The following is a 144,179-nucleotide window of genomic DNA, read 5'->3' as shown; positions in this document are numbered from 1 at the left end:
TACAATCATACCAGCAATTAAAAAAAAAATCCCCCCCCCAAAAGCCACAACTTGATAATACAGATTATTTATACTAATGCCTCTGCAACATATTTAAGCAGATTCTAAAAGCATGAAGTAGTCAGTTCAGTTTCATTTCATTTATTCATGTAATCATTATTGCCACACCAAGTATTTATTGTATGAAGTGAACGGTACTTACTGAGAAGTAACAGAGTGCTATTGTAGCCATGAAAAGCAGCAAGACCTTTCTGGATGTTCTCACCAGGACTGGTAACATGCTTGCTGCAGGATGTCTTCTCACACAGATTTGCAGTTTCTCATTTCTACTATGTGCCACAAAGGAAGGAATGCTGAATCCTCACCCTACACATAATTTTCTCTGTTTTACTGTAAAACTGACTAATATGGGCTTAGAGAGAGGAAGGCAGCCATGTACCAACAGAATGCAAGGACCGTTATTCTACACTGCCTTTACAATTCTGGCTCAGTGTTAGATGCTTATCTTAGCTTCCAGCCATGCCTTTCTTAAGGTTCTGGGAAAACTGTGGCCTCCAGAAAGTTTGTAAGCTAGAAAGCAGGACCCAAGTCTGATGCATACAGCACTCATTGTCTTATGCTATCAATATTCTTCTTTATGTGTAAGGTAGAAGATTCCTGACAACACAGTTGCAGTCAAGTCAGTCAGTCCACAGATGGTAAAATATGACCACAGTATTCCTATCATGAATTCCCCAGGTATCCATAGGACTGTGAGTCAAATTGTGCTGCACTTTGGTAAGGGCTAACTCTGCCCAGCTCTGCCAAGCAGAAAAGGCCAAGTGTAAAGTGACATTGGCTAGACAGAGCAGGTGTCATTGCCTCAGAGGGCTTCTCTTTCTCATGTTGTCAACATAAGCTCTAAATTCAGTGATAAATAGAGAGCTGGATATCAAGCCTGAGGAAAGCCAGGTAATAATGATTCCATATTAGCTGTTAAAAAACCTCATTCAAAACACAAGATCCAGGATCCTGCAGAACTGCAGAGTGTTCTGGGCTTCATAAAGACACAGATTCAAGGTTTTAATTAGCACTGTGACAGTTTTGAAACTGCTGTCAATCAATCTTTGAGAAAAAAAAACTTGTCAAGTTTGCATGCCCAGGGAGAATTAAACTGAAATTAAAGTGAATTTTAAAAGATGCGAAATAATTAGGGCAACAGGAAAAAGAATTCAGAGAAAGAGAAATCTGTGAGAGGAAAAGCATGTTACTAATTATGCTTTCTACTTTTTCTAATTAATCCCCATTCCAGTCTCAGCTCACCTTTAATAAATCTAATGAATGATTATACAGGGAGTGTTATACTGCCCAATATTTGGTTATGCAGATCTGTCACATCATGTCCACACACAAAAGCATGCCCAAATGACCAAGCGTGTGCCCATTGGAAATGCAGTAGATGGTCTACACTATATGAATGAGATTCCCAAACTCATATGTACAGTTTATTAGCATATTCACCAAGCTCAGTTTCAAGTGCAAAAGCAAAGTTGTGCATTCCCTAAAGCCTGCTTGAGAAGATTACAGGGGATGTTCACACAGAACAAAAGGGTATTACCATCAAACACTTCCATTTTTCAGTTGGTGCAGCTCCAATGCAAAATCTGAAATCTGTGAGGATTGCAAACCTTAGCTTATGAAAGACAGTTGTGGGAAAGACATAAGACTCTTGTGAGACAGGCATCCAAAATGGTGAGCTAATAGAGACTATACAAAGCAAAAGCAACAAGGTAGCGAAGCATGGAGGAAAACCTTACATTTTGTTCCAAACAGACAGCTGCGTGAAGGGAATGCACAAGAAACTCTCACTGGAGAAGACAAGCAAGACTTTTATTTCACTAGAGGAGAAATGATAATGATTGTCATGGCTCCTGAAGCTACCACATTCATATAAACACATATATGGGAGTGAGGGGATGTGCACACATGGGTGGTTTATAGATAGAAACGTATACAAAACATACAAAATGTCCTACATAACTATATAAAAAAACCCTTTATCTACAAGGTCAGTAAAGAGTTGCAGTGTCATTTATACTTTTTAAAAACAACCAGCTGTTCTTGGTGCATACCTGAAACGTCTGAATTGCTGTAAGGCAAAGATCCTGATGCTATTGTCTTTGCAGACAGGTCTAAGAAACAGAACTAAATTACATACCCAGTGAATAGGAATGATATCTGTAACTGTTGTGGTTGTCCCAAAACATAGTTAATAACCTATGTCTGCCTCACTAAGCAAAAAGGAACATCCTTCTGCAGTATTTTGTGAACTTGACAATTAAGCAGCAAAACAGGAAAAGGAAAACTCAGCTCCCAGATGGCAAAGCTGATCAGTTCCCACTCACTGTCCTACATCATAAGCCCTAGCTTTATCATTAAAGAAATATGTGAGGTCACTCCAAATTTTCACAAACTGCTAATACTTCAAATTGCCAACATAAACAGATTTCCATGACCCCTACCTGCCTTTATGTACATACAGTTCTTCAATTGGCAAATATATAGTATCTGAAAATGTATTGCAAACTGAAATGGTGTCAACTACTTAATTTAGCCCTGTGCATTGAGGCTTTATTTGCTGATACTTCTAATAAATGTCCTGTGAGAAGTATGCTTCTAAAATATATTTATTGTCTACAGTTTTAACAGACATGTCACTGCAAACAAGCACAGACAAATGCAGTGACACTTGAGTTCTTCATTAGAACAAATACTGATCTATATATTTTTTCTTTTGTGTATAGAGAGTAAAGCATCAGATAGCTTCAGAAAGTCAATTAAAAAGAGAGATGGTGCATCTTAATCACAGGGCTTTTCCTATCTGTTTTTTCCAGTAGTTACTTAAAACCACTAACCTGAAATCAGTCACATGCCGTCTTCAGAAGTTCACTCAATCAAAGGGCCAAGCTCTGAGTAATCAAAGATCTTAAATCACTGGAGCGCCCAACATCAGCCACAGGAGGATTAAAAATCCAGTAGCCAGAACTCAATTCTTCGATCTAGCGAGCACCAGCGCATTATGAGAAGTCCCTAAAGCCCTAGATCACAGCCCAGCCTTTGCCTACTGTGGAGCTAAGTGGAAACAGTCTTTAATTCCTTAGGAGATCCTATCTTGCCAGATGAAAATAGATATTGGCCTCTGTGTGTAGGATGATTAGAAGAATGGAAAAGGATTAAACAAGATGCAAGGGGAAAGGTTCAGAGTGGCTCATTTACATGGTATTACTGCTGACAGATAGGTGTTAACGGAACAGAGCAACCTAAAGGCAAAACTGTATCTGAATTAAAGCTGTATTTATTTACTCAAGTTATAAAGGGATTAAGTCCTGTTTATTTTACCACATCCAGCACTTTGATGCTTACTCAATTGTTCTGTGTCATGCATTGCACAGCTGTTTGGGGATGTGTTTATCTTTATTTAAAACAGAAGCTTTTAAATGTTTCAAACATAAAATATAGATGCTAATGGCAAGTTAAACATTCACGGCTGTCTTCTTGTCTCCCAAAATGGAGACATTTTTAAAACAGACAATGGGAAAAGTAAAAAGCACATTTATAAGTACTTTGAAGATTCCTGACAGGAAGAACTAGGTACAGGAGAGTATGTGCCACATATACAGACACGCGAACACAAAGGCGGCATCACTGACAAAAAAAATCATTGTATTTTGATTAACTTCTAATTATTCAAAAAGCTTTATTTAGGCAGGAAAATGATTTAGCAAAATTTTGATCCAACCCAATCTATCAGTCATTCTGGGAATCAGTGAGTCTTCTCTACATTTCACTCTGAGTGAAGCCTTGCAGCAGCTGCTCTCAGGTGACCCAGTTCTCAGGGGACTACAGAAACTTTCCCTGTTCTGATGGTACCACCAGAAAATCAGTTATTTGTAAGACCCAGTCTCAGTGCTGTGCGATTGCTCTTATACCCTCAGCTGCTTCATTTAACGTCTCAACTTTGCACATGATCCTTATTGTCTTCTGGGAACTGAAAAGGCAACTGTACTTCTTTGCTTGCCCATCCCTGCTTGTGCTTCAGCACACCTACTTTCCTCCTCTTCTCTTCTTCTCCTTCTCATTGCAGTAATACCCCTTTGCAAGCATTTGTGTCATAGTCCAAACCTTGTCAATGCATTTTGCACGAGGTATGGTGACAGTGGTGAGAAAAGAGGAGGGGATGAAGACAGACAGAGGAATAGAGAATCTTTCAGAGTTTGATTTTTCAGTCCCATACAGAGCTACTGTTGCTCGGCCCTGTTATGGATTTGCCTAGGCTCATAGTCTCCAGAAGATCATATTTACAAAGCCATCAGGACTCACTCAAGTGCAATCACACTTAATCCTGTCAGTAACATCAAGAGTTTGGTCTTAAAATGCTACATTTCCTGGTTCCAGCTGGGACAGAACTGATATAGTTAGCTGTGGGAAGGGGCTTCTGCATGTTTCTTTTCAGCAGGGGAAAAAAAAAAGAGCAAGTAAAAGACAATGGAAATAAATTCTATCCCAAATGGTCCAAGAAATAGTAACATGTTTCTACAATTTGAACACTCAGCTCCCTGCAAAGCCTAAGTACTTGGCAGGAAAATCTTTTATTAAAGGCGTCTCAGTCTTCTTTCTGGAAGGCTTATTACTCCTAGGAAGCTATCCGTGCCATGATGGACAGTAAAATCTGTGCAAACACTTATGAAGCCAAGTCCCATTCCCCAGAAAGGTCATCATCAAATGGGCAAGAAAAACAAGCAAGCAAGCAAGCAAACACCACCCCACCCTCACCCCACCCCAAAAACCAACAAACAAACAGAAAAAGTATTGAAGACTTAAGTAATAGATTCAGTCCTGCCTTGAGAAAGCAACTGGGAACCTTCAGGCCATGTAGGGCAAGCAACCCCTTATAAGTATAAGGGTCTAGCAGCTTCTCTGTAGCTGGATTCATATCTCCATGTTCACCACAATTAGGTCCTCCTCCCAGTCACCTGAGCTGTCCCCAGATCTCTCAACATGCTCCTCAACCATCCCAAGCACTTTTTGCAGTAATGTTCCTGACCCTGCCTGCAGCTGAAGCATGACCTACTTACAGTTCATTTTGAAAGAAAGTGTGACCCTGACAATGTTGAAGATTTTTTTCTTGGTAGTGCAGTTCCTTGTAGTCTCCTACAAAATCAGACTTTGCCATTAATACTTTAGATGTGAATACTGGCCCTGTTACATCAGGTACACTATTATGCACAAAGGAAACAAGATTGAAGTAAACAAGATTTCCAGGCATTAAATAATAATAAAAGAACCCAGAGACTTTAACTAGCCTGTTTATAGAGCTTCAATGCCTCTTAAAATAAATAGGTCAGTGCTGATAAAAGACTGGGCTCTGATTTTATCCTTCTATATTTTCAGAATGCTTTCCAGCATCCAAGCACAATATGAAGAAAAACCACAGGCCTACTTGTTCATGCTTCTCTAGCCCTAGTATTGATATTAATGCCAACAAAATTAGTAATTTGACAATTAGTTTTCCACTTACCTGAAAAGACATGAAAGGCAGAAAGAAAGTAGTTTAACTAGATTATAATGTGGCTGTGACAAGTCAGGTTCCTGTCATGTTACAGCCTTCCAACTTTAACATTTTCATGTCTGCTTGGCAGGTTATTAAAATAAATGAGGGTGTGTTGGACTGCTGTTGCACTTTTCTCTAATGGGAGTTCAGGAATTTGCAAGCCGCTACTGTAAATTGACCGATTGTGAAGTCTGAAAGAAGTTGGCTAAAGTGGACAATTAGGAGCATTTCTCCACAGCTGAGTGAAATACTCCTTGTTATTTTAATAATTCAGGCACAGGCTAATTTTCGGAGGCTGAGTTTGTCAAGATAATGTGCCTTGTGCTTGTCTGCTTGTCATTTTTAACTCAATCCCACATGTTACAGGTGCAGTCTAGCTTACAAAACAGGCAAATCACTCACAGTGGAATTTGCATACGGAATATAGATATATTGTACTAAGGAAAAACAAACCAAGAAGTCAACAGATAGCTGTGATAAGAATGCACATGATGGTAAAAACTTTTGATGTTTGATAGCTGTTGCATCCCTCTTATGCCGATATAATTAAAGGTTTTATTTGGCACTATGCATACACAAATATGTATAATGTAAAGCATCATGTAGATTTCTTCACAAAGAGAGATGGTAAGACCACAGGAATCCCGTGTGACATGCAGATGTTACTGGATAGACTCAGTTACCTTTTTCAACGTAAAACATCTGAATGTCAAAAAATGTGGAACAAGCAGGGAAAAGTTACTTCCTTCAGCTGAGAGGGTGAAATCTTTATGAAAGATGAAGCAACTTCTATAGACATTATACCCAGCTTCTGAAAGCAAAGGCTACACTACTGAGCCAGAATTTTGAAACCTCTGATTCTCTTTTCTATGTCTGAGAGACAGAGACACACTGTCTTCTTCTCTGAGAGACAGTGAGAATGTGATTCTTGTCATGCATTTACCTCTCGTTTTCCCAAGGTGGCTTTTTGGCCATATAGAAGTACATGTCTGGGTTCAAGCTGGTTGAGAAATTGTCTAACTTGTTACAAGCTTCCACTGCAGATTTAAGCCTTAGCAATCAGCCAGGAGAACTCATTCCAAGACAAACCAGTTGAAAACTTACAGTGGACAAAGCATTTCTAGGACAGGTTCTTGAAGGTCAGCTCAGACCCCTAAAATATCAGCCTATAATAAAGGCACCGGGAACGATATCATCCTAAGAAACATCTTCACACTGCAGCCACTTCAGGGAAGGCACTGTGTACCCTCTTTTGCATGCCTTGCTAGCTTCACAACCCCAGAAGCCCATTATGATGACTGTCATGAACGGACACCCAGGGAAAAAACACTGTACTTGTGAGAGTGCATTTAAGACGTTTACACAGAGGATAAAGAATTTCAAATTACTTGTGAAGGCTGGGCAATAGATGCTTCTTAGTCTTTTCCACCATGAGAAACACACACATACATATATATGTATGTGCATATGTATCTGTTTACTTATTTATGTATACATGATTCCATATTTGTATATATACATTTACCTATTTTAAGGCGTAGAAAAATCCATCACTGCTGTTTTATCACCCAGATATCTCCCTTGAGGTCATGCAAAAGAGCTCTTTGCTAGAATGCGACTCAACATACCACTTTGATCTCACCAGTAAAAAGAGTCATGATGCCACCTGATCTCTGATGTTGCCACCACCGTCCTATATTCCAGTAGTGATGGAGCAATACTACCATCTTCTACTATGAAACAAAACTGAAGGCAATTTTATTAACTGGATTGAGAGATGGATGATACAATGTGAATCACCAATGGCAACAAAGAAGAGCCCGTTAAAACTTCTAAGACCTTGAAAGGTGTGGCAGAGAGTGGTATCAATTCTCAGAATAATGCACCATGAGAGTTCCTGTTCTCAGGCCATTCCTAGAGACACTCTAAAACACAAAGAGCAATATGAATTCCAATACTTGCATGTAAACCAGGCTATTCATGTGCAAATATGAGCTTTCCCTATATATTATTCATATCTGATTGCATTTTGAAAGTTTCAGTCTTTCCGTCAGGAAGCAAAATCAAGCCTCAGCAGCTGAGGTGGCCACTCACTCAGCATGAGGAATGAACAGCACAGAGTGAATAGCTGAACAAACAGTTCACTCTCCAAGACTATACATATAAAATAATTCCTGTAACAAAGCATATCCATAAACAAGCAACTTGCACTCTGCAATTTGCAAACAGAATTCACAAAATGGATTCTATGTTAGAAATTAGTCTGGACTCTGATCTTCACACATAAGGAGCAACAGTCTTTACATCAGACCTAAGACGTTGCTAAATGGAACAGCAGAGATGAGGATTTTAAGTCTATGCACACTATCACTTTTCAAGAATTTAACTTCAGAAACTTCAGAAAGGAAACCATTGCTGTTGCATCTGGACTTGACAGAAGAAAATGTCTACATACAAGCCTAAGACTATTCTCAAAGAACTTGCTATCTCTCCAAGGAAACAATGAGCAGTAAGGGCAGCCATCAAAACTCATGACTGGTCAAGTAGAGCATGAATCCCAAAGATCAAGAACCAGAATCAACACAAATGTCAGACCTCAGTTCAAGAGGTGTCTTCAACTGGGAATAAACCAAAGCTAACATATCACAATATTACTGAGATGGCAAAAGAAATGTCTACAGTCTCATTCTCTTTGCAACTATCATCCTATGGTATCTCAAGGTGAAAAAGTTAAAATCTATCCCAGGAAAGGCAACAAAATGAGCAGAAGAAACATATAAGCTGGTGGCTTCACTCCTCCTGCAAAAGAAATGTCTCATCGAGTCACTAACCCCTATTTACTCATTTTTTTTCCCTTCTCTCCAGCAGATTTTAGCAGAAAGTTTCTTTCCAATGTGTTTTTCAGCCCTGCCTGGTCCTCTTCGAGGAGAAGAACTGCATTTCTCTTGGTGTATCAAGCTTATACTGTTGTAAATATGATAGCTGTGTTGCTTTATATTAGGTTGCAGGATCAAGAGGCATGACATCACTTCTGATAGTATAGATTCCATGCCTTTTTGGGACTAGATAGCATATACTAAATTACTTTTGAAAAAGGTTGGAGCATCTTGCCTACCTGTGGTTCAAAAACATAAAAAGTCTCAAAACCCCACAAACAAACAAACAAAAAAGTAAAATAAGTAATTTCTTTTAAAGACAGTCAACAATACAAATTAAGTACATGATTTAAATATCAAGAACCTTACACCTCACATTTTAAATTTTTAAAAATAGTGAACATGGTACATGTTTGGTCCCAAAAAAAACATCTTAGTGGCCAACGGAAAGGAGGGAATGGCCATTATCAACAAATGAGACCAAAAACTAACCATAAACAATTCCACAATATTTAGAGGTTAAGGAACATAATCACAAATTATAGCATAATTGTTTATATGCCTATCATCAAGCAAATCTGGGTTTACACACACTTAGTCTCTTTAATACTAGAGGGAAGATCTTAAAGCATATCAATTTATAGCTGTTACTTTACAGAATGAGAGAACACTGGTGTCTATGAATGCAGATATTCCCTATATGTACATGCAGATGTAATATTTTAATACAGATGCAGTGAAAGTCCTTTTATAAACGTAAACTCAATCTTAAAAATACTTACATTAAAATATTTGCAGGTAGAACTGATTTTGAAGCAGAATATGTACATTTTTGTGTACTGTACTCTCAGTCTGGTTAATATCTGCAGTTGTTATTTGCAGAAGCATACAATTGCTAATGTCTGCATTTTATTACAAATATATAGATTCAGAACCCTGAATTTTCCAATAGAACATGAGAGCAACTACATTTCTATTATCATGTTTTACTCCTCTTTTTATTCAACATAATTTCTAAACAATTGTACTGTCTGGTCGATTTTTACAGCTTCATCTGATATTTAATAAACAGAAACTGCAACTCTCATACACAAAAGATATGATACCTCTTTTTAACAGGAAAACTGTAGTTCCTTCAAGTATTCCTTTATGAGTCTATATAGAGAAAAACATAAGTTCAAGACCACTTAATTCTGCATTGTTACACATAATGAAGGCTGAGAGAATAAGCATTTAACATTTATAGACATTTTTTAATATAAAATACATAGCATGACTCACCTAGTATGTTTGTAACAGAAATGTTAAAAGATAATTATCAAAGATGTTAAAGAAGTCTTGATATTTCTAAATCTCCTGCAGAACTCCAACCTGCCAACATACAAGGACAAAAAGCATAACAAAAGCTTAATGACTCTTGTACATCATTATTTACTATTAAAAATAATCGTATCTGATGTAATTAGTTTATGTTCAAATATATATGGCACTTGAAGCAACTTTGTGATATAAAGGTTACATTCCTTGGTGTTTGAGATTTTATCTACCTCAGCCCATTGCAAAAATGGTTGTCTAACACCTAATAAGTGAGCCAGTGGAAAATGTAGAGGTATGCTAAAATGTATTTTCATACATTTCCCCCCAAACTTCAGGGTGACTGCAATCTGGTTTGGAATTCACAATTCACACTTTGAACATAGTAAATAAGATTGGTTATGTCATACCATATTATACCATGATATATGTGGATGATAGTATGCAATCATATATTATTATATATTATTATTATATATATTACACTTACATAACTTTGCAAAATATAAATAAGATTGCCTATTAACATAAAAAGAACCTTTCCACAAATAACTTTTCTCTTACTGTCTTCTCCCCTTCAGGAAGCTCTTACAGAGAAATCTGTCCTTTGCAGAAAAATTGTAGTTGTTAGTTCCAATAACTTGGACAGCTAAATAAATATTTACAATATCAGAACATACAGTAAAAACTCATTTGCATGGACCTAGGTGACCTTATATGGATTATCAATTTTTGCAATTAGTGTGTGAATAAACAAACAGGATTAAAAAAGTCAAGGATACTGCATCACAGAGTGTACTTTGTTCCTTTATTTTGACAAGTACAGTTTTGTTTAAATTGTGAATAATAACACTACCAATCATTTTATAGTTAAAGTGTTATGGGATGTTGATGAAAAGAATGTACTTTGAAAATACATCTGCAAGGATACAACAGGGAGATAAGCTCAAAAGAAAATTTGATATCTGTCTTTTCAGATGAGTTTGAACTTTTTTCCTTTCATTTCATAGCAAAATTTCTTTATATTTCATTTCAATTTCAATTAACCACAAATTTTTTTGCAGTTATCAGTTGCTGAGGCAAACTAATTTTTTTTTTTTTTAATTTCACACTTCCACATCCTTTTCCCTTACTTTACTCTTTTTCCGCTGTTTTCAAGGGTATTAACTTAGTTGTGTAATGTCTGGCAAAGCAGATTCTCCATGCTTTGGCTTACTCACCTACAAAAACTGAATAACATGCTGATTGTGCAGAATTAGTATGATGCTTAATCAACCTTCATAGAAGCACTCAGCTTCAGAATCTTTCGAGCACGTACATAGGAAGTACCAACACATTTGATTTCCTATGTTTGCAGCATCGACAGAGTGGTAAAAAAGGAGTGGAGTTCCACTTATTAAATGTTAAAATTATTAATGAGTCATGCTTTTCACATTTTAGAGACAGAACATTTCTCCAGGTCAGAGCTGCCATTTTGCTAATGCAGCACTGAGTGTACTGGAAGTGTATTAACGTATAAATGAAACTCTGTAGTAGTGCTCCTGAGACTGAGAGATTGTCAGAGATTTCACAGTATGTTCCATTCTATTTTTCTCCAGTGTGTAAAAAATGTTAATGCTTAAGAACAGGATGTGCTATATGTCATCAAACCATCTTTTTAATGTCCTCTGTTCTGAACTATGTTTCCTATGCCCAATACTCTTATCAGATTGCTAACAGAGGAGCTGCTTAAGTAACTGTTAAAGATTTCCAGAAGTTCATTCCCAAAACATATCAAATGCTAGACAAACTTTATAGCAAGATGTTCCCACCCTCAAGCCCCCCCCCCCAACCATATGATGGGAAAATGTGTCAGTGATGTTCCTAATTCATCACCTCTGAAAGGTGATGGACAATCAATCAGGCTATATTCTTGCAACTAGAGATCACAATTAGAAAGTTTGTAACACTGTACTGCTTCATAGATATGATAGCAGTTGTAGTGCAGATGCTTAGTAAGAAAAACACCATGTTTTTCTCACCATTAATGTTGTTTCTACTTGCTAAAATACATCTCTTTAAATAGATTTGTTGGTTAATAATATTTTAAATTAATGTGTTCTGTTGATCATTAAAGAACAGATTGGAAACTGAAGTAGCTGTGCCTAATTGAGTAACTATTACTACTCCAGTAATAGGATGTGTGAAGCATTTTATTGGCCTTCTTTGCAGATTGTTAATTTAAATGGATGGCATAGCAATAAACCAGTTCGAGTTAATCAGCTGAACAAAACTGTAGAAAGACAAGTAAGGATAATTTTAATGCTAACTCAGAAAACTACAGCTGTTGTAAAATATAATAATTAATAATTAATAAAGTTGATGAGAAACTAATTTCTGAAAAATGGAACATCATTCTAAAGCTACTCATGGGTAAAAGTCCCTGAATTTCTTCAGCATAATGACCTGAAAGGGTCTCATTCTAATGAGAAAGACTGAACTGTAGCAAAGGAAGCTGGTATTTCTCAGCCTCTGTACTTGCAGTGAAAGCAACTGCAAGGGCTATGTACAAGCCAGCAGCCCAAAAGGGCGACACCTTCAATTGTAAAACCACAGAAAGCTGCTTTATGTGCTTTCAAAATTAATTAAAAATTTCTTTTACACCTACCCAAGGTCTCAGTTTTTCACGGACCCTTAACAAAAAGTGTGTGTTCAAATTATCAGTACTAAATAGTATTTTTTGTACAAGTTTTCTCAAATATGAACAGAAATTTTGGAGTTTGGGATTCTTTTTTTTTTCCCCAGCAGTTAGAAATTTATAGTATACATCCTAAAGGACTAGGACCCTGGCCCTACTGTCATTATTAATATAAATTCATCTGCAGTGTGGCACCAGTTCTATCAAAGTTTTAAAAATTCTGTATATCCCACTTCTGTTTGGAACTGGAAGGGCAGTGGAGGGAAGACTCTTGTCTCAGTATTAACATCTGTGTAAATAGTTCCTCACCTAAACATTCACAGTGTTGGATGCTCATTGTGATCCATTCTTTGGGAAGCTTTGCCTACGCATCCCTCACAGCCTACAACTTCAAGGACACTACAGCTATTAGAGTGTTCCAAAACAGCACTTCTTCATCAGAGTGTATGGGAAACAAATAGAAAAAAAAAATACATTTTTAACAGACAACCTTTACAGGCTGCAAAGTTCTTCTTGAAGTCTATTCACCTGGTGACCACCATAGCAATGGGCTGTCAATAACAACTGTTTGTTGCCTTAAGAGACCGCAGAGAAAAAGACTCCAGGTCAATTTAGTGTATAAGATAAGATATTGTAATCTCAGGCCTGAGGCCCAGGGAATACACGTGACGCGTGTGCTTCTAGACAGTGGTTCTATGATTTTATAATAAGGTCCATCCAATCCCAGATTTGTCCACTCCCAGTTCTGGCCCCTGACACGCCCCTTCCGTAATTGGGTCTGGGGGCATATGGGACCCCTTCTTCCTCATCTTTCTCTTCATCACAGCATGTCCAGTCCTTGGAGCTCCTCCAAAGTTCTGGGGTTTGAAGGATGCTTTGACTATGATGTATCTTGTTGTCCAGGCCAGGGTGCAAATGTTCTTAAACAGAATGACGGCCTACCTGGAGAGAAGTCTAATCAAGCTAAGGAATTTAGAAAGTTTGATATGAAAGGGAGTAGTAGGGTTGGCTAAATGTGTAAACTACTATGTTAAGGGTAAGGGATATAATACAGCTACATTAAAATCTATATTCACTACACAACTAAAATCTAAAATCTACAAAAGTTAAAAAACCAAAAAGCTCTGAGGCATCAGTTCAATAATTCAGTGCAAAAATATTGATAGTAATTTGGTCCTAAATTCTTACCTGACATTTGTTCAGGTTTAAACTGGAAGTCTCTTTAAAGTTGATGTATTGTAATCTGGTTACTCAAACCTGTAGAGCACAAAGGATTACAATCTGTAAACACGGTTTCTAGGTTAATGTGGGGGTCTCAAGGGGAACGCATCATTACATAAATACATTGAAATCAGTAGGACCAAACAGTTGTAAATGGTCTGCTGAATGTCAGTCAAGTTTAATAATGGTCTGGATTTTAGACTAAATAAAATCACTATAATCTGAAAGCTTTTACCCTAACTCCATGGACGTTTGTTGGAGGTCCTATACAGAGCCACTCACTTCAAATCATGAACAAACTTTGGACTGATAGCTAACCCTGCCACAGAACAAAATTTGTAATACCGGGGATAATTTATACAAAACAGACCATGACTCACATGTTAGCAGTTTTGATGTTTCATAGATCTATATTAGAGGAGAAGATAAAAATATCTTTAGTGAAATTATGGGCACAACAAATATTGCATCTCTTCAGGTTCTATGAGTATCAGCTTAATAGCAGGGGATTTAATATTACATCTTATAAAATACTCTGCTTACAAGAATAGAGAAAGCAAGAAAGCTGGCTTATGTTTTTGCATAAATTCCCAAAGTGGAAGAAGCAGCACCTATGTTAAGGCACAGACAAGAAAGATATGTATATGCAGGCTTTTAAAGGATGACATATCAAAGACTGGCACAAATACGCACTGGGCCACTTAACCCAATAGAATGAGGACTGCAACATTTAAAAATTCCCTTGTCCTGAGTCTTCTCAAGATCAGAGAAATGTTTAAAGTAAACTACAAGGTGAGGAAAACTAGAAGACTGGGTAAGTAAAATGTTGTATTTATCTGCTTTGTCAACCTCCTTTGAACCAGCAGGTAGAACAGCCATGAACCAGCACAAACTCAGAATGCCATGGAGATGCAGATGCCTTTGAAATGTGTTCTTAAACATCTGTCTGGGCAAACACATCAAGAGGGCTTCTAGTCTTACCAGCCCTTTGCCAGTCCGACACTGAAAAGTTGTCATTTCCATGAAAATGCCAGCCCTTACTCAGGAATGCATCCTGTCCCTGTGAGGGACAGAGGGGTCCATATTCTTTACGTGCATACTGTTTGTATCACAGAACTGGACAATGTTTTTTTGTAGTTTGATATGCTTCTTTGCTGATATACCGTAAATGTACAAAAGTATTATTGCTCTTTCTCAGATGGAAACTACCTTTTATTGGGTGCAATTTTATGATTATCACCAAGAAAGGCAAATACTGGGGAAATCGTTATTAAACACAGCAGGCATGACCTTTCCCATGAGTCTTGTGGCAGTTTTTCTTTTTCAGTCAGAGATCACTCAAATCTCTTCATTAAAGATTCCTAAAGTTTTTGGAATTATTGTCCTCAACCTGTTAAAAAACAAACAAACAAACAAAACCAACAAAAATAAACCACAAAACACCCACAAAACCAACAACGAAATATTCCTTTTATTCTTCTAATCGTCATAATTTGACATCAACACTGATCCATAAAACCCCTTCCTGCAGGGAAGCCAGCTGCCACAGCACTCCTAATGCATGACAGAGATCAGTGAATGATGGTGCACACCCCTGACCTCCAGCTATATATACTATATATACTGTGTGGGCATACAGATGGGCAGAACCACTCTGCAAGTCTCCACTATAATGATATCGCAGAAAGTAGGAACGGGAAGTTCTTCTGTGATCCCATTCCCATTTCTCCACTGTGGTGGTGGACAAGGCTAATTGACAAACAAACCAGTAGAATCTGCTAGGCCACCTAGGGAGTTATGAAGGAATGGTAGTTTTACTTCCACCCTGGAGAAAGAAGAAAAAGAGTCTACTGTCCCCTCCTTCTCTGGCAAAAAGAACTTAAGAAAACTTGGCTCTTCCAGGTGTAACAGCACTCCTTCAATTGAAAACATTGACATTCTTGCTGAATACTCCACAACTGCATCAAAAATCATCCTGCCTCCAGATATGAAATAAAAATCTCTTATTTCCCTGCTTACATTGTGGCACATGATCAATATAGGCACTTGCATTCATGAGGGTACAGTCATCTTAGCAATAAAAAAAGTCCATAGAGCAAAAGCTCCTGCTCTTTAAGAAGTAATCTATAATAACCACCAAAAGCTGAATAACCAGAGAAAATTCATAATGAATCTTGCCTAACACTACATCATACAGATCACTCCAAATAAAAGGAAAGTTTAATTTATAAATATAAAACTACTCTCATCCTGTGTTGATGTCCCTTTTCTCATATTCCACAGGTCACATAGTGAAAACAAGAATCTGATGCTTTGCACCCTTGGGTCCTATTCAAGTTTGTACAGAAATGTGGCTATTTTTGATGCTGAAATATTTTCTGGCATCAGGGCCTGCTTGCAGCTAAGTACCAAATGTTGCCAGAATATCTCCCTCTCTCCTCCACGCAGTATTGGACAACACAAAATTCTGCTCATCCAGACATGAAAACCATATATGGATGCAGCCTTCAAACAAGTGCTGAGCACTCCAAATCTTCTTTTGGATCCAGCTGCTATACACATCTGTCTGTAAGTACCAAGCTAAAGCTTATTTATGCTTTGTCAGCAAGCAGACTTTCTGTTCCAGGCTTCCTCAATACCCGTATTATTAGTCCACTCAATGCTAAAGTATCAGAGGATAAGCAGGAAGCAAAGCTGCTCTGGTTCCTCACTGCAGTGGAGAGGTGGAAAAATAGTAGGAAATCAGGATATTCAATAACTGCACACATAGCTGGCTTCTCCTCTGAAAAACATCAAAACCAAAGGAGGGAGGAAAGATTGATTCCTTCACCAGAAATCTTCTCTTCAGTTCTCCTAATGGCAGCATAGTCTACCTCTGCACAACATCAGTAATTTCCAAAACTTAAATACAATTCTCATCAAAGACCAAACACCATACCGATTAAAAACAAAACAAAACAAACAAAAAACCAACCAAACAAAAACAAAACATTAAAAAAAACACTAGCAGAAATAATTTTAGAAGAGATTGCCAATCTTTTTGTCATCAAGCCATATTTCATAAATTTAGCATTATTTTGGACTTCTCTCTGTCTTCCTTGCCATCTCAGTCTCAGTATGGCTGTTGTGCTTCCCCTACCACAAGAATGTGTTGGAAAGGGTTTCTTGGAATTGGCACCTTATCCTTCCTGCCTCAGAATATCCCTGCCACCTTATCACTCACTGCCTGGTGAAAAACTGGCTTCCCTGATGAATAATCAGTGCCCTGCAACATTTAGGAGTCAGTGTGATCTCTAAACCACTCATTTTTGAGAACTTAGAGACATTGGTAGAGTAGTAAAAGTGAAACAGTGTACCTAAAAGGAAGGAAAAGAAAGATGAGAGGAGCTACAAAACAGCCTGATTTCAAGACCCCAGGACTATCTATTAAGCAATCAGCATTTAAGCATATAAGAGACAAAGAATTTGCCAACACATCAAGAACCTGTAGCATCAGTTCAAGCTACTTACTTTCCTTGACAACATAACTGGAAAAATGGGAAGAGAAAAGCAGCAGACGTGATACACTCATTTTTCTAAAACTTCATGACAGTCTTGTAAGTGGACCAGCAAAGGCAGAGGAGACTAACTCACAATAGAGCGAGCACTCACTTGATAGAAAACGTGCTCCTTAAGAATATAAATGTTAGGTTGGGAATACATTTCAATTGGAAGAGAACATGAATTTGGCCAAACTCTCTTCAACACACTAATTTAAAATTTGAATGTCAGAGCAAACCAAACTACCAGTTTGCAGATGCCACTGATCTGAAGACACCACACCAGGGGTAGAAGTGTTATCAAAATGACCCTAATAGGTCAGGAAGATATTCCATAGGCAAATGCAAAGAACTGTGGCCTGAAGAAGTGAAGTGCATAATAGGATATAAAGAATAACTGAATAGCTAGCACACAGAGATCCATAAATTGACAGACTCAATATTGTGATGTCACTGTTGTGAAAGGAAAATCTTTTTTAGCATTTTAGGACTGTCATATATATGACCAAAGTGATAAAGACCATTTTACTCTTTGTTCAGTCAGCTTGGCTGGAACACAGCAGCCACTTCCCAGCACCATACTTTAAGAAAGCAGAGGAATAATGGAAATGCTCAGGAGAAAAATGGTGATAGGTTTGGGAAACCAACAGGGACCAGCAAGGGTTGGTTTCTCCACAAGGTAAAGAGAACCAGACAGCAAGGCAGGCAGAGACTTCATCAGCAAGGGCACAGACCTGCAGTACCTAAAAAGGAAGAGCAAAGTAGGTCTAGTGGCAACAAGATTCCAAACTAATCAACAAATCTGTAATGCTGAGGCAGGTCTACAGCGAAAACAGGGAGTTAAATCCACAAGTCCATGTTTGGCTCAATGGAGTATGTAGCCATAGCTGCAATAAGGGTCAGGTAGCAGCAAGGAGCAAGGGTCTGAGTTTAAATACAGCACTCAGGCAAAATAGAAAAAAAAACCAACAAGACTTCTCACAGCTCTTTCTCAGGCTTCCTTTGCCGCAGCTGGATCCAAGGCCACGTTGTTGGGCCATATCAGCCCTCGTGCCCAGGCTGCAAAACCCACAGAGTGGAGTGGATGCACTTGGAGACCAACAAATATATAGGAAGTGACATGAAAACCAGTGTACCATTGATTTACCTCTCTTCAGTAGGTACCTCCTAATATTTTTGTGGTTTTAATAAATACTATCCACAAATTACTACTCTGACAAAAATCAATATTTTTAGTTGCCTCTTTAGGAGTGCTAGTACAATTCCAAGGTAAAACAACTGAATCAGCATAGTAATATAAAATCCTGACATATGCATGGAAAATACTAATATACTAAAAAGAATGACTTCTTGGAATGAATACATACACATTTATACATAGAAAATTATAGCAAATGAATTTAAATGTTCTGATTGCTGATAGTAATTGCAATGTTTTTAAATGTTAATATTGTTTTAATGAGCTAAATTTTGTTAGGCCAATTGTGAATGCATTCTGTAACTGTAAATATCATTATTAAAATCAAGAGGTTTGCAAGTATTCTTAGTGATAAAATGAAATTACTTGAGAGTATGCCATCAGTTCAGTAAAAATCATAATCTAAATGAATTAAAATTGTATCACTAATTCGTAGCAATGCACCAAATATTTCCTTTTAAAAAAACTTCAGTATTTCACAGCTACACCATTATAGGAGTGGCATACCTGGATTCCATCTGGGGATCAACTACATCCCTTTATAGTAGATATTTCACCTGACCTTCTAATCTAAAGCTTGTGCTTGCTACTTTACAGTCAGCTTTTCTTCAAGCCAACTTGTCAAACACATGGGTCATGTTTTTCAAATGCCAGTGATAATCTGAAGTACGATCACCCAGAATGCCTTATCTTCGGGAAAGCAAGAGGTGGGGTCATTCTCTTCTGTTAAGAAAACAGAAATAAGTGTTCAACATGACAAGTCTCACATCTCTGAGACTCAGCTAGCCATGCAAAGCTTCACTTATCAGAACCCACAATTCCCGTTCAGCTCAGATTCCTCTCTCCTTTCGAACTAAAAAGCTATCTGCCAGCTTGAACTGCTGCACTGGGCCTGGGCTTCCCCACAAAACTCCTCAAAAAAACTGGAGCTGTTCCTCAGGCCTGCCATGTTCCTACTGCAAAATACTTTGCTCAAGTCTCAACGAAAGGGTCAGCAGTGGTTGATAATTGACTGGTGAGAAAAACAAATAGCAACTCCAGTACCAATTATTGTTTTAACTATAAGGAAGTTCCAACACTGCTGAAATCAATGGCCAAAGATCCAGAACAGGATTTTAATTTTAAGATCATCTCATCTTTATAATAAATGTGAGAAGTTCTCCACTGTGTTTAATTCAAGTGTTGCAAATTTAATGTGTTATCTGTTGGATAAGACTGTGATTTTCAGAGCTAGTCTATGTAGGTGATGGAGATGATGTTGCTTTTGCATTTGCATTGTATCTGTCCAACATTAATCTTTACATGAACTGGCACATACATGAGGAATTGTGCTGTTTGTGGTAACTGCTATCAAATCATTCAATGTATACAATATTTGCAACTGAGTCCTTTTAATATTCTACCACAGAGCGTATAATTGAATGGATTAAGTCAGTTTAGCTGATGCTTAAAATGACAGAACTTGTCATATTATACTGTGGTGGGATGTTGTAAGAATGTGTCAAAAATTAAACCTAAAGTTTGGTGATAAATCAGACAGATTATGAGGTGTTGTGTTAATCAATGACATTAAGATACTTCCGGTTCCCTGTCTGCCAGAGTTCAGAGTAGTTTCTGATACTTTGACACATTTTAATAAAAGGGCCTTTACATTATTAAACAAGAAGAGTCAATGATTGAAAAAAAAGCTCAGAGTTGTGAGATCAGTTTGTCAGGCAATAATATCTGGAGACAAAACAGTGAGCTGACCAAAAGTACTGAAGAAAAAAGGACAAATAAGGACCTTTCCCTTTGGATATGAAATAGGGCAGCATTTGATATATTCAAATTCTCATAATTTTCTCAATCTAATGCTTTCCAAATCCTGCCCCCTCCCCAAAAGAAAAGGTGGTGTGGTTTTTCATGTTGAAGCTATTCCTTCTAGATCCTGGACTCCAGTCCTTGTCCTCCTATTTTCATAAAAACTTACTGAAGTGTTTTCTCTAGTTCTTCTTGTTAAAAAAGACACATAAGATACTTTTATTTCATGAAAGTTACGAGAATTTAACAATTAATAGTATATTTTTCATACTAGTAGTGCCAATTATATGCTGTTTAAGCTTATCATCTAATTGCATGGTAGTGCTGGCTTCAGAGACAGCATGACATTAAGTCAGACTTGTGCTGCATCCCCCAGTAGTGGAATATTCAATTATTTGTTCTGACTCATGTAATTCCCTGTATTCCAAGCTTGTTAATGTCATTACAGGGCTGAAATAAAGTGATTACTCTAAATGAGTATTTATCCAATAGGCAATGCAATTCCTGCCTCCTCCGGCTGACAACAGATGATTGCAAGTGTTCTCCTCTACTCCCTCACCTGCACCTCCCCCTCCTTCCTCTGTCAAGGAGGACACCATAACATTGTGGTGCTCTGTGAAATACTGTCAGATGGTGTAAAATATATATAATAAAATAAAAAAACCCTGCAACCTTCCCCAGCAGAGTTAAAGCTAATGACCACTGCTTCCACTCCCAGTCAGTGATGACAGGTTGAACTAACTGATAATGGCATGCCTGCTGTTGAGCTGGCCACTTATGTTATTTCTCTTGACATGGTTCTGGGGAAGGCCTAATTTTTTTGACATTTGACCATGCAAATTTGAGTCCTGATACATTATTCTGCATTTACATCCTCCCAGTGTTGCTGTTTAAAATGTGCTACAAGCTCCTTGAGCTCAGCTAATAAAGGCCACAGAATGAAAGAAAGTTAAATATGAATGTAAGAGGAGACCTAAATGAAGGGCTAGCTTGTACATCTCAGAGATGACCTTCTGGAAATGAGCAAGTGCAAAATCCTTTTTAAAGCAAATGGTAAGAAGTGTAACACTGATTTTTTTCCTTCAAAATTTTTTTCAAAGATTCTAAAATATTCACAAAAAGGAAAACATTAAGTTTTACATAGACATTTCTTCAGTCAGCAATTCAGCTGTGTGTATTTTAAGTCTAGGTTCCATTAATGACTCTTAGTAATACACCTTTTCCAAAGAGACAGAAATTCATAGTGCTTCATTAAATATAAGGAAAAAAATATGGCTTGCTCTCTAATTCTTTTCACTTGGTCTTAAATTTTTCACATTGTTGAAGTCCACCTGTGAGCAAACTCAACTTTTTTTCATCTCCTAAAATTAATTTGTATAAATTTACTGCTTATGAACAGCAATAGCTTGACAGCTCTGAGAAAAAAATCATCTCCGTTAATTACAGAGAAGGTACAGACGGACCTGTGGTTCTTCTGCTAAGGCTTTTACATTAAAACTGAATGCATCATATGCAGGGAGACCTCAGAATTACATGGGTCTTTTATACTTCTGTAAGTCAGGGAAGTTGTGGTAAAACTTTAAATCCCAGGCTCTTCTCTGTTGTCTTTTCTCTTAAGTGACTCTGTTTACTACAACAAACCTGTTGATGCATAAGCCAATATGCACTGAAGTCAAGAGAAATTTTGGGGGGTTTTGTGTTCTGCTTCACTCTCACGTAAAAACTCCAGGAATGACATGGCTACAGGAGGATTATGCTGCATCCAGATTCCAGTGTCTGGCATGTGGTTAGCACATGGAATATATCAGACTTCCCCCGGTCAATCACTCTGGAAAATAATGTATTTTATAAAGAGCACAAATCAGCATCTCTACAAACAAACAAAATAGAAATCTAACATAATAAAGAAAACTTTAACCACTGTGCAATCTGGACCTCCAAGGGAGACATCCACAGCTTGTTTTTAACTATACTCATTTATACTCTCCTTACTTTCGTTTTAAGTTCACCTGATTTCACATTTGCCAATGACTAAATACTGTGCAACACAAAATATAAGACACTGTCTCTGTGATCTTGGTATGTTTCAGCTAGAAAATTTGAAGATATTAATATTGTGCTGTATTTTGTTGCAATTACATTACACTATATCGTATCATTACCAGTTTTGGATATCATGTTATAAGGAAAGCAAATACCAAGAGACTGATTTTATTTTCTTTTTATTTCTGATATCAGCTAGTATCAAGACCTGGTTTTCAAATTATTTTTTGGTACACATATTAAATAGGTACCTAAAATTTAGCTCATACTGTCCAACAGTGGGGAAAAAAGCCATCAGTGATCTTATTGTCAGTCGCTAACCACGTAAATATGAAGGTACTTCCTCCAGTTTTCAAATAAGTGTTTCTTTTGCAAGACCAAAACCAGTAACAACTTGATCAGTCATCTTGTAGTAACACTGAGGTCAAGGAAGATGAATTTTTTTCTTACTTACTTTAAATGTATGGTCCCTTCAGAAGACTCAGCCAATTTGCAGAAGTACCTGATTGTTAATCCTCAGTATCTCTCCTTCTCACCTGATCCACAAGGAATAGCTCCACAACAAGGAAGCCATTTGCCCTATCTGTTCCCAAGACTAAGGCAGAGCCACACCAGTCTCTTCTCCTGTCTCTGTGGCTTAACATGGACAACAGGAAAATGCCCTCTCTTGCCCTGTGAAGAAGGAGAGGACTAGCAGGCGAGCGCACAAACCTTCATCAAAAAAAGGTGTATAGCAGTCCAAATAACTGTCTGCATATGCCCATTTTTACCAGATTATCCCTGCTTCTCCTATGATACTTCCTAAGTTGTTTCTTCAAACTACCTGGAATAACCCAGTTTCTTCTTTCCTTTATTTTTACGGAAACATAATTAAAAATAAATGGTGGATTCGTAGCACGGTATGGACCAGAATTTGCACATCATTTAACAGAAGCAAACCAAAACAGAAACAAACTGGAGCATGCATTCATTGTGCTGGATAGTGTTGTGAGTGAAATAAAGGGAAGAGAACAGCCAATAAATTAACTCAGAAATTAATTTGATTTCTATTAGAAAGCCATCACCTGAGCAATTATCAATATCTGTAGTTGCTGAGAAAGTAGCAGTAACAGCACCCAACACATTAAAAAATCCTGTACATTTTTCTATTTGTACATCTGTCTAAAATATGTTCTCATTTTGCTAAAGTATGAATCATCTTGAAAATCCCTCCATGTGAAACAGCTGGCTATGTAATATCTTTCACCATTTACCTCACTTAAACTACAGAGGATATAATATAAGGCACCTACTCCAAATTAAATAGCATTTCCCACTGTAATTCTTTAATTCCATGAAGACTGATACCTGAGATACAACTTGAACATCCCTATCAGATGCCCATCCGACAGTTTTAAAAATGACAGTGTGGGCATGTGAAGTCACAAATTTGCTTTGTAATTTCCCTTAGAAAACTCAACAGACACCTGCAACATTTGCTGTAGTAAAGGGAAATCACATTTTAGCACTGTATTTCCCTGGAGGGAGAAATCATGAACATCCCAGAATTCATCACCAGTCTGGTTTTGTAATCCAGTAACACCATAGCCATGAATCCAGTGACACAGAAAATAAAAGATCTGAAGCAAACAGCCACCAGTTTTTCAAAGAACTGTGGTGCAGACAGTTTTTAAACACTGCAAAGCATGTTTGTCTGGGAGAAAAGAGTTCCAAAGGCACAGTGGCATGAGTGGAAACTAGAAGAGGGAAAAAGGACACTGGTCAAAGCTACAAACACCCTCATGATCATGTTTCCTCTCCTTTTACTATTGGAAAAAAATTCCACTGAGTGCAAATGCTGCTCAGTAGTTATTTAGTTAGAAAGGCTGATGTCCAGCTTTGGACATCAATGTAAGCTCAAGGGTTTCTAGATCTACCCAAGCTGTCTCCATTTCACATCCAACAATTATCACCTAAGTACTTCCCAGGGAAATGAAGAACTAAAATAAATGCTAAGAGATGACAATGGAATGGGATCGTATTAACCCCTTAGAAAAGAGTAAAAACATGAGAGTTGCTATTTTGTTTCAAATACATAAAGTCTCTTCTTAAGGTCCATTTATTACACCTCTCCTATACCAACAAAAGGCAAGTTGGAACTAACAAATACCCTACAATTCCAATATAATTAGTAGAGCATGTAACAGCACTGCCTAAATTGCATGGGCTGTCTTTTCACAGATTGAATTTAGCCTATTTCTACAGAAAATTACTTTAAATATTAGCATTTTTCCATTTATATCTCAGCAAATAATCCAAATTTTGTAGCCATATTAAAAAACAGCTACTTACTACACAATTCATCAGCTTTTTTTCAACAGAAGGTGACTTAATAAAGAGTAATGCAAATATTTAAGTATTAGATACACATATATATATACACTGCCCTCTGCGGAATGGAATTATACCACCTGGGATGTTCTCTTTCAAGTAAGATCATGTTATTAAAATACATAAAACAGATTTACAAACATTCAACTGCTATCTATGTACTCACATAACTTGAAGAATACATTCCATCCTGTCCTGAGCTAGGATCATGTTTTATGGAATCACATTATATACATTGAGATTTTCCCACTGTAATTGAAAAGTATTTAGCCAGCAGCTGCATCTTTAAAAACACATCTTGAACTGCTGACCAGTTATGACATCAATAAATCTCCCAAACTGGGACGTCTAATGATCAGTAGAATTTAAGAGCTATTACAAGGATTTCAATTAAACTCACAAAACTCACAGATAAGTGAGCAGTAAAGCTTAGTCAGGTTATCAATAATAAAATCGGAATGACAAGTTCAGTTAATGCCTAAAAAGAGAAAATTGGTCTATGCAGAGGAAGCAGGTAGATCCCTTCCAAAGACCACTACTTCTTAAAATCCCATCTCTTTACAAGATTAATACAGGATTAATATCAGTGCAGCTGTATTTTTGTCACTTTAGCTATCCACAAATATTCTGCTTCTACATGACATTACCTTAATGCTAGCTAAGTATAACTTGCCATGTTCTGGGGTTATTTGCTGTTGCAATTTTAGCTTGCATTCATACTTTGTCCCAAGCCAATAAATAAAAAAAATCTTACCTGACTAAAATAACTTTTGCCAGAGCCATTTTGATCTTGCCTGTCCCTACTTGCAATTTCTGCTACATTTGCAGCTTCTGTTATTAATATATATAACCTCGATTAAGCAATAGAGTTAGGCCACAGGCTTTCTGCTCTCTTCTGCTTTTGTGCTCTCTTAGACTACAGTCTTTATGCTCAGGCTACAGAGTTATGTGGATTTTCCATTTTTCAGAGAATCTATAAAGTAGCAGTTAGTTAATTTGGAGAGAAGAAGGAACAGCAACATACAATGCCAAACGTGTAACTCAAAGGCATAAAAAATAGTTTAGAGCCTAGCCTGAACCAACAGAGAACAAATTAACAGCCAGAAGGTGGACAGCAAAGACGAGGTAACCAACCTGAAAGAGCAAGAATGCATCCCTGACAGAGAGGCTACAGTGACACAAAGTGGAAAGGATATGGCAATAAGGAAACATTGATAAAATCTCAAAGACTCTATGTCAAAATACACTCACTGATTGTTGCTTTTGAAAAGAAAAATCTACACCAAAAGTAAGAGAAAGACCAAGGGTTGCAAGTGCCCTGAAACACAGCTCAGCACTGCAAAGGGAAATACCTCCTGGATTATCCATAAAAAACTCTACCCAGTTCTCTCTGCAAAAAAAATAGGAAGCAGTATGTATTGAAAGTAACATGAAAGGAGGCAGGGAGGCAGACTTGAGTGGGAAGTGGAAAAGAGGCATGGTTAGACAGTGAAGCACATGCTCCAGATAACTTCAGGAGGCTCAACAGTAGCTGCAATAAGGCATTACCAACACTTCAGACAAGTCTGAAGTAGCTCTGCTGTAAAAGAACATCCTGGTATAGAACCCATAACTAACTCCTGGTAAACCTAAAAGTACCAGTGCCATTTCTGTGTAGGACTTAAATGGTTGGACTCCCTAGGAGATGAAGCATGTAATGACAGCAATGTAACGTAGAACATGCCACAGACAGAATATTTCAGAGTGTTGTCAAGAAGCAACTGGATCAAACACAGTCTGATCTCAATACAATGTTTTATCAACATGCCTGATCTTCCCCAGATAGGACATCTTCTTTGACTTGGAGCAGTTTCCACTATTCCCAGAGGAAACACGGGATTTGGACATTTCTCCTGGACTACAGAGCAGAGGCAGTAGCTTGGACTACTTGCCAGATGCCCAGAACTCAGACATAAATGACTACTGTGTGTATGCATAGCACCCTGGATTTACCACTCAGATGCAGAGGAGACACTCTGGGTGCACAGTGTAAGCTCAGTGAATCCACAATGTGTGAGATTTGCTACACACACGGAGCTTGCACACGTGGCAAGCCTGGCACGACCAGTCTGTCAGAGGCATTGCATGTGCACAGCATCATGTGTGTGTGTGTGTGTGTGTGTGTGTGTGCAGGCATGTATCTGGGTGTTAAGCTGCTGGGCAACTGCAGTCCCAGCTTCACTACAGCCAGGCTGGTGGGACATTTACAGGTTCACTGTACATACAACTGACTTGAGCACAGCAAACCTACCTGTAAATGTCAACACATTCCTGATCCAACAGCCCTGCAGCCAAAATCATCATGGAGGTGTAGAGAGTAGCAGGTGCCGTTGCAGGAAACAAAGTGACTTCCCTATAAACAAAAATAGGGATGGAGTATTTGTGAAAGGAAATACCAAATTTCTACCCTCTTTCCCTCCATTTCATGAACTTGCTTAAATACATGGTGGCTAAATCTCCTTTAGTTTTGCAAAGGATATCAAGTCTGCAGAAATGTGATGTCACTCTTGACCTTGCAGTTGAAAATAACAAAGCAGCAAATAATACAGATCATAGTTTAGTCATAAATAAGCTGGCCCAAATGAGTTGGTCCATCTATAGGAACCAGTGCTATGCAATGAGACTGTCCTGAAAAAAAAGATATACTTTCATTAATCCACATAGCTTTCTGTGTAGGCCAATTGCCTCTTTATGGAGCTAATTAGAGCAGAGCACATTAATCCAGGCACTCTCCTTATCTTGCCAGCTGCTCCACTGAGATGCAGAACACACTTGTGTCCTCGCGGCCAGCCACAAGACAATCGCATGAATGTCTGCTATGAAAAATTCATTGTTAATACCCATTCCATAGCTGGCAAGCTCTCATTTGTTACCAGTCTCATCGAGTGACTTCAAAAGATGAAGAAACTGTCCTTGCAAAACTAACAATCTGGCTGCACATTTAAATATGACAAACACAAAGGTGGATGCATTAACCAGATCTTTTCATGGAGATGATGCCTTAAAATTTTTAAGATTTTTAGCTTTTTGTGGATTTTAATGTAGCTGTGTAGTAAATATGGATTTTTAGTGTGGCTGTGCAGTTTCTCACATTTTAGAATAGCAGTTGACACTTACCACAGAACAAAGGTCTCTATGTAACCTTTGTCGACCTCACCAAGGCTTTCAATACTGTGAGCGGAAAAGGTCTGTGGCAGATTTTGGAACGTTTAGGTTGTCCCCCCAAGTTCCTTAAAATGATCATCTCACTCCATGAGGATCAGCACGGCCAAGTCAGATATGGCAACACACTTTCTGAGCCCTTTTTAATTAAGAATGGTGTGAAACAAGGCTGCGTTCTCACTCCTACCCTATTCAACGTCTTCTTCAGCATGATGCTCCAAAGGGCCACGGCAGACCTCGATGATCAGGACGGTATCTACATTTGATATCGTACTGATGGAAGTTTATTCAATCTAAGGCGTCTGAAGGCCCACACCAAGACCTTAAACCATCTTGTCCGGGAGCTGCTTTATGCTGATGACACTGCCCTTGTTGCCCACACAGAAGCAGCCCTGCAGCGTTTAACATCCTGCTTTGCAGATGCTGCTGAGCTCTTTGGGCTGGAAGTCAGCTTAAAGAAGACAGAAGTTCTCCATCAACCTGCACCTCAGGAAGCCCCCCATCATCCCCACATCACCATTGGCCAATCAGAGCTCAAATCAGTCCAGCAGTTTAATTACCTTGGTAGCCTCATCTCCTCGGATGGTAAGATTGATGGGGAGATAGACAACAGGTTAGCAAAGGCATATAGTGCTTTTGGAAAACTCCACAAAAGAGTATGCCGTAATAAACACTTGAAGAAAAGCACCAAGATCAGTGTTTACAAAGCCATTTTGTGTTGTCGACTCTCTTATATGGCTCCAAATCATGGGTCACCTACCGCCACCACCTGCGTCTCTTAGAACGCTTCCATCAACGCTGCCTCCGCACAATCCTAAACATCCACTGGTCAGACTATGTGACCAACACATCTGTTCTAGAACAAGCAGCTATCCCAAGTATTGAGGCCATGTTGTTGAGAACACAGTTGCGATGGGCAGGACACGTCTCCAGGATGAAGGACCACCGCCTCCCTAAGATCTTGCTTTATGGTGAACTTGCCACTGGCTGCCGCATGAGAGGAGCCCCAAAGAGAAGATACAAGGACTCCCTGAAACAACATCTCAGCCTTGGTCATATTGATCACCATAACTGGTCTACTCTGGCCTCCAATCGGGAGGCCTGGAGACACACCATCTATAACGCTGCTGTCTCCTTTGAGAACACACGCAGGATCACCCTTGAGGAGAAAAGGCAACGCAGAAAGAACCGTGTCTTGCAGAATACACCATCTAAGGAGTCTTTCTGCTGTGCCTTTTGCAATTGGATATGTCTGTCACGTATTGGCCTCATAAGCCACCAGCGTGCCTGTAGCAAATGTGGATAGAGCCTTCCCAAATCTTCGTTCGCGAAGCCTAGCCATGAATGACACTTACCAAACCCTATTCTCACGCTTCATAGTAAATTTTCTAAATTCCATAGGCTTATTTAGTGTTCTTCTCAAGGAAAGACTCCAGCAAACACATCCTGTTTAGGACATATGCACCTAGACTGGAACAACAACATATCATTGTAGCCAAAGCAATCTTGAAGGCCCAGAACCTTGGAGAAGCTCCAAAGACAATGCGTGCCGTGAGGATGAAGAAGATGAGGAAGAAAGGGGTCTTGAGACCTCCAACTCAATTCTGGGGAGGCATGTCGGAGGGCAGATCGGGGGAGGATCTAGGGGCAGATAGTTCTTGGATTGGATGGATTAGTACTATAAAATTGTAGAACCCCTGGACATGGGTGTGCAGCTTTGTACTCCATGCACTAGAAGGCCTTCATTCAAAGAGCTGCTCTCTATCTTATCTCTACCAACACTGTCTGGACACAATGTTTTTCTCCCATTTTAGGCATCAGAGGTGAAAGCAGAACAAACATCAGGGAAATGAAACTGGCATCCAGGTTACCCAGCTTACAGCAGTGATGCTAGATGAGTGAGTTCAGATACTTTACCAAGGCGTTCACACAAACCATGAGAAAAAGTTCTTTCCTGTGTGTCACAATCTCTTCACTAGTGCTTCTGGAGTGTGAAAGTGCACCGCCCTGTTGTGGGGAAAAATCAGGCATTCCTCCTCCATAAAACAGCTGCCAGAATCTTCTCAGAACTGGCCTTCATATTTGATTACACTTCTGGAAAATTATTCTATTTGTATACAGTGAAGGACATATAATTCACTTCGGTTTCCATTTGACTCCCAACTTCCATTTGAAAGTGGTCCCTCTGCTAACATCAGTATTGTTTAGTGTTGTTTCAGAAGTCAGATTTTGACCATTTCATGGCTTTGCTATAATGGTCTGTTGTGGTTTAGGAATGGTGTTCTCCAATGTAGTACTCCCATTAAAACCATGTGCTCCTCCCCCCTCTCTCTTCCCCTGCAGGGCGCTGGAGAGGGGAATTGGAAGCACAAAAAGCAAAGATCACAGGTTGAGATTGATTCACATATCAAAACGCTCACCACAGAGCCTGCAACCCAAGTGCAGCCACACCACCCCAACTGCAAGAGAGACCTTCCCTCTGGAAAGAGATTACCTTCCCCTCACCCCTGACAATGAGGCAAGGTGGTACAGAATAAACTCTAGGTCCTGGCCATGACCCCTCCTGGCTACTGCAAAAATCAACCCTGTCTCAGCGGGAAACAGAACATGGTCATACGGGGGAAAACTGATTATTCTAAGTAATAAAATTATAAAGCACAGCAGCATTTGAAGATATTAAATCTTACACTTAAATTTTGTACCTTTTAAAAACTTTGGATAGCACATAGAATTTGAAAGCATCTATTTATTTGTTTTAATTCTCTCCTTGCAATGCCATTTTTCTGATAGTCTTATGAGGATTCAGCTGAATCAAATGTAAGTCTTTTTTTTTCTAATTTTTTTCCCCAAAAGGAGCTGGAATCTGTTCTGTAGCCTCATTTGCAGTAATCTGGAGCTGCTATCAGGCTTTTGATCAGACCAAGCCTCACAGATGGGAAAGTTCTACTTTAAAATTCCTCACGTGTTTAGAGATGTCAATAAAGTTCTTTTAAAGTGTCAGAAGCAATTGCTCTGTTTGTAGTTTTGCAAATACCAATTACAATGGTATCGTCTCCAGTCAGGAGAGGGTATAAAGAAACAACTAAATGAACCCTTCCTATTCCCCTTCCCGCTCAGGCACTAGGCTGCACACAAACACCTAGGCATAGAAAGAGATGCACACATGCACATGCATGTCACCCTGCTTCTTTGGAAGGAATATATTAAAGTATTTGCACTGTGGAATAATGAAGGAAGTATGTAAATACAGCACTCTATTCTTTCAGGAAAAGCTTTCAAAATGCACATACTCCACTCCCCCTAAATTATGGTAGAAGATGGGTCATAATAGCTAATGTAGTAGGCAAGAAGGGAGAATTGAGCACAATTCCCTAAACTCGATAAAATAAGCAATTACTCTTGTTATCTGAATGGCTCTGTCAGTGGAGAAGTTGTCTGTGTCATAACAGAATCTAACAAAGGCTGTTGCCTTTAAGCATCAAAGGCTTTGGCCTTATTATCTTTCTAAGATGTGCATGTATAATAAGTTTTCCAAACAAATGGTGAGGAAGCATCTCTGGCAAAATATAAAATGGTGATAAACTATGTCCAAATGATTAATTCACAGAAATTCTCCATCACACTGTAGCTACATGTGCCCATCTCTTCTGTTATGCCCTTGGAGATTTTCATACTAAACGTATGTGCATATTTTTCATGGCCACTGATATTTGAATTGCAGCCTGCTCCCATGCAGAACATAAAACACTTCAAACTGCATAATGCTGACTAAATTATAAGTTCTCCAGTGGCCTGAGGTAGCAAGGGCCATAATAATGAGTGTGCTTAAGTGGTTTGTGTAGATTTTTTTCCCCTTTAATTTTAATGCCCTGACTTGCTGCTGCCTTTTCTAAAGCTAGGGATTGTCTCATACAATCATAACAACAGGGAAATAGAAACTGCATTATGCTTTGAAAAAATGAAGGATGCAAAGCAGAAGCTTCCATCATCAAGCACAGTGATAGCCAATTCAGCCCTGTCGGTCACAAGGAATAGAAAATGCTTTGGTGACTTTGTCCATACCTGTAATTATATTTGGACTGTTTCATACACAGTCGATTCAGACCACATTTACTGCATACACCAAAAAGCTGCGACCCTTCCAATCACATTCATATTGCACATGCAAAAAGAAAAAAAAAACCACATCTGAAATCTCATTTGATTAAAACTATAACGAAACCAGGTAAATGAAGCCTGCAAAAATACTGAGAATTTTATTTATGGCATTACAATAGGTCAAAGTGGACATCTGTATGAGCTGTAATGAACACTTAGTGATTTTGCAATGTTTTCAGTGTCCTGGTATTGGTTATTTTTCTTGGGTTTACTCAAAAGACAAATGGACAAAAATGCTTACATAGCAGCAATGCTCACTTCCATGGTAATTGGAAAAATATACACAAACTGTGCTAATATCCACGGATGTTTACAGTCAGGCAGATAAAAAGAGCCTGGGCACATGTTAACTGTTTCCATCAACTTCCCCCACCTCTAAATAGAGACCATATTTGGCTAGCACATCGAGGAGCAAGGAGCTATTGATTTCACAAACCAGCACAAAGGAGGACAGGCTCCTTGCAAAATCTTTTTCATGTGCCCCTCTTTTGTTCCACAGTGTTTTGGGAAGTTCATTTCTACATTCCCTGCTCTACAGGATTCAGGCAGATGTTTAAACTCACTTCTCACAGGAATCAGAGTGACCCCCATCTGCACCTAACCACTTTATCTAGCCTTAGGTCTGAGGCCTTCTTTGCAAACAACTGCAAACTGATGAAGCTCAAGTTCTCCTATATCAATATGGCTACACAAATCTTTCTCTGGCAGCAATTCCTGGACCTCTTCCTCACTGTGAAAACACAGACCAATATTCTTTTGTAAGACTTAAACGGAAGGAGTGAATATGACAGACTTCTGCCCTACATCCAGGTTGCTCCAGAATCCTGGTGTAGAGTTCCTGGGTCAGTAAGCAGTAAGGGTGGCTCTGCTGTTGCAGCAGAAAAAGATCTTCAGTGGCTCTGACAAGTGTCTGCAACAGGTAAGAACTTATGCAACACCAAGACCTCTCAGGAAGTATCATCTCTTCTCTCTGGCCTCTCTTACACATCTTGCATATTCTCTTTCCATAACTGAGAGAAATGAATACATCTTTCATGTGGCTGTTTAATTCCCCATCGTTTTGGATACTATTCAGCCATTTTACTTACTCAAAGCGAGTCCAAAGTGAGACATGAAAACTACCTGTTAGTTTTCAGAGAGTACAACCCTACTTGTTGCAGTGTCTTGACCCTCTGCAGCTATTTTCTTCACTTTAATTTTATACTTTGTGATTCAGGCATTGGGTTGCAAGTATAGATTAAATTTATTTATTTATTTTGTCCTCATATATGAAATAAAAGTATGGTTAATTCACTGAGTCACAGCATGGCTGAGGCTGAAAGGGACCTCAGGAGGTCACCTGGTCCAGTGCAGGGCAACCTAAAACTAGCTGCCCATTACCATGTTAAGATGACTGTGGAGTAACTACAAGGATAGAGACTCCACAACCACCTGGCTCTGTCATCTTTGCACCCTCCTTTCAAATATTTGTACGTACTGATGAGATCCCCTAAGTGGTCCTTTGCTGAACTCTCTCCAGTTTTCATTCTGCCTCACTTTCTGCTCAGCCATTCTATACTTCATCAGCTTCTCCATGAGAATCTCATGGGAGTCAGTATCAAAAGCCTTATGGAAGTTGAGGCAGACAATATCCACTGCTGTCCCCTCATCTACTAAGCCAATCATTTCATTGTAAAAGGGTATCAGTGTGGTCAGGCATGACTCCCCTGGTGATGACTTACTTGTCCTTCATATGCCTGGAAATTGTTCCCAGGTTTAGCTGCTCCATCACATTCAAAGGGATTAAGATGAGGCTGCGACTGGCCTATAGTTCCTTGGATCCTCCTTCTTCCCCTTCCTGGAGACAAAAGTGACATTTCCTTTCCTCCAGTCCTCAGATACTTCAAGTGACCATGTTCAAAGATTATCAAGAGTGACCTCTCAACGACAACGTCAGTTCCCTCAGCTCTTATCAGTGCATCCCATCAGAGCCTGTGGACTTATATATGTCCAGTTCAATTAACTATTTTCTAACCTGATCCTCTTCAAGCAAGGATAAACCTTCCTTGCTCCAGACTTTCCCCTTGGTCTCTCAGCCCCCAGATTTCTGAAGGTTGGGTCTTACTAGTAAAGAGTGAGGTGAAGATGACATTTCATTCAGTACCTCATCCTCTTCCACGTCATGTATTACCAGGGCTCTTGCCCCATTCAAAAGTAGACATGTATTTTCCCTAGTCTACTTTTGCTATTTATGTACTATGAAAATTCTACTTGTTACCTTTAACATCCCCAGTTAGATTAAATTCTAGATGGATTTTGGCTTTCCTAACATCATTTCTGCATGCTCAGACAGTTCCTCTTCTTTTTATGTTTGTTAATCCATGTAATCATCCTGGCACTTTTGCCTGACTTCCTGCTTCTTGCAGTGGATTGTTCTTGACCTTGGAGGAGGTGGTCCTTGAATATCAGCGCTTTCTTAGGCCCCTTTTCCATCCAGGGCCTTATCCCACAGAGTCTACCTGAACAGATCCCTGAAAAGGCCAAAGTCTACTCTCCTGAAGACATGATCTTGCTTTTTGCCCTCTTTCCTCTTCTTAAGATTCTGAACTCCATCATCTCATGGCCCCTGAGAACCTCACGTCCTCAACCAGCCCTTTCTTGTTTGTAATTATGAGGTCCAGCAGAGCACCTGTCTTCACTGGGTCCTCAATACTCTCCAGGAACCTCCAGGACTGCATATGTCCTTCTGTGTTGTTCCTTCAGCATATATCAGGTGGTTGAAGTTTCCCATGAGGACCACAGCCTATAACATGAGGCTTCTTCTCTCTACAGAAGGCCTTATCCATCTGTTCTTCCTGCTTATGCCTGCATATGCCATATAGCACACACCTACTACAGCGTCAGCCACATTGGTGCACTCAGTAATTGACACCCAAAAGCTCTCAGCTGGCTCACTGTCCATCCCCTAGGCAGAGCTCTATATACTCCAGCTGTTCTCTCACATTAAGGTCAACTCCACCACCTTATCTTTGTAGCCTGTATCCCTCCATTGCAGTACTGAAGTCCCATGAATAATCCCACCTTGTCTCTGTGATTCCAACGTCATATCCCTTCAGCTGCACATAGGTCTCTCCTTCCTGGTGTTTACTCGCCATGCTGTGTGCATTAGTGTGCATGCTCTTCAGAGAGACACCCCAGGAAGCTGACTTCCCAGAAAAGGTCTGAGATTTTTTGATAATGATGCCTTGTAAGCACTTCCTTGCTTATGTACAAATGGTTGAGGTGACCCTGCATAAACCCTGTTTTGTTTACTTTGTTTACTACCATTCTGACCGCTGTTAATATTAAACAAGGTCCTGAAAGCCCAGTAAACAGGACGATGTTTGATGTCTGAGCAATTATTTTGACTATAAGCATACATGGCTACCCGTAAGTAATGACACATATCATTATAATTATTCATGATTTTTGTAGAAAAAAATAGGCAAGGCTTACTCAGCATACCTGATTTGATTTCAAGGGGTATCAAGCATATTTCATAATTTCTTGAAATATCTATCTGCATATTTTGTTACCTTAGGCTGCTTGAATTTCCAATCTTGGCAGGCATAGATAAATCATCCATTTGGTTTGGGCCACTTTTTCATTTTATAATCTGTTCAATACATTGTTTTTACTGGCAAAATTAAATCAGGCATGTATTTTAACACAGGAAAAGTAAACTGGTATGCTGGTTCATCACCTGGATTCATTTGACAGAGATTCTTAAACTGCAAAAAACTTAAAATTATTCTATTCAGGTATGTGAAGATCCTTGCTTGCCAAATAAACAAATGGGCAGTGATCTGGCTTCAACCTTTTTGTCTCTTTTTCTGGCATAACTTGTCCCATATTTTAAAGTGCAAACACCTGCAGCACTTCAGACTTCTTCAAGTCAAAGGTGCTTTACTCAGTCCAAGTTGACAGCTAACCTTCAAATAGGCTTTTTGAGGAAAGTGTGATTTTTGATTTGTATGCTTATTCAGAGAACAGTGAGCTGAGAACTCATCTGCGGCTTCAGGCAGATTTTAATTTAAAACTGAAAATACTACTAGTACTACTAAAAGAATAGTCAGCTCTACTGATGGTGTGACACATCCCACATAATACTCTTCTGAGGAAGACGTCCCAGTTCTTAAAGCTGAATAAAATGTTTTCTTTATCATACTAAACTTTGCTTATCCACAGAGGTTTTTCAGAGGTTTGAAAATAAAAGTGTGTTTCAGAAAATGTCATTCACAAAACAGTATGTAAAATAGTTAGGTTTCATTACCTTTTAATGAGCAGGTAAGCTTTGTTTAGACCTACCTTCAGAAGCAGAATATTTATATCACCTTCCTCAGTAAAACAATGCACTGCTTATCTCTTGGGCATTCACATGTGAATTTTGTCAAGATCTATTGCCAAGTTTTCAAGTGTCATTTTTAGGATGAAAGATTCTTAGAGAAGTATCTCACAAACAAAGTTTCAAGAGCTGATTGATGTTTGAGGCATCTCGCTGTGAGTAAGACACTGTAGTTTGTTCAAATTAGTTTACAAGATTTCTCATTTTAGCTCATTAAAACACAAATGCTGGATGCTAATGACTTATGGAAGTAAGGTGCTTTTTATGTATCCCTTTGGAACACACCCTGTGTTCCCTAGCTCTCTTAGGACTTAATATGTGATGAAAGGTTCAATTTAGAAAAGAGAAGGCTAAATTAACAATAAAAAAGTCTTCCAGACAGTACTTCAAAAGGACATTTAACTCATGTCTTTAAAGTTCAATCCCACAGAACTACACAAGTTTTGAGCACCTATCTCCTACAGGTAAACTAAATCTATCCTTTTCTAAATCCAAACCTAATGCTCATCATTATTCTTCAGATAAGCACTCATAAAAAAAATCAAAAACACATTTTTCAAGCAAAATGCTGCACAAAATGGTCACTCAAACTGAAAGGCTTATTTAACAAGGCCTTGTTTGTGTGGCTTAGCCTCCTTGTTAAGGATTTCCTTTCCCCATAAGAAACAAATACAGCTTTCCTACCACAACCAGCCCTAATGAAACACTTATCAAGAGCAGGAAACAAGCTGATAACTTGGTAATGTGGCCACCTGTCAGTTAGGCACTGGTCCAACGTTACTGATTACATAGAGGCAGCAGAAAAGGCTGCAGTAGAAGCTGTAGGCCACAGTAATCAGCTCGTAGTAACTTTCAGGTGTAACTGACATAGAATTAATAAATCAGATGTCTCAGAAGGGAGTAGATTGCTTATGATGCAAAATTTTAGTCTCCCTGTCTTGGAATCTCATCTCTTTGCAAGCTGAAACAAACTGCGGACACATGTTCCCCTTTCTTAAATTACTCTTGCCTTGATGTCATTCATGCCATGATTTTAAGACTACATAAATAAAAAGCATGCCTGTATGTTAACCAAGCACTGGGCAGAAATAGGAGTATAAACTGGTTCCACTTGTGACTCTAAGTAAATGTAAGCATTTTAAGATTTACTTTCTAGCTTCTGTGTAATATCTGGTAAAACCCTCAGCCTGGGTCTGTGAGAAACTTCCTACACCCAAACGGAGGACACAAAAGATGGGTACTTACACATGCCCAAGTAGTTAGGCACCTCATTCTGCTTAGATTTACAGTAATGCCTCCCACATGTTACAATTACCTAACAGCTCACCAATTTTTATCTAAAAGCCAGTCAGACCATTTCTCTATCCACCAACTCAGCAAATGTACTAGATACTCTTGTGGTTCAAGAGACGCCATTGTCACTATAAAATTTTCGTATTAGCATAGTTGAACACTTTCTACAGCAGTTTTGCCCATCTTAAGGAGCCATTGCTGAAAGACATAAAAAGGAATAATCGCTGATTACAAAAATATTCTATTGTCAGAATTACATACAGCATTTGCTCTTTATGTTTTTTAATTCAGTTTGGAGACTGCAACTTTTCTGATGATGAAGACAGGTCATAGAGCTTTAGTGATGAAAATGAGCACCTTCAATCCCCTTAATTTATTAAGTATTTAAATCTTTGTACTTCTGCAAGGGCTGTCACTTGCATTATTTGTCCTTCTCTCTTTAATGGATAGTTGTAGTTCCCCTACGTTGATCTGAAATCTGACACATTCTTTTCTAATTAAGGACATCTAATGGGGAAGTTACACTTTCCCATGATGCCTACTACAATAAATCCTTCTAATTATTAATGTATCCAGGCAAGTGACATCTCATTATTTTGGGCGACTTCACAAAACCATTTGGCAGGGAATAATGATGACTCAACGCCAAAACTAAATTTGGAAGAATTTAAGCAGATCAGAGATTTTTCACTACCACAAATATTTTTGATTCATACGGATTAAACTAATAGATACTCAAGCGGAGGGTTCAGACCAGTTGTACTTCTTTCCACTGCTTTGGGGATGCCGACTGCAATGGAGAACAGCGCTGGTGTGTTTTGAAGCATACATGTGAATATGCTGTTCCTGTCACAGTTCCCTTTCTTGAGCTTTCTAGACCTTATTTCTACAGCAAATATGTAGCATAATGACTGGAGCAGAGAACGCACAAGGGCAATTTTAGATAATACTTAAAACTTGGTTTGCCAGTCACTCACCAGTGTTATTTTGTGGGTTCTCCTTTCCTGTCCGTAACAGGGGGGAGCTCAGATCCCCGGGTCTGTTCGGAGAGCTCAGCCGCCACCCCGCGGAGCTGCCGGAGCATCAGCTCACACGCAGCGACTGCCTTACACGGCAGAGGACTGCCAGAAAGGCTTCGAGGCCGGCATTAAGCCGCTGGGTCAGTGCAAGTGGACTCCTCGGACGCCCTCTCCCAGCAAACCTGGGGACTCTGCTCAGGGCACAGCAAAACCAAGACGCTGTAAATGCTTTGGGAGCCTCACTCACGGCCCAAAGCCACCGCTGTCGCTGCCAAGGCAGCCACAGGGACACTTTCCCAGCCTCCTTCCCGCTCCTTGGGGCACAACCCGGGGCTGGAGGTCGCACCAACTTCCCACACTGTATTTTCGGAGACCCAGTGTGTTCGAACAGCCCTTGGCGCTGGAGGGGAGGGCTTCTCCCCTGCTGGGAAATGCCTTGCCCTGAGGCAAGGCGAATCGGAGGGAGAGCCCATTGGCTCCACAGCAGTTTGCTGAGGAAAGGGCCACGCGGGCGGCCAGCTACCCCCAGCTATCCCGGCCCAGCTCCCGCCCGGCCCGGTCCGGCTGTTCCTCATTCCCGCCGGTTTCCGCTGGCACGGACGCACCGCCAAAGCCGGGCCGGCAGCTCCCCCTGGCGGGCGGCCACCGCCATGGCGCCCTCCCGGCCTGGACGGCCCCGGCGCTGAGGGGGAGCCCCAGTAATCTCACCTCATCTTTGATCATTACTATCAGGGTGCTGCATTGCGCTTCTGCTGAGGGAGCGTTAATTTCTGTGATTGTCAATAGCCATGAATAATTCAAGGCGCTGCCGCGGAGGCTGAGGAGCCCGCGATAAGGGTATCGAGAGATCAGCAGAGCCTCAAACTCTTTGGAAGTGAAGGGGAAAGTGTCCAATTCGATCCCTGGTTCGCCTGTATCAGCTGGCTCCCGCGCAGCAGTTCACATCCCGGCAGCAGTGCACACTCCTGTGCCGGCGGGACGCTGAGGGATGTGGGGGTCCAGCAGCAGACCTCAGGGTGTCCAGTGCTCTGGTCCAGCTCCCTGCTCAAGGCTGGGTCAGCTCAGAGGTATGAGCAGCCTGTCCAGGGCTTCATCCCCTCAGGTTTCAAAGTCCTGCAAGACTGGGGAATGCACTGCTTGGCTATTGCACCTGCTGCACTGCTTGGCTATCTTTGTGGTGAAAAGCACCCCAGATAGGCAGTCTTGTTTCAAGACTGTGACACTGCCTCCTGTCCTCCCACCCTGCAGCACTGAGAAGAGCCTGGCTTCATCTTCTCAACAACCTTGCTTTAGGAATCAGAGGGCTGCTGTCTTCACTAGCTGCATAGCTATCGGAAGGTCCCACAAGGCCCTCTTTCCCCCATGCTAAACGAACCCCATTCCCTCAACCTCTCCTAACAGGGCAACAGTTCTAGTGCCAAACCATTTTCATGCCCTGGCTGAACTCATCCCAATTTATCCATAGCTTTCCTGCACTGTGGGTCCCCAAACTGGATGCAGTGGGGTCTAACAAATGCTGATCAGAGTGGTATTGTCTCCTCATCCTGTGGCTACTACAACCCAGGATGCTGTAGGCCTTCTTTGCAGACAGTCTGCACTCCTGTCTTATGTCCACCAGGGCTCCCAAATCCTTTTCCTCAGAGCTGCTGCTACACCGCTCTGCCTGTATTGTTGCTCAGGGTTCTTCCTTCCCAGGTGCAGGACTTGGCATTTGTCCCTGTTGAATTTTGTAAAGTTTCTGCTGGATTAACCACTGAAATACTCCACTTTCTACTACTTACTGCTGCCAGGTAAAGCATGAACTATCACTATCTGAGCTTGACCATCCAACCCATTTTTTTACCCATCTAGTTGTCCACTCATCCAAACTGTGGTATCTCACCTTGTATATAAGAATATCACGAGATATGGTGTTAAAAGCCTTGCAAAAGTCAAGGTGCTGCCCTTGCATCCACAAATCCAGACATTTTATCATAGAAGGCAATCAGGTTGGTCAGGCAGTGGGTAAACTCATGCTGACTTCCAGCTTTCATCATGAATCTTGGGAAGGTGCATGATCCAAAGCCTGGGGATGGTGGTGTTCCTCTCTGGGCACTAACACACTTACAAATATTTTTGTAGTGCTTTTACTTTCTCATTTCAACACCAAGAAAATATCAAGAATGTCAAAGATCAATTTACCACTGCCACCAATGTTAATTCTTCATAGAGCTTCCTGTTGTCACTCTTGGTGGCTGCATAACCAGCTAAGGATGAAACATGACCAGCTATTGGTGAAGGGAAACTGGCAGAAAAGCGATTTACTCAACATCACACAAAGTGTGTGTTGTCAAGGCAGGAGCAGAACTTAGGATGTACTTCCTTCTGGTCACATACTTGTCCCCAAATTCACCACATGACAACTATTGCCAAGAACATACTCTTCCATTCAAACCTGTGAGACAAATAAATACTTATTCTATCCAGTGACCTCAGCTTGAGGTTTCATTGCATTTATGTCTAACACGTATAACAAAAAAAGCAACACAATGGTGAATTATTTGGATTGCAACATGCACTTGGCTCTGGTAACTTACAGGGAACATGAGCTCATTGGGGAATGCTAAAAAACCTGGGATGACAGACTGAAAAAAGCAAATACATGAACTAAAAACAGTAAAGCTGGCAAAAATATTTTTATTGGAAATGGAAAGTGAAAATTTCTAGGTTTATGGGAAATTTCTAAATGTGTGTGGTTTTGTTTTGATTTTAGAAATATTACATTTTAACAGAAATGTAGTTATACAGCTCTTATTCATGTTTTAAAATTTTCTGTGCAATTTTTAACTGCAAAAAGCACAGGACAGTGTCTTTCTCCTCTTATTCCCTTCCTGAATCCTCCTTGTTCCACCTAAAAAATCACTGGTGTGTCTTTGCCAGAAGTCTTCTTAAAGGTACAAAACAAAGAATCTAGGTTTTCTGTGTCTGCGTGGAAGTAAACCAGAAGGAATCCCATGTAAAATGGGGAGCCAGACATAGAAGTTGAAAACAGTCTAGCATGGATTCCCAGCCTATCATCAGCTCTACCTTCTGTATTTGCTTTTTCTTTGGCTTTTCCCGATTGCGAAGAAGAAAAAAGTTACAACAGAAAGCCAAGAACACTTTTGTGAAATGGCTGTGCAACTCTTCTTATATTGCACGTTGTCTCCAGGAGAGAAATTAGGAGTTTGTCATGTTGTGCTTATGCACAGTTCTCCCAAATTAATTTAAAATATACACATGTACATAATGGCTAACATATGAGAAGGCTCTTCCTAATTTCCACAGGCTAAATCAGTGGCTTAGTTTTGTTGATATATCTAACCAGGTCAGGGGTTTCTGGTGGTTTTTTTTTTAGTTTTCTTTTATCCTCTTAGTCTCCTCATCTCTTTAAATGAACTGCTCTTTGTGTTGTTTTGATCCAACAGAAAAGAAAGGCATTATAAAACAAGTCTATTATTAACATTTGTAATACTTACCAAATAACTACTCACCAGATTAAAGAGTGGCAGGGGCTTCCAAGGGGTTAAACAGTGGCAGAGTGAATGCCAACAGGGAGATGAGCACCAACAAATTAAAGAGGTATCTAAAGCGACATGACAGACTCATTCTGCAGCTCCTTGTCCAAGAACATACCAATGGTCTCCTTGCATATTCCATTTCCAGACTATCTTAGCCCAGATTCTGTTGCAGTTCCCTGCACTAAAATCCAGAGTGGCTTGGATGTGGTGGAGTTACAGCAGTACAAATCAGGTCAGTATTTGGCTTTTTAGTTTAACACACAAGTTTACCCAGAAGGTAAAAAGGGGCATTTCTTTTGTTATTACAACTTTTCAGCAAGCATTTTGCAACAAGTAGTAAACCACTATTATGTTTAAGCAGTGCTATCACAAGCCCCAGCACATATATGAGCTGTCACAGGACACTGCCTAATTCAAGAACACCACTGCCCTCTAAATCGAGCAACAAATTGACACTATTAATGTTAGAAGTCAACATCTTTGTCTGATTATCAAGGATTTCAGGATACTTCAGAAGGTGCATCCCTCTTCAGGCAGAGGAAATGAGGAAGAGCTTGGCTGCAAGTAATTGTTGCTGTGTGGAAAATAGCACCTGGAGCAATTGGCTTCCCTGAGAGCTGGGCCCAGATCTGCTGGCTGGCTGGCTGAATCATACGACTAGTCAGCACGACTTCACAGTCTGTAATCTGAATAAAGCACAGGAAAATACCTGTGGCTACACTAAGGAGATGTATTCCGTTATTGCAGGATTTGCTATCTGTTTCTAAATCTAATAGCTTGTTTCCTAACTGTGCATGTATTTGAATGAATTTGTTTTATTGTACTCATGAATGTGGTGAGTGCCAAGAGTGATGTTAGGTCAGGCTAGGAAATATAGGGTATTGCAGTCTTCAGTATGTACTAGTTCCTTTTCCTCAGAATATTCAGAGCCCACCAAAGTCTCAGCATTTTGAAACGGATCCTTGCCCACTTCATGATGATGATGGGTTTACTGGCATGCTGATAACACAAAAAAGTGCTGGCAAATTTTAGTTGCAACCTGTTCACTCACTTTGTCCAAGGAATTGGAAGGAAAACCCAAAAGTTTATATATCAGTGATATGTTGCTAAGAAGCAACACAGCATGCCCAGAGAATGGTAACCATGAATGCTGTTGCTGCATAACTAAAATGATGGGAGCTCACAAACCACTATGAAAGTCACTTGAAGAGGATGTCCATAAAACACCAAAGGACTAGCAGAGACGTAGTATGCACAAGACCTGTGGTATAGTCTGAGGGGGACATGCAGATAACAAAATGTCCTTACATGGCATTCCAAGAGATGTTGTATGATAGAGGTGAGTCCATAGGACCTGATAGGATGCACCCCACAAGTACTGAGAGAGCTGTCTGGTGTCACTGCAAAGCCACTTTCAATTATCTTTGAAATGTTGTGGTGATTTGGCAAGGTTCCTGCAGAATGGAAGAAAGCATGTCATCCCTATCTTCAACAAGGGCAAGAAGGAGGATTCAGGGAAGTGGAACCAATCAGCCTCACCTTGACTGCGAAAGTGAGAGATAAAATAATACTGAAAATCATTTCCAGTTATTTTGACGTGGTGTTTGGGAGTAGTCAGCAGAGATTTACATAGAGGATATCATGTCTGACCAACCTGATAGCTTTCTGTGATGCCTCAGTGGATAAGGGGAGAGCAATGGCCGTGGTCCTGGACAACCAGCTCTAGGTGGTCTGCTTGAGAATGTAGATGTACTTCAAAGGTCCCTTCCAGTCTCAGCCATTCTGTGATTCTGTGAAATGCATCTGTGGCACTGTTAAAGACTACAGGTTGTGTGTAGTGCTTGACACATAAACCAAATAAGCAATTAAAATGCAGCATAGGAGATAAACAACACAATGTATTAGGAGCATCTATAAATTGGAGCTTTATTTTACATTCAGTGGCCCAAACAGCTGGAAAGGTGGATCTCTGCATACACTATTTAATTACGAGCACAGAGGATGATGCTTTCTGTTTGCTCTCTGTCTGAGTAAAGGTATGTGAGCAACAGATTTTGAGCAAAGTCCGTGATAAAAAGCAACTGCTTTGGAGTCCTGAGCTGCTGAGGTAAGTGAGTCCCAGGGCATTCACTTGTGGTGGTCCAGTATTAATTCTGACTATTCAAGAAACAGCCTAAAGGAGAGGCAGATCCTGGAAAGAAAATGAGAAATCCCAATTTTGTAAAAATACTACCCGTGCTTCTATGCCTAGCTTTTTTCATTCTGTTTTCCTTTCATTCCATCTTCCCCTTCTTAGGACAAACTGGCAGCAGAGAATGACTTAGAAAAATCATATATGAAGGAATCTTTTGAGAACAGTTGAAATCGGGCCCATGGTGATAAAATCCATTGCACTTTGCTGGCTGCTCTCTGTGCAGTGATTTTGTTCCACAACTCAGAAAATCAGAAATCTCTGCACCAGCTATTGGAGGCCATCAGTTCTGTGGGGTAACAAATCACTTAGGCTTACTAAAAACAGGAACTCACAGCCATGTATCAAGTATATCTATGAACACAGAATATTTTTAGGTTGTTTATAATGAGGTACCTCGAATGGGCCTGTTTTTCTACATGCTCCTTTACCTGTTTATCACCTTCAAAACCCTGTTCCAGGTATAGCAATAGCTCCTCTGTTAACAGCCATGATAGCACACTCCTCTTAAGACCAGACAGACTGATTTTGAGAGTATTTTACCTACCTATGGATAAAAACTGAGAGAAATAAGAGGCCAATTAAACTGCTATAGATACAATGTTGAGAATATGGCAATCATGCTTCAAAAATCTGCTTTTGTTTTTATGATGACTACATGTTAACTCCATTAAGTTTTAACGCACACTGGAATGCTGTGAATGACAAGTGGCAAAAATCGCTTTGAAACAATTCTTTGCTGTGACACTTTAAGGAGGACATTGCATTAATGGTTTATTTCAATAATACAAACTTCTGAGAGACTGGAAATTAAGTGTTCCAAATGAGCTTTAAATATAGCACAAGAAGTTTCAGTTTTAATGGACAAAGCCTGTTCCCACTAAATGTACCCTTGTACTGCCAAGAGGGCTTTGAAATAAAATAAAGTGGCAAGTTTGAGGCTATTAGTGTCAGAGTCAGACCAGCCAAGCAGTTCTAAATTAAGCTGATCTTGGTATTAAAGAAATCTCTTTGCATGAACTTTTATGTTCCCCTTCACTCTGGAAACCAAAGTTATTCCCTTGAGAAGCTACCTGGCTTCTGAAGCATTTGCTGAAGCATGAGAAATACTACAGATGACTGCTTGAATCATTTCCAGATAACAAAATATCTTTATTTAAAATCTGATCTTGTTTAATGCTTAAAGTTCAGAAAGAAAAAATTAAATTCAAAGAAACTTATAAAAGCTTCTTGTAAAATAACAGTACTCCTCAGCAAAATATTAGTGTTAATAACTAAAGATTAGTGAAGTCCATAACTCTAAACTGAATCAGAACAAGAACTGTTTCTTGTAGAGTTTTCTTCTTTGGCAAAACCCAGAAGGTATCACTTTTCATTATGAGGTAAGCAAAGTTTGCTAACAAAGATTTTCATTTAAACTAAAAAGGAGGACATAGACTATGAAGATCAAATGAGAAACAGTTTCTCACCTTTTAAAGTCTGTGACTAATCAGGACAAGTCAATGAGTCTCCATCTCTGAATGGTCTCTTTGTCCAAGTAACTGCAACAAACAACGTGATCATAACCTTCATGTAATGTCATGTTTGGCACCTCTTACGGGTGCTTTGGATGCCTTAGGGCCTGGCAGGTGCCAGTGGACGTCTCGAAAAGTGAATCAAACTTCTGGCCTAGGCCGGTGAGATACTGGGCTTTGAGGCCCCAGTGATGGTACTAACCAGACCTCCACTACCTACCGTGGAGTTTAAACAGCTACCCACATCAGCCCTTACACACAGACGCATAAATGCAGGTGTCCATCTCAAACTTACCTCCTCTCAAAGCCAGAAAAAGCAGCCATGGTAAGCAACCTGTTCTGTTTCTCTACTTATGATGGCAGCTGAATCAGGAAGAAAAAGCAGGCCACCTTTAAGAACTGAGTGCAGCAGAAAATAGGAAAGGTTCCCAAACTCTTTTTGTTCCTGTGTTAATAAAGCTAACTCTTCACAAAGTGGAACTCGTTCATGGGACAGCCTGAGGAGCCCTGTCCACCTGTTGTGTAAACACAGAGCCTACACATGTATGCTGGTAGGTCTCCTCTGACAGTGTTGCATTCCATTTAAATCCATTTTCTGCTTGTTCTTTGATGCACTTTGGTTAACATTCCCAAATTTACAGCATTATTTATCTTCAGTCACTACGCAGCTTAGGAATTGGTAGATAAATCTATCAACTAGAGGACTTAAAGCCTAACTCCTCCCTATCCTAGACCAGTGTCTTACAGGGCCACAGTCCATGAATCTTGAATTATCTTCTTCACAGTGATACAGATTCAACCAGAGGAATTAAGCATGCCCCTACCTTGCCTTATAGCCCTGAGGTTATGACAGTCTTCTGGGCAGTGGCATACATGAATCTGAACCCTCTTAGATTGTACAAAGAATGCCTCTCTCCACTTTGCAAAGTGTTTTCCACACTGAACTGTTCAACGTCTTACTAAAAAGGACTCGAAAGAAAATGAACACCCACCCCTCAATCTATTGCAGGTGAGTCTGCCTTTCGAGGAATATGGCCCACAAGCTCTTCACAGGAATGGCTGAAGTGTTCTCACGTTGAGGTTTCCCTATCAGCAGGCTTCAGGTGATGTTCTGCTGAGAATGTTGGATGTTTGGATTAAAAGCACAAAACTGTACAGGGAAATTGAGCTGCCAAAGGGCCCCACAGGCACTCAGTAGTAAGTGAGATGTTTCAGCTCATTCCAGATCATCTATTCCCAGTTACACTGACAGGAGGCCAAAGGTGCCACTGCAGTGTTTTGGCTCCAAAGCAGCAACTGTTACAGTTTCCTAATCTTAATAAGAAGCTGCAATTGTTTATCTGCTCCATTTTGAAGTGCTTTAACCAAAACTGTCTAGGTTTCTTCAAGAAAGGACAGGGCCATTAGCTTCACGCTGTATGGTTTGCACTCAACATTTCTGTAGATCTGTCCTGCCATTATCATCTTTGGCTGAAGCTCTTGAAAACTGTGAAAGCAGAAATTATATATTTTTATGCTAAAGCTGAAATAAATCCTGAAGCACAATTCTGCCTAAAGAGTGATTTTCTTCAGCCTAAGACATGTCAGAAACATAAAATACCATGCTAAATGTTGATAAGTGTTCTAAATTTGGTGACATATGTGCACTGAAAAAGAAAAATGGAACAAAAATTATTTTGCACATGGCTATACCACTACACCTGAAATGTTATTAGCACAACCACCAAGGACCTCAAGGTACTAACAGGTTCTGATTGCCCTAATCAGCTCATAACCATCCTTTTTTTCTGAAATACCCCTCTGTAATCTCTTCTCCTCTTCCTCCTAGAGATTTAAACTTACTGTATTCAAAGTCAGCTCTCACAGCACGGCTGGGTAAGCTGGTGCAGCTAAGCTGCTCTGCTGTTTGCGGGCAGCAGCTTGGAGCTGTACCTCAGATGGCCAAGCCAATGAAGCCATCACACAACCAGCTGACACATTCAGGCACCTGAGGGACAGCAGGGCACCACCACTTTCACTGGTGCTGTTATCTCTATCAATGCACCCAACTTCTATCCCTATTTTTGCTAAAAGCAGTACAGTGAGGAGGGTGGAGAAATGTGTAATCTTTAGGTATGTACTGAAGTAATTACTTGAGATCACTCCTCTGCATTGGAGCTCCGCTATCTTCTTGCCTTTACTTGTAGTACTCCTGGACTCACATTAAAAGTCACGTATTTGTGAGTCTTCAGAAAGATAAACAGAAGCTTCTGATGACTTGTATTTTAATTGCTCAATAAAAATTGTATTTATTAAGCAGAAAATTATTTCTACTCCTAATTACTACAGCTTTCCTTTTAAAATTGCTACAAAAACAAGTTACAAAAACGTATTTTAAGGATATGCTAGCGTTAGCGTTCAAAAACACCCAGCCAGTGTCAGTAGAATGGTTTTATTCTCAAGAAAAAAAAAAACAAACAGCAACATAAAATATTTTAACACTATTTTTGTTTAAATATTGGTGACAGATTATGCATTTCCTCAAATAAAGTGCTATTTTTATAAATAGGTATTTCATATTTACTTTTACTGTTGTTCTAGCCTCATAATATTGAATAGATAAAGTGTATTTCGGTTAAAGAAGAATGCAGCATTACTCTTCCTCTTCCTTTATATTCCTTCTCATGAAACCATTACATTTTCAGTTTGGACTCCTTTATTTGTATCCAGTCAATAGTGGCATATTCAATTTATATACTTCTTCCTGTAGAAGCTGCCATAATTTGTGGTGTTTTCCATGCCTCCTTCTGTGCTTTTGTTATGTAGGTCTCCTATGGGTTGTTCATCTATGGGTATGAGTAGAATGAAAACATCCACCTTCTTCTACCATCATTCATTTTTCTTGCTCTTCTGACTTGGTTCTTCTCAAATCCAGACCACTGATGCCTTGAACAATTCAACACTTAGGCTGAACTATAAAAGCAACTTCTTTATTATTTTCTTTGATTCTTTGTGAGGTTTGTATTTTACTGCAGAAAGTACTACACAGGCGTAGTTAGGACTAACTTTACAAATTTTCATTTGTACGCTTGGATTTACTTAGTCAGATGCCAAACTTCAAGATATGAAAAAAATCTTTTGTTGCTACCTTTTAGGAGAAACAGCTTCTTGTGGTTTTAAAGAGCAGCCAGGTGCTAAAAGAGAAAAAAAAAAAGTTTGAAAAATTTCCACCAGCAAGACTTACCGCTTTAAAGAAGAGAGAAATTCCACAACTACTGGAACCAGGCCCACATTTCCCAGTGCAATTCTTACACCAGAATCCAACAATTTGACCCTGTAATTCTTTGTACTCATCTTAAGTTATCTCCTGTATGGAGAAGGTATTAAAAGTCAAATTCATGTGTGAAAAAGTCATCTACTAATCTTTCCATTATCCCTCTTTTTTCAATTTGTACTTTTCCAGCAAGTGACTATCTGAATCCTGTATGATTTTTATTTGCAAGTCTATATTGATTTTGCTCCTATTTTTACTTCTCACTCTACAATCCCTAACTTCTTCCTCTGGATAATTTCCATTTGATATTTTTTGACTCTGAATCCAAAAGTGGAACGTAAATATAAAAACAACTCTCTATCTACAGATACATATGTGTAACTATCTATCAATATGCAACATACCATAATATGTAAAGAAAAACCAGAAGACCAGAATTTCCACAAATTATAGACTGAATGGCATCATATTCTTTTTATCATAATCATAGGCATTGTTACTCTTCATTTAACTTTTGTCTGGAGAATATTCAGCTTATCCAAATCCTGCCTTTTTTCATTGCCCCTGCAGATGCTGGTGTGTTCTCTTCCATCGCCACCTGTTAGAAGTATTACGTTTAGATGGGGGAGACCACCTGGACACTTGTACCAAGTGACAAGGAGCATTATTTTCTTTCAAACATTTCAATAAACTTGGTATTAGAAGGCAAACTGAGCTAATAACCAGCATTTAGCTTTACCTCCAACCAATCTTAATGTTTTTTTTTCCTAATGAGGTTTGTGTCCTTCAGAGTACAAACCTTGGGTGCTCTCTTGCCTTTTTCATGTCATTTTTGCAGAAATGGCAAATTCTGTTACAAGCCATAGACTTGGGAAAGGGAACTTCCATGAAATGTTTCCATTTTTTTCTCACAGATCTAACATGTAACACTTCCTTACATATCTATTAATAACTAGCATATAGGATTTTATTTGTACTCTTCTGGAGGAAATAATTTCAGTTGGTTTGCTCCCTTTATTCTTTCCCATAGAATCCACATGAACTTTTTTTTCCTTTTCATTTCTGATTTGGCAAGTTTGTGTTGAGATGCAACTCCCTCTCCTTTGGTGCCATTTTTTTCAATTAACCTGCAGACCACTGCCAGATCTGTTCAACCTCTTAATTATCCAGTTGATGACTGCATGAATCTTGACACACACATCCAAAATAAACTACACAATTAGTCTTGGCAATTAAGCATTCAAAAAGTCCTTTTTTTTTTTTTTTTTTTACCAGAATCATGTAAGCAAAAAGGTCACCTCAAGCTACAAACAGAAACTTTTCCTGAGGTGATATAATTTCTCAAATCTCTTTCCTCGGAAATCTGGACTTTATGCTGCCACTTACTGTTTCATCGAAGCTGAGAGTCCACACAAAGGAGGACCATTTTGTTCCACAGAGCAGTCATTTTGCCTTATGCCTCCATGGGCTGGTCATCTGCTCTAAATGGTGAAGCAACAAGCTAATTCTGTGTTTGCTAGACACAGTTCACTGGGTTATTAAGAAGCAGTATCTTCCTAGTAGTTTCTCTTACCAAGGACGGAGTGATTACTATGCATTGGCAATTTTCCAAGCCATAATTTTTTTCCTTGAAAACCAATGAAGGGTCAAAACTTGTGGTAACATCCACTCCTGGAATGAACTAATTTCATCAGAATTTTCTGAAGGTGACCGATTCATTTCCATTAAAAAAAGAGATGGAGGTAACACTCCCTATTGCAAGTACTGTTCACCTGTTCAGAATACTATGGTGCCTCCGAGCCTAATGGCTTACAGGTCCAGTAACCATTGCATTATTGACACTGCAGTCAGGGCAGCCATCTGCCTCATGCCGATAAGGCAAGGACTGGAATGTGGAGTTTCCATAGCCTAACCTGGTATCCCAGCCCCAGGGATGACACAGTAACTAATGCACAAAAGAAACTTTCTCCCAACCGTGAGCTTTATTATAACTTAAATAGCTCACCTGCCAAACACTCAACAACTTTTCTATGAGTTCTTGTAGTAAATATCACAGGGAGCTCAGAAGCAACAATCTCAGCAGGAGATGCTCAAACAGAAGCTACAAGAAGTCAGCAACTGATTTTGAACTGCCAAAAAAACATCCATAGGAAACTGTGGTATCTTCTGTGAAGGACCAGGAATCAGAATGGGGAAAATCTCAGAAGTGGAAAAAGATGTACAGTGATTGAAAGGACTTTATGATACAGACATTACAGTTATTATGTATATACACATTGTATGCTTCCCCAGAATTTATATTTCCCGGGCATGTCCCGGCCTGTCCACCTCCGTGCTCCTCTGTTTCTCTGCCGATTGGCTGGAGAAGCTGCAGAGAGAGGGGACAGCCTCCATTCGCCTCTTCCCTCCCCGGTTCTTCCCATGTTCCTCCCTCTTTTGCCCGTGTCCCTATCCTGGTTTGTCCCCCCGCTTGTCTGTCTCATGCCCTGCCCTATGTTCTGGCCCTTTCCCCTCCCGAGCTGATAAAAGACCGGGTGCACGCTTGAATAAAGCATTCTACCTGCATCCCATCCTCGTGTCCCGGACCCGTGCTGTGCCACGGTCTCCCCCCGCCCCTTTTTGGACCGCGGCAATCTTCCTAAACAAGCCCGTTGTGTGAAATTAGTTATACCATCAATCCTCTACTTCTGATGGTCTTGCTTTTATTTATTCTGCCTCTCCTTGTTTTCTTTCTACTGCATTCCTTAGAAGGGTGAATGTAGGTAATCACTGCAGCTCTTCTTTCCGTTCTACAAAGACTCATCCAGACGTGTATCTATTTCTGCTGCCTTCCAATCTCCTACCAGATTTGACAAGCGGCAACAGCTCCTGACTCAGGGGTAGCAGGGGAGGAACTGAGCCTGAGCAGTGCGGATTGTGGCATTTTGGGCAGAACTAAAGCTAAGGGGACACTGGAGCTATGGATGAGAAAGGGTATAAGAAGGTGTAGACATTTACAGGCTTGGTGTTGGTAACCAGCCTACAGACCTCCCACAATTATAAGCTACATTTCTGGAAGGTAAGGATTAAGTTTCTTTCCCTCCTGCTTTTTCATTTCTGAATCTTATGGATATATTCGGACTGTATTTCATTTTCTTCTTTACAGCCCTACAGGCTGGAAACTTCATAAAAGCAGAGCTACACTGAGAGCCACTCTGGTTTAGGTACTAAGCTTTTAAAATGACTCAAAATCTTGAGGAAATCACAAGGATAGTGTGGAAAACAGTGGTACCAACATAGCTGGAAGAGCAGGATGTTTCCATCACCCTGTGAGCTACACCTAGCTTTCTAGGAAGGCAAATCATGATGTGGCTTTCTTGCTAACGGTGTCCAGACAGGCTCCTAGAAAGAGCTGTAGAGAAATGAGTGGTTGTGGACCATGCAAAAATGATAAAAATGTCACATATTACTTTTCAAACACACCACAAGAGGCAGCCAGTTACAAATGACATGATGTCAATCAACGAGACCGTAATGAGCTAGAGAAGTAAGCTCACATCAGAAAAAAAAATGGTATTCACCCTGGAAAAACTTGGGAAGGTTCCCATTTCAGAAGCTTTCTTTATGTGGGAGTCCAAGATATCTTAACCTGAGGTACTAGTAAAACAGAATATGAAACAAATACACAGAGCAAATAACAGCAATTTTCCAAGCCAGATGTCCTAAAGAAGCAAAAGGATTAAGCAGCTAAACTGCTGTGTACAGAACACAGGTTGTTGTTTAAATTGCCACATAACTGAGATGTGATAAAATGAAACTAATTGTTTTAATAGACAGTAATACCAGGCAGATTAGCAAAAATTGTAACAAAGGATCTGAAATTTTGTGCAAAATCAAAAAGGGATTTGAGAAGTCTTGCCTCACCAATCTACTGGAATTCCTTGAAGGTGCCAACAGTCTTGTAGACAAAAGAGGTCCGTTTGATGCCTGGATTTTGACAAGGCATTTCACAAGATCCAAGGTTAGCTCTTAAGACAATAAATAACCCACAGGGTAAAAAGAAAATTTCTTGTGTGGATAAATAATCTGTTAGGGAGGCAGAGGACAGAAGGTTGGAGGAAAAAATTATTATTTCCATAGCAGAGAAATTCACCCCCAGCATTTCAGAAGGATCTACATACGAATATTCAGGATATGAACAATATATTCCATATATGATTTCGAAAGGGCATACAGGGTGAAGGGACAAACCTTCTTAAGTTATCCATGTAAATAAAGAGAAAGACAAACAGAAGATTGGTAAAAGGACTTCATGTGACATCAGTGCCCAAACAATAAGATGGCAGACAAAATCTGATGGAGATAAATATGAAGTAATATGAAGGCAAATGGAAAAAAAAGATGTATGCATGGTTATATAAAATTATAGGCTGTGAGCTCAAACTCTGAAGACCACCAGGGTTACAAGACATAGTTCCAACTAACAACAATTCAGAAATAACTAGGAAAGGACAAGAAAACTGAAAGAATACAACTGAAAAACAAACATCACTGTGTCATGTAAATCTGTAATATGCCTACATCTTGAATATTGTATGCTAGACTGGTATCTCCCAAGTCTGAAAAGATTATAGTAGAAAAGAAAAAGAGGTGAGAAAAACTATGGTATTGGGAATGACAAAGCAGCCTGTAAGTCTTCCATCTAGAAAAAACATGACTGAGGAAAAGTATCACTGTTATTTGTAAAATCATCAGTGGCATGGAGGCAGTGAAGAGGAAACAATTGCCCACTGTATCTTCTGATCCAGTAAGATGAAGCAAAAGAAGTCAGGACATGTCAAGTTCACAGAGAACGAAAGCAAGCAGCTCTTCACATCAGTGTCAGATGAGACTGGATGAAAAAGTTGAACACAACTGTATGTACCTTGGATCTGACTTGGTACAGGTGCTCTTATGATCTAAAATATTACACATTCCTGGAAATTACTTCAAGTTCCAGAGACTGCATAAGGGTCCCACTGCTACTTTTTACAATAAAAAGCAGCTTACCTGGTGCAGAAACTTCTTTTATCTACATGCTCTCTTCCTTCTCTGTTAGTGCTTCTGTTGCTATTTCACAGCCAAATCTGTATCATGGAGCTCTCATACACAAAACCCCAAAAGCTAGATCTCTCACGGCAGTCTCCTTGCAGCATCCTGTCAAATGGTTAGCAGTAGCAACTGTTGCTTCCATTCTTACAAAAGGATGTTCTCCCCAACTCTGTGCCACCATTACTGTCCTTTGCTGTCTTCAAGACACATTCAAGCTCAGTGGTTAGGCTCAGCAAGTTGCTTGGAGACACGTTACATCTCTATGCTTCTTCGGTTCTCGAGTAATTCCAGTTCATTACACCATGTTATCAAATCCCAAATGGCAGCTTCTGCTCACCTAATGGTACCTATAGAAGAGGCTCTTCAAGTCTACGATGTTATCAAGGGACATCCAGAAGTTCCCACACACGCTGACTACTCTGAGAACGGGAAGTAAGCTGCACAGTGCATACAGGGATATCTGAAAGTGGCTTTCAGACAAGCAGACAATACAGAATACTGAAAGCAGCCCACATTCACTAACTACCCCAGCAATTCCCAGTTTTCCCCAAGACACCAGGAGGTCTGCAGTTAGCACCTGCTTTCACATATGTAGTGATAAGCAGCTGACTGAGACTGGAACAACTGGGACTTGTTCGTTATTAAGGTTTCCTAAAGCATACAACACCTGAAATATTATTTAATATAGCCCCTAAACAAATGAAATTATTTTGTGAGTGGATGCAAGCAGCAAAATGAGCAAACGAAGAAGAGGTACTTTTAACATAGTGAACTTCTCAAGGCCATTCAATGGCTTCCATTGTTTCTCCTAAAACATGGATATAGAAGCACAAATCTGAATAGGTTTTGCCCTTTTCCTTAACCTTGAGTAACAGATGAATATCTGCCTTTGGCCCAGGTGGTTGGCAGGACAGGGATTTGCAACTTTTATATCTGTGACTGTGATAAACGTATTCATCAGTTATAGGTCAGCAACACCTTCCTGTGTGTTTTGGTTATAGGCAGTACATTTTGAAAGGCAGTTTCTCCAGCTTTGCTAGCAGATAACACTGGTGGTTGGTGTAGATGTATTCCAAAGAAACCAACTGTAGACAATCACATAAAAATACTACCTATGCAAAATAACTAAATGCACGCATACAAAAATACATAATTAACATAGCTACCTAAACCACTAAACTAAACTGTAAATCTTGAATATATTTATTCTACTTGATCACACTAAAGAACTGTCTCCTATAAAGAGTATGCAAAAGTAAACTATGTATCATAAAGAAACGCACCTGCCACTGATGCTATACATATACACATACACTATACATGGTATAGTGGATACTCTAGTTTGCTATACTTACATCCATTTGCAGTGTTTAGTAATTCACAACAAAAATCTTATGCTTATTTCCGATAGTACTGTAGTGCGTATAAACTTCTTACAGATTCCTCTACCTTTTTACATTGAAATCTTCTCTACAGTCTCAGTAAGAGACAGGGACACATATGAATCATTAACCAGGAAACCAGTTAACTGGCTTGTTTGTCACATTCTGTCTTCTAGCCAGTATTAAATGGAAGTATCCATACATTTGGACATTAGGAAGGATTTCTTCACAGAAAGGGTGATTACACATTGGAATGGGCTGCCCAGGGAGGTGGTGGAGTCACCGGACCTGGAGGCGTTTGAGGAAAGACGTGATGTGACACTTAGTGCCATGGTCTAGTTGACAAGGTGGTGTTGGGTCATAGGTTGGACTCGATGGTCTCAGAGGTCTTTTCCAACGTAATTGATTTTGTGATTAATTCCGTGCTTTTGTGATTAATTTTTCAATTAATTTCAGGTGCTACTTACATTGAGAATGACCTGGTGGTCGTGTGTTACTAACACTACTCTCAAAGGAAGAGTGGAAGTTGTGTATAGTTTCTTGTAAAATCTGTCTCTCTCGACCCTGTAAAAGAAAAAAAAATAAAACAGTTCTTAAATTTCTGTTTAAAAAACAAATTTATGAAGAGTTCACAAAAAAATGTGTAAATACATGTTTCCATGCTAAATATACTATTTGAAATAACTAGAAATCCTTACCTCACAGATATATATAGAGAAAACCTCAAAGTCATCTTTTCCTGAAACTACCAGACAGCAATAGAAACATTTTCATTATTTTCTTTATCTCTTTATAGCACGGAGCATCATCCACCTCCCCTAATTTTTAGCCTCATCACTTGTTACTGTCGCTCTTAACCTGGGGAAATTATGTTTTGTTTATCCGAGCTTCCACTATCAGAGAGAGAATGGACCTCAAAACTGAAAAAGCAGCTGAGAAGTGTCAGCAGGCCTAATCAAAGTCATGTTCCAGTACCAAATCCCTCCGCTAAGAACACTGCTTACTATATAACATTCTTAGCAAATTTGTTTCTGTCATTAAAAAATTCAAAGGCAATGAAAGTGTAAGAAATTAGAGAAGGGCTATTTACCTAATCACAGAGGAATCAAAAACTGTTAGGCTAAACAAGGGACACCCTTCCTCTTACGCTATACTCTGCAGCTGGACTATCGCAGCCAGGAGGTTCTTTTTAGCATTGCTGAAATCAATATTTGGTAACTGCAATACTGCTCACGTTTACCAGTAGCTTCTTCACTGGACTAGGAAAGAGTGATTGAAAGACAACAGGGAGTACCACAAAGGAAAATATTTTTCACACTAATCAAATAAATTAAATACTTTGTTTGGAAAAAAATAATTTAGCTTTTCTAACTAACATCCGCAACTGAATTTCAAAATGTATGTTGAATTAACAATATAAACAAGCCTTGAAATAATTTACTAAGTACAGTACTTCAAAACACACCTTTCCTGCATTCAGTTCAGAAATAGCTGCCAGAATTTGCTGCCTTGATCCATCGGTTTTAATACCAAGCTCTTTCAGATCACCGTCAGTAAGTGTAAGGAAAGCTTCCATATCCACCTGCATATGAAGAAAAAAAAGAAGAAAAAAAGATAAGACAAATTTACCTATGAAAAGATTCATCACTGCAGGTCAAACATGGTTTGTTGGGTTTTTTTAACTGTATAGACTTACTGTAAATATTTTGCAAAGAAAAATTTTCAATGAATTACCAGCAGCAAATGGTACATATTTTAGCACACTGTTGTAAGGTTTTAAATCTGTAGTTAATCATTCAACTAATTATGATAGTACATAATTTAAAATATTAATGGATTTTAATTTTTTTTCAGACAAGCTCTATTAATATACACTCTCCACAAAAAATTCCTTTATCTACAGTAGCAGCTGGCTGAATAAGCCTAAGGTTTCTCTCTCTTCTTTTCTTCCCCCCTTCCCCCAAGTATTTTTGGAATTTCAGAATACTGTGTTTACTTTTACAGTGTATCCTGAGAAAAACCTATGTTTTGTTCATATATCAGTTTTTATTATAACACCACATCCATAAGGCTGTGATAAGAACAAACATCTAAAGCATTTCATATTGATATAAACTTCACACATAAAGCATACTAATTTCTACACAATGCTCCCTTGCCTATCATGCAGGGGAACAATAATAACCTATTGTTTTGTGATGCAGCTAAATAGTCTGTGTTTGTGGTGCTGAATTCTGAACTCTGCAGCAACGTCTATTTATTGTATGTCCATTCACTACTCTTTGCCTTGACTGAATAGACACACCATATTTGCTCACATCCGATACTGTCTTAAACATTGTAATGAATTAATTTTACTTATTTTCAGCAATATTTCTTTTCATTGCATCCCTCAGCAACTGTCACAGGCCTCACCTACAAGGATGCCTACGTTCCCCCAGTTTAATTCTCCTGTTGCTTATTCATGGTGGATAAAAAAGATAAAGCAGCCATCTCAGTGACTCATACCCTCCTGTTCTCCATCTGCAAATGAGGATCCAGCTGTGACTGCAGGGATGATACAGTATGTCCTATAAACTGCTTAGCCACATTGGATATAGACATATATAGAAAAGCCAGAGTGTAAAAACAGAGAGAAAAAGAAAAACCCTGAAGCACCTATTTATACAAAAATTGTAGGTTAAGCATAAAAAGCTCTGATATTTGCAGTATCCTGGAAAATGCCATGAATATTGCTTAGTCCATGTTTCAAGGTCATCTGCAACTGGAAATGGTTGTAGGACTTGAAATCTGAGATTCTGGATCACAATTCTGATGTAATGTGCGTCGCACCCCACTTTTGCTAAAACAGTAAAAAAAAAAAAACTTTTAAAAAAAAGACATACCTCTTGTTCCTCAAAAATAGGCTGATATTTCTCAAGAGATAATTTTTTAAGGATGCCAGTCAGCTCATCTGTAGTAACAGAAAAAAAGAAAACAACCCGCACATGGATCAGAAAAGATTTTAATGATCTCTGCATTATGAACTGCTGAAAATATATATTAAAACATACATTCCACATAGTCATATAAAGTCATTAAAAATCACCACATTTATTCTCCATCAGAAATTGAAATATTTGCTTACTCTGTTCTCACCTACTTCCGTATACTGTAACTCTGTCTAGCCTCACCTTGCTAGGATAAAATCTTTCCACTGTATTGCCCTTTCTTCCTCATTAGAAAGGGTCTTACAAAACCAAACCACTAAGGGCAATTTAGGCAGTTCAATCCCTAAAACGCAGGGGCTTGGCCCCAGATGGCCGATTATGCAGGTTATTCAGCAAAACTCCTCAAGCAGACAAGGAACTGAACAGCATGTTTCTACATCATCATCCAGGAAGGCAAACTGCAGAGCAAACAACTACCCAGCTGCTCATTCAGAACCTCAATACAACACACATCTGTCTGAACCTCTTCTCCTTAAATGCCTGACATCCAGGCAACCTTGAAGTCCAGGTAAGATGAAAACTGGTCCGAATTTAAGTTTTATAAGCTTAACTTCCAAGGCTAAGAGCACTGAATATTGGCTTTCCTCTCAAAGTCTAAGGAAATTAAAATTTGGAGGACCTGACAGTGACCCTTCCCACATATTTAAAACGTGTTAAAAAGCATAAGTGCACTTTTAGAATAACCTAACATTAGCTCTCTTAATTACATGTTACCTCTCTCAACTCAGGTTTTCTTTTTATTGCTTTGATGTCACAAGTGACTAATTATCTTTGTTTTCCCAGAAGTACCAAAGCGGTCAGTTAAACTAAGAAGTCGGAGTCAAAATTAAGAACATGAATGATTTACATTATACAACAAAACTATATTTAAATTCACCATATAAACTCACTTTCACTTTAAAAGACACCAGTAGTCCATTCCCAAATGTACTTTGGTTTTATTTATTTCACTTCTTTGTCTTTTGACTGTCACTTTTCTTTCATCATCAGTAGAAACATGAAAGAGAATCTCTCTCTCCAAGCTTTTCAAAAGACATCAAGTATCTTGAGATAGACACACTTCCGTGTACTATTCGGAAAGACTCCTTCTTTACATAGAGGAGTCCACAAAAATCTAAAGAGAAAAATTCTAGTTGAGTCTTATTTTCTGCTAGGGTTTTGGGGTTTTTTTTACCTCAAGTTCAATTAACTTGGTATGCTTAACATGATTTGCAAAAGCAGGCATGGTCTCAGGCTAAAAGCTTTAGTACCCTAAGGTTAATCAATAAGAAAAGGTAACCAGTTTTAAAATGTCACACTGTTTGATGAAAAATACCACCTTACAGAAAGAAAACTTCTTTCATTAGAAGACCTTAGATATATTATTGATTTTAGATATTTTATTATTAATTTTAGATACAGTAGGTTGTTAGTTAGGCTTCTCATTTTTCATCACATTGGTGGGCTTAAACTATGGGCTGTGATATGGGAAGAAAAACAGTATCTCTGAGCTCAGAGTCTTGTTGCCATAAACAACTATAACGTCAACACCTTTCATGCACAGAGAATGCTTTCTGCAGTAGGAGCTTCAAGTTTTCTCTTCATCTTCCCCTCTTCCAGTTCCTGTATTATTACACCAAGTTTGAACAAACTCCCAAACCTCTCAGTTTTACAACTCTTGCATAACATGTTGTTTCTCCTTTGCTTTATCATTCTCATTTGCTCTACTCTTATCTTGTCTCCTTACCTACATCCCTGGAGAAAGCAAAGGTGCTTGGAGCTCTTACTGCTTCTGCCACATTGCTCCCATTTAGCCCCTCCTTTCATACTACTCTGTAGTAGTAAGGTAAGATTACCTTTCTCCAAGTTTTCAGAGCCTCCTTTTACTCTCACATGGTTTCGTCTTTCATGATTCTCTACATCACTGGTTCTCAGAATAGAGACAAGCTGTTGATGGTCCACCGAGTGGTTGCCTAAAGAGAAACCAAGCACACCTTTGAACCCTGCTGCCTACTGTTCCTTCACAGTAATATTCAATGCAAATCAATTTATCTAATTAATTTGACTTGAAAGAAAAGCAAAGTTAACATTGCAGGCCTTCTGTACTTACTCTTCTGATTCCTATTTGGCATATAAGCATTTGTACTGTTGCTACTGAATCAGTAAGAGAAGCCCTTGAATTAAAGGACCACTTAACTACAAAAGCTTACAAGCATAATGAACCCAGAGCTACTCAGGCTTCTGACAACATTTCCTCTGCTACACAGAGAACTCACTGTATCATGGCATTAGTGGTGCAGTCACAAAGCCCAGCTTCACTGGGTGAGATAAGAACAGCTGATAGCTTGGGGAATTCCCTTTGTTATCCAACAGTGAGTTCTCTTTCTTTTATATATTTCTAAATTGACAACTCTTATGGTATCAAGCCATCATTATAAACTTACTAAATGTGAAACAATTTTCTCCAGCGGTCAGTACAATATGTCACAGTTAAGCCATGAGACGAGGACAGAAAGAGGGTCAAGTATCACCTCTCTTTAGTGTCAAATGGAAGTAGAGTGTCCATGGATAAAGTTAGCATAAATGAAAACAAACCAAAATCAATACAGACAACATCAGAAAAAACAAAAATAGTAGAAAGTGCCTCTCGCAGAAACCAGATAAGGTGCCTCCATTTCTTATTTAAAAGATTCTGAGTCCAGTTATTTTTTTTCACATTTTTGAGATATTTACAGAACAAAACGAAGTTATTGATATCCTGTTTCCAATGTAGTAACATGACTTTATTTTAAAAAGTATTGTAATGTAGACCTAAAAGTTTAACTTAAAAGGTAGTAATCTTACTGGAAAAGTAATAACATTATTATTCTTTCATATGATCTTAGGTTAAAAATAGGTTGAAATACAGCTATTTTTGCCATTTAGAAAAATAAATGCACTACAGCTCTTAAAAATCAACTGCATGTAGCTATGACTTGCTATTACTCAAAAATGTATTTCTGTAGTGATGTGCTTTACTGCATTTACTCAAAAAAAATAATTTCTAACGTGGAGAAAGTGCATTTTCTACCCCCAGCAAAGAGTGGAAAACAGGATTTAAGCCATCAAAGGGCAAAGGAAGAAGGCCACGTAAGAGCAGCCTACCTACATGCAAGCTTTGAGATGGTACCAGTCTCCCTCTAAATGGAAGGGATCACAGGTTTTGGGAGAGAAAAAGGCAGTTACTGCAGAATGCCAAACTCACTGTAAGAAACACCATAATACATTTTCTAGAAAGAAAAAAGCTCTCATTGTCATGCAGATACACACTAATTCAGTACAGTTACAGCTTTAAACAGTCAGTGCTCTTGACTAATGAATCTCCTATAACTACAGTGACCTACTCACCATCTTCTGTAATAGTACCACTGCTGGAACCGTTGCTTTTGGCCTGTCTGTGAGAAGAAGAGAGAGAAGACTCTGCGTTTTGAACCTTAGGAGATGGGGAAGGTGATGGGGAAGGTGTGAGAGTTGGTGATGTGCTTTTAGACGTAGATGAAGTCCCAGATGGAGGTCTTTTGTTCATCTCCAGTTTTTGCTGTAGTTAATGATACAATAATTTCAGTTAAAAAAAACCAAGAATGTTTACCTATATATGATGCTTCATTATTACTTAAGTTGCATATCATTTCTGCAGAGCATGTAGTCATAACTAGAAGTTTCTGCTTGATCCATATTGAAATAATTGGAGCAATACTGATTTATCCCAGATGAAAGTCTGTCTCCTCAAATTCATCAAGAAAAATACATTTAATAAGGCTGTAATTTTATAATAAGAAAATTATTTCTTGTAAAGCAATACCGCACACAAGCACTACAATTATTCTTTTCCTAAAAGGACTGTCCTGGTTTGAGTCCATCTGGCAACTATGTGGCTTGCTCACCTCCCCCCCTCCAGTGGAATGGAGAGGAGAATCAAAACTAAAAATTGTAGGTTGAGATAAGAACAGTTTAATAATAGAAACAAAGTAAATTACTTTGACTCTGATAACAGGCATATCAGATGCTCATTTAAAGTAGCATTTCATGCTGGATTAACTAGAAATATGTGGTAAGCATAAACTAAGTTTTGGGCGCATTTAACAACTTGCTGCACTGGAATGAAAGTTTCCAGTCAACTCTTAAACTCGTTATTACCTAACACAAGTCAAATGATTCAAAATTATTAAGTATTTTGTACATGTTTAACACATTTGGAGGCATGGAAAACAGGAAAATACATGAGTTAAAATGAGGAATAAGAATATATATGTACGTATATTGGTCTTTTCCAAAACAAGTCCCTGTACCTCATCTCCTAAATTCCTCAATCTGTATATCACTTCATGTTCTGCATTCACATTGAGCCTTTGAAGGGAAACTAGCTATATCACTTCAGAGTAAAGTCCAGGAATAACTAACACAAAACACTGGATCTGGGCCATAGAAAGAAATAATGAGAAACCAAACTAACAGTGCAGATCTACCCTAAGATCAAGTATTACATTTACTGGTTTTTAAAACAGAATTAAATTAATAATAAAGTAAAATCACATTTTATTATTAGGTTTGATCTTCTGTAGGCTTGTAATTAAAAGTAAGGTTTGTGGAGCCGAAAAGTTTCCACTACTGTAACAGGTGTTCATTCACTTTAGGCTGTGCAATGTCATGTATCAGCCATCCATGACCGAGACACGACCTATTATAATTAGCCACTTTGGAAGTACAAAAATTTACATTTCTCCATACCTTTACATGTCCATTGCCAACAATCTGAGCACACTGCAAATCAGACAGAGTGGATGAAGTAGTTGACTGGACTGGACTGTGCTGTTGGCTGGGTTTCTGTTCAGGAAAGCCTGCTGCTTTTCTTCTTTGGGCCGCAATCTGAGACAAAACATTATCTGCACTGCCACCTGAAACAAAAAATATAATAAAACCAGTCAAGGAAATCAGAATTTTGAAATACTTGTTAACTTTCAATTCTCCCATCTCTACCACAACTCACTTTTGTTTAAAAACTGACTGGATGAAGCAAGAGAGAATTGTAAGGTTCAGATCTATCCAGCAGGTTTCAGAAAAAGGAATAAAAAATCAAGTGCAGAAGAGAGAAGCCAGCCCTGTCTATATACACACAGAGTTGACTTTCATCCTCTTGGATATGGGTTTTATGAGACACTTCATCATATTGTCTTCAACAGCTGCCAGGTACAGTGCTTGCAGCTTTGTTTTTGATTGAAAACTGATTTTTAATTAAACAACAAGTAAGCAACGTGGGTAAGAATCAGTGCTATGAAATGTATGTTGCAATGAACCAGCATCCACCTGATCCACCATGGGTGGACCCGATAAAATCTGCATGTTTTTCTGAGACAGAGGCTGGCCAATGAGACTTCTGTTACAGATGTGAGGCTTTTCTTCCCTTATGTTCAAAGTCCAGTCCTGGTTCAACAAAATTTATAGAAGTTTTGCTCTACAGCAGTAGGAGCTCTCAGAAAAGGTTTGTCTTCTACCATCATCACAAACACTAATTTTTTTAGCTGAACCAGATACAAATTACTTTCTTATTAAAAATGGTACCTGATCTGTTATGCAGTTCTCCTCCATGCCTGTTAATTCCTGCAATGTTATTGGATCCACCAGAAGAATGAGGAGAATGACTGAAGTTGTTGGAATTTGAAGGAGATGCTGGTCTTCTTGCAAATGTTGGTAATTTGACTGGTCTAGTACCTTTGCTAACAGATGTCTGGAAAACAAAATGAATAATTTTCTTTCTCGACTGAGCACAATAAAGATCAACTGCTATTTTATTTATTCCACATTCTGAAACTTCCACTGAAGAACAAAAGGGATATCAGAAATAATCTTATTTTACATATACAAATATACTGAACATATTCTATACTTACATAAATATATATACATTTAACATATATACTCAATGAAAGAAATTATACCATATAAAACCATTAATTCTTCTTAACCTTTGGCCAGCACAAAATGAGCATCCACGATGCCCCTGAGATGGGCTGTACAGAATATTATGAGCAGTGGGGAGGAAAAAAAATGGTCACATGTGAAACTGCTTTCCTGAGAAATCCTAGTTTTGTCTCTCCAATCTTACAAAACAGCTACCATCTATTTCTCATCCATCATATTTCTGTTTCTTACAAACTAAGCTGCAAGAAGTGAGATAAACTTCATCTCCACTAGTTGCATTTTTGTATTTTGTTCAATCTAAATTCATCATTTGACCGACTTTCACTAACTGAGGCACTACTGATCTAGCTATATGCTAGCCAAATCCTCCTCAGCCACATCCTCCTTCATTTCTTTTGCTTTTACACCACTGGCCACTGCCAGACATCTGACAAACAGCTTTTGCAGCTTAGCTTTTTCATGTTTCTTATCCTGTTGCTCAAATCACTTCTTCCAACTCTGACTTACTATGTATCTCTCCTCCCTATTCCCTTAGCAAAACACTTCTTGCCTCACAGAAGTACTGATGACTAGTCCTCCCCTGCTTCTCCTGCTCCTCTCTTTATAAAGTGAGCTAATTATCCACTTATGTTACTACAATCATCTTTTTCAGGATGACAGACGTTTACCTTCCTGTTATGTCAATTCCCTTCTAAGACTCCACCTTATTCCACCTAAATCGCCCCTACTGATATTAAGCTAACTTCCACTTAAAAAAAGGAAAACAGAAAAAAATTCCTCCTAAAATGTCTTCAGTGTCCTGTTTCTAGAACTGACATGAAACAGTTCTGGACTAGTAAAATAAACTCTTCTCTCCACTTGACTATTACAGTCCACATTTAGGGGAGTAAGGATTTCTCTTTTTTCTCCTACTATGAAAGCAAAGGTTGTTGAGGTTGTTTTGTTTCTTGTCTCAAGACAAACCAGCTATTTTTCTTTTGGTTTGTGTTTTCACTAAAAACACTGTAGAATCAGGCAAGCTCCTTCTATAAAAACCAGAAGCAATTCAGACTTTTTCCCTTCACAATTTAAGGCTGTATGCCTTCAAGCCTACTTGATCATAGCTTGCTACAATTTTAACTACTGCTAATCTTTCAGAATCTTATGTCTGTATATTTGTCTTACTGATATGACTTACCTCCTGCTCAGGTCCTAAAAATTGATCAATTCTTATTCTTTTTTTCTGTCCCTGATCTTCTTCCAAATCAGAGCAGTTTTGACCACACTCCAGTGCCTGTACCTACTGTGGCTACTAAAAGACATGGAACATGGGTGGAACCAGCAGCCAACTTTAGCAGCCTGCAGCAAATTTGTTATGGTTCTATTTTATTCTGAATAACAGCAAGAAAAAAAAAAGCCATCTCATTTCATACAAAACTTTTGTTCCATTACGTTCTTTCCTTGGAGATGTGCATTCTTCTTAAACAGCATTGCTTAAAAGGACAAGCCATTACTGAGACAGTGGGTTAAAAGTAATTTCTAATCAGAAACCGTGTGTCTCACCAGTCAGCATGGCCTGGACATAACACAGTATTTTCGTACACATTTAGTTTGCTTACTATATCAGAGTTTCCGCTGCTGTTAAAATCATGCTTGATTGCTCTCTGTGGCCAGGCAGTTCTCATCTGTTCAGCTTTTCCATCTTTGCTGAGTCGTGTTCGGTCAGAATTCCAGAGCTCAAAGCTCGAGGGGGGTAAGAAAGGTGGTATCACTGCCTTCAGCTTATCGCTTGGCAGCCTGGTAAATGGGGCACTACTTCTCAGCTGAGAGAGAGAAAAACAAAGAAGGGGGGAGGGGGAAGAGTCACTTCTTAAGAGATTACTAGGAGTTGGTGACGTACTTTCAAAATTTTAAGTTAAGCAAAAAGATGAAGACATGCATTTTTAAACAGAATAAAATGGAAATGAGACATGAGTAGTATTTTTGAAAAAGCACAACATGTAATAAATAACAGAGAATCCAACAAACATCGTTGCACCCCTCAATATTATGCTTATTCATTTGATAAAATGAATATAGTTCATTAAGTGGCAGAAACTTCTCTTCCTTCACTGGGCTAAATATTTTTCAAATTGACTTTAACAAGAATGTTAAAAATTAATTTTCAAAGAAATAACAATGTAGTCTTCTCTGTATTTCCAGATAGAACAACTGCAAACAGTGAACAATTGCCTGTTCCTGCTGTACATGTTCTCCAGAAAGAGATTAAAAATGACACAACTGATTTGGCTCCCTAGAGTTCTGTCCATCAGTTACATCTGTTCAGTTACATCAAAAGATACTCCAACTTCTTACAAAAGAACATAAAGAATAACCAGTCAAATTTAATGATATCACTAGGGAGTAAGCTGTAGGGAAATTTAAAGCTACAGCATAACAAAACAAGAAACAGAATAACACAAATGAACATGCTGAACTAAATATTTTGTGGTTGCCTCTACTAGTAATTTCACACTTCCATTGCACCATGTGCCATCCATGTGTTCCCCACATCACACATCTTGTCAGCAACCAATCATCTGTTCCATCTACTTTACTAATTCACTGCTGATCAAACAAACGTATGGGTAACTCTTGAAAAAAGTCAGCACAGCTTCCATATCATACCACTGGTAGTACTTCCTAGTCTAAGAACTACTGATGTATCAAAGCCTGACAGTTCTTGTCTAATGACTATAAACAAATGATGAGATCTCCTCCTGAAGGCATCTTGGACAGGAGGTAAAAACCTTCAAAAATTATGGGAGCTGCACAACCTTCTGAATGAGGCTGACACACCAAGAACGCTGCAACATACCATGGTTGTCAATAATTCATCATCCTTTCCTCCTTTCGTAGTGTTTGCGCCTGAAAAATACATAAATGATGTTTTATTGTTTACATGTTCCTACTTTTGTCCCCAAGGATAGTGTATTGTTCTCAAACAGTCAACAGCTTTATCTTCAGTAAGCACACAGAACAAAGATTTCCAGTGACACTGTCATGCACCTAAATTAAAGTTATGCCAATAGTCTTACTTTGCATCACAAACTGGGGGCGAGGGGGTTTCATGGAGACCTGTACAATTTCAGTAGATGTGCTTTACAATTTGGGCTTTTTCACTTTCTTCTCAGAATTCTTTCTTTATTTCTTCAAATAAATTGGTTTTCACTATAAAAATCAGTTTATCAAAGATACTAACACTTCTCAGTGACCTGTCTCTATTCTCCAAATTAATGGTGCTTGCTAAAGAACAGTAACATGGTTATATCAGCGTTTTCCTGCTTAAATGATGCTGCACTCAGTGTTCAGCATGATCAACAGTCAGGAATGCGAACATCTCTTTCTACATACTACAAATACATTACATGTCTTTTCATTTATACTAAGCTAAATAAGAACTAATTCAATAAATTAGAAATACTATCATCTTGAGTACCCCAGGAGAGCTCACTTCCCATAAGACAATTCTGCCTTTACCACTAGCTTTGTTATTTGTGATCCGAGCTGTAGCAGCATCAAGGTTTCCAGAGGCACCCGTATCACTCTGTGAAACTGCTTTTATAGTGGAATTTAATGATGGTTCAGGCTCATCCGGAAAAGGCACAAACGGATTGGAAGGAAATCCATGGCGCAGTGTCTGAGTCAACTTCAGCTTGCGGAATCGGTTGGACATCCTGCTCCACCAAGACTAGATTGATAAGAAGACACAACAATTTAGTTCCAACTAAAAGAAAAAAAAAAGGAAAAGAGATGTACAATTAAGTGATCCTTACAGCAGGGATAAAATAATTCTGTCAAGGAGTTTTTGAGATAAACTAAAAAGCAACATTTAAGTGGTTTGCAATTATCAACAGAATCCTTCACCGTCATTTGTATAATCTCTTCCCTTATTTGTCCCCTGGCAAATGCATTACAATGTTTTTCCACACTATCCTGAAAGCCAAGGTAGATAGAAACATTAGGGCAATTTAAATAGGGAATATTTACAGCTACATAGCAAATATTTATTCTTTCCATTAGCTTCCAATTTCACCATAGATTCTTATACTCTTTGGCATCAATGAACGGACATGTCTATTTTCTGCTTTTTAGAAGTGTGCATAGAAGCTTATCTGATCTGAATGAAACTTCCCCTTAAGATTTTCAAAATCACTGGCAAACTGGAAGAGTTCTGATAGTATTCCTGTCAAACTAAAGTCCCATAATCCATACAGTGCTGTTACACAAACAATTTAAACTCTATCAGGCTGGAAACACTATAAACTGAAAAAGAGCAAGGCAAGGAAATATCAGCTGTGAAAACAACACAAACCCTAGGACTACTGTACCTACAACCTCCATCCATACAGGCATCACATATACAGAAATTGTAACATAAAAGGACTATCTTTGCTCAAAGTAAAATTCATTCGAGTATTCACAGACTTGCACATTTTTACAGGCAGACAATGCAAGATGCTTCAACTCTTTAGCAGGACATTTCTCTAGACCATGAAAGACATATGCAATCTGCATTAAAAATTACGTGGTTTGTAGATAAATCAGTCAGATTATAAGTATCTTCTGATTATTTCTTAGTAAAGTTTCTTCTTCCCTTTCTGGAACCCTTTTTGTAAAAAAGTAATATAAAAGTGACAACACTTCATCAAGGCAGCTTTATGTGATAGCCAATCTAGATAACAACACTTCCCTACTTTACTCTCTGTTCTTAACCACCCCTTCTCACAATATGTATTCTGCTCTCTTCTTTAGTATTTTTCAGCTGCTCACTGATACATGTCTTCTCAATTGTCATATAGTAGAAGTAAGGTAAAATATAAACTTATCCCCTGCATATTAATCCCTGTAGCAGATCATTAAAAAGATTTTAGATCTGCACAGAGCATTAGTCATGGATAGAGTTCTCAGACCTCCGTGTCTCTTTGGAGTCATAACTGGTAAAGACTTATGTTAATTTCAGCAACAAAGATCTGATGAAAAAAGGCAAGAGAGACAAACAGCTCTGAGAAAGCAATAAAATCTACACAGTTCAGCATTTATTCACCTTCCAAAAGGAATTGAAAGGGCAAAAAAAATCCATCTAGGTTTAACCTAGAGTACAACGAATTTACGATCGAGAGTGCTTGCACGACGTGGTTTGGTCTCGTTCACTGAAGCTGGCTTGCTTGTGTAAGAAAGATCACTTCTGATTGCTCGTCATCTCTGTTACTCCTCCTCACAGTGCTTCTGTTTCTTTAACATGTGCTTGCACCACAAACTAATCCCAAATACAGTAAGTACAGCCACCATGTTACCAGAAAAAAAACTGCTGATCTCTGGCAAGAAAGGAACTATACTGGAGAAGTTCATCTTGTGCTCTGGTGTTCACAGTATGATGGGCTGAGCTCCAGAGTTTTTAGTCCGCTGTTGCAGGAGGTCATGGCCTCTCCATATGCCCCTACCACATCACACAGGTACAGAGGTTGGAGTAAAGGGCTTTGAATTACATTGAAGCAGTCAAGTAACAAAAATGCATTTAGGGCTAAAAACATGTGTCCATCAAGAGGGTGAAATCTAGCAGCAGTGGGAGAAGGGAACAGTATCAAAGAACTAGAAAAATTATGTTGCCCCTTGAGAAATACCTTAGACGTTTGTAACAATACTAGGAATGAAAGCATAAGGGGTAGAACTGGAAATCTCTGCCCTAAAACAACCTTAATCTAAAATAGAAACTGAATGTGATAATTCATACTGTTCTAATACTGACATTGAGAGTATAACTTGCCAAAAACAAGCAGGAAGAAAAAAGAGGAAATAAAATTTTTGCATATGGAAAAGGCACAACTTTGTTTTCAAGGCTATGAAATGGTGACAAACAAAGCAGTTAGCAGTTCTTGTGTGAAAGAGGTAAATAATGCCATCATGAATATCCACTGCATAATCAGTAGGTAAAGGAACAAGGGCCTTTATTATGCATAAATAACAAATAAAAGAAATGCATAACAAAATAAAAAGTCTACTAGTTAACAACAAAAGTGATCAAAGAGGAGAGACTGAAAAGGGTTTCTTTTTTTAAACTCCAAAACCAGCCTACCTGTGATCAGATATTTTAGTAAGAATATCATTAACAGGAGAAGTAGGAATATATGTCCATTGCTTAATAGAGCAGGAGTATTTAAATGAGCTTGCACAAATTAAAACCAGACAAGATTGATTAAAATTACCCTAGAGTAACTATAGACAACATGATCTCTGAACAAATATTGCTTATCTTCAATAAAAGAGGATGGAGGAAGTTACAGAAATCAGGCAAAAGGCAAAGGCACAATCACCCAAAGAGGAAAAACTGAAGATTTACTGATCAAAATGCTTAATCTGAAAGGATATAATTGACAAAACTTCAAACATCATCACAGCTCATATGACATAGCATATGACATGGGTCTGTCAAGAATAAATCCATCAAATTAATATCTCTTTTTGACAGACTAACCAGTAAGGTGGGCAGAAGGGAGGAAAAGCTGTATTGTAGCTTGACTTTAATAAAATTTTTTTTGCTATTTCATGTAACATTTATTGAATGACTGAAAAAAAATTCACAGGCTGGTCAAAAGAGAGATGAGTGTTACGACACCGCCCTCCACTCAGACAATTTGAAAATACCATTTTTACCCTGTTTCAACATTTGTAGGGAGAGTAGGATATGTAACATACTCATGGTCAGACAGGCTGGTTAATAAAGCATTAAGCAGTGATGGAAGAAGGGACTATATTGGCTTCCAGGTTATATATATCAGAGAACTACAGAGAATATAATTTCTGCTGAAAAAATGCTTGATTAAGACTTGTAAACACTGTAATATTTTGTAGTTTTGAGACCAAATACTTAAATATTCCCAAATATGAAATTTGTGTCAGTATTCATTTGTATGTCTTTGACAATTTTTTTTATATTTCACTTCATAATCTTTTATGACCTTAATTCAAACCTTTGTGTCATAACACTGCAAGAGCTGGAATCCAATCTATTGTTGATTTGTATTCCATAAAGCAAAAAGCTATTCTGACAATTTCCCACCTAAGTAACTGCATTCTTATATAGACCGTTTAAATTGATACTGATATTGCATCATATTGAATAATAGCGTAATCATATCACGGACTCAAGGAAATTCTGAGGTACATCATAATTAAAAACTATTCAAGTAAATGGACAACAGCAACAATAAAAAAATTAACTAACACTTTTCCCTTCTCTTTTGCAAACAGACAATGTAAGTCCCAATACTTTTGTTTAAATGGCACACATTTATTCTAACTCTATGTTGTTTCCTACTGGACCACCATCAATTTGGAGCTAAGGATACGGCATGGCAGAGGACATGTAAGCCTGAATTGCACACTCTTCTACTACTCTTCATATTAAAATCTCTGCTATGATTTTCTTAATTTTCAATGCCAATATCCTGCTTCCATTTCTGGGTATAAAGGCTATCCTCTGTACAGATTTAAAATTAAGATCCTAATGGAAACTGAGTTTCAAACTTATGAACATGGTACCTTCCACTTAATTATGAGATCTATTTCTAAGCACTGAAATGCTTCAGTGCAAACTTCCTTAAGTCTTCCTATTGCATTGCCATCTGAGAAAAAGAATGCTCAACACATGCTACTCTATAAAACCAGGAAGCACTGTCAACAAGAAACTCAGAAACACACACATACTCCCCCAAAACTCAGTTACGTATTAGATCCAAAATACTTCTTAGCAATTACTTTCTCTGCTTACACATTGCAGGAATATGTAATTTAATTTAATTTGAGTTATTTATCAAGAGTGAACATATTTACCTTTAGACCTCCTTTGTCATCTGGCAACATTGGGACATTTAAGGATTGCCTACTTCTGGAACTAGGCAAAGATGATCTGTTGTTCAGTTTATTCTTGTCTTTGTCTACTTGCATGCATGCTGATGCCAGTAGTCTTACAAGCTCTGTATCTAAAAGAAAGCAAATTAAGACAATGTTTGGTCTGGTTTACTTTCCTAAATTACGACTCTGACACTTTTCCCTATAAATCCCACATAAGTAGTAATGGATCTACCATTACCCCAAACCTTCTTTCTTGACCTACATTTCCCAAACCCTCTCCCCACACAGTGGGATGCAGTCTTATCATCACCTCTCTAAAGGTATTTATCAATATAAATAAGCAAGCTATTCAGTCAGAATCAGTCACGCGTGATCAAGTGAACTGCCTCCTCACACTTTGTACAAGTTAAGAACAACACTGTGATGCTCCCTTTTCTCACCTGACACAGAAGAGAGTAGAGAAAAATGAATATTCTTTCTTCAAGTGCAGGTTGCAGAAAAGAAGCTCGAAATTAAATCCCAAAGAGAAAGAAGATGTTCAGCCTGGACAATGAAGGGACTGAAAAGAAACGGTAAGAAAAAAGGTGGACAAAAAAAGAAATAAAAGTAAGAGGAAGAAAAAAGAACAAGCATGACATGAGGACAGGAAAGCAAAAAAAATATTCTGTAAATCTGTGTTTTATATGGCACTCAGGTAGGATTTTCAGAAGAACAGACAGAACTGATCAAGAGAGAAAGGTTACAAGAGAAACTATTCTGTCACAGAAGTTAGTTCTAAAACAATTCACTGTATTTATTTCCTAAAATTTCATACTATTAATGATCTATTTTTGAAAAGGAAAGGAACCTGCTAGTGACCAAAACCATTATAACGTGTAAATACAGAGAAAAGAAACATTAATTTCATTAGCAGTAGTGGGTTTTGGCTTCAGATAAATCAATTTAGGTACCAAGCAAGGCTAACAATAACAAATTATGTAGGCTAAACAAACTAAAACAAAAACTATATGTATTTCATTGAAGTCTTCCCAAAGCATGCTGCTTTTTCTAGAGCACTCCCTTTAAAAAAGTGAAAAACAACCTGAACCCTGAAGTGTGATTTATTCTCAGCCTTTACAAAATTAGCGGGAGGTTCAGCCAGGAGTTCCCTACTTTTGTTCCGACTACGGTCTTTTTGTCCTGTCCCTTTGTTGCTCTTTACCAAGGGGAAATTTCTAGCTTCAGTTCCATGGTGCTAATGACACCGTAGAACACCTGTGCCCCCAGAAATGCCATTGAACTGGCTCTCGTGAAACAAACACCACATTTTTTTGAGCATCTTCAAAAACGAAGTCAAGAGGAATGCATAAAATCTGTTATCCCATAAACGTATACGCTCATCTAATTAACTCAAACCCCACCATTTTCAGGCAATGTTCTTGCTTGGTCCAGTCCAGCCTGGACATCAGAGGATAGTTCCTAGCAACTTTCATGTATTTTGTAGATTGGAAAGGAAGTTTGTTTGTTTATGTTGTTCATTTCCCCAGAGCTTTTTGAAATAGCATACCTGGATCATTCAGCAGCATTATGAGGTCAAAAGCCGTGTATCCATTTTTTGCACGAAGATTGACGTCCGCTCCTTGATTTAACAAATACTTTACAACGTTTTTGTTTCTTTATGGGAATAAAAAAAAGGTGCTGATCACTTAAAAAAATAAATAAATAAAATAGAAACACTCAATACTCCATTTTCAACCTTTTATAACATTGCTCCTCAATTAGAGATGTTTTACCTTTCTAGTGTAAAATTTATTCACAAGCTCTTTAGAAGCTCCCATGATTCCCTTGTCAGTCACTGTTTTACTCACTACAAATCACATTAATCGACATACAGAAAGTCAGCCTTAAAAACCTAATTTGAATAGCCAGTTTCTTAAACTGATCCTTTGGAACTGACTGGAATTTGTTGCCAAATACCTTCCCAATGAAGGGCCATTAATGCCTAGGGCACAAAAGCAGATGAAAAGACAAAGGTCAGCTCAGTAGTCCTCATATGCCATCACTAGGACTTCAACTCAACCTCACATTCACAGCTTGCATATTAAGAAATTGCACACAGAAAAGCCAAATTGACTGAAGATAATTATAAACTTCAAACAGTACTTCACTTAATTACAGATATAAATTATATAATTAGAAAGCACATTATCACTTCCTTGAGGTGTTTAAAATGCAAAAACAATCAGCATTAAATGTCAACCAACACAAACACCTTCCAACAAAAGCTCCTAAAAGGCAGCTGCATAAAAGACACTCACCACCTCAGCTCCATTAGCCCCTCTCCCCTCTCATACACCTGAATAAATAAGCAGGACTTGCCTCCTGAGTTAAAAACAATACTTTAATTCTGCCTACAAAATAATTGAACAGACAACAAAGCTATGAAAAAATATATTTAATACAAAACTTCTCTTGAGCAGCAACTGACCTTGTATTAAAACAAACTCTGACATGCATAAACAACACAGAGCAAAAACATACTCAAGCAGCAACAGTGACTGCAAATTCTAACACTGAAGGCTGACAAACAGATCTCAGTATCTCCAGAACATCACTTATCATACACACAAAGTTTTCACTGCTGAACTCACTCCAGACAAAAATCAACCCAAAATGGAGGAGGACTGTTACTCCTCTAATAAAAATTCTGCTTATCCTAAGCACAGCTCCTCTGCATACTTCCCATTACTTCTCTTCCTTAAAACTGTATCATCCCTCCATCCTGCTTTCCAGTCCTGAACCTTGAGGGCACACAGAGATGCAATCCTTTAGCGCCCCAGCTCACAAAGAACTCCCTCCTTCAAGCCTGAGACCCTCGACAGCACTGATGTTCCTCAGGAAGGATTAGCTGAGGTTCTGTGGAGGTTAAAGATTTCCAAATGTTACAAAAATTTGCAACTGGTCCATGCCAAGAGAAAAGGCTAAAATGCAAAGTACAGAATTACAAGGCTAAGTATTTATTTATGCACATGAGGTGTTCCAGCCAAACTGGGGCACCCCAAATGTGGCTTTACACACAGGACTCTTCTACCCTTCAACTGTACACCAACACTCACACTCCCAATTGCTCATCACAGTAAAACTGTATTCAGACAGTGCCAAGTGTATAACAGAGATCATACGTGAAGTACCAGCCAGGCAAATTTCTGGGGTCTGACTCTTAAGCATCTACCTACATTTATAAAGGAGCTTTAGAGAAAATGACAGTTTGGTTGCATTTCTGAAAATTCCATGAAAACTAAAGGCTGAATAAGGAAACACAGCAATGGTTAAGGACTGGAAAATATGGCACATGGAAGGGTGATTGCCTTGAATTTTCACAGCTTGATGTGGCTTACAACCCTGGCAGGGTGATACTATCTTTCACAATGCTGAAAAACATCAAAGGATGGAAACTGAAATCTGCACCAAAGCTCCTGGAGCACTATGTTCTCAGCATTTATTTAGCAAGCTTCAAGTTCCCAAATGTTTCACTCATTCTGAAGTCCAAACATCATTCAGGTCTGAAAAGCTGAGGACAGTGCATAAGTCACGGAAAACTGAGGTCACAAGTCTCTCAATTTCTTGTAAGACCCCTCTGCTTCCACAGTCAGTATCAAAAAGGTTTTTTTCTATTGGGATGCAAGAAGAATTAAACTTCTTTACTGCTAGACCCAAAGACAGTACATATCTTACCCATGGTATGTGGCCTGCATCAGTGCTGTCCAGCCATGAACATTATCCTGTTTATCAACATCAGCATTTTTCTCAACAAGGAGCTGAACAAGGGGTAGCTGTCCAGTTACAGCTGCAATCATTAATGGAGATGCACCGTCAACATTGGTAATATTGACCTGACTCGGGTCTTCATCAACAATCTCTTTAACCAGCTGGAAGTTTCCTGCAAAACAGGCATAAAACATAATCTACATGGGCAACAGAGAACTGCTCAGCCACTGAATTGTTAGGTATTTTGATTTGCTGACACTGATCTACATCTAGTGGAATTAAAACAGAAACAAATAAAGTACTAGAGCAACTGCAACACTAAAGCTAAAAATCTGTACTGATCTTTGGTCTTTTAGTTAATTAGTACATCTTTTCAGCCTACATAAAATTGTGGCATAAGCACGAGACACTGTATTTTCCTGATTTTCCCTACCTGTACACTCACAGTGCAACTCCATTAGAAGAATTATTTTCTGAAATGAACGACTAAGCTAGGAAGCTGTACAAACTGCAAACCACATGTGAAGACACAAATAGGGAATATTTCTATTAAATTGTGCTAAGATGATGTTGTGCAAGGAAAACTGATGACTCCAAGATCCCTGCTCCATTTCCACAGGCTGAAATCACAGAAAGCAACAATTTTATAATCAGACTAAGTGGGTAGAAAGGTACTCTAAAAGGTGCCGGAGGAGGCCATGCCTTGCCTTAAGCAGGTAGAAAAATGCTTTGTGTCACACTAACCCATAAGTTCCTCTAACAGAAGTAGTTCACTGATTCAAAAAACCTCTACTGATAGAATTCCACAACCTTCCAGGGAGTTAATCTACTCCAGCGCTCAACTTCCTTATATTCAGAATGATTTTTTAAAGTTCTGCCTCCAGTATTTGAACTAAATCTCCAATGCAAAACATCCCTACTCCCTGCTCAAGAGTAATGCATCATTTGACATTTTTCTAGTTTTTTCAAAGTGAAATTAATGTTCCAGTTTCCAAGTATAAGGGTTGCTAGTCACTTGAGTTCCTGTCTAGATTAGGAAAAGCAGTACAAAATACGTTACTGAATATATTTCAACAAGGTTGTGGTTTTTTCTAAACTTAAATTAGGAGCAAGCACTTTTAAAAAATATATGAAGTAGTCAGGGTTATCTTAGAAAGCTTAAGCTCACCCACCTCCATTATTTTTTTGATGATATATGGCAAGTAAAAGCAGGGAAGTTAAAGGAAAGAAAAGATCTCTCTGACTGTACGTACCACCATAGGAACAGAGGCAGGAATAAGCAAATCATAACTGTCATGCAAATGAAAAAAGTCTCACCTTTTGTAGTGGGTTTCTGTGGCTGGGTTTTGGTAGCAGGGGGGGCTACAGAGGTGGCTTCTGTTAGAAGCTGCTAGAAGCTTCCCCTGTCTGGCGGAGCCAATGCCAGCCGGCTCCAGGATGGACTTCCTGCCACTGGCCAAGGCCGAGCCAATCAGGAGTAATGTCTTTGTGATAACATTTAAGAACAGAAAGCTATTGCACAGAGAGAATTCCAGCCAGGGAAGAGCGGAGTGAGAACATAGGAACAACAATTTAGACACCAAGGTCAGTGTAGAAGGAGGGACAGGAGGTGCTCCAGGCACTGGAGCTGAGGCCCCTGCAGCCCGTGGTGAAGACCATGATGGAGGCTGTCCCTCTGCAGCCCATGGAGGACCATCGGGGTGCAGAGACCGTGAGGAGGTTGTGACCTCGTGGGAGGCCTAAGATGGAGCAGGGTCCTGCCGGAGACCTCCAGCCTGTGGAGAAAGGAGCCCACACTGGAGCAGGCTTTTCCCAGGTAGGACTTGTGGCCCCTGTGGGGGACCCACATCGGTACAACTCATTTGTGAAGGACTGCACCCCATGGAAAAGTGATCCACAGGACAGCAGTTTGTGAAAACTGTTGCCTGTGGGATGGACTCATGCCAGAAAGGTCCACCAAGGACTGTCTCCCGTGGGAGGGACCCCATGGGAGCAGGGAAGGACTCCTGTCCCTGAGCAGCATCAGAAACAACAACTGACCATAACTCCCTTTCCCTGCTTCCCTGCACCGCTGGGAGGGAGGAGAGAGAACATGAAAAGAAGGAGGTGTTGGAGGTGAGGAAATTAAGATTGAAAGTAGAGCACCGAATTCAGCATTCTTTCTGACTTTATATAAGCAGATACAGACTTTTGTGAACTATTGAAGAATATGCATTTTGGATTTTATGTTGTGTTTCAATGTTGTGTTTTGTTTTATGTTGTGTTTGTTGTACAATTCCCCATATACTGTACCCCTAATGCTGGAAAGTTCCACTCTCCCTCATGGCCCTATACCCTGTCCCCCCACTGGTTAATTTCTACTGCATTGCAGTGGTTTCCATATTTAGTTGTGTTTTCTTGTTAATTTGCATGCACCGCCCTCACCCCTCCCTAATTCCGCCCACCTTCCAGCATGTTCTGCCTTACAATATGTAAGGCAGGAGCCATTTTGAAGTCCACCTTCAGTTCCAGAAATCAGTTCAATTTAATAAGGTTCCTTGACCATTTCACATCTGAACCCTTGGAGTGTGTAGTCCCTCACTTCCTGAGTGAACCGCGGCAAGGAGGGGTGGGGGGAAGGTGTTTTTAAGATTATTTCACTTCTCACTCTTTTGCTCTGATCCTGTTAGTAACAAATTTAAGTAATATCCCTACTTTGAATCTGTTTTGTTCATGAAGGTAATCAGTAAGAGACCTCTCCCAGCTCTTATCTCTACTCATGAATCCTTAGCAGGTTTTTTTTCTCTCCTCTGTTCAGCTGCAGAGGGAAGTGAGAGAGTGGCTTTAGTGGGTACCTGGCATTTGGCCAGGGTCAACCCACTACACCTTTATACAGATGGTAAACTGCTTCACGGCATGGGCTGCCTTCAACTCAATCACAGGCGCGTACATTTTCCTTGGAAAGTCAGTCAGAATTCCAGACAAACCCTGCAGGCACTTGAGTGCACTCACTAGAACTAATATCCAACAACAACACTCAGCTGATTTGCTGGAATGGGAATGATACAAAAGCACAGAACTAATTTTTTGTGTCCCAATTTGGTAAAAGGCAGCAGGTGGCTTTTTTAATACAGACCCACATCACAGACTTTGTTAAACAGAAACCCTGGAACCTACAGAGACTCCAGAATTTACTTTGAACCCTGGCCTGGACAACCCTTAACCTAGTGAGCTGCTTTTTTTAACAGTGTTGGCAAAAAAAAAAAAACCAGATAGAGTATGCTGACCAGTATTCATGTGGCCCTTCCTCTAGTACTCCTTCTGACCCAGTACCAATATTTGTAAATCTCAGTAATCACAGGGGTACAAGAGGGGAACCTGAACTCTCTAAAAATCTAACAGACCTGAGGCTTTCCCAGGAAGATGTTTTGGTAGCCTACACCTGACGAGAAGAAACAGAAGTCTGTTTCCCGTATTAGGAAACAAACATGCTCAAAAGTTACAATTAGACATGGTGGAAGAATTGTTCAGTACTTACCCAGTTTCAAAGCATGAAAGACATCAGGTTGCTTCTTTTCTGTATCTGGAAGGAATATAAATATTTCTATTAGCAATCAATAAAAAAGCAATAATTTCTAGTAATTTTTTTATAGCAAAAACTACTAAAAATTACATAAAAGTACTACAAAACATATGTTTAGACATACATTTAATAATAACAAAGAAACCACTGACAACAACTTTATCCCCTTTGGGAAGAGTAACTCACCTGTATGGTTCCCTTTGCAGAGCTAAAGCTACAAACCATAATACAGCACCAGCACAGGTTTTTCAAATTCCATTCTCTATCAGGAAATTGTATTTGGTAACTCTAGTGTTTCCTGCCTGGAAGACTAAAATATCCGTTAACGAACCACAGTATAGTTCTGTGGTCAGGTGTAATCCTCTGTACAATAGTGAACACTCAAATAGTACAGGATTATTTTACAAGGTGTTTTAGAAGCTGTCCCAGTTTCATTTCCTCTTGAGTATTGCTGGGTTAATTTGTGAAAAATAACAGTGACAGTTTACCTACACATCTTGTTATCTGTGCATCAATAGATATCTTTCTGCTTCCAGATTGCCATTCCCATTAATAAGAACTGCAATTATTACAAATTGTAATATTTTGAGTGAAGGATCATTCCTCTGACATTCTATTCTCCTCGCTTTAACAGCCTTCTTCGGTACACTTTTAAGTGGTGTGACCACAGAAGGTTTTTCAAGATTCATCAACCCAACTCTGTCTGCACATACATCCTGTACATCCATGTGTATATTCATATATATTCATGTCTATTCCTCAAGGGACTGGTCATGAGCAAACATCTACAGTCAACCAGTTCTGCCTGGCAGTGTGGCTGTATGAAAGCCTTAGAGCTCCAGCTTAACTCAGGAGTCAACATCTGACTAACACCTTCCCTGAAGCAGAAACAAATGTCTGATTTTTGTCCTTACTTCTTCAAATACACAAGAAGCTTGACCTGCAGGAATGGTACCAAATGTAAATAAAAATTAACAGTTCTGGGGATTGTGGACGTGTCTACGTGGCAGTGCAATATAGACACAAATAGGTAAGATTTAAGTAAGCCTATTTAGGTATCACAGGTGGCATAGAGTTTAAAGTGGACTATCCTACCCTGCAGAGTTTCTGCCACCGTGGCTGGATGGGTGGTAGCATCTACAAAAGGATCTTTCTAGAGCTAGACACATCCTTAGATTTTATAGCAAGCACTCCAAAGCTGGAAAATCCAAATACAGCTCTTCCAAATCCTCTTGCTGAGCACCTCTCAGCGCTGGTCTGCATCACAAAGCATAAATATCTTGAAAAGTGTCTCGAAAACAGCCACATACAGAATAAGGTCTCAGTCTCTGAAATGACTTATTGACGTTCAAATGTCCTACACAATGTTCAAATCAAACTGATTAATTAAGTATTCCCCACTCCTCCAAGGATCAGAGAAGTAAGGGACATGCTATTCATCCACATTAATACTCAGTTTTCTTAAAATACACAATCCACTTTCAAAGGACTTGGAGTAGGTTTCATATTCAGAGTGGTAGAAGAAAACATTAAGTTAACCTCATCTGGTTTTCTGTGTGTCACAGGCCTTGTATGCAACACCCAATGAAGACAACCCAAGAACAAGTTTTAGAGAGGCATTTAACCTTGACTGCAACTGTTAGAGATTGCACACCTCTATCAAGTCACTTCAGCTCAAAGCTTCACCACAGTATATTATTTCCTGTTTAAATTCCTCTAACTTTAAACTCACAGCTTTTTAATTTCGCAACCACATAAAAAGGCCCTCCACTATTTGACCTTCTGTCTTTAACACGGACACTTTATTAACCTCACTTCTTAATCACTTCATCATGAAACTAGACAGACTGAACTCTTCAGTCTTTCCTGACAAGTCACGTTTGCTAGATTTTCTATCTTTTAGGTTTTCATTGAGTCTGCAACATCCTTTCTTTGATATCCTATTCTGGTTTTTATGCCACTTCTTTGTGTCATTTCAAATAGGCCTTTATAATTTTCCTCCTAAATGAGCACCTGGATCATGTGCTTGAAAAGTAAAAAGTATGTTTCACATAATTCTTATTATGTTTCACATGATTCTTATTGCAAGACAGTATCCTCACCCTGCTAATGTGGAAAAAAATCTGTTGATGTTGGACACTCGTACCTCACCTGAAGTAGGTGTACCTACTCCGATATAGTCAAAATAGTCTAGTTACAAACTATAAAGAACATCATGCACATACACAATGAGACTTTCCATTTCTAAATACACAATCAAAACTGCAAGAAAGTGAAACAAAAATAACACTCCATACCTGCCTGAGGTCTGATCGTTGTGAGAGATTCCAAGTAGTCCTTCATGTCTTTGTGTTTGAAGCCAACAGAGATTTCAAAAGGTGTTTTATGTAGTACATTCAGGTGATCAGGATTGGCACCTTTCTCCATGAGCTGCTGTGCCAAGCTCACCTTTCCACTAACAGCTGCCAGCATTAAAGGACTCCAGCCCATCGTCTTCACAGTGTAATTACAATCAGCTCCCCAGTCCAGTAACAGATGTACCACTGCCTCATGTCCATGCTGAGCAGCTGCCATTAATGGAGTGATATCGGGAAGGTCGTCTCTGCTGCTGTTAAGTACATTTGTGCCGAAATGATCGTAATTGTCTACAAAAGCTCCGGATTCCAGCAACAACTTCACCATGCTGACGTGGCCACCTCTGGAGGCCATTGTGAGGACACTGGCTCCTAACTTATTCTGTGCATTGAGATCAGCACCATTTTCCAGCAAGATGTGGGCCACACTTAGATGTCCAAACCTTGAGAGAAAGAGAAAGGGAGGAGAACTAACACCTTGGATGGCCAAAACCAACATATTCTGAACTCAGAAAACTCTCATCGAATTGGCCTGTTGACTAATACACTATGAGGGATCATACACACAACACTGAACATGACAGTGATCACCTCATTGGAGGAGAGCAATTGTCAGCTGAGGACTGTAAACTAAACCATTCCACATATACCAGTGACCACGCCCATAAAGCAGACCCCTATTTAAGAGGACGGTCTGGTTAAAGCAGCAACCTGCCAGCCTCATTTTCAGCTGCATGGTACCAACTCATAACTAACATGAACCAGAAGGTCACTTTCATTTTATTTCTAGGGCTGTATCACATTCAAGAATCAAAGCCAATTTGTTTCCAGAGATCTTAATTAAGTATCCTCATTACTACTGAACTAGTAGAGTAAAAACTGCAAAGAGTGCTAAATAAAAAAAAAAGAAAAATGGTCATTTTATGAACTGGATAGCTAGTCTTTTATATTTGCATTATCCCCTGTTTTCCAGTTGTGAACCATCAATTAACGCCCACAATGAAAGAAGACACGAATGTGCCTATAAAGCTCAGATGAACAGCCAGTGGCCACAGCTGTTGTAGTGTAACCTGAACTTCACTCAACACCAAGGGGATCAGAGAGAGAAATGGCTCTATTAGAAGAGTGGGACAACTGTCTGTGTGAATGGCCTTCCCTACAACAATCAATGGAAAATATTCTGCTTCTAAGTCAACCAGACCAGCATGGGGGAAGTGTTTATACAGTTCAGCCCAACATAGAGCACCAAAACTGAGCAACCAACAAAATGAATTTTGAAGAGAGCAAGGCACTTGAGCTGGGCTTGGCTTCCAGTCACATACTCCTCCCTGGTAATTGGGGATACCCAGTGTGTGAGTTGACACAGACAGGCAGCTGTAACCACCACAAATTTGCAGCTAAAATGCAAAAAGTAAATTCATTTCTGTTAAATTGTGAACCAGGGAATCCACAAAGCAACACACAGGCAGAGGTAAGCAATCAGAGACACAGGCATCATCATCAGTCTGTGCTAGAGCATCACTGGCCTGCTGTTCACACAGGCTTATCAAGAGTTAGTCCCAGCTGGAAGGTCTCTTGGGAGATTTATAATCCTGTTGGACAGTCTTCTGATTTTTAACCCATTCCTCCCAACACCCAGCATTGTGATGGTGAGCCTACAGGGACTGGTAATGGCTGTGCTGTTTGTCTTCTGGTTTGACTGTCTATTGTGCAATTGCTGTGTCAGGCTTGTGCTACAATTTCAGGAGACTGCTGTATCACTGGGCTAAATCAAAACCCTATGTAACATCCAGTACGTTCCAATAAAGAAAGCTGGAATGAAATCATTAAAGCCTCCTTGTGTAGAATATCTACAAGAACTTGGTCAGAGTACTGAACTCAGACACCAGTTTTATCAGTAACCAAGCTTTGATACGACTTGATTATCAGAGGCTCTGGTAGTTTGTCAGTAAGCAAAAGACAATCGTGCAAGCCATACACCCAAACAGCTAGGTAACCATGAGGAAAAGGAAAACCTTTACTGTTCCTCAGGTGAGGAACCCCACATTTTAATAAACATAATACTTTGACAAGATGTGCGCCTTGTGCTCTTGTTGCAGACATTATGCATAACTGTATGTTTGTACAGTGCTTGTAACACAATCCAACTTCAATACTAAAAGCAGTCTTTGTACACTGCAGCAGAGCAAATGTTAGTTGAGGAATTCCTGAATAATGCTACTAACCACTAAAAGCAAACGTGAGACCAAATGTCCTTAGTTTCCTTTCAGAAAGTACACAGTTGCAGGAGGAAGCCTCCAGGGCCTGCATAGTCACAAGGTCTATCCTGGTAGCCTTCACTGCATCACCTCAGTAGAGCCTGCAACCCCTGTACACAGATTAATTTTATGCACATATGCTATCTCCTGTGCAATTTCAATAGGACTAACGACAGCCAGAAAATTAAACACTACATAGTCTCAAACTTACCTTGGTATAAACACTATGTTTCCTTTTTGGTTATCCATTAAAAAGAAAAAAGAAACATGCTCTTCTACTTTATGCTTTCTGCACAGGTTTCAATAATACATATAATACTTTTCAAGTGTCAGCAAGTAACTTCTTGAAATCAGTGAGAGGGTTATAGTGATTTGACTTTATTGTTTTTAGAGAATGAGCGTATGGTTTTCATTAAGGGGAAAAAATCGAAGACTGTTTCTGCAACTATTTTTCCTTTTTTTTTTAACCTTCATAAAATAACAAAATTGTTGAACCTTGTCTTCCTTGTTCTTGCTGGGGAACCAGCTGTGTGACTCATTCTTTGGGAACTTTCTATGGCCGTTAATTGAAAAGAGAAATGTTGACTTTGAAACAGAGTCTTTTCTTTCAAGTATTCAAACGCTATGAAACTGAAAAAAAAAAGACCAAAACACAAAAAAAACATTTCTCCTCTCAATTAAGCATTCAGTTATTATAGCAAAGCACTGCCCTCCAACCCCGCAAAACATGCCTGTGAGCCCAAGGCATACTTGTACGTGTAAAGATAAGCACCAATACCAGCATGAGCAACTCGAGGGCCTCCCACAGTCTAGCAGTGGGTTACAGAAAGCACAGCATCACCGATGCAGAAAACAACACAGTTTTGTCATTAAAAACTCTCAGCAATGATTTTCCATATCCTCCAGCAAGCACACATGGGAAAGCCAAGGGAAATTAATTGCGTCTGTTTGCTTCAGTATGTTTTATGTCAGACGATGACTTTTCAACAACTAGGTAAGACACATACATACCACCCCAAAAAAAATAAAAATTAAGTAAGGGTACGTTCGTATCCTATTGTCACAGAAGGAAAGAGGGGAGCAGTGTTTTTACGTTCGGGTTACCTTTGACTGCAATTCTGCGCTGGCTTTATTCAAGAAATAGCGTTCACTGCTTCAATCACCACAAAAGATAAAAACCTAATGCCCCAGAGCAACACTTACCCAAATCTACACCAGACAACCCCTCCTTACCCACCCCCAGGGACGGGAACAGGTGACGGCTCGATCCCCGGACATAACGCCGGGATACACCGGCGACGACCGACCGCAGCCTCCAACATGGCGCCCGCCCGCTCTCCCACACGCCTGACCCGCCTGGAGCTCCCCAGCGCTCCCGGGCGCCCTCTCCTGGCCCGGGGACCGGGATTAGAAGGGCAGGGGAGTCGAGAGCCCGCGGCAGCCCTGGGGCGGGGAAGGCTCAGTCTCGGCGGCCCTCCCTCCCTTCCCCGCCCCGGCGCTGCCGCCGACTAGGCCGGTGCCCCGCGGCGAGGCGGGATAGCGGCCGGAGAGCCGCTCTGGTCCCGCTCCCCCCCTCCCGTACCTGGCCGCTTGCATGAGGGGGCTCCATCCGTAGTGGTTCCTGCTCTGTACCGAGGCGCCCTTCCGCAGCAGGAACCGCACTAGCTGCTCGTGCCCGCCCGCCGCGGCGAACTGCAGCCCCGTGTTCCCGGCCTCGTCCGTGCAGTCCACGGGCACGGCAGGGGTCGGCGGGGCCGCCGCTTCTCCGCGGGGCTCCGCCGCCGCCTCCTCGGGGCCGCAGGAGGAGGAGGCCGCCAGGTCGGCGGTGCCTCCGCCGCCGGCGGGCAGCCCCAAGAGGCGCCGGGCGGTCTCGCAGTCGCCCTGCTCGCAGGCGCGGAGGAAGAGCTGGACCTGGGGGGGCACGCCGCTCTCCCCCATGGGCAGCGCCGCCGGGCCCCGCGCAACTCAGCCGCCCGCCACCGCCTCCCCGCCAGCGGCTCGGCGGCCGCCGGGAAGGCACCGGGAGGAGGGGACTCCGCCGGCGGGAGGAGGCCGGCCCAGGGCGGCCGCTGCGCCCCGGCCGCGCTTCGCAGGGCGGGAAGGGGGCGCCGGGCTGGGCCGCGCTCCGCGGAGCCGGCGAGGGGCTTCCCTACCTGGCCGGGGCCTCGGCGTCTCCCCTGCCCAGCCGGCAGTGCCGCCCCGCCTCGCCCAGCCAGCGCCGGGGTCCCCACGGCTCCTGGCCCAGGGGGATTCTGTCATCTGGGCTGCGGACGTTTTCCACACCGTGACTGACTCTCACACAAATAAGTGTATCCGCCCGGGGTCATGGCAGCAAGCCTTCGCTACGGAGCTTATTCGCTGTCGCCTGACACAGTAATCCCTTTTCTTTGCTTCACAACGTGACTTCTACAGCTTGGCACTGTCCCTCTATCAGCCCCACTCTGCTTATGTGATACTTCAGCCTTTACTTGGACCTTCCTAGTTTGTCTTTCTTTTAGCTCCAAAACTAAAAGTCTCTCCCTTCACTAACAGGATTCCAAGATGAGTCTTCCCTAAAGAACCCCCATACTTTTCCCACCGCCTGACAGCACTGGTTAGTCTTTCAGTTCAAAGACTTTGAGCATAAAATTTGGATTTTTCAGGTACCTCTCTTTAGCTTCAGCCTCCCAGGTAAACTGAAATTTTTTCCAGGTTGTTCTGGTTTACAAGATCTAAAGCGAGGAAAAAAATAAAGCAAACTCTTGAATTTAGTCACTGAAGAATATCATGTTGTGTACCTGCAAGTTCAGGCACATAATCTTCTATGAAAATCAGTTACTTCAAAGGCAGAACAGGGCACTTATTACAGTGGTGGAAAGTTTGGGGATGAGAGGACTAGGAAAGCTTATAGGGAGTGTAGTAAAACCACCAAATGCCATTAAAATGAAGCAATCCCCTGGTTTTAGGCAGTGGCATCCTTATCTTCCAAGTTACACAGCTTTTTGACTTGGAGCCACTTGTGAATCCAGATTGCCAGACCATCATGGCAAAGGGCCAAACAAGTTACACTTGGAGAAAGTCTACAGCAGTCCTAGCTGTGGTTATGGCCACTTTTCCTCTGGGAAAGTACCATTCACAGCAAAGAAAAAAAAAATTGCTTATTTATCGTTACAGAAGTAATAGAACAAATTCCTAGTGAGGGCACATATTCAGTGATGCTTCCTTCATTATAGATGTGTTAACTCATAGAATATTTAAATATGTAACATATATACTTAGGTTAAATAATTTCCTTAACCATAAAGAAGCTTACATTGGCCATCTTCAGAGGGAAGATGCATGGCTAGGTAGACTTTTGATCCAGCCAGTACTGCCATTCTTAAATTACCATTTAAGCTTGCCATTATCAATAAAGGTGGATGGTGCAATTTACTCTGTTTAATATTTCAGAGCTTGGAAGAAGGGAATGACAAGAGTAATTAATGTAACACATTATTCATGATGGAAGAAAACTGGGTCATACTTACCATGTCAAAGTGCATGCTCAGATATAGTCAAATTAGTGACACAATCACTCCAGTTTTTCTTTGAGATAAGCTAATGTACATAGTGATTGTACAAATTTATGTTATGTAGCTGATGATTACAATATCAATTTCTACTAATGGTTTGAAACTCCAGACAAAGATATCATTAATGTAATTAGGAACCTAACAGCAAAGATAAAACTCTTATTTTAATAAACTTATAAGTAATCAATAGAAAATCTTTGTTGGGGGTTACAAAATGAGAGAAGAAATTATTTGTGATGAATTTTGCTGCTGTTATCTGATGGTCATTACTATCTTCATTTGGCATCCTAGGCATTTATACTAGTATGATCAGTCAGTGATTTCTGTCACTGAATGAGAATCAAGGCAAGGAAAAAATAATCAGATTTCTTCTGAAATTAATGAAGTGCTATAGAATATTCTCATGGATGATGCAGTACCAAGCTCTCTGGAAAATACAGTATTTGTTTTCTTCGCCAATGAAAGAACAACCTAAGCCTTTCAAACTGTTCATTAGGGTAAGATGATGGAGAAAGCTTAGGTTGGAAGATCACAGAATCAAGAATATGCAGAGTTGGAAGGGACCCACAAGGATCATTGAGTCCAACTCCTAGCCCAGTACAGGACCATCCCCAAGAGCCTGAGAGTGTTGTCCAAATACTTCTTGAACTGTGTCAGGCTTGGTGCTATGACTACTTCCCTGGGGAGCCTGTTCCAGTGCCCAACCACCCTCTGGGTGAAGAACCTTTTTCTAATATCCAAGTCACCTCCCCTGACTCAACTTCAGGCCATTCCCTCTTGTCCCATCACTGGTCACCACAGAGAAGAGATCAGTGCCTGCCCCTCCTCTTCCCCTCACGAGGAAGTTGTAGACAGCAATGAGGTCTCCCCTCAGTCTCCTCTTTTCCAGGCTGAACAGACCAAATGACCTCAGCCACTCCTCATATGGCTTACCCTCAAGGCCCTTTACCATCTTCGTTGCCCTCCTTCATATTTTCTCTAAGAGCTCAATATTGTTTTTATATTGCGGTGATCAAAACTGCACACAATATTCAAGGTAAGGACACACCAGTGCAGAGTTTACAGTACAATACAGATAATGCAGATAATACAGGACAAAACAAAACCAAGATTCTCAAGTGCAGATTGTGTGTTGGTTGTTCAGAAGATTCATCCAAACTGCATCTTGTTTGTCCAGTCAGCGAAATTCCTTCCAGACAAGAAATTCCTTCACATCAATTCTGTGCTAATCTGTATAGGTCAATGTTGGATTGCTCTGAGGTAAAAATAATTTAAAATGACAGAAGAAACCCTAATGAAGAAATTACTTTAGAAAAAAGGAGATGAGAAAAGTGCAAGGAACAGGACAAGCCTGCCAAAAAGTGCCGAACAGATAAAGCAAGAACAAAAATGTGAGCTCAACATTTGTGAAACTTTTCTAACATAAGTCTCCACTGCTAATGATATCATCTTGAGCACAATCATGTGGCACATGCAGGACGGCCAGGGGATCAGACCCAGCCAGCATGGATTTAAGAAGGGCAGATTCTGCCTGACCATGATCTCCTTCTATGACCAGGTGACCTGTCTGGTGGATGAGGGGAAGGCTGTCGATGTAGTCTATCTAGACTTCAGCAAAGCCTTTGACACCATCTCCCATAGCATACTCCTGGAAAAGCTGGCAACCCACAGACTGGACAGGGGCACTCTCTGCTGGGTTAAGAACTGGCTGGTGGCTGGGCCTAGAGAGTGGTGGTGAACAGTGCTGCATCCAGTTGGCAGCCAGTCACTAGTGGTGTCCTCCAGGGATCAGTGTTGGGCCCAGTCCTGTTTAATATCTTTATTGATGATCTGGATGAGGGGATCGAGTCTACATTAGCAAATTTGCAGTGACACCAAGTTAGAGGGGAGTGTCGGTTTGCTGGAAGGCAGGAGGGCTCTGCAGAGGGATCTGGACAGGCTGGATAGATGGGCCAAATCCAGTGGGATGAGGTTCAACAAGGCCAACTACTGGGTCCTACACTTTGCCCACAACAATCCTGTGGAGCACTACAGGCTGGGGACAGAGTGGCTGGACAACGGCCAGGCAGAAAGAGACCTGGGGGTTCTGGTTGACAGCCAGCTGAACATGAGCCAGCAGTGTGCCCAGGTGGCCAAGAAGGCCAGTGGCATCCTGGCCTATCAGCAACAGGACCAGGGAAGTGATTCTTCAGTACTCAGCACTGGTAAGGCCGCACCTCGAGTGCCGTGTCCAGTTCTGGGCCCGTCAATTTAGGAAGGATATTGAGGTACTGGAGCGTGTTCAAAGAAGGGCAACAAGACTGGTGAAGGGTCTGGAGCACAAGCCCTATGAGGAGCAGCTGAGGGAGCTGGGGTTGTTTAGCTTGGAGAAGAGAAGCCTCAGGGGAGACCTTATCACTCTACAACTACCTGAAAGGAGGTTGTAGCCAGGTGAGAGTCTCTTCTCTCAGGAAACTAGCAATAGGACAAGAGGACACAGCCTTAAGATGCACCAGGGGAGGTTTAGGTTAGTCTTTAGGAAGAAGTTCTTCACAGAAAGAGTGATCAGACATTGGAATGCGCTGCCCAGGGAGGTGGTGGAGTCACTGTCCCTGGAGGAGTTTAAGAAAATAATGGACGTGACACTTAGTGCCATGGTCTAGTTGACATGGTCATGTTTGGTCATAGGTTGTACTCAATGATCTCTAAGGTCTTTTCCAACCTAATTGATTCTGTGAGTCTGTGAAAACACCAGCAGGAAGATGTAAGCTTTATGGATGCTACTCATCAAAGAAAGTTACATAAAGGAGATAAACTTAGAGCCATTCTTCTGCAAGACATAGAACTCACCATTTGCAAAACAAAGACGAGGAAACCATTAGGGCACATAACACACGGGTGGAACTAGTAAAGTAAGTATAATATGGCAAAAAGCAGGGATGTAGAGCTACAAATTGGCCAGGTAACATGACAAAAAATTCTGTTGCCCTTACGGTAATAATAGGTTGTAATACATATGGACATATACCTTAATACATGAGCAAATTTCTACAGGATCACATAATATGGAAGATTGTAAAGTTACCATCATAATCAAAAGCATCAAACAGAAATGTAAAAATGCAAGTAGTCAAGCAATCTGTTTCTGAAGAAATCCATAAAACTAGAGGCAGCTGACTCACTCATACTCTGCATTATGAAAGTCTGCAGATATTGACATCTCAAATCCCCAAATACGATGGCCTTTTTTCATGGCAATTTAAGGAGTAAAAGGCTTGTTTTCTACTGTAAAACCTTACTGATGTGAATCACAAGGAAGACACACTTCTAAGACAAAGAAAACTGAAATTTTTAGCATTTGTTTTGTGTGACAACACTTATCTCTGCCTTAATGAAAAGGCAGACATATATTAGAAATACCATCACAGAAAAGCAAGTACTTGCCCAGTATCACTGGACTCATATATGTTAGCTTTGGTCCTTTTAGGCATAGAAACAGAAATAACCTTGAAAAAATTACTAAAAAACACATGGTAGTAAGTGGCTACAGTGTAGGATGACAAAGATGAATTTCATGACATGATATCTGTTTGACTTCTTGGTCAGAATTTTGATGGTGTGTATAGCAGTTTCCACGTTGTCTATTATAACCAGCTGCTATAACTTTGTGAGGAATTTACTTCATTTATGTGTTTCAGAATATGCCATAATTTTGACCAAACTTTCAAAAATTATTTGCAATTCAGTATTTTAATTCACTGTGTCTGCACAAGTATGTATGAAAACTCAGTCAGGTTTCCAATATAACAGACCTTCAGTAACATGTAATGTCATGCCATATGCCATGCACAGAACTGCAGCTTTGTTCCAGTTTCTGAAAGCTAAGCTTCTGGCCCTGGCTTCCTTTCAGTACAATATGTTTTCCACTGCCTGGAGTTCATGCTGGCTATTTAGTTAAAGAGAACATTTATATACCAACAATACACACCTACAGCAAACAAATATACTGATTGAAGCCTTTGACATATTGTTTCTTCCTTTAAGGTATCCTGACTTGTATGTGACCTTTTGAGCAAGGTATTTTATGTGTGTGTATGTGTATGTCTGTGTAGACAAACATATGCATATACATGTACTACAGAGATCTGCAAGCTGGTACAGGTGAGGTCTTGCCCAAGTAATCCAGTGAATGCCACCTGTTTTTATTGGCGTGTCAGTAGGAGAATTGCACATCATTCATCAGTCTGACAGAAGATCCCTGAAATAGCTGACAGTTTCTATCTCACACATCAAGTCTGTGGTTTTAATCTGTTTTATTTTTAGGCCTCTGTACCCACTTGTTCTTCCTCTCATCTAAATTCCCGATGCTCTCTGCCTCCGCACTATGCACCCAGCTTCACTCTTGACCCAAAGCCTACCCTGTAAAGCTGAAGCACTGAGGACCTCAACACCCACCCTTTGGTGCAGACCTGGAACTGGGGAAGTGGGGTCCAGCCCATTTCATGTTTTGCTTGTGCTACACAGCTGTCTCAAATAGAGAGACTTTCAACACAAACACATTAATAAAAAAATCCCTTGGCACTGGTAGGACAGCGGGCTGAATAATAATATTTAAAAAATACTTGTGCTGACAAAGGAGAGAAAGAGCACCAAGGTGGGAGTTTGGGGGACTTTTTCTATGGAGGGCAGTGCTATTTTATGCACAATTAAAGCGATGGTGAATAATGATCCATAGGTTCAAAGCTCTCTCCATGGGTATGTTTTATAACTTGGCTGACTCTTCTTTGCCTTAAACAAATTTCTTATCTATCTGCAATGTATTTGTACATCATGTTCCTATCATGTTCCTCTGATAATTTTTTCTTTTTTTTTAGAATATATAATTGTTGGCTTTTTCTAAAACGAGGATCATTATTCTGAAATACGTTATTTGATATTTTCTTTTTACCCTGAAAGTATGAATTTAGGAAGCTGTTGGAACTTAATAAAAATGCAGTCCTTAGTAGCTGACACTTTTCCCCACCCCATTTCCACTTCAGAATTTTGCTTCGTTTTGACAAAGCAAAAATACAGATCTAAAAAAAAACCCCAAAACATTGGATGAAGTAAATTTTAAAGCTTTTGCAAAATTTAATAGCTCTATTTTTTTCTGTGTATATCATTGCTACAAAATAACTTTTAATAATTATACACATGTAAAATAGTTCATCTTAACTTATTGCTTTAAGTGTTCCTTGTATGTAGACCATCTCCCTCAATCAGCCCCTGTATTTTAGGTGACTTAATTACTGGCTGCAATTCAAATAGATATTTCAGAAAGCAAGATACATCCTTAATTTGAGCTATTACATTCACTATAATGTAAATTCTTATGGACAACTACATATTGTTGTGCTTAATTTTCTTCTCTTAGTGCTTTTTGAAAGGTTTGGTTAATATCTTGATTGTTTTGGGGGTGAAAAAATAAAAATTCACTTTTTAAAAATAAACTTTTAAAATATATTAATTATTTCACTGTTCTGTTTTGATTTAGACAATGGAGAGCACAATGAATCTTTCTAGATAAGTAATTATGGTTTTTATATGACTTGTTTGGTTACTCTACTTATCTCTGACTAAAACTTCTGAAGCAACTGAAATTATGGCTCGCTAAACACTAATATTAAAAAAAATCAGAACAAATTGTTTTAACTTCCATTGTTATTAAACCTAAAAGAAACAACAGAATGCCTTAAAAGGAACTTTTCCATGAAAATTTTGCTACAAGCTTTATGGATTGCAGTAAACTCATTTGCCTTAATTGTAGATTTTTTTTTCTCCTGGGGCTTATTTTTATATTTTTAAGTATTTCAGCTCAGAAATTTCTGTTTTCTCAACACAATTAAACCCCACAAACTTTTGAAAAGGTTTAAGAAAATGTGTCTTTGCTTTCATATTCTTTACATCTTGTCCAAACCTATTTGTGAATGTAACTGATTGATTCTTAATGACTTTATCCAGTTATGTTACATTTCCAGAACATGCCGAACCTGGGCAGTAGCCACAGGTGAGCCAAAAACAAATAGACAAACAAACCGACCAACCGTTCTGGCCCCCATACACATCCAAGGCTGGGGTGCCTTTCAAGGCCCCAGCCTGGCTGGGACCCCCATTACTCTAAAGGAACCCCACTTTTCACCCTGACCATATCCTTCCTCCACTGTGTTACCATGTATCTTCAGTTCGCGATGTCCTCCATACCCACGTGATGCCCAGTGCAGAATGCCAAACAGACCATCGGCTTGTGCACTGTAAACTCAACTTCAATCTCACATTCAAACCTAAAAGGGGCAGTATCCCAAGGAGAAGACTCCAAGTTAACAATCTCCAATCAGCCACAGTAAGAGACAGATTGCAGGCTAATCTTCAAACTAGGCTCGAAAACCATTCCACGGATTCCGCAGATTCCTCCCCTGAATCAATTTGGCACCATATTAAAAACAGCATCCTGCAATCCTCCGAAGAATCCTTAGGGTTCTCCCTCAAGAAGAACAAGGACTGGTTTGATGAAAACAATCAAGAAATCCAGGACTTGTTGAGGAAGAAGAGAACCGCCCACCAAGCACACCTTGCACTGCCATCCTGTCACGCAAGAAAAACAGCCTTTCGTCTTGCATGCAGCAAGCTCCAACAGAAACTCCGTGACATCCAGAACAAGTGGTGGATCGATCTAGCTGTAAAAACTCAACTATGCGCAGATACAGGTGATCACAGAGGATTCTATGAGGCCCTGAAAACAGCATACGGGCCTACATACCAGGTACAAAGTCCTCTACTCAGCGCAGATGGTCAAACGCTTCTAACAGATAAAACCTCCATTCTGAATCGTTGGTCTGAACACTTTCAGACTCTTTTCAGTACCAACCGTGTAGTCCAAGACTCAGCAATTCAGTTCATCACACAGCAACCGGTAAAGTATGAATTCGATACTGCCCCCAATTTAGGAGAAACCCTCAAGGCCATACAGCAGGTGAAAATCGGCAAGGCAGCTGGGATTGATGGAATTCCACCTGAAATCTGGAAACATGGGGGCCTTGCACTCCACACCAAATTTCACAAGTTTGTGGTGCGCTGTTGGGAACTAGGTGAACTACCATCAGACCTTCGTGATGCAGTCATCATCACTTTGTATAAGAAGAAAGGAGTTAAATCAAATTGCTCAAATTACCGTGGTATTACTCTGCTCTCCATTGCTGGCAAAATCCTGGCAAGAATACTCTTGAACAGACTAATACCCGCTATAGCAGAAGAAATTCTACCTGAAAGCCAATGTGGTTTCAGAGCCAACAGGAGCACCACAGACATGGTATTTATTCTCAGACAACTGCAAGAGAAGTGTAGGGAACAGAACAAAGGTCTTTATGTAACCTTTGTTGACCTCACCAAGGCTTTCGATACTGTGAGCAGAAAAGGTCTATGGCAGATTTTGAAACGTTTAGGTTGTCCCCCCAAGTTCCTTAAAATGATCACCTCACTCTACGAGGATCAGCACAGCCAAGTCAGATATGGCAATGCACTTTCTGAGCCCTTTCTAATAAAGAATGGCGTGAAACAAGGCTGCGTTCTCGCTCCTACCCTATTCACAGTTATTTTCAGCAGGATGCTCCAAAGGGCCACGGCAGACCTCGATGATCAGGACGGTATCTACATTCGATACCGTACTGATGGAATCCTATTCAACCTAAGGCAACTGAAGGCCCACACCAAGACCTTAAACCATCTTGTCCGGGAGCTGCTTTATGCTGATGACACCGCCCTCGTCGCTCACACAGAAGCAGCCCTGCAGCGTTTAACATCCTGCTTTGCAGACGCTGCTGAGCTCTTTGGGCTGAAAGTCAGTTTAAAGAAGACAGAAGTTCTCCATCAGCCTGCACCTCAGGAAGTCCCCCATCATCCCCACATCACCATTGGCCAATCAGAACTCAAATCAGTCCAGCAGTTCAATTACCTAGGTAGCCTCATTTCCTCGGATGGTAAGATTGACAGGGAGATAGACAACAGGTTAGCAAAGGCATATAGTGCTTTCAGAAAGCTTCATAAAAGAGTTTGGCAAAATAAACACCTGAAGAAAAGTACAAAGATCAGTGTTTACAGAGCCATAGTGCTGTCTACTCTCTTATACGGATCTGAATCATGGGTCATCTACCGCCACCACCTGCGTCTCCTAGAACACTTCCATCAACACTGCCTCTGTTCAATCCTAAACATCCACTGGTCAGATTATGTGACCAATACATCTGTTCTTGAACAAGCAGCAGTCACTGAGGCCATGTTACTGAGAACAGGGCAGGGCACGTCTCAAGGATGAAGGACCACTGCCTCCCTAAGATCCTGCTTTATGGTGAACTTGCCACTGGCTGCCGCAAGAGAGGAGCCCCAAAGAAAAGATACAAGGACTCCCTGAAACAACATCTCAGCCTTGGCCATATTGATCACCATAACTGGTCTACTCTGGCCTCCAATCGGGAGGCCTGGAGACACACCATCTATAACGCTGCTGATGCTTTTGAGAAAGCACACAGGATCACCCTTGAGGAGAAAAGGCAATGCAGAAAGAATCGTGCCTTGCAGAATATACCATCTAAGGAGTCTTTCTGCTGTGCCTTTTGCAATCGGATATGTCTATCTCGTATTGGCCTTTTTAGCCAGCAACGCGCTTGCAACAAACGTCGGTAGAGCCCTTCCCAAATCTTTGTTTGCGAAGCCTAGCCATGATGATGATGATGATGATGTTACATTTATAATAAGGTATTTCAAATGCAAAATGGGAAATTTTCATGTAATCTCATGGCCTCCAGATCACAAGTTTAAACAGGCGGGGCTGTATCCTATTGGGGGCTGAAGTAAAAAAAGCCATACAAATATGTTGTTGAGTATGAATTACATATGAAGATATTGACTAATGACTGTTGCTTTTTTGCCCCATAATTCTGTCAAGCCATGGATTGGACTGCCCATTATCTGGATAATAAATCTGGGATTTTTGTTTGTCTTCTGGATTTCTCTCAATGAGGCCACTTTGGTTGACTTCATTTTTCAACCAAGACCATTCCTTTTTAAGCAAAAGAGCTTGTCATTAATGGCTGTGGCTTTTTGGTTCATGTTTTGCTCTACTAAAGGACATGCTATTCTAGAGGCAGAAGAATGGTTGAAGCCTGGTTTCCTATTGATTTGTTTCCTTCAGCCCCAAAGCTCTTCCTAGTCCCTTGCTGTTCTCCTGCAGCCCTGGCTATTTCTGTCAGGACAGAGCAATCCTTAGGGCTGTCACTTCCAATGGCCAAAGCAGCTTGCCCCGGCAGCTCTATGCTAGCTGAATTTTCCCTTGTTGGCGTACCCCTGACTATCTGCCATGCAGCTACCAGTGTTTATGAAGGTCCCTATAGCTTCAGGGTGACCAGATCACCTTTTTTTTGAAGGGCGATAGGAAGTGTGTGAACGGAATATGCCTTCCTCCCTCCTCCCCACATCCCAGCTGTACATGAACCAGCAGAACTGGGATGCCTCCCTGCCCTGGCCTGCGTTAGGACCATTTCCAGTTCCATAGGTTGGATCCCCAGGGTGAGCCCGGACCGGGCTGGAGCCGTGCGCCTTCCCTGGGGTGCTGGAACCCTCGGTGGCCGAGCAGCCTTCCGACCACGAGGAAACCGAGAGGCATCGCTCCTAGTAAGATGGCTGAGTGGCGGGAGGGGCGCAGCGCCCCTGCCCGGTCCGCGGCTCGGGCTCCCTGTCCCGGGGGACCGTTCCCCGCCCCGCGGCAGCGCCCGTGCCCGGCTCTTTTGCGCCGCGCCCCTGCGGGCTGGCCGACAGCGGGGCGGGGAGGAAGGAGGAGCCGCCGGCGAAGGAGCCGGGCGGGTTTCCTGGCGGAGGCAGCGCTGGCGGCGGGCGGGTGTCGCGGCTTGGGCAGGTCCGTGAGAACTTCGCCGAGTCCGCCCTGGGCGGGGGTGCGCCCGTGTCCGCGTCCGTGAGAGGCACCCACCGCCCGCTCGGCATGGCCGGCCGCCTCGGCCGCGGGATGTGCTGCGGCAAGCGCGGCCGGGGTTGCCGGGGCGAGGGCGCCCTGCTTGCCCTGGGGCTCCTGGCCGCCCTCGGCTTCCTCGTGTGGTGGCACGGCCCGCCGCCCCGCCACGCCGCCCGCCGCGCCCCGCCGCTGCCGCCGTCCCCCGACACCGAGCTGCTGCGGCGGCCGGTGTACGCCAAGCCTGCCCTGGACCCGGGGGCGCTGGGGGAGCTGGGCCGGGCGGTGCGGCTGGAGCTGAGCCCGGCCGAGAAGCGCCGCCAGGAGGAGAGCATCCGTCGGCACCAGATCAACATCTACCTGAGCGACCGCATCTCGCTGCACCGCCGCCTGCCCGAGCGCTGGCACCCGCTGTGAGTACCGGCGGGCTCCGGCCCCCTGCGGCCCCCAGGGCGCTTGGGGCCGGGGCAGAGGAGCCGTGCCTGCCGCAGGTGTGGCTGCCAGAGCCGCTCTGCCAAACCGGAGCGTCTGCTGGCAGCGGCCAGCGCGGGGTAACCGCGTCTCTCTCGGCTGCATCTTGCTCAGGAATGTGGAGGGTTTTGAAACTTTCTTTCCCCTCCCAAACGCTGTCAGATCACAGCGTTCGCTCTCAGAGTTAAGTCCGTCGGTGACTGACTGGCTCACCTCCGCGAGGCAGCACACGTAGGGTGTTGGTGGTGCGTGTGCCAGTCTGTTGATTTCCCCCAGTAGCCCGGTAGTGTGGTTTCAGCCTTCAAGCAACGGCATGCTGCCGTGTTTCTCCTGCTGCTGTCCCCTGTGTTAGTCACCGTAGGCAGCAGCGTTCTTTTCCAGTCACTCCCAGCTTTACTGATATTACACTTCCCAGACTTCAGCTGTTCATTGTATTCGAATGTCTTGTGCCACACAGTATAAAGTAGATTGTTTTATTATCACCTGGAGTGAGCTAGAAATGGTGATTACAGAGGTGCGTTAACGTTATTCTGAAGTGAGACTGTTTGTTCCGGGATGCTTAGTTGTTGGGACAATTTTCATTTGCAAGTTACATTTACAGTTATGAAACCAGTGCCAGATGACGTAAGCAGTTGTAAACTAAGGATTAGATACTGTTTGATGAGGTGATTCTAGTTTACAGGCAATGGTTCAGTGCAGCTGTAAAGCCAGTGTAGCACAGCAGGTCTGATTGTCCTGGCCTAATGCAAATACTTGGTTTAGCTGCATGTTCACTGCAGGGTGGGCTTTCCTGTGAGTGAGTGACCAGCTGGTGAGAGAAACAGGATACCCGCTTATGGGTGAGATTAATTCAGTTGGTTAAAGCTTGGTGCTAAGGTCACATGTTCAATCCCCTGTATTTGGCCGTTCACTTAGGAGTTGAACTCCAATGATCCCTGTGGGTCCCTTGCAACTCAGAATAATCTGTGATTCTATGTGCCATCTGGCAAAGGGCTCAGGATGGAGCCGTGGATGCTACTGACTCCTCAAGAGTCCTCTCCTCTGCTTCGCCTGAGCTTGGCTTCGGCAGGTTTATTTCATTCCAACAGGTTTGTGCGATATGGTAGCAAAGAGCTGTGAAGAAAGCAGGGCTCGGTCTCTCCCATGCATTCATTTCACATCAGCGTGTCCTGGCCAGTATTTCACCAACTCTAGTTATAAGTGCTGAATCTAAAATATGAATCTTATGATGGCTCTCAAAAAGCTCAAATGCAAATGCAAGGCCTTTTTATTGTAAGTTTAAGCCTGACACTAGCCTTGTTTTTCTTAGTTACGTATATTCACCCCTTATAAGCAGTCTGTAGACCATAGGTCCAAAAGGACCATTTTAGTTGCTTTTCCATGGGAAGAATTAAATAATTTCAATTAATTATTTTGGACTTGTGCCATTTCTTTGTTACAAGATGTCAGAGGAAATAAGAGATTACAGTTGTTGAACAGTAGACATTATAGATGTGTGTGGATGACGATTCTAGAAATGAAGAATTGTAAATAGATGAATAGATTTTGCTACAACGACAGACCCTTTTTGATTTGAATATTTGGATGTTGAAATGGCAAAATATATCCAAACCAAAAGAATCACAACGCACCAGTGACATAACCTCTGAGATAATTGCCTTCTGAAGCTGGGGTTGTATTGCACTGTTGTAGTATCTGCTGGCAGGTGTTTAATTTCTTTGTACACATTTAAATCTAAATTATGGCAAAAATGTTACAGAGCATCTATCCAACTCACACAGCAAATGTAAAAAAACTTCTCCAAAGGCAGTTTTGCAATGAAGTTGTTAACTCCCTCTCTTAAGAGGGAACACCATTTAAGTGATTGAAGTAAAAAAAAAAAATTAAAAAAATGAAAAACCTATAGTGATAGACATTCATTACACTTCATTGTAAGATTAGAGGCTATACAACTTTAGGGAAAACATTACTTAGTTTTTTATTTTAATTTTGGTAATGACCTTTAATGAACATTTTGATGATAGGTGAGGCTGTAATGGTAGACTGAAATTAAGCTTCAACTCTCCACTAAAATGGTGCAAAGGCTAAATTTCAGGTATGAAACAATTTTTGGACCTGAAGACCAGAAGGTGGCAAATACACCTTTTTTTTAGTGGAGTCCCAGAGGAGAACTAGAGAACTGTGTGCTGGCAAGCCTTGGATCTCTTTCAGCCATGTTATTTACAAACTGTGGTAAGGGAAAGATGGGTAGGCATGATCTATTGAGAAAGTCAACTTGGCTTTTGTCAAGGATGACGTGTCTTACAAACCTATTTGAGTTCTTTGAAGGTCATAATTATATGGATAAAAAGTTATTTCCAGATGCTTTTGATGAGTTCCTAAACAACTGTGAAATAAGATGGAAATTTCTTGCATTTATAAATAACTGAATAGAAGCTAGAAAGCATTTGTTCTGGACTTTTTTATTTGGTTGGTAAGTTTGGGGGATTTTTTTATTTTGTTTTGTTTTAAATAGTGAAGGGTCACCAATAAAGTCCCGTAGAAATCTGTGTTGGACCCAGTGCTGTTCAACTTACAGCATGGCTTTCATAAAGAAGTGACTAATTGACAGGTCTTCAGCCTGAAAGACAGATGTGTTACTGGTACCTCTTCCTGGGCTGCTGCAATACATGGTTGATGAAAAGTGGATAAAACAAATTCTGCCACCTCCTTGTTCCAAAAATCCATTTACTGTAAAGAATAAGAAAGCCCATCTACTAGAAAATTTAAATCAAGTGTTCAGGAGATATTGGCAGATACTGTACTTGGAGACTGTGTTCTGGGCTATGGGCTTTTGGTCTGTTTCAGCATATTCTTTTGTGTATGGAGGCACGTCTAGAAATTTTAAATGCCAGTAAAATAGGAGGATGAAAGAAGGAAGAATAGAGGCAACATTACCACCACCTGGGTCCTCCCTGCTCCTTTTAACTTTAATGTCCTCCCACACTCATCAGTGAGCCTGCTTTCTGGGTACAAACATTTGAATCCAATGAAACTAGAATTTTGCTAATAAGGTTGAGAGTATCTGAACCAATAAGACATTAAACATGATATGCAAAATTATGGCACAAAGTGTTTCTTTATCAGAAAATGATGGCAAAAAACCATTTTCTACTGCTACCTTTTGTACATCCCAGACCTGCTATTGGAACAGAAATGTGGCGAGTTACTTGCTAATACCTATGTCTGGTAATACTATGCAGGAAGAGAAGAACAGTTTGGCTGAGATTACTGTCTCAAATAATGTACTGACTGATGATATTTGACTATGAATCCAGGAAGTTTCAAAATAAGATGTTTCTCCTAATAAATTCCCAACAATGCAAATATTCAGAAGGTTTTTATTCCTTCTTTTTCTCACCACTGTAGCATGCTTTTTGTGACAACTGATTCTGTTTCTATAGAACCACAGACCTGAAGAACTCAACAACTTCTATCGTTTTCTTTAGACAGTTTCTGCTTCCTTTAACTGTCTGCTCTTGAGATCAGCAACTGATAATGTGTTTCATCGCACAGGAACTCTAGTTTTATTGGTGGCTAGAACTGTGCGTGTAATTGTGTGTGTATGTATTTATGAACATATATTTATTCATATACACATAAATATATATATTTAATCATACATATAAACAAACATAGTATATAGACAATCTATAAAAGTATTATTTTGGAAAAATCTTATGAATAAGAATGTGAGGAAGTTACTAAATGATCATACAATTTGTACAAGGTTAGAAGTGAAATTTGCTGTAGGGTCAGAGGATAGAGGTTGGAAGGAACCTCTGGGGTGTCTACTCCAACCTCCAAGTCTCCAAGGATGGAGTTTCAGCAGGTTCTTTGGATACCTCTTTCAAGGCTACACCACTGCCACAGTGACTTTTTTTTGCACCTCCCTCCCCCTCTGTTCATAATGTTGTCTGGATGGCCTTGCTTGTCTTCCCAACATCTATTTTTTAATTTCTTGTGTTTTCACTCATAAGGGAAGCAACAATTGGTTTAAAACCAGCAAGCATCTTCTATCAGACACTGACTTAGTGAGGGCCCCATTGGGGCTGACGCCCTGTGAGTGCGATGCGATGGGCTCTGAGCTGTGCGGTTTGGGCAGTGCTGCTCTGCCTTTCTTCCCCCGCAACAACACGTCTGCATCCTGTCCCGTGGGGCTTCTTGTCATGTGCTTGTTTTACAGGACTGCGAGGTTAGGCAGACAACTGATATGTTCTCTTAGTCAGCCTTTTACAGGTTGTTACGGTGTGTAAGAAATACATTTCCAGATTTTATACTTGTGTTCTTTTAGATTAAGGGCTGTTTTCAAGTGCTGTTCCTGATTTTAGACATTCTAACTTCTTTTTTTTTCTTTCAGTATTTCTCACAGGAGGGGTGCATTGCACGTTTATTTTGGGGATGGTTTCTGTAAAATCACACCAGCTGCCTTTTGACCGGCTCTTGCCAAGAAGGAACAAGTCAGGAATACGCACTTTTGTGCCAACTCAGCGTTTTCGTATTGTCTTTTTCCTTGTAGAAACCTGAATCAGCCCTTGGGGCTCATTTTACTTGTGATCACAAGGAAATGGATTTTTAATTCTTTCCTGTATTTTCTTAACTGGTAAATGATTTTAAGTATCCACAAAAGCCCTAAAAGTGTTGAATGTGGTCTGCATATTTTGCAGCTATTAAAAAAAGTTTGAGAGGTTCATTCTTTAATTCTAGGTAATTTTCTGTCTTTTGGAGATGGAGATAGAGATTATTTATATAAAAGTTTTTTTAGATGTATGATTTTATATATCTATTTAAATATCTGTGTTTATATGTTTAAGTGTCTTTATACAGATAGCTAGTTTACACAAATACTTAAACTCTTCTGTCACCATCATTTATGCCTGTAATATTATTTATTTTGGGGGAATATTGTGTTTGAGTTTAGCGTAACAGTCTTGTGCTAGGATTTTTCTGACTTTCAAAACTCTTTTTCCTGTTTGTTCCCAGATTTCAGTGTGATCCTTTTACAGTCTCACTTTCTTCTATGGTTTGTTTTCTGGACTGTAAATACTAAATTACCCAGGATGCTCATCTGATAGTATCTTGCTAGCAAATTCCCATAATAAACCTTGATATTAGGTTTTGGTCCCTTTTCTACTCCAAAAATCACAGCATCTGATTTTGATGAGCACGCTGCTCCTGCCAGGAGTTTTAACCTGACTCTATTCCGGGAAAAGGCGCAGCAGCCAGGTGTTTCCTCCTCAGCCCGCCTTGACTGCCAGACTTCACCCAGGAGCTTTTCTTTCATCTCTTATCTAGAGGTGAAATAACTGCAGTGTCTTTTTCTTTTTGTTTTGCAGTGGTCCATATAGGAAATATGAACTCTTTGAAGAAGTTAGCTGCAGCAGCTTGACCTTCCTTCACATCCCTTCCCTCTAAACACGCAGCTGATGATGCATCTTGTGCCCAGGGCTGGCTTTGGCATTGGGTATTCCCGTGCTTTACATCTAATCAGAGTCCAGAAGACACAGTATGCTACTTCTTACGAGCAAATACTTTGCATTAAACACTTAAAAGTGTATTTGGTATAGTAGTTCTGTAACACTATGTTCACTTGTTTAGGGTTGGATTTTTTTTCATTTGTCTTCTGACCTTTTCTGGTAGAGGTTATTGTAACTAGTAACTACATTAATTGTAACACCTTTGAGTTATTACTTTAGTGTTAGCTGGCAGGATTCCTTGCATATATAAACAGGCTTTAGATTGTCAAAGCAGTGTATCTCTGGGACATCTCATTCCTTCCTCATACAGTCAAGTGGGGGAGTAATACTTCATCATTGGGTGGTTTGGTTTGGGATTTTTTTGTTGTTGTTTTGGTTTGGGTTTTTTGTTTTGTTTTGGAGGGGATGTTTTGCGGTTTTTTTGTTTGTTTTGTTTTTGGGGTTTTTGTTTATTTGTTTGTTTTGTTTTTTAATATTTTTCTTGTCCTGCATCAAATTACTATGATGAAAGTAAGTTTCTGAATGTAGGTGTAGGAAATGGTATGGCTATGTGCCGTAAGGTTAAGTGTATCTCACTACCTTGGAAGCATATTGCACACAGGTAACCATTTGAGCAAAATGTAACCACTGTTTCAAATCAGGAAACTAGAGTGAAAATCAATTTGTTTTCCCCATTGTCACATGCACAATTTCCTTCTCATCTGCACATCCAGAATATGGGCCAGGTAGGAACTTCTATAACTTTTCTCTAAAAATTTGGAATTAGGAGGCTCTATGGATTTATTAAATTTGTAGATTTTAGGATACAGATTTAGTCAACTCTCATAGGTGGGCTTTCTAGACATTTTTTTCTTAATTTTTTTAAATCTGTTTTACACAGATTTGCTTTCCCCCCTCCCCTCCAAACTTCTTAGCAAATATTTTCTTCTGTTTAAGGCTTCCTATCTCTTTCTTTCTTGCTTCTCACCATGTTTATATACTAGGCAGTGCAGCCCTTTATTATCTGAAATCTTAAAACAGCATTTGGCAGTCTGTCTTCTCAAGACCTTATTGTCACTGAGAGAATTGTTCTATAAAACATCAAATAACCTGGAAAACTGTTTCACAATCTAGCTCGCCTCTCTTTTCAGAGGGTTGATCATATCACAGTGTTGTAGAGTGTACATGGGGGCTCTCTCTAATGTGGTTTGTTTCAGCAGGCATAATTTAGGGATCTTTTAGTTAGGCTGCTGGGCTGGGACCAGGTGGTGGGGAAGTGTAGGCCAGCATCACCTGAACTTGCGCTGCTTATGTGTTCCAGCCTTGCCCCTGAATAATTTGGGCATTATGGCAGTTATCTGCAGCTTGCTGCTATCTGCCTTGCTCATTGGACCAAGACACACCTTCGGCAAACGTTGCTGCCTTTTTCTGTAATAGCCAAACACACGTGGCATGTGTAGGTGTGCAAAACCAGTGGAGCCTCTCCTGCTTAAATAAGACTTTTTTTTTTTTTAAAGAGAAAACCCCAGAACTGACAGTTGGCTCAAAGTAGTTTTATGTGAGAAAATAAATTTCACATGAAAAGTTGGGTAGTGTTTGAAGAGGATAAGAATAATGTTATTTATCATATCCTTAAATTTCACTGGAAATACCATGCTTCTATATCCCAGGCTTTGATTGTATAGGGTGGCATTGCTTTTTGCTCACATGCTGGATTTTATCCATGGGTCGATTTCCCCCAAGGAGGGGTGAGGAGCAACTGTTCAACTGTATGTTCAGCCTGGAGTAGGTGACACGGCCCTGGTAACTCTGTGAGGTGGCTTAGGAACCAGTGCTGCCATCTGTGTCATGCTGCAGAGCTTGGGATGCTTGTTAATGGCTGTGCTGAACCCTGAGCTGCTGCTGGGAGCAGTGGGGAAGGCAAAACAGAAAAGGGGGGAGAAGACCCCAGTACAGCTGTGTTCTGTGCCATGACTTGGGGAGGATGGGAGAAGGAGGTGTTTTCTCTTGGGTGAAGATACCTGGCAGATCCCAGAGCCCACACTGCTGGCTTTGCAGATTATGGAGTGACAGTGGAGATGGTGAATATAGATTGAGATAGCTGTGGCTGCTGCCATTTGTCCCCATCAACTTTATTTGCTTACAGCCTACAAAATTCCACATTTGAGCACACCTCTTACTAAAAAAAAAATCTGCTGTTTAATTCAATGTTTCAACCATTCAAATTAGAAAGAGAAAAGGAGATTGTGTGGTGAGTCAACACGTCTACAGCCCATCATAACAAACCCATTGAACCTGGTTCCTAGCCCACTGTGTGAAAGCCAACTTGAAGTAGGACCCTGGCAGTGTTTTCCAGGTGACACTATGGTGGGGCATATATGGCAATGTCACGTACTGTAGTCACATAAATCACGTTGAATCAGATACAGCTTCGACACATGCTGTTTTGCACTTCTTGAGAGAAGCTACGCAATCTTGAACTCGCCTCAGGCATTCACATTGAAATTTCAAAAGTAAAACTTATATAGTGTACCTTTAGAAAGCATTAAATAATTTATGAGCAGTTTGTATTCTTAACAGATCTTTGAAAACTCACAGAGCATATAATATTTTTTTCTTAAAGTATGAGTAACTGCATATAGAAGATCAAATTTGGAGATTAAAAATATATTTTCCCTTGCTGTATCGTTGTCACAGTTGTGGTGAAAGTCTTAAATAAGAGCATGTCAGCAACCATTCCTAATTAACTCATGGCAGCATGCCCGGCGTGCACACATTCATGCTCTCTCTCCCTGTGTGTAGATACAAATCTCTAAGAGAAAGAGCTCCTTACAATGAAATAAATTGAGTGATTACGTTAATTGACACAAATGTTCTTCAAAGCAGCCCATTTAATTTTGTTTAGGCATTTCCTGACTGATGTTTCCTTAGTTTCTAATAAATAACCTATTGTAAAACTTGCTAACAGAAGATTTTATAGCGTAGTAGATTCCAAGGTTAATTTACTAAACCTTTCAGCCGTATACTCTCGGTTAGACTGTGGCTTAAAAATGTGGTGTAAAAAAGGCAAAACCAAACCCACAGGAATTTGGATGTATGATGATACACTTTTACGTGCTTTGCTTCAGTTTGCATTTGTTGACTGAGATGAGTTGCTGAAGTAAAAGATCCAGGAAAGATGGTACATAGTGAATGTGGTTTTGTGTTCAGGTGCGTACCAGCATTATTTTCTCTTTCTTTTTATCTAGAGATTTAAAAATTTATGAATGAACACAATTAGAATTTTAAAATGTAGATGTTGTCTTGGTATAAATTGATAAACAGAAGCTTTGTCTCTTGGCATTTCTTGTTTTATATTGGTCTATTAAGTCACAGTAATCAAGCAAAAGGAACCCTGGAACACCCACCCAGCATGGCAGAGAGTGCCTGAGGGAAATGGACGATAATGCAGAAGCGGGCTGCTGCTGGAGCAGAGCAGTGTCCCAGGCCACTCCTTGGGAGGTCGTTAGGGGCAGTCCTGGCCACATTTTCTCTGGGTGCCACTCTGCTGTGCACAAGGATTATACTTGTACGTTTTCTAGTGTGTCTGCAGAGAGCGGGAGTCACCAGAGGGCAGACGCTGAGCAGGTGTCACTCCTTTGCATTACCATACCTTTTATGGTTATTATCCAGTATGTATCAATGTTTTTCAGTGAAATCTGAGTTCGGTTTAAGACTTTATGCATTTATTGACTCTAAAAAAGCTCCTCAGATATGCTAGAATCAGGTTTTTCTTCAGCGACTGACCCTGGTATTTCATAACTGTTTCCAGAATCAGCATGACTAGAGATATTGTGTACTTCTCTGAAGAAAATGAGCCCATTCAACATGCACACGTTTTTAACTCAGGTGGTTGTTTATTTTAAAATGTATATAATTATTGCAAAGCAGTAAAGTTCCTGTGGTTGAGTAAGGTCATGAGAGTAGTGAAAGAATATACTGAACTTCAAATGCATCTGCATTTATTGTCCATGCTTGGAAATGTCACGCTTACAGGCAAATCTATTTGGTTTGTGTCTATGTTATGCTTTTACAAAGCATTTGCTAGTTATGATAATGAGGTTCAAGGTGATGTATCAACTACCAGTAGTAGAGACTCTACGTACTTTAACTTTAGTGACAGAAAAGTTAAGCAGCTGTTCTGTAGATGGAGGTGGGAAGCCACAGAGGTCTGTTTGGCTGTGCTAGATAAATGGCTTAAGAAGGGTGAGGAGAGTTGCCCTCTAGATCTGTGTTTATGGACATGCAGAGTCCGGATGATTAGCTCAAAAGTAACACCTAGCTTTTAGGATGGTTAATGTGAGATGCAATTAATCCTGTCTTAACATGATCCTCTGTATTGGAAAGGACAGAACTATGGGTTTGAGAGTGGCGCTAAAAGAACACCTTAGTCAAAAGAAGCCAAAAGCAAGTTGCAGAATAGGCAGCATAAATATACATTCCCAGTGTCTGCAAAAACGTATTTTGGGACTGCTCTCACCAGTTTTTATCTCCCCTGTCATTTTAATGACATACCATAACCGATACGCATTTGTTTTTCTGAATAACCCAAAGTAGGAGTGAAATGATTCACTTGGAAAGTAGCAGCCTGGATACTTGGCTGACACATGGAGAATAAAAGTACATGAAGTTTGCAAAGGTGAATACAGAAGATGCGCTGCTAAGGTGCTTCTGTGGTAAATAGGCATTGAGGAATGGAAAAGCTGAGTTATGACCGCTATGCTTCAAGTCAGGTTTTGTACTCGACATGGGTTTTTTGAAGCTTCTATATCTTGTGAAGTTGTCCATATGCATGCCACTTAATTGTTATTCAGCAACACTTCCAAGTATTTCCATTTCAGGGATTCATTAGCTTTTTAAAGATTTTCTTGCACTATAATTTTTGCAGGGTTTAAATGCTTTGGGTTTGTAATCTCTCCAATGGGATTAATTTTTAAGGCTTAGCAAAACTCTTTGAAATTTCTTTCATTACCGACAGATGAGGAAAAGTGTGCCTCATTTTAATAGCCATACTTGAGACTGCTAACAGTAGAGATCTTGTAGCAATTTAGCAAGAAATATATGTCTTGGAAATAATTTTTGAGATAAACATGTAAGTCTGCATAGAAGTTGAATAATGGATTTTTCCTATTTTTCAAATTTTTTTTCTAATTCTCCTTTAAAGAGGAAGTTTAAAACCATTCCTCCTTGTCCTATCACTACAGGCCCTTGTAAAAAATCCCTCATCAGCTTTCTTGTAGACTCTCTTTAGGGATTGTAAGTTTTAGTTTTGACCTCTTTCTTGACTTCAGAAACCTAAAAAATGTGTGCTCTGTTATGGCCTGTAGGAGGCTGACCTTTTCCTGCAATGTGAGGTGTGCTCAAGGAAGGAGGCAGCAATACACAGTGAATCACAAACACTTTGAGGATTGCCTTGCTGTGTGCCAAATTATGTTTGCCGTCTCCAGCATGTAATTTTCAGGCAAATCTGTTGAAGTCTTTAATCTATAATTAGGCTTATAAGCTTCTTTAGACCTTTTGGATTTCCTTCTTTTTAAAATAATGGAACACAGCATTGTTATTCTGTGAATCTTTCTGCCATATTTTCCAGAGAAAGTTTTACTGGAGGGGTTTTTATTTATTTATATTTTCCTTCAGTTTTCTAAAATGGGTATGTGAAGATCCTATTTTCATCAAGAAATTAGTTCAAAATTATGTGGTACAAGTGACTGTAATAAAAAGGAAGAATTTTTTCCTGGCAGTACTGAGCATAAATAGTTTTTCAGTTAGGCTAAAGTAAATATGAGTTTTCAAAACTGGATTCATACAGTAGGTTTTTCTGCATTAAAAAAAAAAAAAAGTTAATTAAAATGTCACTCTTTTTTCATGTGTTAATGTGCGAACGTTTTGCTAAATAAATGAATTCTGTCACCAGCCAGAGGTGAGGCAGTTCTCTGTGTGAATCCCCCTGTTTGCCTCAGGACAAGTTACAGCCTGGAGGAACAGGCATTTTTGTACTTCACTAGATAAGTGTGTGTGTGTATGCGTACTCGCCTACCTGTGTACATCTGTTTTGTGTGTATGCGTGCGTACACATGGTATATGAGTGTTGTTGCATAACATTCCTTTCATGTTTGAGAAGCAGCATTCTGTGAGCCTCCTCTGCTCAAGTGTCATTACTCCTCCTTCCTTCCTCATTTTCAGGTATTTATTAAAGAAATATTCTACAGACCTTTTGTTTTCCTCATAAGAATTTTAATTCTGCGAATATTCAGATTCAGACTTTTTTTTTCTTTCTGTACAATAGATCTTAATAGTTGCATAATCTTTAAAGAAACCTGCAAGTCTTTTTTAATTGGAAACACAGCAGTGTTAAATAGTTTGTAAATACTTTCTCTATGTGCCATAGGTAAGTAGTTTGCTTTTAATGTTGTTTTCTGACTGTTTTGGGGAATTTTGGTGCCCCTAAATTGACCTAAGGGATTTTGCTTTCAGGTTTCCTACTGATCAATTTGATTTCCTTTTTCTGCTCCCAATACCATGGGTTTTGGAGGACTCACTGCTGTTCTGTTTCAGTAGGAGGGATGTCCTGCCTGCTTTGGTATCTGTTGTGACCTAGCAGTCTGCAGGAGTTGAAGTATGTCCTTCTGCCCCTTATAAGCCCCAGTGACTCCAGGCAGTAAGCTGGAGACATAAGAAAGTTCCAATATCTCTAAACCATTTCTGTTGAGTTTTAATAAAAGTGCTAATGTGGAATGCTCTAAGCAAAGGGGAGAAATTGTAATAAATACGATCGTTATTTTAAAATTCTTTCAGACCGGTGGATTCTTTTAACAATTTATACATTTGGCTCAGTTGTAATTTTCTTGGCATCCTTACGATCATTTAGGGAAGTTCCTATATGTATTTATAGCAAATACATTCTGGAGCTTAATTCAATGGCTTGCAAACTTCCTGGCTCTCTGTAGACCCAAACTCACGCATTTCTATGTCTGTTTACAGTTTTTCCGGATTTCACTATTATATTTTGGCAGTTCTATGGTCTTTCCAATTTCTGCTTTAGTGTACATATGTCTCAGTTCTGTTGCTGGTTGGTTTTTTTTTTTTCTCTTTATATGTTGCTGTTCCTTCACAGTTATATTTTTACTGTCTACATTTGTTTTATTTTCCAAAGCACAAGTGATCAGTAATTAATGTTACTGGTTTTACTGCACTTAGGTTGCTGGGGATTTGTTTGCTTGGTTTTTATTTGTTTGTTTTTTAATATTCTTTCTGTAATCTGAGGCATGTTTTGGCTTTTGCTTCTTCTTCTACTTGAATTAATATTGTACAAAGACAGCTACTGCATGTACAGCAGCCCAGAATACCTCTTATTATTTTTCTTTTTAGACATTTTGGGAGTTTGCAAAATTTTAGTCATAAAGCTTCTAAGAAAATAGAGCTTCTAGAAGAACAGCTTCCTGAAAGTGTTTGCATGACTTTTCCACAAACATACAGTTCTTTTAAGATCCTATGTTCTTGCTTACGTTTAGTAAATAGCATAGAAATTCTTCATTTGAGAATCATTTTCTGAAAACTAACAAATGTTTTTGCACTTGTACTAAATGTAATACCCTCCCTTACAGATGCAGAGAGAAGATGTATGATTATTATAACCTGCCAAAAACCTCCGTTGTGATAGCTTTTTATAATGAGGCTTGGTCAACACTTCTGCGAACTGTTCACAGTGTTCTTGAGACATCCCCAGATATTCTTTTGGAAGAAATTATTCTTGTAGATGATTACAGTGACAAAGGTAAGAAGAATAATTCTAAATAATGTTGATTGTTGATGGGCTTTTTTGGTCAGCCAGCCCACAGGAGAAAGTTATGCTGTTTAGGTCACATACCATAATATTGTACAACACAGGCATCTAATTGGAAAATATTTTTTCTTGTAGTGTGCCAGGGAAAAATTCGGCTTCTGAACCAAATTTAGTTTAGAATGGGGAAGCATGTGTTGTATGTGAGTGCTTGCCTGCACAGATAACCTACAGTCTGTTGAAGCATTTTAGGTTGCCTGATTTGAGCAAGTTTTGATTGCTCTAAGGTTGCCCTGGTGTCCCAAGTAATGACAGCTACCTAGTTCTTTGGTTTAGTTTGAATAATGGGACACAAAGGCGCTGCTGGCATTTTCCACTACACATGAATTGTGTTAAGAGTAAAACACAGACAAATCTTTAAGTAACATTTGAGAAGCACTAAACAATCTGAAAATGAATTGCAGGGCCAAATGTAAAGCATTTGATTTCTTAAAAGTAACATTATTTTTGTCCATCTAGGTTCTGTGCTTTTTCCATGTCCTTTCCTAGGAGTTCAAACTGCCAGTATCTTTAGGGTACTGCTATAAGCAATATGCTACTGAGGAGATAACTTTCTGTAGCATGATATTAACAAATTGTTCCAGAACTATTATTACTTTTCTGTTTGTTTGTTTGTTATAGAACATTTAAAGGAGGCTTTGGAGAACTACGTGGCTGGTTTACGCAAGGTGCGTCTTATCCGGGCAAATAAGCGAGAGGGGCTGGTTCGAGCCCGGCTGCTGGGGGCATCTGTGGCAAAAGGAGACATCCTGACCTTCCTGGACTGCCACTGTGAATGCCATGAGGGCTGGCTGGAGCCACTGTTGGAAAGGTGAGCTGCTGCTCTGGGCTGGTTTTCTTTCCCACTGGAGAAGAAGAGACAAGATAATTTGGCACTCCTCTGCACTGGAAAAATGACTTGTAGTTTACCAAATGTTACTGCAGCCTAGTCCCTGAGGCACTGCAAGTGTTTGTCTCCTGGCTATGGGGAAGCAAATGGAAGTGTGAAAGATCAGGAAATGGGATTTTTTTTTTTTTTTAATCCTGGGGACCAAGCTGCTCTTTTTCTTCAGACAAGGGAAATTTTTCAGGAAGAGGAATCCCTGCACTCTCAGCTTTGAAACTACCTTGGGAAAGGTGGCTGCTTCTGTCAGCCAGGGTTGTGGATGAGAAGAAGGTCTGGAAAGATGCGTGCCCTGAGACATGCCCTATTGCAGGACAATGTGCACATACGCAGAGTGGAATACAAGTCAAAAAACTTCATCTTCCTAGTCCTGAGGAAGTCCATCTTTCCAAACTGGTTCTAATATAGAACATGATGGGGTAGGATAGGGAGGAGTTAATGCTGTGTCAACACTGACTTTTACTTGGAAACCATCTGTCCCGGGACACTGAACTTTACACCTATGTAGTCTCTTGTCTATAGTGCAGATCTGCCAGGCTGTTCAGAAAACTCCCATTGATTAAAAACAAACAAACAAAGAAAACAAAAACCCGGAAGAACTCTCCAAAAGCTACAAGAAAAAAACCTGGAAACCAGAATACAAGCTCTCCATTACAGCTTTGAATATTGAAGCCTCCTCCATGCATATTCATCAGCCATACATGCACTTTTCCTACTGTCAGGTCCACCACTGGTACACCTCACCACAGCACCCCGCTGCCCTCACATCATATCCATTGCTTTGTCCCCCTTACTGACAGCTTATGGCTTTACCTCCTTGGATGTGATGCATAGAGTACCTGAATCACACTCCTAAATATTCTGTATAGAAAACCAGTTCTCTTTAAAACACAGTTAAAAATAATTCTTTCCTCAAGGCCAGTGGTTTGATTTGCATCCTGTAAAGATTCCCACGGGCTACTATAGACTTTGGATACAGACCAGAAAAAACAGCCCTATGCAAAATGGAGAAAGACTTCCAAAAGCACATGCTGTCTTGATGTATGCAAGTCTTCCTGATACCTAGTGGGATGTGTTCTCAAACTCCCCAGGTCCATTTGAAATTGTATCTAGAATACTATTTTAGTTTTTTGTTTTCTTAAAATTGCCATACTTACCTTGTTTCTAAATTTCATGCCATACATTCCAGATGACTGTGGGTTAACTATGAGAGTTTGAAGAAAGGAAAAAGGGTAAACATCAAATAATGAGCATGGGTTTAAACGACTGGCTTCTAAAGAAACAGTGTGACTGTGGAGACGATTCTGAAATTTCTTCACTTCTTTAGCACACCACTAGATGGCAATCTTGAGGAAGGATTGGGATAATTTACACGTTATAAATCACCTTCTGTAAAAAGTTAGCCCTGAATGTGTCTTGGAATTCTTGGTCTTCTTGCTGCAGATGCAGATGTGCATCTCTAAGGGGAATTTTCCATGGCATTTCTGACTGAAATGTATGGGAGCCATACAACAGTGCATTTTACAGCACAAACATGGTTGTATTTGTAAGCCGCCTGTGCCTTGTACTATCTAATTAGTTCTTAACTTATGGAAAAAGAGATGGCTTTTCACTTATGTGATTCCTTTCATAACTAAAATCATATTCCAGCTACCTAATTTTTACTCCTTTTCCTACTTGTTACAGGAGCAGCAAAGCATTTTTACATTTTATTGGGATTTTTTTCTGTGTGTACATATGATTCTCATTGCTTTGTACATTAGTTTTATGTGACTGAGAGAGGAGATAGCAATATTTGTATAAGCCCTTTTGTGTGCTCAAGATTTCAATGGAAAACGATAATGAAGAAAACAGCTGTGTTGCATATTCCCTCCAGCAACAAGAGACCATTTCATACTTAAGGCGGTCTTTGTCAGCTCAGACAATACTTCTGTGGAACTGCTGCTGTTCTCTGCTGCATTTAACCTTCACAAGCTGCTCTAATTTCAGAGTCTGAGCCCTTGGTCAGCCTGCGGGTTTTAATCTTAATAATCCCATGAGGAACTGGCTCTCTTTGAATGACAGATACGCTGCATCTCTTACTTATTTGACAATATAATATGTTCATTTTTTCTTCACCTCTGGAATATGTAAACCAGAAGACTAAGGGCTAAAACAAGTGCTAGCATCTTAAAGTCAAATGTCACTTCATTGCACTCAGCTATCAGGGGATATCTAACACTAGTGCAGAGAAGATGCTAAACAGTGATTTAGAAGAAAGACCTTAGCTTGAGCTTGTGTGCTTGAAGTTGCCCCTAGTACTGAGACAGACCTTTCCAGAAGTTGAGGAGAAGGCAAAGAATCCTGTTGCCATTTGTAAGGGCAAATGGCTTTGGAAAGGAATCCAGAAAACCCTGCATGGTATTAAGAAATGGGAGGAAGGGGTTTATCTTCTTGAAGAAGTAGACCTGCAAGAAAGGCCATCAGCTCTGATGTATTCTTAGTATGATAAAGATCTTGACTATCTTTAGATCACCCTTGCTGATAGGTATGTAATTCTGCAGTGCTATCTCATTTCTCCTCTTCATCTCCTATGTTGCCAGGGTTTCTGGAAGCCTGCCTTATGTGTATTTCACTGTTGGAGATCTAATTCCAGTGTTGTGTGTTCAAAAGAACACGCAACATTTAAGCTCATGGCTTCTTTTTGAGTTATTGTTGTAGTACTTAGTGTAACTTTTTGTGGATTATCACAAGAACAACCATGACTTTGAGGGCCAAGAGGCTGGCTAATTTATTATTCACCTTGGCAGAACTATACAATCATGCTAATCTTAAACGCAGCAACCTGTACAAAAAGAAAACAGACTTTTTTTTTGTTGAGAATGTGATGCTGGCTATGGAAGCCAAGCCAGATGTTTAATGTGTTATCTTAAGTCATCTGACATTCCTCCCTTCCACTGTCCAGGAAGATTGATGCTTACCAGGTGCCTATAGCCAAGTCCATCCTGATGCATCCTCAGTAGGAAACTGGTGGTTATTTCTGTAGCCATCATTTCCTTGTATTGCAGTGTGAATTGAAAAGGAGCAAAACTTTGTGTTTGGTACCTGTAAGCATTCCTTGTTCTTGTCAGTTACAGCTTTTGAGAGAAGTTTCTAATGGAAGTTACCCTTTTGTTTTAAAAAAATACCAGGATTGCGGAAGAAGAAACAGCCGTCGTCTGCCCTGTTATTGATGTTATTGACTGGAATACATTTGAATACTTGGGAAATGCTGGTGAGCCACAGATTGGTGGATTTGACTGGAGACTGGTCTTCACTTGGCATAGTACCCCTGAAAGAGAACAAAAACGGAGGAGGTCCAAGACTGATGTGATCAGGTTAATTTTTATGCATCTTATGCTGTGAATGCGTTTTTGATTTCACCTGAAAATACCAGGTGCTGAAAAATATTTGAGAAATAAGCATATTACTAAAAATCACTTATTTTGCTTAGTTCCCCATTTTTTACAAAATAGCTCCTGCTTACCATGGTCTTGGAAAAAATACTGGTCTAAAAGCTGAAACTCCTATGTCATCTTCCATATAGAATCCTTATTACAAAGTAGTCTTTTGACTCCTCTAGGCAAACTCCCAGAGATGTTTATCAGCGCTTGGAAGGGGTGTAACTGATAAATACTGAAGGATGTTCTCTATGCAAAGCGAAGAGCTCCGTGTTGTAAAAAACATCATGAGCAATGATGAAAAGAGAAAAAAATCATTAGCCAGTTAGAATGCAAAAGTTATTTTGAAGACTTTATCTGTGCTGTAACCATAGTGGTGGTGGCTATTTTCAAAGGTGAGCCAGTTTGCCAGTTTTTTATTGAGATGAAATGATACAGCTCTATCCACCAAGGTTTCTCTTAAGGGCTATCTCACAGGAGCTCACTCTGATGTCTTCCTTGTGGGTATTAGTTTTGTTTTAATTTAAGATTAGTTACAATTGGTTGGTATTATTTGTCACTCTGTGTTGTGTTTTTAGGAGAGGTAAGGTAATAGAACAAACAAGACATCTGGAAAATGGGCACTGTAGATAAAATCCTAATAGTTGAGGGTCTGCTGTGTTCAACTTGAAAGTTGATCTATTTCATCAGTGTATTGTAATAAATTAAGCTGTTTGGCATTTTTGTTAGTACTTCTATTTATAATGTTATCTTATAGACTACAGCAAATACAGTGATTAATTTTTCTCAGTCTTTTCTAGGTGGCTTATCATGATAATAATACCCAGTACTTCACAAATATTAATGAACTTATCCTCAACTGAGAGAACAATTTTTTTACATGAGAAAAATGAGGCAGTAGTTTAGTCCTTCTCAGCATATATTAGTCCACATCCTCCTTCAAAAAAATTCAAAATAAGAGTAAATGTTTTAAAATCCTTTAGCTCAAATATGATGCTTTTTTCTTCTTCATGACAAGAAGAATTGTTTTTGACATGCTAAGAGGAGAATGATGAGGGATAAAGTTTCATAGTAGCCTGGGGACTGCGAGCTCGACAAGTGTCTGGAGAAAGCAGCAGTGCCAAGAGTGGTGTCACCAACAGCTGTGTTTGGAAAGATGAGTTCTGGAGGGAGATAGAAGAACTTGACTGGTTATGGAGTTTGGTTTTTTTCCTTCTGTCTTGCCTCATCTCATTCCATTATTTGAAACAGCATATGACAATGTGAGACAGTGTTGCTTCAAAAAAGATAGCTGGTAAAATTGGTTGTGACAGATTAAGACTAATTGATCACTGCACCTTGCATTTTTTAATATTTACCTCAACAGCAATTTAGTAAAATTCGTAAAATGTCAGCTGAACTCAGTTTCAATCAGCTTTATATACCTGGTACTTTAAAGAGAGTAATTTTCTAAGACTATGAACAATTAGGAACAGTATTGAACAAATACAAGTTTATGTATGTGTGCACATGCTACCCTACTGAAAGTACATCCTTTAAGTGCACTGTCGCTCTGGGCCTTGTGATCTTCCATGAGGATCCAATCTTGACTCCTGATTTTTTTTTTCCTCAAACTTCGTAAAGAATTTAAGAACATACAAATGGGCAGATCTTAGAAAGAAAACAAATATCTTTAGAGGTTATGTTTACTTAATTCTTAATTGATGTCCAAGAGTTTTTTCACTTGATTTTAATGGGATCTAGAATGTTGTTATTAATTACCAAAGCACAAATATTTCTTTAATTATTACTTAGGTAAAATACATAAAGGTACAGCACTTAGAATTTCAGAGCTGACTAATACAGTTCTGCTACAAAAACCCCAAACTCATGTTCTATTATGTGAAGGTAAGAGGCAACTCATTTATACACAAAGACACTGCAATTGCAAAAAAGTATTTTAAGACAATATTTGTATATTCTGGAGCTTGTTTCAGATACAATTTTTTTACTACAAAATTAAATTTAAATGGCCTCATGATAACCAATCAACATCTGGCTTTTACTTTGTATCCAGAAAAGACTGAGAAAATAGAAAATAAAAATATATGGGGTTTTTTGTCTGTTTGATTGGTTCATTAATTTTTTTTTGCTTCTTATTTAATTCAGAGTTACTATTCTCTTTTACAGGTCTCCAACCATGGCAGGTGGATTGTTTTCTGTGAGCAAAAAGTATTTTGATTATCTTGGTTCGTATGACACAGGAATGGAAGTCTGGGGAGGAGAAAACCTTGAATTCTCATTTAGGGTAGGTGGCTTAATTGAAAGTTTCTTTTCCTGAGAATAAAACAAGTTTCTTATTTCTTTCTTCATGCCCTTTTACATAGTGAAATAGCTGTAATAAAAGCAAGTGTTAAGGAGAGAGTATTTTGGAAGGTCTTTATATGAATGTTTTCCTCACACTTTGGTATAGCTGTTATTTTCCTTCCAAATAGGCATTTTAAAGCAATTTTTAAAACATGTCTTTGTTTTGAGTGCCAGTATAAAATACAAGTGGTGGTGTGATACTAGCGGGTAAAGTTTACATTCTGTGGCTTGAAGAAGGTCATTGGAAAGAAGCATTTGTAATTCTTTGATGTGACTGATTGAGTGAGCAGGAGGCAGCTGGTAGCTGGTCCCCGTGGGGCAGGACAAGGCAGCCCCTGTACTTCTTTTAAGGCTTTATTCTATTTCACCTCAGGAAAAGTTTATGTAAGGGTTATATAAGATGATGGGGAAGATCTCCAGGAACTGTAGAGCTGCACCTCACCGGGGGTGGGCCATGCTTAGGTGTGAGGCAGATAGATAGCTGTAATGAAAAAGATTTACAGCAGGGAAAAAGAGAGGAGACACAAGATAGTCCAGACTTGATAAGCAAGATAGTCTTGTCCTCCTCAACTCAGCTGTTATGAGTGCGTGGCTGATTCCTACTGAGCACTGGCTGCCTATGGTTTGCCCCATATCACACTTAGCTCACTGAAGCAATCCAGTCATGACGTAGGAGGGACACTGTAGGGCCGCTTTTGGCTTTCATGGAATTCACAACTTATTGTTCTGGATTTCCCTTGTCTGTTGTGCCCATCACCAGTTATGTTTTATGGTCATATTTGCCTTTCTGTGAGTCACTGAATTGTGGTACCGTGTGACAACAGATTTCAGGGATAAATTGCATTTTAATGTTACAAACCCACTTTCTTGAGAAAGGAGCCATCAGCAGATTGTCTCTCTTGATGTCAGAGAAGCATGGAGTCTTCCTGGCTGCTGTTCCTGTCTCCTGCTGCCTGTAGTGCAGGAATCTTAGCACAGAGGGTACAGAAATATGGAAAGAAAATTATTAGGAAAGATAATAAGCACAGGCCTAGAGTTGACATGGTTTCTTTCTGGAGGGGGGATTTCTCAGCTGAAAATGCTGTTTGCGTTTATGGCCACCTCCTTTTCCACACAGGGAAAAGTTTCTGTCACGTAAGTCCAAACACACAGCCTACTTAGTAGTCTTGGTCTAATTCAGCAGGCCTCCACCTGAAGCTTAAAGTAGTTGACCGACCTCCATCAGCACTGTGTCCCTCTGAAGCAGAAGTCTCCCAGTTCTGGGGTATCCAGAACTGCAACTCCTTTTAGAAAATCTAAAGAGAGTGTGCTCGGCATGCAGTTGTTGGCTCTCCGCTCTTTGTGTCGCTTTTCAGGAGACAAAAGGTTGCAGGCAGAACAAGCCTGATCCTTTCCCTTTATGACCTGGAGTGCCCCTGTGCTGCCTGCTGCTTTAGAGCCAAGTTTTCCTTGCCATAGACCTCTATGAGGCTCCAGCAGCCAGTGTCATTTTTTATGAGGTGCAGCAGCCTGTATGAGCAGTGCTTTTACTCCTTTAGCATGTGGTCTCCTCATGGGACACAGGAAGTATCAGAGGTGGCCTAGTGCACAGGAAGACCACAAAGGAAGCAGCAGAGTCTCCAGGAGAGAGCACATGAGCACACTGCTGTGGCCCACAGGGGCCAAGCAGGCACATGGGTGCAGGTGGATCAAGCGACTTCTGGGACACAAATGATTTTACAGGGCAGACTATGCAACAGCCAACCAATATGCCTTGTCATGTCAGTTTTGCTGGTGCAGATTGCCAGTAGGATCTGGCAACATGCTTTCCTCTATTTGATTTGGAGCCCCTCTATTTGTGCTCCCTGTGGTGAGGATTTTTGTGGAAAAGAGCAGAGTGCTATGATGTTATTTAACTGTGTTCTTTGGCTGCCCACGGTGCTCGAAGAGGTCAGGAGGGATAAATCAGTGTTAATGCTGTTGTCCTTGTGTTTTCTAGATGTGTCAGACCTGAAAATTAGGAGCAAGACTACTCAAAAACACTGTAAATTAATTTATTTTTGTTCTTCTTTCTGTAAACACCGCTCTCTCTCGATGACATGAAAAGACTTGTCCTCAAGCTTCCTCTTTCTTGTACTTCAGTCATTCTAAACCAAAGAAATTCTCTGTGGTTTTGAGAGGTGTAACAAGGAAAAAGCTTTTGCTAAAAGCATGATGACTAAGAGAGATGGAAGCTACGTGCTGAATGCAGAATTGAGTCAATGTACCTTGATTTTGGATTGCTTAATGCTATTTAGCTGGATAAAATTTCACTTCATGGGCATAATGGGCATTCAAACTCCTCTTTCAGAGGGATTAAAAACATACTCTTTCATCTTCTCCCTCTTGTACAAGGAGCAAGGGGAATCTGATTGCGGCTTCCTTCCTCCCTCTGCTCTTAGTCCTGCTAGTGGCACTGCAATGTAAGTTTGTTTCTGGAGACTGAGGCTTGATACACCTGAGGTCTGTTCTTTAGCCCGCTATGTGTGAAAAGACCTTTCTTCTTTTAGAAATTTTATTGCTCATGAGCCTGGATGATATGCCTCCGATTGCCTGGGGTCTTCTCTTTTCTGACCTTTTTGTATTGTTTCTTTCTGTCTGGATATGGAAATCTGTCTTGTGTCAGGAGTAGCCAGGATGGGTCCGTGTGTCTGAGATGCCTCCACCCACCCAACTTCCAGCAGATTGTGCAAGAGAACCACCCGGGGGGGAGCTCAGCTGCAAATCAGCAAGAAAAATTGTAGCAGAGAGAGGGGCAGGAACATAGTGGTTTTTACATTTTGTCTTTGTTCAGGATGTAGCATCCTTTTTTTATTTTTTTATTTCCTCTAGAGAGTCCTAGGATGTTAGAATGAACTGGTAGAGCTTATAGAGCTTTTCTTCTTTAGCATTCACTGACCCAGCATTACGTCAGTTGTCCAATCTCCTTCCTGTCAGGGAAGGGGGTTGCGAGGCAAGATCTGAGCATTTTCAGTAGGTTTTCATAATGCCACCACCTGTCTCTGAAAACAAAAGAAAAAATACTGGTAGTCTGCATGCATCAAGATGAAAATGAAAGTAAAAAGGAATGTGACCTTGTTTTCTTCTCGAGGTGAAGGAAAAATGTATGCTTTTATAATGCGAGCGGTGAGTTAGCCAGACGTAGTAAAGAAACATCTCTTTATGTATGTGAGCATGCAAAATATGCATGAAACCTAGTGTGCTTTTCTGTTACAGAAGAAATAGTTTTATGGGAGAATCTTCTCCAGAGTCACTTATTTAGCATTTAGTAATCAACTTTAGTTTCTCTATTAAATTCCTTGCTTTATTTTATGTCTGTTCATTTGTACCTGATTTTATATAGAGGTCATGTTTTCCATTCAAATGAAAATAAGTAAACCTTTTGAGGAATTGTTTAGCTGAAATATATTTAATTTGCTTTTGTAATGGGAAGACAAGATAAGTTTTGACTGTTTTAGTGAAATAAGTAGAATTCAATAAGCATTGTTTAGCAACCTACAGTTATTTTTTAGAGAGTTTTAGCTATTGAAAATTCAGCTGTTATGGACTTCTCTTTTTGTCATCAATTTAACAGAGTATGGTCAGTCTATTTCATTCCATTGAAATCAAATTTTATCAAGGAAGAGTTGAAGCATATGCTTCCTTTAGCTGTACATTTTTACTTCAGTAGTCTTTATTGTCTGTTCCTCATATCTTGATTAAAAACAGACTGATCTAAAAAGTAATGATGAATAAAAAATGCTTATGTGGACTATGACAAATTGGAAATTGTTAAACTAATAAATTGAATGGTTTTAATATTTGCTAACAAATTTTGCATGATAAACTGCAACTTAACAATTAATTTTGAATATAGAAATAATAATTATGAAAAACACTGTTTTGGAACAACTCTCAAAAAGGGAGATCTTAAAGTGAAAGTGGATAACTGGTTTCATAGCAGCTTTCAAAATGGCAGTAGGGTAACTTTCATGTGAACCTATGCAAATTGTTTAAAAGATCAGTACAGAATTTTAGATTTCTTGTATAATTCCTTTAATCATCTTTCTGTTCAAATGACAAGTATACTGTTACCCTGAAAAGCAGTGAAAAAGAAGAGAGAAACCTCACATGAAAAACAAGAAATATGAATTTTAAATCCAGAAAGTAAAGATTATCCACTGCTCCCTATAGTTGAATAATGAATTACCTATACCTTTAAGGAAACAGTTTGTTTCAGAAGTAGACATATGTATGTGAGTGCTTACACTTTTGTAATTAAGCACAATATTGTGCCACACAAAGGTCTGATGTCGTTATCCAAAATCAAATCAATAGAGACAACGTTCATTGTTTTCCAAATTAAGAAATTTGAGAGAAACTCTAAGTATCTTTTTAAAAAAAATAACAGTCTAAAGAAAAGCTCCATTTTATGTATGCTGAAAACCTTCATCTGTAGTGACTTTTTAAATCTCTAAAAGTCCCAAAGAGAGAGGTGGGAAAAATCCCATCACTGATCTTTTGACATTGTTAGCAACAGAACTTTTATTTGCAACTTATATGTTTCATTCCTGCTGTGTTCATTTGAATAACATGTAATTAAAATTGTATGTCTTATGCAAGAAGGTTGTCAGGGAGCAAACCTCTACCCCTTAAACCTATTTCAGCTAATTTCCCTTGTCTTCCATTACAAAGGAATGATGAGCTACCACTTACGCACACTTGAATACGCAAGGAGAATTCTAAAAATCTATAGAAAGTCTATCAGAGTCATTGGTGATAGCCTCGAGTTAGTTCAAGTGCAGTAACATGTCCCGCCTTGCCTTCCATCTGACCAAATTTCAGAAACCTTGTTTTAGGCACCTTTCAGGAACAGGACATCTGCCACATTGTGGTCCCACACGATATTAAATAGGAAATACCTAGCTGTGCTTTCCTTTCATTACATCAAATTTGAGATCAGAATGGGTAATGGGAAAATGGGTGTGTAGGTGAACTGCCAAAAGTCCGTGGTTGTCAGAGGAGAAGAGTGTAATTAGAAAAATGTGCACAGAGTGCTGAGGCTAATGGATCCACTTGGTGATTACTTATGGGCAGTACATTTCCTGACCTGGGGAGCCAGAGGCAGGAGGATGAGCACAAGAGCAGAGTTAGTTCTGCCAATTCCATATTCAGATGCAAGTACTTTCCTTGGCAGCAAGTAGGAATATTGGTTTAGATAAAAGGGAGGTTGTTTCACTGTTGTTGATTGCACCACCATAAGTTAGTTATAGAAGTAGTTTGCTTCTTCTTTTCATTTCGTTTCATTTTCGTTCCTTTGCCAGCATTCCAGTGGAAAAGGTTAGTTTGATTTTATCACCAGGCACTTATGCCTTTCTTCTACAGTGCTGATTGTACAAGTGGGAATACAATTTACTGTTCTCCAATGATATGACAAGCTTACCTGTTTGGTTAAATCAGCTTTCCAGTAGAATATAGGCAAAGATTTCTGGTAAGGATTAGTTATCAACCATTGGTTTCTTTCAGAAGTGGCTATTCACATGGTTAATTTGGAAAAGAAACAATGCCTGCATAACATATATCATAGACCATATCCTATCATGAGTACGTAAAGCTAAGAAAGGGATATTGCACACCAGATAAAACCAGAGATGAGGTTATCTCCTTATGAAGTCAGAGCAAATTACTGACAGCAACAAGAATGTAATTTTATCTAGTTTAATTATCAAGTGACACACAAAATTATTGTGTGTGTTACTTACAGTATGGTGTGATTCTCGAGAAGGTATCATCCTTACACAACATCCTTGTTGTTACTATATCCTTCTTCTTGCAAAGTTTCAAATTAATGATACACGCAATGTCAATTCCTTGCTCAGATATGGCAGTGTGGAGGAAGTCTTGAGATCCATCCTTGCTCCCATGTAGGTCACGTTTTCCCCAAACAAGCTCCATACTCACGGTCCAAAGCTTTGGCAAACAGTGTGCGTGCAGCTGAAGTGTGGATGGATGAATATAAAGAACTTTATTACCACCGAAACCCACACGCTCGCCTGGTGAGTTCAAGTCCATCGTTTCTGCAATTTCAGTAGGCTTTGTTTTCAGTGAACTATTAATTAAGCTAATATTTAACATGAAGTGCTTTTTATGTTCGTTTCTTATTTCTTCTAAAACTTTTTCTCAAGCATAGAATAAGTGTATAATTTTTAATTCCTTGGAAAAAATTTGAAAATCCATAAGACTACAAGAATGCCAAATCTATGTCAATATTAAATGAATGAATGAAAGAAAGAATAATGTTAAGTGAGGTGGCCAAAATAAGGGGGAGTTTAGCTTAAATTGTGCTCTTCTGTGAAATGGCTGATACAGGATTCTCTCAATAAAGAATTACAGAAATGCAATTAATGAATGCAAATTGGCAAGTTTGAGTGAACAGTAGACCTTTAGATGAACAGCATGATAATAATCCTTAGCAAAATTACCTGTCTTGTGATAATTGTAAAACTTTGGACTGATGTAAAATAAAATAGATATTTCTGTTTGCTTTACTACTACACCATGTTTGTTAAGGAAACTCCAAACCCAAAATCAATATTGAAAAGATTAAATTAATTAAAATAAGTCCTGGGAACTCAGATGAAAATGTTCCCAATAAAATGTTTAAAGTATCGGTTCTGTTGTTTTGGGTGGTTTTTTTTTAAATTAGTATTTTTATTTGCTTTGAAATGAAAATACAAGATCATTTGTTAACAAAACTTTTAAAGAAGATAAATACTGTGAGAATTGAGCATGTCAAAATAGTAAAGCAGTGTGCAAATTAATAACTTGGACATATTTATCATGAGAGGCTGGAAGACACATAACACTGAAAATGTCCTCACAGTGCCTAGAAATGGCTTAAATGAACCTCTGACACAAGGCCCAGAATTCAGGCCCAAAAGTAATCATTCTGTGCTGTTGCTTGTTTCTAGAGTTGCCTGATCTTCCCAGGCCCTACTCTTTGTATGGAAAGTTTTCTAAGCACTGGCTTTCTGGTTTTGTTCCTCAGGAGAGCTGTCCTGCAGTTGCTGCTGGGCACTTGTCTCCTGCTACACCAGACCAGAGCTTAGGGACTGAGGGACAGGGAGCTCCTGGCATGTTTGAGTGACCTACCCCAATAGATATGCCAGGGGAAAAAATGCTCTTGAAACTGTTAGGATACTGGAGGATACTGGGGAAGCTGCATTTGGTTAGCTTCCATCTTGTGTTCCTTTGGATTAAACTGGGTAATTAGACTATTATAGTCTACACATTTGTAAATTTTTTTTTTTACTTTAGCGTCATAAAAGCCATTTAGGTTTTATTATTAGAGTCTGACTTAGAGAGAAATGTGGGATTCACCCATAGGCAATGACAGGCCGATTCTGCTTGTCATACGCAAAAAGAGCAATGAACACTGACAGTTTTTCTTGTAAAATGCTGAGCAGCTTATGTCTCTAATGACAGAGCTTTATCTTTAAAGGATATTTGTGTGTTAGTATTGGAAGTTTTGCATATTGGCTTATTGTAGCACCGTGGATGTAAGCTGAAACTCATGTGTTTTTTTTTTTCCCATATCAGAGCTCTTGCCAATGAACTCTGGTTTCTATAATACTCTGTGCACCACTTGTTGCATCAGTTGAGTTCAGACCTTTTTACTTCATCAAACCCAAATAATCAGTTCTGTAACATAATGGAAAAAAGATTGAAGCTATGGCTGCAAAAATTGGTTTCATGAAGTTTCACTTCAAGATTAATGTTCAGACCTCAGAACTAATATGTCACGCTGTTTATTTATTCAAACAGGCATCTCTGCCTCTGCTTTACATCTGTTTTGTGTTTTCAGTGGTATTTCCACAGCTTTGAGAAATGCAAATAAATTTGTTGTTTGAGAAAATAGTGTGTCAAGTGACCTGTAAAAATCTGGGGGCAGTGAACACTATTTCATGCCTGACTATCTGAAGCCCTAGTCAATATAAAGATAGGTTTTTGAAGACACACATGAAAAGATGTGAACTCTGCTCCAATCCATAGACAGAGAAAAAGCCTACAATGAAAGCTTTTCTCTGGAGGTTTATGACTTCATACTCCTCACCCCCCAAAACTATGAAGTTCAAAGGAAACATTAGCAGATTTTACAGGTTTCATCAGTTAAATGTAAAACTGTACAGGTAGTTTGCAAATGGATGGTGACATAATTTAAAATCCTCAAGATTCATTCACTGCTTTTGAGATTTCCAATTATCCAGTTAAAGGAAGTCTTATTTTCTAATACACCTTCTTGGTCTCCAGCAATCTGTATTCAAGGGCTTACTCACTTGCGGATTCAGGGAGTTTTCTCAGAATGTCTTCTAGAATATTTGAAAGTTTTACTTGCACAGTTCCAATTCTTTTTTGTCAACATTTAACGAATGTAAGGATAATGAAATCAAATCCAGCACCCAAACATGGTGATTTTTCCTGGCTAGAAGTCCTACTCATCACTGTAGCATACGGTTCCTAATAATGTATATAGATAATTTAAAAGAGAGCATCTGTTCTGGATGGGGTTTTTTTCTGGATGGGTTTTTTTTAATCTTTTTTCTTTCTTTTTCTTTCAGGAGCCATATGGAGATGTGACAGAAAGAAGACTTCTTCGAGAGAAGCTGAAATGTAAGGACTTCAAATGGTTCTTGGAGAATGTGTATCCAGAACTTCACGTACCCGAGGACAGACCAGGCTTCTTTGGAATGGTATGTGGCTGCTGAGAAGGGGCCTCCTTGCAGTTCTCTGAGCTCTCCTACTAACTCCGTGTGAATGTGTTTTTATGCCAAAGTCAGTTTGGGATTTTAGTAGAATTCAGTTAGAATTGATAGGCTTTAAAACATGGTTTCTATGAGAATATTTTAGGGCATGCTGTTTATGAAAGAGTTCTGCGAGAGAGTAGATCAGGTAACGTTGCCATCAATTTCTCCTTCTAAGTGACATCTTGAGACTGTTAAACGTGGGAAAGGATGTCATTTTCATTTCTTTAAACTTTACATAATGAAAAAAGAGAATGGTAGAGTGTTTTAGTTTTTAGTTGTAGAGTTGAAAGGAGAAAGAGTGTGCTTTGAAACGTATCTTTGCACATTTTATCTGATGAAAACTATGACACTCTAGGGTAATGGGAAAGACAGCTGGTGCTAAGTGCTCCCAAGTCATAGGGGATTCTGTATGTCAAAACCAACATGTTAATTTTTAATCAGGAGGTCACTTTAGACCAGCAAGGGTTGGTTCAATATCAGAATCCACTTCTCTTTTTAAGATTTGACAGCTTACTATGCTATTTGCAGCTTACGAATAAATATAAAGTATAGCTCCATGCATATCACATTACTGTAATCTCATTTGGTAGGGATGAAGGCAGAGAATGATGCAACAAATAACCTGTTTCTTCTGAAAAATCACCATATACCTGCTGCGTGTTGGGAAGACAAAACTTTACCTTTCCGCCAGGCAAAGATGTATCAAACACCTCCCTGATTACCAATGCCACATTGACTTAGAAGTACTTTTGGTGGTAGCTTGATCACTCTGCAGATCCAACTAAGCTGCGTTCCCATACTGCTGCAGCACTTCTAACCCTTGTCTTGCTGCCATTTGCCCTTCGGTTACTCAGTCTCTGCTGGATCTCCTTCAGGAACAGAAAAAATCTGATGACTGTGGGCATACAAAACGTACAAGAACCAAGTCTCCCCACAGTCTACCCTAATATCTTTTTTACTTCTTAAATGAAAAAGATCCTAATGTGAAAATGCTCTGGTTTCCCATGGGGAACTGTATTTCCCATGGGGAACTGTGGGAGCTCCCACAAGGGAGTGCATCAGTTGTCAGCAAAGCCCTTAGGGGAGCCTCAGGGAGAGTTACCACGCTCTTACATTTGTCTTGGAGCTTGTACTGGAGGTAGTATCTCTGTGTGATCACTGGCATGAAAGGTATTACCCATCGTTACCCGGTACCTTGAACAAACCATGGTACAACATTAGTTTGGTTTTTGTTGTTTTGTGCTGGATTGCTACTCATAAGGTCAGGGACAGTTGAAGCAGTAAGATATTATAAGACTTACCTTCCAGGAGCAGTTAAGTAACTTCATCTTCCCTCCACCTCCATCCTTCACCCTCCAAAAGAAAAGCTGGACTGGTGGTGGTGATAATGCTTCAACTTCCTGGGGAGGGGGAGGAATTTGTGCAGTTTCTTTCACGATTTGACTGCACATGGCATCCTCAAGCAAGATGTCGACAGTACCTAGAAATAATAGTTCTCGTTCGGAGCTGCTTGAGGTATCTATAGTGTAATTTAGGTGTGCTCTATGTATTTCTCTAAAAACAATTCTTAAATGCTGTCATCTGGTTGTGAACATAATAAGATTACACCATTTTTGGGGGGAGAAAGAATTTAAAATGTAATTAAAGTACAGTTGTACTCTAAGAAACTGAGTGCAAAAATGACACCTACTGATTCAACTGATTTGTGGATTTTGAGTCCTATCTGCTCTCTTCGATGAATCATTGATCATGTTTTTACTCCTGCCTTAGCTGTGTGGTGCTTTTCTGGTTCACAAAAATACTATGTTTAAAAGTGCAGCTTTGGTAACAGCACAGCTTAGTGTGAGGTTATTTAATTGTTCAAAGAGAATACAAAGGCATGTGGGGATTTGTCCCTCCCTTGAAAATCTTTACACTTTTGAACTGAAGTTGACAATCTATCTAAGATTACCCATAAGTCAGCCATGTGTTATTGAAATAGAATAAGCAATTATTGAGCAGCATTCAGTGCTGTGCACTGACAAATACACCCTTGTGCTATTTTTTTTTTCTAGATATGTAGATAAAAGTATTCTTACCAAGTTTGGTCATCTAAAAAGTTAGCTGCCTAAAATTTTATTTAAACATACTGAATTTTGAATTTTTTCGCCTGAGATATGATTGCATTGCTGCAAACTGCCTGAGGCCTAGAAATGAGAGAAATATCATCTTACTTCTCCTTGGGCTTCAAGTAGCTTTGGAACTTTGTGTGGGACATGAACTAATCCTTTTGACTTGACTGTGAGACCATACTATGTTCTGACATGAGAAGTTTCTCTTTGTTCTTCTCAAAGACTTTCTAGCTGATATTTCTTCCATCTGAATGTGAAACAACTAAGTTGGTAGATGTCTGTTGAGACTATCTAACCATAAAGGCATCTGTGACTGACTGAATCAATTGGGAGATCAAAAACTTGAATCTTTCTATTGGCAACTTCCTTCCACATTTTCCTCTAAGACCATGTCATCTTCAATTAATTTCCAAATGCTTAGTCATAATTTTCTTTTAATTTAAACCAGATATAACCTTGAGAAAATCAGAAAGAAAGATTTTAAAACCATGAAGAATTTTGTTTTGCTGTGACATGAAAGAGCACATTATATAAATTATTTAAATATCACATGAGATATATGGACCGGCTTACAGAAGAAGAGATCTTAACTATTTGGCTTAAATTATGTTATCAAAGATAACATAACATGTCTGAGATTCCAAGTTCTCAGAGGCTCCAAAACAGCCTCCTCTAGGGTATACCTCTAAAACTGCATTATAACCCAAATTGTAGAGCTTCCACTTAAAATTGAACTGGTACCCAAGATTATGACTGACTAGACCTGAAGATCTGATGTCCATCATGGGAATATGCACTACTTTATTGGCTGTACAGCCTCTGAAAGCTTGATAAAGACTTCTTAAAAGGAAGTGGAAAGAAATTCAAGTGTTTGATAGTAAACTCAAGTGAACACACCGTGGCTTGAACCACATGCTTATATGTTTTTGAGCCTCCCAGGGAGAAGTGGACTTGCTGGGGTGAGCAAATGAATCCAGCAGTGAGTCCCACAATGAATCATCGTTGGTTCCTTCAGAGGATCTTACTAGTCAATGCAATGTAGCCATTTCAACATTGCACTTAAGTTAACAGGTGATCTGAAAATAGCATACACACAGTAAAATCATTCCCAGTAACTGCTCAGATGACCTTTGCGGTAAAAGCTTATGTCTGGTCATTACTAGTGAAGCTGTTTGGCTTTCCACAGTATCATCTGCCCATATCACTAATACGTCAGCACCACTGCCACTGTGGTAAAATAAAGAGGATTCTGATCTATTTTGTGAATGAAGAGAAAGGTTGGCTGTGCTCCATTGGCTGTATTTATCAACTAATGTAATGAAGTTTTCATGTCAAAAATCTGTTGTTGATGCTTTGCTTACAATGGATTTTATCTTAAAAAAAACCAAGCCCAAACTAATAATTATTCATAGAATGCTGTCTATATCATGTAGTTATATGCAAGTGTCCAGATGTTGGGAAACAAGAGATTTAAATTTCTCCAAGCAGTAAGGGATAAGGTCTAAGGTGAATATCTCAGTAGTTGCTGTTTTCTACCTATCCCAGCCTCCGGATTGGTGACTAAATGGCATTGTAGAGTAACACCAGCAACATTTCAATAGAAGGCAAATGCTGTACAAAGACGCTGTGAGTAGTCCTGCATGGGTAGAATGTTTTAGAACTTAACTATGTGTTTCAATGGCAAGGTGATCAACATTTTTTCTTGCTTCTGTTTCTCTAATGCAGCATTCTGCAAAAGAAATAAGGTAAGTCACAGACAAAATTTTGTTCTTATTGCATGACTTTTTTATGATAGATATAGGAAAAAAGCTTCAGAAATGAGTGGACTAGCACTGTTTTGGTAGAGCTGTTACACGTAAAAGGATCTTAAACTGTATATTCTCATTTCACAAGAGAAAAATATTTCACAAATTCTCTCACACATTTTTTCTGCCTTATACCGGGGCAGATTTTATTATTTTTTTGCATAAATGGTGCAGATGTTCAAATCTTTGTGTGTCATTTCAGATCAGGTCATTTAAAAGCTTAGAATATATTATTCCCACAGATTGGGTCTTGAATACCTATTCAGCTTCCTGATAAAGTGTGGGCACAAAACAGCATCTACTGATGTCTGATAAAATGAACTAAAAGAACCAGGTCAAAATGTGGACCATGTATATGTAGGAATATGTCAGCATGTATCACAAGCATTTGTGCATGAAAGAGACAATGAGAGAACGTACACAGTAGCATCCTGGGAGTACAGCCTCGTTTTTTAACCACCTGAAATAAAGCTTAAGTTCAATAAGCTTTTAAACAGCTTTTGTTGTGTGTATTTGGGCATTGAGTAACATACATAGGAGAGTTGCAGTAGTTCTGATGGTGCATGGCATTTTCAAATAAGGTTATTTAGAATTCCAAGCCACAAAGGGGAGCACATGCTTGACCATGTGCCAGGGGCTGATGGTGAAGAGTGGTAGCAGGGGCATTGGGTTTCCTGGAAGGGCACCACAGATAAGGGCTTTGCTGGCCTTGGAGCCAGGACACAGTCAGCCAAAGTCATACGTTATTAAACATACTAACGAGAGACCCTGTGATCCTGAAGAGAGCTGCTGACAATGACTGAAACTGATTCATATTTTTAGAGATACAGTTACCAGTTTTAAGTTGTTATGACTTTTAAGTTGACATTTCTTGTTGTAGAAGGTAGAAACATGAGAACCTTATTGTTTGGTTTATGTAGTTCCATGGTAGCTTAAAAAATAATCTCTATAAGACACTTCTCTTTCCTGGTTTTCTAAGTGTAAACCTTGCCTTGCATTAGGAAGATAAACAAAATGTCCTCTTTTGACTGCTCAAGGAGGTTTGCAGTGGTCTAGTGTGGGAATGGGCACAAATCAGTGAAAAGACGTTGGGTGGCACTGAAAGTAGAAGCTGGGAAAGCAAAACATATGTAGAACACAAGAATCTAATTTTCCAGCTTGTGTGGTTTGCTCTGTGGTGGATATGGGTCCTGGAGGGTTTGTTTTGTTTGGTTGGTTTTAGCCTTCTGCAATTCCTTTGTGTCCCTTCATTCTCCACACTAAGAACTGAAGATAAAATTATCATGACTAGGGAAGAACTGTGAAATTACACCTTGCTAAACTAACTCTTGTGAGATTTACGTTGCTTATTCTTTTTGTCTGTGATATAATTACACTCAACAACAGGGGCATTCAGCTTCTTGTTTACAGAACCTATTTTGCTGTGTGTAATTTCAAATTTGGTTAATCAGTACTTGTTAAGGCATTGTTTAACTTATTTTCAGTTACTTTTGCCTCCTGAATACTTAAATGCAAATCCTTGCTAATTAGCCTGTTGTTTTTAAAATCAGCTAACTTAATACTTCAAAATTTAAAAATTATGCATCTCTTATGTCAAAGCTCAGGAACACTAGTAAAGAGCGTTTAATATCATATCTAGTTCTTTTTCCAGGGATATATTTTGTCTGCTTACATGATTTCTGATCTTAAAATGTGTCTGCTTGTTCAACCTCAAGAGGGTACTGGAGTCCTTTCGAGAACAAATCCTTCTAACATTTCCCATTTGACAAACTGAGAGAACTATGTAGTCATCTTTTCATAAGAAATTTGAACAAGTAGATCCTGGGGGGGAAAAAAAAGACTTGGCAGACTATTTTGTTCTGCATGACTTGCTGGTTTGTTGGGTTTCAACAGTTTTTTGTAGTTTCTACCTACTTCCTTTGCAAATACACTGGAACACAGCGTCATTCCTAGGGGAAACCATGGTACCTGGCTGTTTCAATGCCCAAAGTCAAGATGGTCCCAACAGCTTTATTTCACATTAGTCTGAGAGATGTTACCATTGGATCCATTTGATCTATTCCTGTTAATTTGCGATGGATCTCACAGCCCAGCTGGATGGGTGTAAAGTGAGTATAGAATATCTTCCTTACTTCAGACTAATACTTATAAACATTCTTTTGTTTTGTTTAGCTGAAGAATAGAGGAATGGAAAACTTCTGTTTTGATTACAACCCTACAAATGAACATCAAATAACTGGACACAGGGTCATACTGTACCCATGTCATGGCATGGGACAAAATCAAGTAAGATTCATGTTTTATTATCATTTTGGTTAACACAATGGTTGTAATGTAAGAAAGTATGGTAAAGTCATTGCAGTAAGGCTGAGAGAACATGTTGCCACAGTAAGGTGATCTTAGTTCTAATTTTGATTCTTGCACTAAACGCTTTTTATTTTGACGTATCTTCAGATCAGGTTTTCTTCATTCTGCAGATGTGTCTACCAAGTCCAGAGAACTCATGCATACCTTTATTATGCCTTTCATCAGAGCTCATTAGCAGGGGTTAATAGCACAGCAGTGCAGCTATAGTGCTTATAGGCCACTGTTCACTCATCTCCAGCTGGTCTTGGGCAGACCAGCACACCTCTGAGATTTTGTCTGTCCATGCCTCCAAGACCCTTAACAGCTTTGAAAACCTCACCTAGTTCCACCTGGGTCTGTCATCATGTCTCCTCCTCTTGGTGCTTGTGTAAGTGTGCAAGAGGTTTTGGACTGCATCTTCTCCCGTAATACATTCTCCAGAAATGTCCTCCTGGACTCAGGCTCCACAACCGTGGAGAGCAGGGATCCATTTAACACTTTCATTTTTACTCTTGGTTTTAACTTCTGAAGCTGAAAATGCTGGTGTTTTTCTCCATGATGATTGAAACACTGTGTGCAGCAGTGGTTAGTTATGATGCCCATAAGCCTCTCTGCATAAAGCCATTGTAAAAGTGTTGTGAGGCACTGTATGCCAAGTTACAGTGGCTGTTTTGCATGATTTTCCATGACCACCTTCCATACTTGAGGTTTGCTGTTTGATGTGTGGCATGTGGCATGTACTTGCCTATCGAGCTTGATTTTTGGCTTCTAACCCAGATTACACTAAACACAGTACTTGAGGTGTGGTCTCACCAGTGCCGAGTATCAGAGGTCTTGTGAGACCTCTTGTACATAACTCTGTGACAGCTTGGATGGCTTAACTGTTTGGGTCTTTTTTTAAGGAAAATAATCCAAACATTCAATTGAGAATGTTTGGAAAAGGGAAAAAAAGGGAAAATCTAGCTTGGAAAAGAACGAGAAATGTGGCAGATAAGCAGCGTATCCGTTGTTGTTCTGGATTCTGCTTAAAAGAAGACATAAAAGCTCAAGGAGTGAAAAACAAGTCTGCTTTGAGGAGAAAGCTTCTAATATGAATTGCATTTTATATGAGAAAGGGAAAAGGAACAACAATCTGAGCACTGTACTTCAGATCTTAAAAGGAAATAGATTTGTTGCTGATAGCGAGTTTATTGTCTTAAATATTAGAACTGTTATTTACTATTATTTATTAGTTCATGTCTGGTTTATGTCTTAATTTTCCTAATGTTTCTGTCCTGGAGGCTAAGATGCAGGGGAAGGCAGAAGGAGAATCTTGCACCATAGAAGCCAAAGGATGTCAATACTCACAGATGTATGCCAGTCATGCTAAGCCCCACCCTACCAACCCATTTTACTCCCTCAGTTCAGTTTCATACCTGAGTTAAGCACAGTTCTATACACCTATATAGAAGAGAAGTTAATAATCAGATAACCCAGTTAAGCCACTTTCTTATAAGTAAGAGCTGATTGTTTTTATAGATTAAGAAGTATTAAATTTATAAGGTTACATGCTAGCACACAGAAGGTGTTTATACATTTGTTTTTTCCTTGTATTACAGATTACAGAGAGGTTGAATATTTGTATTTCTCTGAACCAAAAAAGTTCATTTAAATTTTATCCCTTTCACCAAGAAAAATAAAGACATGGGATAAAAGGTGAAGGCAAAAGAGAAGTACAATTGAGAGATGAATTGTCATGAGATGACATTTTTACAGTTATCATTTGTTTAGCTAGCACTAAAAGATGAACTGAATTTACTGCAAAGATATCACATCGCTGGATATTAGTGCTCTTCCATCTCTGCTGATGGTACAATGCATCTGTGTACCTGCGGTCGCAGGCACGAGGATAAAAGCACCGATACTCTGAACTGTGCAAACCGCTCCCTCTGCTGGCATCCAAGCAGGAGGAGGAAGGAGAAATGGAGAAACTACCTGACTGCAATATAAACCAATAAAAGAAAATATGAGATGACTCAAGAGAACTGCAGAGCCTGAGGAAGGAAGGTCAATCACAGGAAATGGATAAAACAAGATTAGTGAGATGGGTAAAAGGCATGGGAGGGTTAACAGGAGCCAGGGAAAAGGGGCCAAGGTGACAGAGGGCAGTAGTAGTTTTGGACAGAGGTTGGACAACAGGTGATGAACAGGGCATGTGTGATAGAGGGAGGAGTAGTTAGGAGCTACAGGGAGGGAGAATGAAACAGAGTCACTGGAGAATATTTTAGTGGAAAGGGGCAGGGTTACAGAACATGACAGCAGAGATGTCATGTTTGTGTGCAAATGAGGGCATGAGTAGGGGTGTCAGGTAGTTGCAAGAGAATAATGGACAACAGGAAGAGCTGCGGGTGGGGGAACAGAGAGAGGCTAAAATGAGAGAAGATGTAGAAGCATAAGTGAGATAGGAAATGGAAGTCAGGGTTGCTGAGCTTGCACCTCCCTTTTTTGGCTCATAAATAGCTGTGAAATCTACCAGCAGGACATTTCTCTCCATTTCCTTCCCATCCCACCACGCTTTTGACAGTTATTCTTAAAATGCTGCTCCTGGTGGTATGAATTCCTTGGTAGATGACAGTGTCAGAACCAAACCAGTCAAATCTCCCATATGTACATCCACCGCTGTCGGCTGATGAAATGATGATGGCAAGGTTGATCATCCTCTTCACTGGAAGCAATTCTCCACTTAGAGTGACCCCTGAATATCTGTGTGCACTGTACTGAGAAGAGAGAGCTCTGTGATCTTGGTTATTTGTAAGGTCCAGCACCTGATCCCGTTTTAATCTCAGTAAATAAGAACCACTCTCAGATAAATAAAGTCCCTGGTGATTTGTAGGTGTACTTCCTTGAACCCCTGGCCTAACTGAGAGGGTTCCCTTTAGTCCTTTTGAGTTGCTTTTGTGTAAGCAGTAAGAAAACTAACTGGGAGTTGCTTAAAATTAGCAGGTTCCTTACAGCAAGAAGGTGAGGATAACACTGCAGTGATAGGAGCTGATTGTATATGGAAGAGAGGCCAGAAATAGAGACAGGAAATACAGGCGCTGGCTACTCAGTGCTTGCACCTCAAGGTGCTTATGTTTTGTGGAAGTATCTGCCCCAGTAGATGAGAATGAAAGGCTTTGAAATTTAACAGCAATAAAGCCCATTCCTCTTCTTGGTTTGGCTTGGAAGCAGAACAGAGAGCACCAATGCATGATGGCAGGAAGTTGACCTGATGTGGTAAGAGGATGGGAAAACACTGACTGACAGTATCCTTCTCAATACTCCCATTTGCAGCTGAGAGATTTGGTAAATAGTGAGAGGCAAACTAAAGAATTCAGCAAAACCCTTGAGTTATCTGCAAAAAGAGTATCAGACCTGGTAACCTCTCTGCTGGTTCTACCCATGAAGTGCAAACTTCTTCCTACGTGCAGAAGAGCACTAGCCAGGCACAGAGAGGGGTGAGAGCGTTTCAAGGTCTGGTGAGGTAGCCAAAATCTACTGCTAGCCCCAGTACCAACTAGCACTGGTGCAGCTGGGGCATATCCTGTAGATTGTGTAGAAGCCATAGGCACTGGGAAAAAGGCCTCATCAAGTTTCCCAGTAGCACTTAAGGGAATCTACTGATTCCCAGAAGGAAAGAAATGCAGTAAGGCTACTAGTTACCAGATCATGGGTCAGTTTGAAAATGCTTCCTTTCTGCCCACAGAAGGCAAGAAAAAAGAACTAAAAAACACTTCACCTTTTGAGGAGCAACAAATTTATCTCATATATTACCAGAGCTTGAAAAAGCCCAAAGCCTGAAGTATTTATTCAATTTGAAGCAGTATTATATTCATTGGGCAACAGGGCAGGAGTGCTTGATTGTGAATACTATAACCCCATTCCTTAAAGATATCCAGAAATTAACCATTTTACTTACTCTTCAAAATCTGGTGCAAGTCCTTGAGAAACCATTCAGGGAAGATATCAGTAGTAAGAAGTGCTCTGATCTAGTAGCTGCTCCATCTACTCTTGATGCATCTGGTACAATAAGCAGCTTACAGGCTTTCACTGATACTGAATACAAATTGTTAAAGAGTTATTATATGTAATAAATCCCCTAACAAGCGAGGCCTTGTGGAAGTGACAGCTGTAAAAAAAGTGTCCATCCAGACACAAGTGAGCAGGACTGAAGCTTTTTCTTTATACACAAACCATAGAATTAAAATTCATGCCCCTATAGCTCACTGTGGTGCCCAAAGTGGCAGACTTTCCATGTGCCAATCAGATACTGAACCTGGGAATAAAACCTAAGGGCCAGGGAATAGACCCTGGCTATTAGGGTAAATAATAATAATAGTAATAATAGGACCAATATCCTCACAATTTACATTTTTTGATGATGAGACTTCTTTTGCATAAGGCAAATGTAAAGGCATTACAGCCTACATCATAGGAACAGGCTCTAGCAATAGGTTTCAAGGGGAAATCACGGTCTCCAGGGTGTTATGTCAGCAGGGAGACTCAAACTTGATGTTGCTTTCTTGAAATAGTCACTTCCTTTTGTGGCTTACTGCAAATGAATGGTGGTAGACAGGTTAATTCTGGGGGGGTCTGTCATTTGCATTACTGCTGGAAAAGAAAAGCCATGAAGCTCTATAGGGTGATGCAGTGAGCAGCACTGGTCTGTGTATGGCAGCAACAGCCACCGTGGCAGAGAAATTCCTGATTGTGATAATGGGAGGGTAAGATTTCATGAAACAACTATCATCACAGAAGTCTAGATCAGAGCTCTTACACCTGGAAATGGATGACTGCAGACTTTGTAACCACAGGGTCCTGTTTACACTGAAACTCCATTTTCGATTTCTCTTTCAAGGTTATTAGCCTTGCTGGTTGTTAAGGATGTTTTTGTGGTATGGTCAAGTATATACATTTCTGAATTAGTACAGCTCCCATCACAAAGCCTTACAGTCTCCAGGGGTGAAACAAAACAAAAAAGGATTCCTTCTCTCCCTCATCCTTTTATTGGTTTCTGCTAATGCAGCTGCGCTATTGGTAATAAGCAATTTTCTGATGTTTATAAAACTCTCCTCTACTCTATTGAGTATTATCTAAATTAGATCTAAACACACATCTGTGCACTATAGTCATCTAAATTATTTACAGGCATGATAAATACAAACAACTCTCAAACTCTGCCACTCTTTAATGAAAGTCCAAAAGTTGGCAGGTGTCCATGATAAATATAAAAATTTTAAGGAAGTCTTCAACCATAATTGCTACAGAAGCCAAGATGTTTTAAAGCATTCTACCTCTGTAGAATATCGTACAAGCAAAGCTAGTAAATTTTCTATAAAATTTTGTTCATGTTTAAAAGCCGCTGTAACTTTTTTAGTGTTGTAGAATAAGGTGGTTATCACCATGCATCCTGAGTACTTTGTAACTGGAAATGAACTCTGACCAAACTGCATTTGAAATATGCAGTGAGCAGCTCCTTAGTTAAGAGTAACATTGTTTTGTGACAACTGAATTAAGGTGCAGCATCAGGCTAGAAACTGTTTTCCGTCCTATTTCTAATAGGTGATCTAGAATGTGAGAGTAGAATATTACAGTCAAATTTTATAAGTTCTTTAATGCTGGAATGCCTGTTTTCCAGGACATTTATTCAGCATTTCATGCACTTGAAGTTCTCCCAGAGTAAAGCAGTGCTGTGATGAGATTGATTTTCTTCAAAATAGTAAGCAAACAGCAGAAGTTAAGGATCCTTGAATATTTTTGGCAGAATTTCCCTTCACAATAGCAACTTTAATATGTGAACTTAATTATAGTATCTTAGTATATATCCTTATAAATACTCTCATGTGTGCATGTGAAATGACTGCTGTCCTTTGCTTTTTCTCTTGGGTTTGTAGTTTTTTGAGTACACATCCCATAATGAAATACGTTACAACACCCGACAACCAGAAGTCTGTGCAGCAGTCGATTCAGGGACTGACTACTTGACAATGTACTTGTGTCAAGAAAATGTCCACAGTGTTCCTGAAAACCAGAAGTTTGTTTTCAGGGAGGTAAGTGTGCCTCATTGAGTTTGGGTTTGGTTTTTCTGGAAGTGGGTGGAAGGAGAATTGTTGAGGTTTTTTTCTTTTTATCTTAGGCCACAACACTAGCACAGATCTCTGGGAGAAATACGCTATCTTGGCTTTTAATATCTGAACACAGAACCAGGATAGCAGCAGTGCATTGGCAAAGAGTATGCCAGTCATAAAGAATAGGAAGATGAGAAGAAGGAAAGCAACCTTGATAACCTCAAAGGAGCTGGGAACACTCTCTTGCATCTCACCCCTGCTGTCTTCTCCCGAGATCTGATGAGCCTCAATATACCCCTTCCCCAACCAGTCTCATGACTGTCCTACTTCTGCTCTCTTTTCATTGACTTGTTTTATTTCACAGTATTTGTATTACAATATATCCCTAGTACTTCACATACCACCCTTACTTTATACTCTTCCCTGCTTTGGAACAGCTGCTTCTCCTCTGCAGACCCTCTCTCGTAACCCTTCCCACAAGCACCAGGAGTGCTCCCTTTTCTGCAATGCAATGTGCAGTTGTGTAATTTGATGCATCATCAAAAAATACCTTCTGCCCTATTCCTGCCCCTACACAGGACACATCTTACTGGCTATGGGGACTCAGCAGATCTGTACCTCTCTTTTTCAACCCTCAAGCCTACTCCCAAAGGGGGGAAATACTGAGAAGTGTGGTATATTTATTAAGCATAACATGATCTTAGAAAAACTTGTGTTTAGTAGTTTTTAATCTCTAAAGAAGTTCCTGAATGCCTGAGAGAAAATAAGCTGGATGAAAAATTATGGCCCTGGTCAGGTTCTGGAGTGTTATTATTTGGCTACGGGAAAAGGTCACATAATATATCAAAATGTTATATTTACATAATGTGTCTGCATAATGCATCCAAACTCTACAGAATCTATGGTTAACAAATTTCATGCTTAGATACTACCACCAGTGGCAGGGTAAATTCTAAAAAATTATGTGAAAATTACTGTCCATTCACTTAATCCAGTGCAGACTGAAGCTCATAGTGGTATTACTGAATAAAAATGTTTAAAAGGCTGACTATATAAATGATGTGTCATTTTAAATGCTGACTTTTAATAAAATTGCTCAAGGTCATATGCATTAATCTATAAGAATATATTGAAAGTTCTTCAGTCACTTCAGGAAGTAATTGAGAAAACAGAAATTTTGAAATTGAGAAATCTGAACAATTGAAAAAAAAGTTTTGGAATGCATCTGTTTCCACTGCATTCCTAACCATTAACTTTTAGCATCTGAAACTTTGGGAATTATTTTAAATTTTCTTCCTTCCTCATGATCACTTTGTTCCTGTGTGTGATTTGAACGTACTGCTCAGCTCCAATTCCTCTTCTTATACTGCATTAAATCAAAATCACCAGTCCCTAACTTTCAAGGCGAGTGATGGGTGAGCTGTCAGTACCACATTTCTTTTGCTTTGCACAGAGTAATATCAGACAGCTGTCCTTATGGATGTAGCATAATCACAGATTTAACCAGCCTTCCCAGCAGCCTGACAAGAATTAAGTTCTTATGGGCACCAAGTCAAAAATGAGTGAGGCAAATACTGATTAGTCCTCTCAAAAATGTGAATTATCACAACAGAAACAGGAAAGTCATTTAGAAGCTAAGCAAGCCCATGAGCAATAACACGCCACTGGGCATCAGGAGCTGTGGCTCAGGATGCAATTAAGTACAATATTCCTGATGACGGAAGGAGCAGACTTCCAAAGGAGTAAGGGTTATGCTCAGAAGCAGGGCATTTTTCTTTTGAAGCTGCTAAAGGCTTTGGAAATGGTTGCATGTGGGAATGTCACCCAGGCCAAAGGGATGGTCTCAGAGCAGGGCAGTTCTCCATGGCTGGCTACACTGCCTTTCTGCAGCTCACTATCCTAGTTGTCAGTGCTCCTGGATTGGAGTGAGAGACGTGAACTGGAGATTAAATGTGCTTGGACACTACTGTAACAGGAGGGCCTGAGACCTAAAAATGTGTTTGTTAGGGAATTTGACTGTGGAGGCCTGTCAGACCTTACACATTTGAGACAGCTGTGCTGCCCTCCAGCAAAGCAAGTGAACTCCACACACATCCATAGGCAAGGGGCATGCTTAGATATTTTTACTTTTTCCACCAAAAATGTCCCCTATGAAGAAAGGGGAAAATTTCTTGCTAAAAATATGTTCAGCATCTACACTTAATGAACAATATTTACCTTTTACTTACAAGATGTGCAATAAATTGCTGAATTTGGGTAATGCCTGTGCTTGGCTTTGGTTTTTACTGCCCATGTTCTGATGCAGTAACAAAAGGCAATGAAAGTGAATGATGTTAACACATACTTTACAGGCTGAGGTGTCACTACATGTATCCCTCTAAAGCAATGTTAATGTAAGTTTAAAAGCAGGGTCTTTTGATAAAGTTCAGAGATCCTCAAGTTAGGCATTTTGGCTTTACTGCATGGTCTCATTGGAAGGATATGCGTGATATTTATTTGTGGCAAATGTCTTCTGTTATTTTTAAAACACAGTGATGTGTCTGTAATTTTTGAGACCTGAAAAGCAAAATTTCTTTCTGTCTGTTGTAGGATAGTACCTTGTTTCACCTACAAACCCAGAAGTGTGTACAAGCCGAGTCAAATGTTTACAACGGTAACCCAGCACCATTGTTACGACCGTGTACCAACTCGGACTACCAGAAATGGTTCTTCAAAGAACGAAGTTGATCCAGATGTTGTCTAGGATATAGCTGAATACGAAAAATGTGCTCTTTCTGGTCAGCAGTTAGTCAGCCTTTTTGAAAATCACATGAGTGATATATTTTTGTATGGAAAGAACTGTAATTAGTTTACAAACCTTGGATCTTGTTTCCTGGAGCATTAGAAGGCACTAAGCATTGAGAGCTATGTAAAGTGCTACAGAATCTGCTCCTTTTCTCTTTATTTGGCAGCTACATAACTGCTTCTGAAGTGTCTTAAGTTCTTTTCACAAGTGACAATGTATTTTTTTAATCTACTGTGTGGAAGTAAGGCAGTCAAAATAATTGCACTAATGTTAATCTGCCAATAACTTAAAATGTTTATTTTTCTACTAAAACATTCTTCAGTTGGGCCTTTTAACAGATAGTAGTTAATAGTTATTCTCATCTTTTAAATACAAAGAAGGTAAATGCAGGCCATATTCTGCCCTAAGTGACTATCACAAACTCCTCACTGAAGACAGTGTGGATTTACACATGAAGGCAGAGTATGTCTGCATAGTTTTGCACAAATAACAATCTAGATGCATACAGATTGCACATGCCTGACAATACTATACCTTAAATGTTGTGACAATTTTAGATGCTCATGGCACTTGATGAGTTTCTAATCATGCTTAAGTCTGGTCTGGGAGTAAAATGGGCATTTTCTCATCTTTCTTAAAGAAATAAGGCAATAGTATTTAAAGACGATGCTTTGGGAAAAGCTATTTAGATTCACATGGACCTAGCTATGTGTCTGTGTCCCAGACTGCACAACTCATTTTAACATTATGTGGATTTTTAACATGCATAAAACTTGCAAGATCAGACCTAGCAATAATTCTTTTGAAAAAAAATTCAAAATTACAACTAAAGAAAATGAACCTAAGAAATTCTTTCATTAAATTGTGTTTAAATGATTCATGTAAAAATGATAATATTTTAAAGAATGGTTTTGCAAATAATTGATATGATATGCAGCTAGTATTAATGCAAAAAGAATTGTCTTTCAGGTATAACTTGCATTTCATCTGGGGACTTCTGTTTTGATGAGCTGGCCATGTCAAAGCATATAGTCCAGTTGAATACGTGAGGTTTAATCTGTACCAGTACAAGATGGTTTCTGCTGTGGTGTGTGGGATCTGCCTTACCTAATCAGACAAGTAGTGTGTGTATAGCAATGTATCTGGTCATTGACCAACATCACTACAATGCTGATTAGAAGGGTTTCAGCTCATAGGAATAATTTCTTTCTTTATCAGATGAATGTATGTTTATATATAGAAGGATGAAAATGTCGACCTTTTTCCCCTCAGAAGTCTTGGCATCTATTTTATTAGTTTGGGATGTATTTTGTTATTTGCCTTTGTTCATGTTTTCTATAAAAAATGTACAGTCTTTTCTTTGAATCCCCATAAGCTCATGCCATTTTGGCATACCTATTTATATGATTGGGGTGTGGGGGGAGGGTTTCTGCCTGTAGGAGATACATATGTAGGTTCTTCCAAGGTTTTTCTAAACCCGTGTAGATAGAATGTTTTTGTGAGCACCTTTAAAGTTTTGTCTCTGTGGGCTGTGGACTGATGAAATTGATGTTAGAATTAATAAAATATTTTGTGATTCAGTAGAGTGGGAACTGTCTTACGAACTATTTCTTTTGTTTTTCTTATGGTCAGTGGTTTTCATTTAATCACTTCTCTAATCTCTTAGGCCCAGATCCCTGCAGCATTTGGGAGAAGACAGCTTTATTTTATGGTGTCTCAGGTTCTGTTTCCTGAACTCGGTAATGCTTCTGTTCACTTGTTAACAGCAGTAGTTTGCACTTTGAGCCACAAATCAAAACTGGATAGCCACATGAGAGAACTGTGAGAGCTCTAGCAACACAGCAAGGATTTTCTGTTAATTTCTGCTTTTCCTTCTTGACTGTTGATTGAACAATAT

General features: G+C 39.6%; 2 protein-coding genes across 14 annotated transcripts; one reads left to right on the top strand and one right to left on the bottom strand.

The window, feature by feature from the left end:
* Positions 1–48,222: 48,222 nt before the first annotated feature.
* ANKS6 (ankyrin repeat and sterile alpha motif domain containing 6) lies at positions 48,223–86,384 on the bottom strand. Of its 13 annotated transcripts, none has more exons than XR_003544409.2 (18): positions 85,914–86,384; positions 82,017–82,516; positions 79,675–79,719; positions 76,125–76,329; positions 73,957–74,063; positions 72,390–72,538; positions 68,037–68,247; positions 67,375–67,424; positions 66,137–66,340; positions 64,179–64,344; positions 63,348–63,514; positions 61,968–62,157; positions 60,437–60,553; positions 58,497–58,564; positions 57,077–57,193; positions 56,079–56,175; positions 54,188–54,666; positions 48,223–49,079 (listed from the first exon to the last, which is right to left on the bottom strand). XR_003544409.2 is itself a non-coding variant. In XM_027740845.2 (18 exons), exons 1-18 carry the CDS (start codon positions 86,267–86,269, stop codon positions 48,732–48,734), a joined length of 2,895 nt encoding a protein of 964 aa, XP_027596646.1. In that variant the 5' UTR covers positions 86,270–86,384; the 3' UTR covers positions 48,223–48,731. The 13 variants fall into 13 exon arrangements, 8 of the variants coding, with proteins under 8 accessions (XP_027596646.1, XP_039243446.1, XP_039243447.1 ...); XM_027740845.2 differs by lacking the exon at positions 54,188–54,666 and having other exon boundaries at positions 48,223–48,831; positions 49,034–49,079; XR_005565889.1 differs by having other exon boundaries at positions 49,026–49,079; positions 51,165–54,666.
* An 11,389-nt stretch (positions 86,385–97,773) lies between these two features.
* On the top strand, positions 97,774–143,865 carry GALNT12 (polypeptide N-acetylgalactosaminyltransferase 12). The gene is made up of 10 exons (XM_027741081.2): positions 97,774–98,268; positions 111,465–111,634; positions 112,322–112,511; positions 115,754–115,939; positions 118,172–118,289; positions 124,225–124,401; positions 126,964–127,095; positions 133,238–133,351; positions 139,324–139,479; positions 142,087–143,865. Exons 1-10 carry the CDS (start codon positions 97,889–97,891, stop codon positions 142,222–142,224), a joined length of 1,761 nt encoding a protein of 586 aa, XP_027596882.1. The 5' UTR covers positions 97,774–97,888; the 3' UTR covers positions 142,225–143,865.
* Positions 143,866–144,179: the final 314 nt, after the last annotated feature.

This window comes from Pipra filicauda, unplaced genomic scaffold (assembly GCF_003945595.2).
Source record: "Pipra filicauda isolate LSUMZ 115617 unplaced genomic scaffold, ASM394559v2 scaffold56_size3634133_pilon, whole genome shotgun sequence".
Taxonomy (NCBI): domain Eukaryota; kingdom Metazoa; phylum Chordata; class Aves; order Passeriformes; family Pipridae; genus Pipra; species Pipra filicauda.
This window is presented reverse-complemented; position numbering and strand designations above follow the sequence as displayed.

What these genes read in the sequence shown, in the direction of transcription:
- ANKS6 (XM_027740845.2), bottom strand. Translation starts at nt 86,269, where the DNA reads ATGGGGGAGAGCGGCGTGCCCCCCCAGGTCCAGCTCTTCCTCCGCGCC. An exon ending in CTTTCATGCTTTGAAACTGG is followed by an intron (nt 76,330 to 79,674) that starts GTAAGTACTGAA and finishes CCTGTTTTGCAG; the next exon opens with GAAACTTCCAGCTGGTTAAA. An exon ending in ATGACAAAGGAGGTCTAAAG is followed by an intron (nt 68,248 to 72,389) that starts GTAAATATGTTC and finishes TTATCAATCTAG; the next exon opens with TCTTGGTGGAGCAGGATGTC.
- GALNT12 (XM_027741081.2), top strand. Translation starts at nt 97,889, where the DNA reads ATGGCCGGCCGCCTCGGCCGCGGGATGTGCTGCGGCAAGCGCGGCCGG. An exon ending in CTGGAGCCACTGTTGGAAAG is followed by an intron (nt 112,512 to 115,753) that starts GTGAGCTGCTGC and finishes AAAAAATACCAG; the next exon opens with GATTGCGGAAGAAGAAACAG. An exon ending in ACCTTGAATTCTCATTTAGG is followed by an intron (nt 118,290 to 124,224) that starts GTAGGTGGCTTA and finishes TTCCTTGCTCAG; the next exon opens with ATATGGCAGTGTGGAGGAAG.